Source organism: Nerophis lumbriciformis, linkage group LG02, assembly GCF_033978685.3.
Source record: "Nerophis lumbriciformis linkage group LG02, RoL_Nlum_v2.1, whole genome shotgun sequence".
Classification (NCBI taxonomy): domain Eukaryota; kingdom Metazoa; phylum Chordata; class Actinopteri; order Syngnathiformes; family Syngnathidae; genus Nerophis; species Nerophis lumbriciformis.
This window is the reverse complement of record NC_084549.2, coordinates 54,155,352-54,299,530: the sequence shown is the minus strand read 5'-3', so window position 1 is coordinate 54,299,530 and position 144,179 is coordinate 54,155,352. Positions and strand designations below refer to the sequence as shown.

Here is a 144,179-nt window from a genome sequence, read left to right as displayed (position 1 = left end):
TCCTTGCCCTCTAAGTGGGTGAGGGTGGTGTGGATGACAGTGTTGACTGCATCCTCAATGGACCGGTTCTGCCGGTAGGCAAACTGTAGAGAGTCCAGTGTGTCTGGGATGGTCTTTTTGATGTGTGACATGACTATCCTCTCGAAGCACTTAATCACTATTGGGGTGAGTGCAACAGGGCGATAGTCATTCAGACAGGTCATAGTGTTTTTCTTTGGCAGGGGCACGATGGTGGTGGTCTTGAAGCAGGTGGGCACAACAGCTTGTGCTAGTGACAAGTTGTATATGTCAGCAAGTACGTCAGCCAGCTCTGATGAACACACCCTGAGGGCCTGGCCAGGGATGTTGTCTGGGCCGGCTGCCTTCCGTGGGTTTGTTCTCCTCAGAACTGTACGTACCTCTGCTGTTGTCACAGTGACTGGTGGGCCCTGCGTGCGCTCCGTGACATTGGTAAGCTACATTTGTAGCCACAGCTGCCTTAGGGTAGACCGACGGAAACATGACTGCCAATTAGTTCTGACTCTCCGACCACCACCAAACATTCATTCACATTCATACGCCAGTGTGTGGGGCAAAGTGGGTGAAGTGTTTTGCTCAAGGACCCAACAGCACTGAGTAGGATGGCGGAGGCTAGATTCGTACCAGGAAACCTTTAAGTTGTCGGACGACTGCTCTACCATCTGAGCCACGCCTAGAGTTGTACAGTATAGTACCGGGATACTAATGAATCATATTCAGTACTATACCGCCTCTAAAAAGTACCGGTCCCCCCGCCCCCTGTCGTCGTCACGTCATGTCATTGCTGGTTTACGAGCAGAGGAGCATGTTCGGCAACGCACAATCACGGAGTACTTACAAGCAGACAATGTGTGTTGACAGAAAAGGGAGAACGGAAGGCATTTTGGCTTAAAAACTAATGATAAAGGTGAAGTTATAACACTGAAACGCCCTCAGAAAGAGGTGCTTTAACCCTTGTGCGGTGTTCGGGTCTGTGGGACCCGTTTTCGATTTTTATTAAGACATGGCTAGCTAGCTAGCGGCTAAAGTCCAGCCACAGTTTGCAGTGTTTTAGCTACTTCTAAGTCACTAATCCTCGCCTCCATGGCGACACATAATGTAAATGTCTTACAAGTATCAACCCTGCTAAACATGCTTCACTACACACCGGAGCCCACCCACGTCACAATGTAAACAAACACCATGGGTGGATCCACACCTGACATGCACTGTAATGATACCAAGTACAGGAGCATATCTTGTCGATACTACTATGATTACATCGATAATTTTTAGCATCACAAAATCTTTTTTTTTTTTTTTTTTAAATGTATATTATGTTTATAAACTCAGGAAATATGTCTCTGGGCACATGAGGACTTTGAATATGACCAATGTATGATCCTGAAAAGACTTGGTATCAGATTGATTCACAAATTTGTGGTACCATCCAAAACTAATGTAAAGCATCCAAACAACAGAAGAATAAATGATTATTTCATTTCAACAGAAGTGTACCTAGAACATAATAATTCATTTTCTACCACTTGTCCTTAATTATTTTGACAAAATAATAGAATGGAAAATGACACAATGTTACTGCATACATCAGCAGCTTAATTAGGAGCCTTTGTTTGGTTACTTACACCCTCGGCCGCAGTTCCATGATTTACGGTTTGCGGCCTCATGTTTTGGACATTCGAATGAAGAGAGGGGCAGAGCTTTCTACCAATCACCACCTGGTGGTGAGCTGGCTCCGATGGTGGGGGAGGATGCCGGACAGACCTGGCAGGCCCAAACACATTGTGAGGGTCTGCTGGGAACGCCTAGCAGTCTCCTGTCAGAGAGAGTTTCAATTCCCACCTCCGGAAGAACTTTGAACATGTCACGAGGAGGGAGGCACTGGATATTGAGTCCGAGTGGACCATGTTCCGTGCCTCTATTGTCGAGGCGGCTGATTGGAGCTGTGGCCGCAAGCTGGTTGGTGCCTGTCGTGGCGGTAATCCTAGAACCCGCTGGTGGACACCAGCAGTGAGGGATGCCGTCAAGCTGAAGAAAGAGTCCTATCGGGTCCTTTTGACTCATGGGACTCCAGAGGCAGCGGACAGGTACCGACAGGCCAAGAGAAGTGCGGCTTCAGCGGCCGCAGGGGCAAAAACTTGGACATGGCAGGAGTTTGGGGAAGCCATTGATAACGACTTCCGGACGGCTTCGAAGCAAATCTGGACCACCATCCGCCACCTCAGTGCACTGTCAACACCATGTATGGTGAGGATGATGTGCTGCTGACCTCCTCAATCCCACCAACACATATTCCTATGAGGAAGCAGTGTGGTGGGCTCTCCTATTTCTGGGGCTGAGGTTGCCGAGGTAGTTAAAAAGCTCCTCGGATGAGATCCGCCCGGAGTTCCTTAAGGCTCTGGATGCTGTGGGGCTGTCTTGGTTGACAAGACTCTGCAACATCGCGTGGACATCGGGGGCGGTACCTCTGGATTGGCCGACCGGGGTGGTGGTTCCTCTCTTTAAGAAGGGGAACCAGAGGGTGTGTTCCAACTATCCTGAGATCACACTCCTCAGCCTACCCAGTAAGGTCTATTCAGGTGTACTGGAGAGGAGGCTACGCCGGATAGTCGAACCTCGGATCCAGGAGGAACAGTGTGGTTTTCGTCCTGGTCGTGGAACGGTAGACCAGCTCTATAGTCTCGGCAGGGTCCTTGAGGGTGCATGGGAGTTTGCCCAACCAGTCTATATGTGCTTTGTGGATTCGGAGAAGGCATTCGACCCTGTCCCCCGGGAAGTCCTGTGGGGAGTGCTTAGAGAGTATGGGGTATCGGACTGTCTGATTATGGCGGTCCGCTCCCTGTATGATCAGTGTCAGAGCTTGGTCCGCATTGCCGGCAGTAAGTCGGACACGTTTCCAGTGAGGGTTGGACTCCGTCAAGGCTGCCCTTTGTCACCGATTCTGCTCATAACTTTTATGGACATAATTTCTAGACGCAGTCAGGGCGTTGGGGGGATCCGGTTTGGTGGCTGCAGGATTAGGTCTCTACTTTTTGCAGATGATGTGGTCCTGATGGCTTCATCTGGCCAGGATCTTCAGCTCTCACTGGATCGGTTCGCAGCCGAGTGTGAAGCGACTGGGATGGGAATCAGCACCTCCAAGTCCGAGTCCATGGTTCTCGCCCGGGAAAGGGTGGAGTGGCATCTCCAAGTTGGGGAGGAGATCTTGCCCCAAGTGGAGGAGTTCAAGTACCTAGGAGTCTTGTTCACAAGTGAGGGAAGAGTGGCTCGTGAGATCTACAGGCTTCAGTAATGCGGACGCTGTATCGATCCGTTGTGGTGAAAAAGGAGCTGAGCAGGAAGGCAAAGCTCTCAATTTACCGGTCGATTTACGTTCCCATCCTCACCTATGGTCATAAGCTTTGGGTTATGACCGAAACGACAAGATCACGGGTACAAGCGGCCAAAAATAGTTTTCTCCACTGGGTGGCGGGTCTCTCCCTTAGAGATAGGGTAGAAGCTCTGTCATCTGGGAGGAACTCAGAGTAAAGCCGCTGCTCCTCCACATCGAGAGGAGCCAGATGAGGTGATTCGGGCATCTACTTAGGATGCCACCCGAACGCCTCCCTCGGGAGGTGTTAAGGGCACGTCCGACCGGCAGGAGGCCACGGGGAAGACCCAGGACACGTTGGGAAGACTATGTCTCCCGGCTGGCCTGGGAACGCCTCAGGGTCCCCCGGGAGGAGCTGGACGAAGTGGCTGGGGAGAGGGAAGTCTGGGTCTTCTCTGCTTAGGCTGCTGCCCCCGCGACCCGACCTCGGATAAGCGGAAGAAAATGGATGGATGGATGTTTGCTTACTTACTACTAAAAGGCAAGTTGTCTTGTATGTTCACTATTTTATTTATGGACAAAATTGCAATAAGAAACATGTTTAATGTACTGTAGAATTTTTTTTGTTAAAATAAAGCCAATAATGCAATTTTTTGTGGTCCCCTTTATTTAGAAAAGTATCGAAATGTATTGAAATACATTTGGTACCGGTACCAAAATATTGATATCGGGACAACATTAGCCATGCCTAACCATCAAACAATCAAAATAAAACAATGTTTTGATTTTTTATTAACCACATTAAAGGCCAACAACCATGGGCCTATGTATGATTTCTGAGCAATAACCAAACGTATAAAGAAACTGTACTGCTGGCCAACGTTCTCTCTAAGGTGCGCGCCTGCGCAGCAAATCAAATCCCATCTGAATTCTAAACAAAATAAACACATTTATTCTGTGTAATTTTGGCAATGCAACTCTGAGTGACAGTGACAACAACGGTGTTCGTCAACACCGTTCAATTATTGTAACGTCCATCGAGATGCTTCGAGGACAGGAATTATATCGATCACTTTATTGAGCAAAACTGTTTACATTCAGCCATAACCACACCAAAAACATGAGTAAAAAACTTCTATCTCGAAAAACTAGTCATTTTCTGCCGTACAAACCAGGCCAAAACCAACTTGTCATCTGTCACCAACACGCATACCACTAAGCCACTGGTGCGTTTATGGCCACACAAAAAGTCGGACAACTCAAACACCACACAAAGTTACACTATGACTCCTCAGTCATACGTGTGCTTATTCTACTGTCATTTATTATTAATGTTAATTTATTGATATTAAACATGGAATGCTGTTACTAGATAAAGTTACAGGAATGCAGACTTCATCCTATGCTTACATTTCATTGTGCAACATGAGGATGCTTAAGGGCAACTAAATGTGATCTCTGAAAGGGGTACAAATGATTTCCAAAGCAGGACCCCCACCCAGACATATTGTACAATACTAATCCATAGCTTATGAAAAACAAGATTTCTTTTATTTTCATTACAAGTGGGCCAAATCACTAATATTACAAAATAATCTCATGAAAATGACTCCTCTCATTTGAGTGTTATAATAAAAGATTGGTTTGAGACAGGTGTGCTGCTGGTATTGCCACGTGTGATGTTGCTCACATGTGCTCCACTGAATGCTCAGGGAGTTTTTGTGTTTCCTCACACACATGAACAATTAGAGGGAACATTGCTGCTGGCTTTGTTTGTTTTGGTGTGTGTGTTCGCCCACAGAGCAAGTATGACTCCATCTGTTTAACATATCACAACATGCTGACAGAACATAAACAAGGAGAAGGCCACACCGTCACACATCATAAAAATTACAGAAGCTAATAAGTGTGCTGTTCCTTTAAACACATAGGAACAGCTGCAGGTGTGAAATACTACATTTCACACTCAAAGATGGGTCAATATGTAGATGTGTGTAATGTAAGGCTGCAGCTAACGATTATTTTTCTATCGATTAATCTATAGATTTTTTTTTTTTTTCGATTAATCGGTTAATCTATAGATTATTTTTTCGATTAATCTATAGATTATTTTTCCTTTTACCGATTATTTTTTTTATTTAAAACGAAGATGAAAAAATAAATGTAGGCCAGTTTTTTCAAAAGGCATGGCTTTTATTTACAGAAAAAAAAAAGGATGGCCACTCAGTCAACATTGACAACAACATGACAAAATATTCTGTAACAATGTAAACATTTAAAACTTTTAACATTTAACACAATTAAAAGTAGCGTATTTGCTTTTTAATGTGCAAATATAAAAGTAAACACCCAGTGCAAATCTTAATATTCTGCAATAGTATAAGCATTTCAAAAGTAAAAGTATTGCTTATTTTGCTTTAAAATTTGCAAAAATAAAGATAAAGATCCAATACAAAAAAGTGCAAATCGGAAATATTCTGTAACAGTGTAAACATTTCAACAAAAGTAAAAGTATTGCTTATTTGCTAAAATGTGCAAAAATAAAGATAAACATCCAATACAAAAAAGTGCAAAACGAAATATTCTGTAACAACAGTGTAAACATTTCAACAAAAGTAAAAGTATTGCTTATTTTGCTTAATAACACAACAATGATAGTATGATTAAAGTGAAAGTTAATTGTTCGTTTGTACATAGTATATGTAACTGTTAATGTTGTAAAAGGTATTTGCACAACTAGTTAACGTTAGCGTTAAAGAGGAGCGCGTCTTTGTAAACACTGAACAGGCACGCCAAACGCGCCTCTCAGAGCGAAACAGTGTTTTAGTTTATGAATTTACAACGCAGATACAAATGACACATTCATGTTTTTGTGTAATGATGACAACGTATACTCACGCGGACGATTGACTAGTTGATGGTGATGGCAAGAACGCTGTCGGGTGTTTTCTTTTCAAATGTTCGTTTATAGCCGTTGTGCATACAACAACATTATTAGCAGAGGTGGGTAGAGTAGCCAGAAATTGTACTCAAGTAAGAGTACTGTTACTTTAGAGATTTATTACTCAAGTAAAAGTAAGGAGTAGTCACCCAAATATTTACTTGAGTAAAAGTAAAAAGTATGTTGTGAAAAAACTACTCAAGTACTGAGTAACTGATGAGTAACATACACACACATATCATATATGTATATATATATATATATATATATACATATATATATATATATATATACATACACACACACACACACACACACACACACACACACACACACATATATATATATATATATATATATATATACACATATATATACATACATTGATATATACAGTATATAATTTATATTTATTTATTTTGACGTTTTTGTTTACATGTTAAAGGTGTTTTAATGAATATACATGCATGTTTAACACATATAGATTCCTTTCTTTCATGAAGACAAGAATATAAGTTGGTGTATTACCTGATTCTGATGACTTGCATTGATTGTAAACAGACAGTATTGCTTATAACGTCCACGTTTTCAAATGGAGGAGAAAAAAAGTTCCTAATTTCTGTCTAATACCACATGAAAGTGGTTGGTTTTTGGCATCTTATTTGTCCATCTTCCATATTCGTTTTTATACACTTTACAAGAAATAAATAGGCGGCAAACTCCGTAGCTTGCTAGCTTTTTTGCGCTGGCTTTCGCAGACTCTTATTTTGAAAGCGCGGCGCGATGGACGGCACCTTTATTGTGAAGACAGGAACTGTGCAGTCAGTCTTTAGGCTTTTGACGGGATGTACGATTGAAATAAAAAATAGTCTTTTTTCCTTCACACTTTTGATTGATTGATTGAAACTTTTATTAGTAGATTGCACAGTACAGTACATATTCCGTACAATTGACCACTAAATGGCAACACCCCAATTCGTTTTTCAACTCAGGTCATGTGACCGCCTGGCTCTGTTTGATTGGTCCAACTTCACCAGTGACTGCATCTGATTGGTGGAACGGAGTGAAACGTCACCAGTAAGGCAGGCACTTTGAAGGTCTGTCTGACAGACCAAAACAAACAAAGTGTGCATTAACAGATCGATAAAAATTAGTAGCGAGTAGCGAGCTGAATGTAGATAAAAGTAGCGTTTCTTCTTAGGCCGTTTATTGAAATACTCCCACACTTTTGACGACTTTTGGCGTGCTTTTTTCCCCCTCGCTCGCACCGCTCGCATCGTCTGCTTTGCGCTCCGCCATGACGGTAGTGTGACGTAAATATGCGACGCGTCGAAGCACAAAAACGGCGTCGACGTATTTACGTAACCGATGACGTCGACTACGTCGACGCGTCGTTTCAGCCCTAGTGTAATGTATTACACGTGCAATAATATCTGCATGTTACTCACACAACTGTAAAACGAGGCTGAAGTTAGTTTATGACTGATTGGAATGTTTGGTGATGCTGATAGTCGATACCATACTGATACCCATCACTTAAAATGTTGTGATCATTGAATACTTTTGTCACTGGTGCAAAATAACAACAACAACAACAACAAACTATGGAACAAAAATATTTAAAAAATGTTGAGTAAATAATCTTTATAAAAACGTTTATGGTTTGTGAAACCTTTGATCTATTTGTGAAAATCTAATAAAGACACAGTTAACCCTTTTTTAAGCATGTAGACCACATTATTTCTGGTCCAGATTAAAATCTTCTCTACTTAATGTTCTCCAATCTGGACTAGATTTCCCCTGCAGACTGTAAAGGTTCATGAAAACACAGTTTTTGATTTGTGAAACCTTTATTTTATTTGGGAAAATGCAGTGAAGGCACCCTTTTTAGACATGTGGACCACATGGGTCTCGTTCCAGCCTTGTCTGTAACGCACACTAGAGATGCGCGGTTTGCGGACACAACCGCGGAGTCCGCGGATAATCCGCGGGTCGGGCGGGTGACATGACGAAAAAAATAGATTTTAAATAGATTCGGGCGGGTGGCGGTTGAACCAATTCGGAAATATATATATACATAGTTAAATGTTGTTACCCACATACGAAAAACGAGCAGCACTCTTTGAAACAGGCAATTATTCATTATTCAGTTCGGTCAGCTGAATAATTTTGATGGTTACGTGTTGTTTGGGCGCACTACAATGCAAAGGAATTAAGGCAATTGTGTTGTTTATTGTGGGTTTTTTCTATTCGAGATATACTACTGTGTGTTAATTATTTGGCCTCGCTTTCAAGTGAAGCGCATCGCCGATTGGCTACAATGTAAGGCTATTTAGCCTGCTTTGTTTGTCGCGACCGTCTATTTTCATTATAATTCAAGTTTGATGATAAAGTGCAGTCTGATGGGTTTGATTTCCCCCCATTTGCCTTGGCCAATAAGTTGCGGGTAATTTATTATTATTATTTATTTTATTTATTTTTGTTTAAATAGGGATGACATACATATGTTATTGTATAATTTAAGTTTGTGCGTGTGATGGACAGCCTAAAGCTTATGAGGCACATTTTTTTTTATTTTTTTTATTTCAACTTAAAAACCTATGAGCCTATGCCTATATGCCTACAACATAGGCTATGTGTTTATCTTTATTTTCCTGCCTGTCGTTGACAATGGAGATTGTCTGATATTTTGTCATGGCTGCAGATCAATCAATAAAGGTTCATCTTTGTCGCGAAATTGTTCACTGTTTCACTGTGCACCCCGCCCTCGTCCCTATTTGAGCATTATAACGTTAACAAGTTAATATTCATTGAAATAAATTCAGAATTTTTTTTTACCTAAAAAAAATGTAGGCCTAGTCTTTCTAAAACATTTTTTTAACTTCTTAAAAGCATCGTTCTGCTTGCTGCAACTGCGCACACAAAGTGTGAGGAACGCACTCCTGATCTGAGGGCATTGGCAACAACAGTCAACACTTTCTTAATGGAAATGACAATAATACTATAATAATGATAAATAATATTATCACGCATTAATATCTCTTAGCCACTAATGCGTGGCCAAGAGATATTAATGCGTGGCACGCATTGAATGTCTCTGCTGCATTGGATCAGTCTCCTTTCTTTAACAGGCAAAAGCTTTCTAACCTCACTAATGCCTTGCATCGTCTATATTAGATATATAACAACAGGTGGGTGGCGGGTGGCGGGCGGGTGTGGATTTGATAAAATGTTAGTTCGGGTGGATGGTGGGTGGATGACGACTTTTGTGATGCGGTTGCGGATGAAATAATTGCCTATCCGCGCATCTCTAACGCACACATAAGATAATGACTTGATGTTAGCACAACCAAGCTTTTTTTATTCTGAAGCTAGCAAACGTTTTGAACCAGGAGTTATGTGGATTTTTTTTAATTACCATGAAATCAATCACATGGAGTTTGTGGAGTAACATTCAATCAATCAATGAACGTTTATTTATATAGCCCTGAATCACAAATACATCAAAAGGCTTCACAAACCCCAATGACATCCTCGGATCTGATCCCACATCCGGGCAAGAAAAAACTTAACCCAATGGGAACGATAAGAAACCTTGGGAGGCCCCGCAGATTTGGGTAACCCCTCCCTGGGTGACTGGTTCAACAGATGCTGAGTGGATATAGTTAGTAATGTGAGAGTCCAGTCCATAGGGAGGTTAACAGGGCGATCCTTTTGCATGTAGACAAGTGGGCAGCACAGAGACGTCACCAACTGATGCATAAAGGAGTGGTCCACCCGTGGTCCCAACTTGGAACAGCTGCGGTTCCTCCGTGTAAACTGATCAGTGGTTTCCTGATAACCTCTACACGCAGGAGAGGGTGGCAGAGCAGAAAAGAGAAGAGGCAGATCAACTGGTCTAAAAAAAGTGGTCTATTTAAAGGCCACGGCGTATAAATAAGTTTTAAGATGGGACTTAAATGCTTTTACTGAGGTAGCATCTCTAACTGTTACCGGTAGGGCATTCCAGAGTATTAACAACAAGAACAACTCCCCAATAAACATGGATCATAATCAGATAGATGAGGTTACCACCTTTACTTACCTAGGAAGCATTATTGCTGTGGACGGAGGAACGGAGGAGGATGTCAGTGCCAGAATTGGAAAAGCAAGGACCACATTCACTATCCTAAATAAAATCTGGAAAGCAAAAAACATATCACTCAAGACCAAACTGCAAATCTTCAACTCAAACGTCAAATCCACCTTACTCTACAGTTCAGAAACCTGGAAGATCACTGCCAACATACTCAACAAAATACAGACATTCTTCAACCGCTGCCTCCGTCGCCTCCTAGGTATCTACTGGCCTAACACCATCTCCAATGCCAACCTGTGGGACCTCACTCGACAAGACACAATAGAACCACAAATCAGGAGGAGGAAATGGAAATGGATTGGACACACACTGCGTAGACACAATAGCTCAATCACGAAACATGCTCTAACATGGAACCCGCAAGGCAAGAGGAAGAGAGGAAGGCCTAGAGCCACTTGGAGAAGAACCACAGAGCAGGAGATGAAGGCCCAAGGGCTGGCATGGCAACAACTGGAGCGAAGGGCGCAAGGCCGAAGGGGATGGAGGAGTTTCATCAATGGCCTATGTTCCTCAGGGAATTTAAAGCCCTAAGTAAGTAAGTAAGTAATTCCAGAGTACTGGAGCCCGAATAGAAAACATTCTATAGCCCGCAGACTTTTTTGGGCTCTGGGAATCACTAGTAAGCCGGAGTTCTTAGAACGCAGATTTCTGCCCAGGACATATGGTACAATACAATCAGCAAGATAGGATGGTTAATATTTTATACGTCAATAATAAAACCGTAAAGTCACATCTTAAGTGCACAGGAAGCCAGTGCAGGTGAGCCAGTATAGGCGTAACATGATCAAACTTTCTTGTTGTTGTCAAAAGTCTAGCAGCCGCATTTTGTACCAACTGTAATCTTTTAATGCTTGACGTAGGGAGAACCGAAAATAATATGTTACAGTAATCGAGACGAGACGTAACGAACACATGAATAATGATTTCAGCGTCGGTGGTGGAGAAAATGGGATGAATTTTAGCGATATTACGGAGATGAAAGAAGGCTGTTTTAGTAACACTCTTAATGTGTATGAATGACCTCATTCATCCAGGTCATTGTCATCGCAGGGCATTCAATCGATCGCACCTGGACTGTTTGGTTTGTCTTAGAAGACGTTTGATGCAAACGAGGAATCCTAACTGTCAAAGCCAACGACAGTCGTTGAAGTGAAATTTCCCCTCGTTAGCATTGAGATATTGTGTGGCAGAACGATTGCTGTGGATCGACCAGTCCAAAATAGTCTGACTTACCCACGTTAGCATTCCATTCAGTTGTAAACAAATGTCCCAAATGGCATTCTGGTCACAGAATGTTGGAGGCTAAATTGCAGAGTCTTTTAGGTTGAAAGGACGTTGTATGTGGGAGACAAGTGGTGTCGCAGACCAGAACAAAATGTACAGATTCTGGACAGGAAGTATGAATGGTATGAAAGAGGAGTGAGGGAAGCCATCTACAGTATGTCAAGGTTGAAAAACCATCCCTGAACAGAGGTGGTGGTCTGTTTGATTGTTTTCTACATTTTAGGCCCACCTGGAATGTGTGGTTTTTCCGATTGCTGGGGTCTAAAATACCAGACTTTGCAGAAGATATTTCAAAAAGTTGCGGCAACAGTTGCAATGTTTTAAGCTTGATCTTTTTTCTACTACCATTAGATCAGTGCATGATTTAACCATTTCCAATCAATGCTTTCGTGTAGAGGCAGTCAATATAAAGTTAAAGTACCACTGATAGTCACACACACACTAGGTGTGGTGAAATTATCCTCTGCATTTGACCCATCCCCTTGTTCCATCCCTTGGGAGGTGAGGGGAGCAGTGAGTAGCAGCGGTGGCCGCGCTCTGGAATCATTTTGGTGATTTAATCCCCAATTCCAACCCTTGATGCTGAGTGCCAAGCAGGGAGGTAATGGGTCCCATTTTTATAGTCTTTGGTATGACTCGGCCGGGGTTTGAACTCACGACCTACCGATCTCTGGGCGGACACTCACATATGATGAATATGTTTGTGTTATTACATATTAACAATGCATGTTCATTTACGATTAGCTTCCGGTGTCATTCTACTTAGTGTGTTTGTGCTTGTGTGTGTGTGTAGAATGGTTATCCATTTTTTCCTCCAGTGATAAGGCTACATGGAAGAAATATAGTTTATTTTATGCCGTGGTGGTGAGCAGCCGTGTTACTGCTGCATGGAATATGGAAATGTAATTACATTTCCATATTCCTTGTTGCAGTAGTGATGCTCCGATCGGGGGATCGTGGGATCGGATTGGGGACAATGTTGGACACAATTGTGTCCAACATTGTCCCCCGATCCGATCCCACGATCGGAGCATCGCTACTTAGAACGTGAATTGGTTTTGATGGCTGACTCCAAACTTTCCTTCAACTGTCGTTTCAGGCAATTTTGATGGACACCAACTGTTCAATGAAGACCAGGTCCTATTCCACGCAGGGAGCTTCCTACCAAGGTGACAACATGGATCCAGACGATGATGATTACGACTAGCAGGATGGCAGCCATGCAGGGTAACATTGAACGAGGGTTCAGATGATCTATTTTGTTGTATAAAAATTAGGAACACAGAAAAAACAGCAACAAAATAAAGCAGCTAAGATGTTTCCGTGTGAATGTCCTGCATCGCGTCGTCTCCGTTCAGTGTTCAATTAGCGCTTGTTTCAGGACAAACCAAAGTTGATGTTGATCTGTGTTTGCGAGCGCAATTTGCAGCCGACAGCCTTATTGATTAGACAGCTGGTTTAAAATCTCTTTGTCAACAGTAGAGGAGTGCTGAAAAACATGCTTTAGTTCAAATACACGGTGTCACTAAAGTCCAGCAATTATGCATTTTCAGTGGTAACTCTGCTTACAGGTTGAATAGATTCTGTGAGCTTGTTTTAAAAACACAAAATCAACGTCCGTTATTGAAATGAACTTCAAATATTAATCCATTCCGTGCCCCTAAAAACACTACAATTTCTGTATGAAAAACTGCACAAAAGAAGCTTCTACAAACAAACAGTAGTTTCATGAAGTAACTAGCGTGGATAAATGCTGGGTTACATCAGAATCCAGACAAACCATCGCTAGCAAGTATCTTCATGATATATTTATAAAACAGAACGATTTGATTCTTTGGACACATTCTTTTTTACACCACAAAAGAACATAATACTAGATCCGCCCAAGCAAAGTCTATGAGCATGAACTCATGAAAACTACTCGGATGAGAGGCTAAATGCCTTCTCACACAACTGATCGGTTTATGTGTTTACACTCGGTTAACTTAAAGGCCTACTGAAATGAATTTGTTTTATTTAAACGGGGATAGCAGATCCATTCTATGTGTCATACTTGATCATTTCGCGATATTGCCATATTTTTGCTGAAAGGATTTAGTATAGAACAACAACGATAAAGTTCGCAACTTTTGGTCCCTGATAAAAAAAAAGCCTTGCCTGTACCGGAAGTAGCGTGACGTCACAAGTTGAAAGTCTCCTCACATTTCCCCATTGTTTACACCAGCAGCGAGAGCGATTGGGACCGAGAAAGCGACGATTACCCCATTAATTTGAGCCAGGATGAAAGATTCGTGGATGAGGAACGTGAGAGTGAAGTATTAGAGTGCAGTGCAGGACACATCTTTTTTCGCTCTGACCGTAACTTAGGTACAAGGGCTCATTGGATTCCACACTCTCTCCTTTTTCTATTGTGGATCAAGGATATGTATTTCAAACCACCTCGGATACTATATCCTCTTGAAAATGAGAGTCGAGAATGCGAAATGGACATTCACAGTGACTTTTATCTCCACGACAATACATCGGTGAAGCACTTTAGCTACGGAGCTAACGTGATAGCATCGGGCTTAACTGCAGATAGAAACAAAATAAATAAACCCCTGACTGGAAGGATAGACAGAAAATCAACAATACTATTAAACCATGGACCTGTAACTACACGGTTAATGCTTTCCAGCCTGGCGAAGCTTAACAATGCTGTTGCTAACGATGCCATTGAATCTAGCTTAGCTACGAACCTCGACAGAGCTATGATAAAAACATTAACTCTCCACCTACGCCAACCCTCATCTGCTCATCAACACCGAAGCTCACCTGCGTTCCAGCGATCGACGGAGCGACGAAGGACTTCACCCGATCATCGATGCGGTCGGCGGATAGCGGTGGATAGCGCGTCTGCTATCCAAGTCAAAGTCCTCCTGGTTGTGTTGCTGTAGCCAGACGCTAATACACCGATCGCATCCACAGCTTTCTTCTTTGCAGTCTCCATTGTTCATTAAACAAATTGCAAAAGATTCACCAAGAGATGTCCAGAATACTGTGGAATTTTGCAATGAAAACTGAGCTTTTTGTATTGGATACAATGGCGTCCCAATACTTCCGTTTCAACCATCGACGTCACGCGCATACGTCATCATACCTAGACGTTTTCAACCGAAAGTTTCGCAGGAAATTTAAAATTGCCCTTTATAAGTTAACCCGGCCGTATTGGCATGTGTTGCAATGTTAAGATTTCATCATTGATATATAAACTATCAGACTGCGTGGTCGGTAGTAGTGGGTTTCAGTAGGCCTTTAAGGATTCACAACTGCATCTTATCGATTTAGGGGTCTGAAACCGATGTAGCCGGTCGCAACGGTTTATCACAAACAACCCTACGAGCCACCATGATTCTTTTCTTTCATGAATATCATCCACTTCTTTTCAACACTTTCCTTCACACTCACTTTCATCCCACCCATGCTTGGACAAACAAAGTATCTTCATGGTCAATGTGAGATCCATATGTTACACTAGATCAGGGGTAGGGAACCTATGGCTCTAGAGCCAGATGTGGCTCTTTTGATGACTGCATCTGATCTCTCAGATCAATCTTAGCTGACACTGCTTAACACGATAAGTAATGAATAATTCCGCTGGTAATCACAGTGTTAAAAATAACCACATATCAACCAGACTACAAAGCCATCAGCAAAACCATGCAGCACCAGAAGTCGCATTAATGGTAAGAAGTATTTCATTTATTATTGGTTAGCTTCAGAACAACATTGTTATTAAAAAGAATAAGAGACTCATTACACTCTAAAAATGTTGTTCTTACTTAAAAATGCACGCATTTAGTTGTATTCATTGTTAAAAAATATTATACGGCTCTCACGGAAATACATTTTAAAATATTTGGCTTTCATGGCTCTCTCAGCCAAAAAGGTTCCCGACCCCTGCACTAGATGGACGGAATGGAACTATTCGTCGCACCGAATCAGTTCATCTTAATACTCACCGAAAGCTGGCTGCATCAGCTCATACTCGTCACGGATATCCAGCTAGCAGGTTGCGTTAGCCAGCAAAAGGACTGGAGCAGAAAAGTCAGTGAGCATCGAGGAAGGGGACGATGTGTGAACCGACATTGTAGTCTTCTGACACTGCTGGACTTGGAGGTTCTCATGGTGCCATGCAGACCCTACCATCTCCCCAGAGAAGTGAGCGTTACTGCTGTTTATATTCCACTCAACGCTAACGTTAGCACTGCTTTGAGCTAGGGACGTAAATCTCTTTGTGATGGACGATTCAATTCGCACCCTGCGACCTTGAGACAAGCGGTAGAAAATGGATAGGTGGATGGACTCAATTCGCGATATCGATACATGGGTAACGATGGGATTCAAAAAGGATGTACATAAATAGAATGATTCAAGGCGATTCGATTTAGTGTATGAACGATTTGATTCTATGGTTAACAAAAGCATTCCTTCCTGTGCATACGCTCCTCCTCCAGTTAGAGAATAAATAGTTAGGACCTTGTATTCAATAGCTCAGACTAGATCCGTCCAAGGTAAGTCTATGAGCATGAACTGATGAAAACTCGGATGAGAGGACAGACGTCTTCTAAGACAACTGATCAGTTGAATGAGAATATCAATAACCTGATGAATGAGAACACCCATTGGTACAATCATCTTCAAATATTAAAAACACATTCTATAAAAGTGACACGCTTCCAGTATTTCCTAATTTTTCAAACAAAATATATCTCCAAAAATGTTTTATAAAGTAAAAAGGCAAACACATGTCAAACACATTTCTCTTTCCACGAGTCGAGTCAAGTCAGTGTCGTCACAGACGCCTACGAGTTCTATCCAATGGCTTTACTGGGGGGTGGGACTTCCAGGACAAGGATGGGAAGCGACGTGTGTTGTGGAGTTGAAAGAGGAAAGGAAAGTTGCCGGAGAAGAGAGCAAGACACGGAGATTGAGCCCTTTGTACGAGAACATTGCATTTTAATCCGTTTGAGTCGCCACTACTTGGGATTTTACAATACAAGCTGATGGCACAGCACGGAGACGGTCCGGGGTGTTTACATTACGTATCATGTAGGTAATTATTTGGCGGGCAACCGTGACTCTCGCGTTGTTTTCAAAATAAACTGTCTAATGATTGTCTCACGCGACACCTGGAGCATGTACAAACCCTGTTTCCATATGAGTTGGGAAATTGTGTTGGATGTAAATATAAACGGAATACAATGATTTGCAAATCCTTTTCAACCCATATTCAATTGAATGCACTACAAAGACAAGATATTTGATGTTCAAACTCAAACTTTATTTTTTTTTTTTGCAAATAATAATTAACTTAGCATTTCATGGCTGCAACACGTGCCAAAGTAGTTGGGAATGGGCATGTTCACCACTGTGTTACATGGCCTTTCCTTTTAACAACACTCAGTAAACGTTTGGGAACTGAGGAGACACATTTTTTAAGCTTCTCAGGTGGAATTCTTTCCCATTCTTGCTTGATGTACAGCTTAAGTTGTTCAACAGTCCGGGGGTCTCCGTTGTGGTATTTTAGGCTTCATAATGCGCCACACATTTTCAATGGGAGACAGGTCTGGACTACAGGCAGGCCAGTCTAGTACCCGCACTCTTTTACTATGAAGCCACGTTGATGTAACACGTGGCTTGGCATTGTCTTGCTGAAATAAGCAGGGGCGTCCATGGTAACGTTGCTTGGAGGGCAACATATGTTGCTCCAAAACCTGTATGTACCTTTCAGCATTAATGGCGCCTTCACAGATGTGTAAGTTACCCCTGTCTTGGGCACTAATACACCCCCATACCATCACAGATGCTGGTTTTTCAACTTTGCGCCTATAACAATCCGGATGGTTCTTTTCCTCTTTGGTCCGGAGGACAGAACGTCCACAGTTTCCAAAAACAATTTGAAATGTGGACTCGTCAGACCACAGAACACTTTTCCACTTTGTATCAGTCCATCTTAGATGAGCTCAGGCCCAGCGAAGCCGACGGCGTTTCTGGGTGTTGTTGATAAACGGTTTTCGCCTTACATAGGAGAGTTTTAACTTGCACTTACAGATGTAGCGACCAACTGTAGTTACTGACGGTGGGTTTCTGAAGTGTTCCTGAGCCCATGTGGTGATATCCTTTACACACTGATGTCGCTTGTTGATGCCGTACAGCCTGAGGGATCAAAGGTCACGGGCTTAGCTGCTTACGTGCAGTGATTTCTCCAGATTCTCTGAACCCTTTGATGATAGTACGGACCGTAGATGGTGAAATCCCTAAATTCCTTGCAATAGCTGGTTGAGAAAGGTTTTTCTTAAACTGTTCAACAATTTGCTCACGCATTTATTGACAAAGTGGTGACCCTCGCCCCATCCTTGTTTGTGAATGACTGAGCATTTCATGGAATCTACTTGTATACCCAATCATGGCTCCCACCTGTTCCCAATTTGCCTGTTCACCTGTGGGATGTTCCAAATAAGTGTTTGATGAGCATTCCTCAACTTTATCAGTATTTATTGCCACCTTTCCCAACTTCTTTGTCACGTGTTGCTGGCATCAAATTCTACAGTTAATGATTATTTGCAAAAAAAACCAACATGTTTATCAGTTTGAACATCAAATATGTTGTCTTTGTAGCATATTCAACTGAATATGGGTTGAAAATGATTCGCAAATCATTGTATTCCGTTTATATTTACATCTAACACAATTTCCCAACTCATATGGAAACGGGGTTTGTATCTACATCTATTTTCGTCTCCAGTTACATAACAAGAGCGTGACTCTTTTCACTGACCATTGTGGCTCTCGTGTCGTTTTAAAGACAAAAACTGTCAACTGATCTCTAGTTCGGCACGATAACCAGTTCATGCGTTAACACTCGATTAACCTAAGGATTCACAACTGAATCTTATCGTAACTGACGTAACTGAACTGGCCATTTCTCAAACCGGATATCCGTTCATATCGGTTTATCGTTAACCACACTTTGAGCTATCTGTTAGCCTTCATGATTTTTTTCTTTCATGAATATCATCCACTTCTTCTTAACACTTTCTTTCACACTCACTTTCATCCCACCCATGATTGGGTTGCTCACTGTCCTTTGAAATACGGAATTGTCCATTATTTGGAAACAGGAGTAGGCGTCCCTTACTTAGCTGAAAACACACACTTTGTCCCGTTATACACTGCGAATGGAAAATACTGTGGTTTGCCAAAGACTAAGCCAGTTGATCGCTCACCTATCAACATACCTGCCAACCTTGAGACCTCCAGGGGGGGCTATGGGGTTTGGTGGTAGCAGGTGGTGTATATTGTAGCGTCCCGGAAGAGTTAGTGCTGCAAGGTGTTCTGGGTATTTGTTCTGTTGTGTTAATGTTGTGTTACGGTGCGGATGTTCTCCCGAAATGTGTTTGTCATTCTTGTTTGGTGTGGATTCACAGTGTGGCGCATATTTGTAACCGTGTTAAAGTTGTTTGTGTGGCCACCCTCAGTGTGACCTGTATGGCTGTTGATCAAGTATGCATTGCATTCACTTATGTGTGTTTAACAGCCGCATAGAATATGTGACTAGGCCGGCACGCTGTTTGTACGGAGGAAAAGCGGACGCTAAAAGCAATGCCTTTAAGGCAGGCCCTCAATATTGTTGTCCGGGTGGAAATCGGGAGAAATTCGGGAGAATGGTTGCCCCGGGAGATTTTCGGGAGGGGCACTGAAATTCGGGAGTCTCCCGGGAAAATCGGGAGGGTTGGCAAGTATGACTATCAAACTCATTCCCGTTCGACTTTCCTGGCATTTTTATCTATTCCCTTTGCCTTGGTTGTCACTCTTCTCTGCCTCAGCGTGACGGCTGCTAACTCGCTCGTCACCTGCTTAGCGTCTAGTCCTCTGACTCCAAGGTACTTTTAACCGCTGTGACGTTTCGTCTTTTAAAAAAAGTAGCAATGGTGTTAGCTCATACTTGCCAACCTTGAGACCTCCGATTTCGGGAGGTGGGGGCGTGGTCGGGGGTGGGGCGGGGCGTGGTTGGGGGCGTGGTTAAGAGGGGAGGAGTATATTGACAGCTAGAATTCACCAAGTCAAGTATTTCATATATATATATCTACATCCTGAAATTATGCAAACAAAACTGTGTTTAGATAATTGATACTTCAAACTTGCATAAATAAATCTTAAGGGATATAACATAACTTGGCTTCTGAGAATTTCAAAATGTAATGAATAAAATGCTAAAGTTGTTGATAAACAAGCAATTATTTTAATAATTAAATATGGTCATTTTAAATGAATTATTATGATAATTCAAAATCAATTATTTCAAATATGTTTATTTTAATGTATAATTCTATGGCTGGATGTAATAAGGAGTCAGGAAAAAATACAAAGAAAAATACAATTAATTTTGATGTTTTTAGCAAAATATAATAATGTATTTATTTTTTATTTTTTTAATTAATAAATATATTTATTTTTAGGTAAGATAAACATAATAATACAATTTATCTCTAGTCTGGATGATTTAGTTATTGTCACCCTGTTGTCCTCCCATCATGAAAAAAGGCTGTCCTCACTCAGGTCCGCATGGAGCTGGAGGGGGCGTGGCTTCCAGCTCCAGCTGAAAATCGGGAGATTTTCGGGAGAATATTTGTCCCGGGAGGTTTTCGGGAGAGGCGCTGAATTTCGGGAGTCTCCCGGAAAATTCGGGAGGGTTGGCAAGTATGTGTTAGCTCTGAGCTCATTTTTGTCGGACGGGGGTACAAATGGCTAATATTGAGTTTGCCAGCGAGGTATCCCTTACTTCTTTACACCGGCTGTTTTGGTCGCATCTTATGGGATTCACCATGACAATCGTTATGTCAACTGATGGCGGGGAGGCCAATTACTCAAATTTTTGCTTTTAACCAAAATCCTAACAATGAACCGAGAGATAGCTCATATCTGGAAAAATGTTGTACAAGGTACCACTGTACTGTGTTATGCAAGTAAAAACACGATATTAAACATTTACTGTATAGTCGTCCCTCGCCACATCACGCTTCAAACATCGCAGCTTTACAGTTGATTTTAAAAGCATATTCTACATATCTGAATTTAGTGGTAAATTAAGTCTTACTTATGTCTTACATGTATAACAGTGCGGTATTTGTCTTATTTTCTATCATTATATTGTGGCGATCGATAAAGATATTCAACAAGCGGGACTTCCTTTTCCAGGTTAAGGGTAAACAATGCTTACAACACGGCGGCTAATTTTGGCGCTATCTTCACCGCTCCAATCAAGTTAACCAACTTTTGGGATGACAACTTTTGGATGCATTTCATCTTCAACTCTTGCCTCACTAATAACAAGAGATGTCTGATAACATCGGACTGCCGATATTATCGGCTGATAAATGCTTTAAAATGTAATATCGGAAATTATCGGTATCGGTTTCAAAAAGTAAAATTGATGACTTTTTAAAACGCAGCTGTACAAAGTGGTACAAGGACGTAGGGAGAAGTACAGAGCAGTTGCGTCTCCCAGTCATACTTGCCAAACATCCCGATTTTCCCGAGAAATTTTAGTGCCCCTCCCGACAATCTCCCGGGGCAACCATTCTCCCAAATTTCTCCCGATTTCCACCCAGCCAACAATATTGGGGGCGTGCCTTAAAGGCACTGCATTTGCGTGCCGGCCCAATCACATAATATCTACGGCTTTTCACACACAAGTGAATGCCATGCATACTTGGTCAACAGCCATACAGGTCACACTGAGGGTGGCCGCATAAACAACTTTAACACTGATACAAATATGCGCCACACTGTGAACCCACACCAAACAAGAATGACAAACGCATTTCGGGAGAACATCCGCACCGTAACACAACATAAACACAACAGAACAAATACCCAGAACTCCTTGCAGCACTAACTCTTCCGGGACGCTACAATATACACCCACCTCAACCCCGCCCCCCCCTAACCCCACCCACCTCAACCTCCTCATGCTCTCTCAGGGAGAGCATGTCCCAAATTCCAAGCTGCTGTTTTGAGGCATGTTAAAAAAAATAATGCACTTTGTGACTTCAATAATAAATATGGCAGTGCCATGTTGGCACTTTTTTCCCATTAATTGAGTTGATTTATTTTGGAAAACCTTGTTACATTGTTTAATGCATCCAGCGGGGCATCACAACAAAATTAGGCATAATAATGTGTTAATTCCACGACTGTATATATCGGTATCGGTTGATATCGGAATCGTAATTAAGAGTTGGACAATATCGGAATATCGGCAAAAAAGACATTATCGGACATCTCTACTAATAACATTTCTCCACATTTGTGAGGATTTGACGCGAGACGCACCGGCACTAGCACACCATTTAATGTTACAAGACTGCAATCAGCTGTTCGTACCATGTTAAGTGGGGAAAAAAACTCAGTTGATGCACTTTATCTTCAACATCATCAGATCCACATGACATCGTTGAGTCTTTGACATAAGCGCATACTTGCCAACCTTGAGACCTCCGAATTCAGGAGATGGGGGGCGAGGTTTGGGGCGGGGGGAGGGTATATATTTTCAAGTATTTCTTAAATATATATATATATATATATATATATATATGAATAATCCGTTCGTGAATGAGTATATCCGTTCGACCACCGTGTTCAATGGAGAAGTCTGATCTACAAAATTTGCAGGCAGCATACTCCTTCCCCTTCGAACTGTCATGGATGAACTGAAATTATTTTTTCCAATCATTTTGGAACTTGCAAGCGTACTTCTTCTTCTTACTCGTCGTCGCCATGTCTCTTCTTCGTTCTTCTGCTTCGTCTCTGTTATGTTTTTGGACATTACTACTTGCCGTAGTTTTGAAGCAATGCATGATGGGAATCCGGATGTTGTGTGTCAGTGTATTAACGTGCCAGCTGGAATAAACACACGCTGAGAAGTAGCTCCGTGCCTGCCTACTTTATGGGTTATAGATAAACCTATGGACAACGGAGACATATATGTGCAGTTGTGCACTGAGCTCCAAAAGCCGTAGATGTTATGTGACTGGGCCGGCACGGGTGGAAATCGGGAGAATGGTTGCCCCGGGAGATTTTCGGGAGGGGCACTGAAATTCGTGAGTCTCCCGGGAAAATCGGGAGGGTTGGCAAGTATGCGTAAGCGACGTGTTACGTAGTTGGCCGACAAAGATGATTCCGATTCTAATTATGGTTGTAGCTTCGACTGTCAAGTTGACCAAGTTTTTTGCAGAACGATTTACGCTTGTTTTTTCAGCACATGGAAGCCTAGTTCTAACTGGAAGGAATTACACAGAATGGGATGGAGTATTTCCACTTTAGTCATGTTGTAGTGGCCGGGTGACCGCCTTAGCAATGACACCTGGAGGGTAGGGCTAGGCGATATATCGATATGCGCGATATATCGCGGGTTTGTCTCTGTGCGATATAGAAAATGACTGTATCGTGATATTCGAGTATGCGTTCTCACGCAGTTGCTTTTAGCTGTGGGCATTATACTACAGGCTCTCCTTGCTCTTTCCTGTGTCTCCTTCTCACAGACAGCAAGCGCACCTTCTTACACACGTCACATACTGTCACAACATACGTCACATACGTATACGCCCTAGCGCAGCAGAGACGTAGCAGCATGGCTAACGTTAGCTGTGATGCTAGAGGTAATACGAGAGAGAGAAGGTGCGAATCTGGTAACAAATGAAGGAATAATTAATTCCCCCAAAAAACAGCAGGGGGTCCATCGTCTGGCGGTGGTTTGGCTTCAAGTGGGAATATGTCGAACAGACAACCGTAATTTGTCAAGTGTGGGGCGAAAGCGTTGCTATAAAAAGTAGCATTACTGCTAATATGTAGCATCATTTGAAAAGTCACCTGCTAGAGAATGAAAGAGTGCTTACTCCGCATGTCAACATCTCCGTTTGGTGCCACACACCCACACCATCAAAATGCCGAGGCAAACATTTCCAGATCAACACCGTATAAAAAAAATAGTGATTTTTTTAGTTGTGATTTCCTTCTCTGCATGAAAGTTTAAAAGTAGCATATATTAATGCAGTATGAAGAAGAATGTTTTAATGTAGACACATAGAATCATCATACTGCTGTGATTACCGTATTTTTCGAACTATAAGTCGCAGTTTTTTTCATAGTTTGGCCGGGCTCCAAAGTGACTTATACATGTTTTTTTCCTTCTTTATTATGCATTTTCGGCAGGTGCGACTTATTCTCCGGTGCGATTTATACTCCGAAAAATACGGTATATGCATCAAGTGTTCATTCAAGGCTAAGGCAAAATATCGAGATATATATCGTGTATCGCGATTTGGCCTTAAAATATCGCGATATTTAAAAAAGGCCATATCGCCCAGCCCTACCTGGAGGATTCTTTGTGCTAGCAGTGAGCACTGTAACCTACAGTGGAACACACTCAAGGCTATTATATTGAGTGAAACAAGTGTAAAGGTGTTCTTTCATGTTTAAAAAAAAACTTCAGAAGGTCGTAAACCTTTTTTTAATGCTTTAACTATGAAAATATTAAATGTATCATTGATACTTTGCAGAAAGTTGTTACCAAGGTTAGACCTGGAACCAATTAGCGGCGATAAACGAGGGACGACTGTATGAGAAATAAACAATATAATATGAATAAATATGATCTCCTTTTTGATGTAATTAATTCATTTAATTTTTATTAATGTTATATTACAAATAAATTGCTAAAATGATTTGAATTTTTCGATAACTCAACGATTTAACTTGTAATTAATGAATGAATCATGAATCATGCATTAATATGACATGTGTATATTATTCAGTTTGTCCAGACTTTAGGGACACCGTATATTTAAAATCCCACATCCTTTGCCATGTAAAGCCTTTTCCCCCCCCTAGGAAAAACACTATTTTTTGTTTTGTAAAGACATTAAAACAATGAAATGTGATGTTCAGAAAATGTTGTCCCACATATTTGTTATTAAATATTGGACGATGGTATAAATGATACATCCTGCTTAGGGATTGTGGATACAGTGGAACCATACAAATCCAAAAAAAAAAAAAAGAAAAGAGTAATTGTGTTGTATGCACAGAAATAAACATGAAGTAAATGTGAAATGAAAAGTATCCCAGCAGGCATGATACGTTAAAACAAGGTTGAATTAGGTCCTGACGTTGAGCAACTCAAACATAACGTTGAAACAACATACTGTTTGACAATGTTTAATCAATGATTTGACCATTGAAATTTTGTCATTTCCCAACCAACAACCTGGATCCAAGGTTAGACATCAACGCTGTCTCAATTCACAAAAACAACAATTTTGCAACGATGTTTCAAAGTCAGTTTTAAAGGACATGTACGTTTAATCAACGTTGTATCAATGTCTCGCGCCTGCTGGGATTGGTATCACCATGAGGTGCCTAATTATTTCAGATGCCATTTGGCAAGTGTTGGGTGATTCAATATTCCACCACTTTTCACACGCTTGTGTGTAAAGAAAAAAAAAAAAGAAGCAGGTTGTCAGTATTTATGCTGTGTAGTTGTACAATTGTAGACTGAAATGAACCAATTAAAATTGGTTGCTGTCTTGTTCATGTGTTTATGAAGCATCCGAGCAACCACACCGTTTTGTAAAAAGTCAACATTTACGATAAAAGTGACAAATGACGATGTACAGTACGTATTTTTTTCCAAAGCAGTAACAATATATTGCATTTTTCCCCCCAAAATTACAGAAACAAAACTGCATACACGATTCCTGGGTTTTGTCTTGACGACAAAGACATTCAAATGTTTGTACATGCACTAATCGTTCTTAACAATCTTTAAAAAATAAATAAATGTTGTGTCATGGTCAAGGTTTATTTATGAAGCTGCCTCAAAGTCTGTACAAGTTAACGGACCCATATCGTCCAGATGACAGAAAAGTCACTAAAAAGTTCTCTTGGTGTAATTTATGTTCCTGAAAATGAATCCGGCAGTAATTTTCAATGAGTTTTTGAGTAATCAGCAGTGTTGGGTTAGTTACTGAAAACCAGTAACTAGTTACAGTTAGTAGTTACTTTATTTCAAAAGTAACTCAGTTACTTACACCAAAAAGTACTACTTTACTGTGAAAAGTAACTATTTAGTTACTTTTTTTCTTTTCTTTTAAAAGCTCCCATTAATGCCCTTTTAGCCTTCATTTCAGTAGTTATTGCACTGGAGAATAATACAATCTGTTGATCAACTTGACATGCATTTGCATCACTGAACTCTGCTAAGCAATGTGGTCTACATAGAACACACAAAGACAAAGATATGTTTCAAAGGGCCAATTTATTTCAGGCTAGAACAAATTGACAAAACTATTTTAAATAGCTGCAACATAATGGCACTTTAACTTTAAGTAGATAGGATCTTTGATCCAAGACACAACTTACATTTAACTAAAATGTTATTTTCTTTGTGCTCGACAAAAGAAAAGTATTGAGAATGTCTCCATGTTAAGAAACTCGACTTCTGGCTTCACCATGATGTCTTGTTAGTTGTTATGAGAGTAGCGTATGTGTGTGTGTGTGTGGCCCTTTAAGATATGACAGCATGTGAGGTGAGTGACGTCAGTGAGTGAGTGGGCGACAGTGAGTGCGTGCAGGTGCTCTAGCTTGGCGGATGGCTGCGTTCAATAAAGTCACAAAGTTGCAACAAACCGCCCGCCTCATCAGTCACCCTCAGCTGTAAAGACCGACTGCCGGGTAAAGTGAAGGTTGTTAGCCCCGCAGTACATAGGCCCTGGAGGAATGTCTCCCCTGCGCCCCTCAACTACGGTCTGGGAGCCAGACCCCCCCCACCCCCACCCTCCACCCACACAAAGCATGCCCTTTCCTTTCCACCGTAGCGCTCCAATAAAACACACTCAGATCTTCTGTTTCTAGCCGATACTACATAAAAAATAACGAAAAATAACGCAGTGAAGCATCATGTAGTAACGGTAACTGAGTTACTGAATATAAAAAATAACGCATTAGATTACTAGTTACCGCCGAAACTAACTTACTTTGTAACGCGTTAGTACCAACACTGGTAATCAGTACATAACTGACTGTACTTGGAATGGCCTCTTTTTCATCGACGGACTCTCTGCCCTCCATAGCCTGTGTTTCCTCATGCTCGTTCAGCATTTCACCAAGCATCTTGAGGAAAACATCAGTAGAAGAGGATGCAAAATAGAATACCAGCGGCTTACCTTCTTTTTATCTCGTTTTTGCTCGGTTCGTTCTTCTTTCTCCGTTTTTCCGCAGGTCCTGACTCAGTTTTTCTCGTCTTGAGGGTGACCTTTATTTTTGGATCGCATTCGGCTTGAGGTTTTCAAAAAAAAATGTATCCAAAGGCTGACCAAAAACCTTGAAAGTCAAAATCATTCGAATGATCGCTGCAACAATGCATCCTACAAACAATTCTCTCAAATTTTGCGCTGGAATATCGTGGTTTGGTACGAAGATGCCGCCAAAACAAATAATTTGATCCAACTTAAGCGGGCACTTTCCAGTTATTATAAGAACATTCAATTCAAGTTACAGTTTGTATTCAAGTTACAGGTTCAAGTTGTAATAAATACATGTTTTTATATTCAAGTTATCAGTTCAATTCAAGTTGTAGGTTCAAGGTATCAGTTTTAAGTTATAAGTTCAACTTGTAAATTCAAGTTGTAAGCTTAAGTTATGCATTTAAGTTGTAAGTCAAACTATAAATTCAAGTTATGAGTTCAAGATAGAAGTTCAAGTTGTAAATTAAAGCTATAGTATCAAGTTATAAGTTAAAGACACAAATTCAGGTTCAGTTATAAATTCAAGTTGGAAGCTGAAGTTGTACAATGAAGACCAAAGGACAAAACACATAAATAATAATTAGTGTTGGTGTGAGAAATATACAAACATGTATGATGATGTCATCCACACCTTTATTTATAAATCACCTTCATTTATTAAAACACATTAATTGAAAAAAAAAAGACTTAATCTACAAAACACCTTCATATATAATACATCAGCTATAAAACACCTCCATTTTAATATTACCTCATTTATAAAAACAACTTAATCTATAAAACACCTTTTTTACATCACCTTCATTTACAAAACAGCTTAATCTAAAAAAACAACAACTTAATTTATAAAGCACCGTAATTTATAAAACACTATAATCTATAAAACCTTCACTTATGAAACTCCTAAATGTATAAAACACCTTCATTTATAACACAAATTACTGTAAAACAACTTAATCTATAAAACCTTATTTATATCACCTTCTTTTACAAAACAACTTCAATCTTAAAAAAAAACCTAATTTATAAAACACCTTATTTAAAAACACCTTCATCTATAATCACCTTTGCAAAACAACTAACCCTAAACAAAAACCTTAATCTATAAGACACCTAGATATATAAAACATTTTTATTCATAATCACCTTCATTTATGAAACAATTTAATCCATTGGACACTTTCTTTACCACTTTTGACTTGTGTTTGGGGTCATTGTCCTGTTGGAACACCCAACTGCGCCCAAGACGCAACCAATGGAACAGGTGCTTTAAATGGGACAATGAAAAAGGAGGATTACCTCCAAATTCTTCAGGACAACCTAAAATCATCAGCCCTGAGGTTGGGTCTTGGGCGCAGTTGGGTGTTCCAACAAGACAATGACCCCAAAAACACGTCAAAAAGTGGTCAAGGAATGGCTAAATCAGGCTAGAATTAAGGTTTTAGAATGGCCTTCCCAACGTGTGGACAATGCTGAAGAAACAACAAATTTAGCTGAACTGCACCAATTTTGTGGTCAAAAATTCAACGAGAAGCTTGCCAGAAGCTTGTGGATGACTACCAAAAGTGTCTTGGGATGGGAATCAGCACCTCCAAGTCCGAGGGATTGTTTAGGGTCTTCTGGGACCTTTAGGGGGAAGATGGTCCTTTATTGGGGTACTTTGGGACCTTGTGAATGTTTAGGGACCTCTGGGACCTATAGGGGGGAGATGGTCCTTTATTGAGGTAACTAGGGACCCTGTGACTGTTTAGGGTCCTGTGGGACCTTTAGTGGAAGATGGTCCTCTATTGAGGTACTTTGGGACCTTGTGACTGTTTAGGGTCCTGTGGGACCTTTAGGGGGAAGATGATCCTTTATTGGTGTGCTTTGGGACCTTGTGAATGTTTAGGGTCCTCTGGGACCTTTAGGGGGGAGATGGTCCGTTATTGGGGGGAGATTGTCCTCTATTGAGGTAACTAGGGACCCTGTGACTGTTTAGGGTCCTGCGGGACCTTTAGGGGAAGATGGTCCTTTATTGAGGTACGTTGGGACCTTGTGACTGCTTGTGGTCTTGTGGGACCTTTAGGGGGAAGATGGTCCTCTATTGAGGTACTTTGGGACCTTGTGACTGTTTAGGGTCCTGTGGGACTTTTAGGGGGAGATGGTCCTTTATTGGGGTACTTTGGGACCTTGTGAATGTTTAGGGTCCTCTGGGACCTTTAGGGGGAAGATGGTCTGTTATTGGGGTACTTTGGGACCTTGTGAATGTTTAGGGACCTATGGGACCTTTAGGGGGGAGATGGTCCTTTATTGGGGGACAATTGTCCTCTATTGAGGTAACTAGGGACCCTGTGACTGTTTAGGGTCCTGTGGGACCTTTAGGGGAAGATGGTCCTTTATTGAGGTACTTTGGGACCTTGTGACTGTTTGTGGTCTTGTGAACCTTTAGGGGGAAGATGGTCTTTTATTGAGGTACTTTGGGATCTTGTGACTGTTTAGGGTCCTCTGGGACCTTTAGGGTGAATATGGTCCTTTAAATGGTAAAGGGTATATGGGTTGTACTTGTATAGCGCTTTTCTACCTTTCTAAGGAACTCAAAGCGCTTTGACACTATTTCCACATTCACACACACATTCACACACTGATGGCGGGAGCTGCCATGCACGGCGCTAACCAGGACCCATCAGGAGCAAGGGTGAAGTGTCTTGCTCAAGGACACAACGGACGTGACTAGGATGGTAGAAGGTGGGGATGGAACCAGTAACCCTCAGATTGCTGGCACAGCTACTCTCTTTACTGAGGTACTTTGGGACCTTGTGACTGTTTGGGGTCCTGTGGGACCTTCAGGAGGAAGATGGTCCTTAATTGGGTACTATGAGACACTGTGACTGTTTAGGGTCCTCTGGGACCTTAAGAAGTAAGATGGTCCTTTATTGAGGTACTTTGGGACCTTGTGACTGTTTAGGGTCCTGTGGGACCTATAGGGGGAAGATGGTCCTTTATTGGGGTACTTTGGGACCTTGTGACTGTTTACGGTCCTGTGGGACCTTTAGGGGGAAGATGGTCCTTTATTGGGGTACTTTGGGACCTTGTGAATGTTTAGGGTTCTCTGGGACCTTTAGGGGAAGATGGTCCTTTATTGGGGTATTTTGGGACCTTATAAATGTTAAGGGTCCTCTGGGACCTTTAGGGGGAAGATGGTCTGTTATTGGGGTACTTTGGGACCTTGTGAATGTTTAGGGTCCTCTGGGACCTTTAGGGAGGAGATGGTCCTTTATTGGGGGAAGATGGTCCTCTATTGAGGTACTTTGAGACCCTGTGACTGTTTAGGGTCCTGTGGGACCTTTAGGGGAAAAATGGTCCTTTATTGAGGTACTTTGGGACCTTGTGACTGTTTGGTCTTGTGGGACCTTTAGGGGGAAGATGGTCCTTTATTGAGGTACTTTGGGATCTTGTGACTGTTTAGGGTCCTCTGGGACCTTTAGGGTGAATATGGTCCTTTATTGAGGTACGTTGGGACCTTGTGACTGTTTGGGGTCCTGTGGGACCTTCAGGGGGAAGATGGTCCTTTTTTTTTGGGTACTATGAGACAGTGTGACTGTGTAGGGTCCTCTGGGACCTTAAGAAGTAAGATGGTCCTTTATTGAGGTACTTTGGGACCTTGTGACTGTTTGGAGTCATGTGGGCCCTTTAGGGGGAAGATAGTACTTTTTGTGGTACTTTGGGACCTTGTGAGTGTTTAGGGTCTTCTGTGACCTTTAGGATGAAGATGGTCTTTTATTGAGGTACTTTGGGAACTTGTAACTGTTTGGGGTCCTGTTGGACCTTTAGGGGCAAGATGGTCCGTTACTGGGGTACTTTGAGACCTTGTGACTGTTTAGGGTCTTCTTGGACCTTTAGGGGGAAGATGGTCCTTTATTGGGTAATTTGAGACCGTGTGACTGTTTAGGGTTCTCTGGGACCTTAAGAGGTAAGATGGTCCTTTATTGAGGTACGTTGGGACCTTGTGACTGTTTGGAGTCATGTGGGACCTTTAGGGTGAAGATGGTTCTTTATTGAGGTACTTTGGGACCTTATGACTGTTAAGGGGCCCCTGCGACCTTAAGGGGGGAGATGGTCCTTTATTGGGATACTTTGGGACATTCCGTTTTGTTAGTCCTTGCCTGATGAGTTCATGGACTTTTTCCAGTAACAGTAGACAGTACTTTTAAGTTTGGTAAAAACCTGTCTAAGAAACTGGTCCTTCAGTCACTTGAGTCAAAAAAATAGTTTAAGACCTTCTTTTTAACATTATGGGAGTCCTCCAGACATGAAGTATTACCACATAGTCATCTTTAGTTCGATATAGTAATGCTGCTTGAGGTTGAGCCAATCAGCAGCCTCAATACTGAACAGTGTGATCTGATTGGTTTGGTTTCATCCAGTGGCTAATACTACTGTAGTGTTGATATTATTTTATTTGAAGATGCTTCATTTAGGCCCAAAAATGTAGAAAAGGCTTAAAAAAAAATGTGATACTGTGACTCTGAAGTACAATGGATGACTTTAATGTATTGGTGAAGGAAGCCAGTAAAGTACTGTTATTTGCAATAAGCAGAGAAATACACAACATTGATCATTTTGAAAATAAAGGTTTGAGAAAGACTTCCATGAATAAAAACACAAACCTTCCAGTCTTTAGGATAAAATCAACAGTGAAGCAAACACGTTTGTTTATATCTTGTTAGGACTGAAGACAATAACGTTCACTTCTTGTTTGCAAAAGAAAAGAAAAGACAGTATTTGCTCCGTTTATCACATAGAAACTTGCTGATCCTTCACACTAATGATAAAAATGCATCACAATCGCATCAAATACCAGAAATGAAAACATCCTTCACCTGCTATTCACGTGACATCAACTCAAATAAACGTGTGAAAAGTGCATTTAAATATGAACGTAAAGATGCTTGGCCAAGATGCCAACAAAGACAAATATGATCCACAATATTAATGTTGGAGCTGCTAAAATCTTTAGAAGCAGAATATTTATTTTTCCATAAAGAATGTTCTCATTTAAAAGTGCTGCTCTCAACAAAACGAAAAAGCTTGATTGCAGCGTGCTGACAAAATACACACAGAGGGATGTGGACTTTTCAGGAATCAGTAACTCAGTGGTATCAATTTCCAGTACTTTAGTGTGTGTACATTTTTCAAATCATGTCTGAGTACTAGTTGTAAATATGCAATCATTTCAATTTGTCTTAGGTGTGTTGCCATAGTCAGGGAGTAGTCTTTGCCATTAAAGTGACTGTGTCAGTCTTGTATTTTGTTAAGTCCTACAAAGCGTTTATACTGCAAGTATTGTGCTTATTAGGGTCAGTGTATGTCGCGGCCATTCGTCTTTTTGTTTGGAATAGAGAAATAGTTTAACATAAATCCACTTTTCCCGTTATTTGGTTTGATAATAAAAAAACAAAAAAAACGTATCGTTATCCATTATCTGTTATCTGATTTTAATCATGTTTTTAAAAATCTTAAATGGGAATCAAAACTAAGTGGAAAACTAATACCTCTATTCCCTGTTCAAGGTTTGGACATATTCGTAGGTTGCACATGGACGGTGTCTCTTTCCAGATCCTCGTCTATGGGGAACAAACAACAACTGAAAAAGAGCGACATATGCCTTCTTGATAGAGAACCAATAAAATATGTCACGTTCCATGTCTCTGGACATAACAAACACAGAAGGGAACTCTTGACCGTGAAAAAACTGTTTTGACGACACTGTCACCGTTCTTTTGTCTTTTTCTTCTGTTGTTCCGGGTCACTCACAAACGAGGATCTGAAATTGAACGGGGAACAGAGAAAATAGTTTTCCACTTGTGGGCTCCAGCACACCCGGCGAACCAGAAAGGGACAAGTGGTAGAAAATGGATGGATGGATGTTTCGGTCGGTGTACCTTCCGTTCATTCGATTTCCAATTCTTAAACGCAAATCAAAAAACAAAATTAGGGCCGTTTTTCGATTTTTATTATACCTGTATATGGCAGATTTTAAAACAAACAAAAGAGGGTTGATTTTCATCAAAATATTGCCATAAAATTGGATTTTGTGCTGTTTTCCTTTGATGGATTTGTATTTTTCCAGATAAACACAAAAATCGAAAAAAAAATGTTCATCCAAAATGCAAAAATGCGTGGTTATCTGTGTGATGACAAATTGAACTGGAAGAAGTATTTTAGCCTTTCTTTTGCGTTTAGCATGTTTTTAGCATAACGGTAACATCTTTGTTCAGCAGGCGTCCAATTGTCATTTTAAAAAAAGTGTCATTAAATAGTTGTCCAACTTTTGTTTCAGAATTTAAAATAGAAAAATGATCCAAAATGTGTTTTTTGATTTGCATTTAAGAATTACAAATAGAATGAACGGAAGGTACATGGACCTGTTTCAATTCCCTTTTTTTTTTTTTTTTTTTTTTTTTTTAAACGTCAATAAAATCGGATAACAGATAATGGATAACGATCCTTTTTTTGATTTTTTATTACCAATTCAAAAAACGGGAAAAGTACATTTTTATGTTAAACTATTTTTCTATTCCAACCAAAAAAACCAATGGCCGCGACGTACACGGACCTACTACACACCAGCTGTTTGATTGCAACGTGCATCCTGTTTGTAGTTTTCACTACCAAACCTGGAGGTGTTGAAATGGCCATGTAAAATCACTAATGCTAATCAGTAGCATGTATATGGCGTACACAATGTATATTAGCATAGAGCTAGCGCATTTGGAAAAGTGCACCCTTACTCTCGACCTTCCGTTCATTCCTTGTTCATAACAAAACCAACACTAAAAATAACTAAATAAATTATTTTTCCAATATTTGTTTCCAGACCTAAAATGAAAAAACAAATACCGAATAATTTTAAAAATGTCCGTTTTTTAAGTGTCGATTTTATATCGGAAAAAGAATGATCGGAAGGTATGCGGGCTTACATGGACCCCAAAACATACACCGAACAAGTTGGTGCTGAGTCTGCGCCTGGACGTGACATCAGGTGCAACAAAGGTATTGAAAAATTGAACCGTTTGATTTAACGTAAACTGGCACTCGGTACTACCGACAGATTTTAGTCGGTACCTACAAAAGTACCGAACTTGGTGCCCATCCCTTCACACACATGACATAACTGATAAAATGGACATACTTTCATCACAGGCATTAACGTTCATAATGATAACAAAACTTACATTTTCACTGAACTGTGGGCATCCATCCATTTGATCCTATTTGGAATTTATTTTGGACTTGATCTAATTTACACAAGGTGCAAATTATACACACATTATTGAAATATTTACAGTACACACAGTCACCTAAACCCTATTATGATTGGTCCTGGAGTTTCCAGAATATATTTTAAGTTGACAAATCCTTTGAACTAATCATTAGTGGTCATGATTGACTGCAGCTGCCAGTTGAAAACCACTGGATCGACTAACACTTAAATTGTAAGAGTTACAGAAGGTCTTTTGGAAACATTTCTAAATAACAGAAAATTCCAAAAACATCTTCTCAAACAAGCGATTTCGATGAGTCAGCACTTTGTCAAAGTCTGGAAGAAGACTCACACTGTTGGCCTCAGATGGAAGGAAATTAGTGGCGTTATCCTCTGTGTAACTTATTCATTTACTTGTTAATAACTGCTTACTTTCTGCTGTAACACGCTACCTTCTAAACATCTTAAACGTATTTATTCTGTTGTTTCAAACTAGTTTAGCAGCTACCTCAGCAATTAGCATGCCTTCTTGTCTTCTCCTGCTTGTTCTTACTCAGTATGTAACATGGTCAGCCTCGTCTTGGTGATGATTATTAATTTAGGGGAGCGGCGCCACACTGTGTTCAATGAACACACACAGTTAGGATACAGTGACTATGTTTCCATGCAAAAAATTAATCTGACTTCTCAAATAGTTCCTTTTTTTATATTTTCACACCGCCATGTGAAGTCCCAGTGTCCATGCACACTCTCTGATGTGACTATTTGTCATATGCAGTGTGCCTCCCGTACACTGGGGGGCGCTTATTTCCTTTTAGCTTTGATTAATGAGTTGCTTTGGAGGTTGACCTCCTAATTCCCACCAAAACAAGGCATTTTTGTTGTTACTCGGTCATAAACAGCCCAGTTTTTGTTGCACATGATGTCCGCTGTAATATTGGCAAATATTGTCTCTAATGGCTGTGCTGATGGTAAATAGCAGACAGCATCAATAAATGATTGAGGTTTTGAAGGAACTTTCGGACGGAGAATGGAAAGAAAACTTTCAAATGTCACAAAGTTCATTCAACACAATCTGTGGATTGATGAAAGGAGTTTTAAGACCGTTAGTGCCCCGGTACCGCTTCAAATGAGGGTTACCATAGAGGGCGTCATCTTTTTTGCTATACTAGCCCACAATGCATTGCCAGCGGCCGTATTGGAAGGCTTTGTTTAGGTAAGTCACTGTTAATGATAGCGCTACTTAATGCACGCATGATATTTCCAAAGTATTCAGTGGAAAATGACATTGCACCAGCTTTGGTACGATGGAGAAATAATCTGAGTCACTAGATTATTCGAGTCCAGGTCGCGGGGGTAGCAGTCGAAGCAATGATGCCCACACTTCCCTCTCCTCGGCCACCTCTAGTTTTACAGGGGGACACCGAAGAGTTCCCAGGTCAGCTGTGAGACATAGCCCCTCCGGCGTGTCCTAAGTCCGCCCCGAGGCCTCTTCCCGGGTGGACATGCCTGAAACACCTCATCAGGGAGGCGTACAGGAGGCATCGGTCGTAGATGCTCAAGCCACTTCAGTTGGCTCCTCAACATGAAGAAGCAGCGGCTCGACTCTGACCGAGCTCCTCACCCTATCTCTGAGGCTAATCCCAGACATCCTGCGTAAGAAACTAATTTCTACCGTTGTATTCTCGACCAACCCAAAGCTTGTGACTATACGTGAGGGTGGGAACATAGACTGACCAGTAAATCGAAAGCTTCGCCTTCTGGCTCAGCTCCCTCTTCACCACAACAGACCGGTACAGTGACTGCATCCTTGCCAACACTGCACCAATCTGTCTGTCAATCTCACATTCCATTCTTCCCTAACTCGTGAACAAGACCTCGAGAGACTTGAACTCCTCCACTTGAGGCAGAACTTCACTCCCAACCCGGGAATGCAGTCCACCATTTCCCGACTAAGAACCATGGCCTCAGATTTGGAGGTGCTGATCCTCATCCCAGCAGCTTCACACTCGGCTGAAAACCGACCCAGTGAATGCTGAAGGGCCTGATGAAGCCAACAGGACCACATCATCTGCCAAAATGTGATCCTCTAGCCACCAAACTGGAAACTTTCCACACCCTGACTGTGCCTAGAAATTCTGTACATTAAGATAATAAACAGGACCGGTGGCAAAGTGCAGCCCTGGAGTCCAAGTGTACTGGGAACATGTCTGATTTACTACCGACAATGGGAACCATAATCCTGCTACGATTGTACAGGGACCGAATAGCCCGAAGCAACGGACCCTGGCCCCTGTACTCCTGGATTACCCCCCACAGGACACCGCAAGGGACACAAATTAATGCTTTTTCCAAATCCTCAAAACACACTCTCATGCCCCCTCCAGTATCTTAGCAAGCATATAAATATGGTCCTATGTTCCACGACCAGAATAAAAAACACATTGTTCCTCCTGAATCCGAGGATTGATTAATGGCCGGACTCTCTTCTCCAGCACCCTGGAATAGACATGTCATGGAAGGCTGAGAAGTGTGATTCCTCTATAATTAGAATACACCTCCTGTCCCCTTTCTTGAAAAGGGGGACCACTATCCTGTTATGCCAATCCAGAGTCACCGCCCCAGACTTCCACGCTATATTGAAGAGACATGTCAGCCACAACAGTGTCCACAACATCCAGAGCCTTAAGGTATTCGGGACTAATCTCATCCTCTCCCGGGAACTTGCTACTGGGCAGTTTTTTGATTACCTTCGCATCCTCGGCTCCAGTGATGGACATGTCCACGTTTTTGACCTCAGACTCTGCCTCCTCCTTGGAGGGTGGGTCTGTAGGATTAAGGAGATTCTCAATGTATTCCTTCCACCGCCCAAGTATATCCCAAGTAATGGTCAGCAGGTTCCCGCCCCCACTATAGACAGTGTGGACAGAGCTCTGCTTCCCTCTACTGAGGCGTCAGATGGTTTGCCAGAATCTCTTTTAGGCCGACCGAAAATCGTGTTCCATGGTCTCCCCAAACTCCTCCGATGCCCGAGTTTTGGGTGAGACCACGGCTCGCTTGGCCTGTTGGTACCTGTCAGCTGCTTCGGGGGTCCCACAGGCGAGCCATGCTTGGTAGGGCTCTTTCTTCAGCTTGATGGCTTTCTTGAGTCCACCATTGGGTTCGGGGGTTGCCGCCATGACAGGCACCAACCGCTTTGCGACCACAGCTCCAATCAGCAGTACCAGCAATAAAGGTACAGAACACACCCATTTGGACTCAATGTCCCCTACCTTGTTCAGAATGCAGTTGAAGCTCTGTTAAAGGTGTGAGTTAAAGATCTGGCGGACGGGAGCCTCTGACAAAAGTTTGCAGCTTACCCTCACTGAACGTTTGGACCTGCCAGATCTGTCCGGCATACTCCCCCGCTAGCTGATCCAACTTACCACCAGGTGGTGATCAGTTGACAGCTCAGCCCCTCTCTTCACCCGAGTGTCCAAGACATGCGGCAGCTTGTCTGATGAAATGACTATAAAGCCGATCAACGGCCTGTGACCTAGTGTGTGCTGGTGCCACGTGCACTTGTGGGCACACTTATGCTTGAAAATAGTGTTTGTTATGGACAAACTGTGGCTAGCACAGAAATACAATAATAGAACACCACTTTGATTCAGATCAGAAAGACCATTCCTCCCAATCAAGCCCCTCCAGGTTTCACTGTTGCTCCCAACATGGGAGTTGAAATCACCCAGTAGAACAACGGAGTCCCCAGGGGTGACGCCTTGCAGCACTCCCTCCAGGGTCTCCGAGAAGGCCCAGTACTCCGAACTGCCATTTGGTGCATACGTGCAAACCACAGTCAGAGCTTGTCCCCCGGCCTAAAGGTGCAGGGAAATAATCCTCTTGTTCACCGGGATGACTCTAACACACAGGGGCCAAGTCGGGGAGCAAAAAATAAGCCCATACATGCTTGCCGCCTATCCCCCACGGCAACTCCAGCATTGAGCAAAGTCCAACCCCTCTTAACTGATAACCGGGTTGCCGAAGCATTCCCCAGGGCATTTGCCTTTGACTGCAAACCAGTCCACATAGCATTGCACTCTCATGGACTACCCTACGGGTGGTGGGTCTGCGGCGGTGTGGTTCCACGTCTCTCCTTCGGGCTGCGCTCTGACGAGCCCCTGCCCTGGGCCTGGCTCCAGAGTGGGGACCCGGTTTATTCATAGCTTACTTTAAATTAAATAATCCGAACAAACAGTTGTTCATAGCACATCACATTAGATCCATGCTCGCCTTTGCCGTTTACTCTTCTTTTTAGCCACTTCCCCGTCCAGAAAAACCTTAAAATTGCGTTAAAAATCTATTTTTATCTCTCCCACCTCGATTGTGGCAGTTGACAATAGCACACGTCGTCGGCATTATGAGTATCACTGGATGAATGAGCAACGACAATGAGCTTGTTTTCAAACAAAGCCTTCCAACATGGCTACTGGCAATTGAATTGCCCTCTATTGTTTTGTACAAGCTTGCCAATTGTGTGCAATCCAGATTTATTGCTAATCAGTTTGAAGAGCACAAATGCATCGCAAAGAGGTTTGTGTACACTTTCTTCTTTGCCTATACAATACTTGCTTATTTCCAATCCATGATCTCACTCATATTTCTTCTGGAGTCCAAATGAAGCAGGCATTCACAATTTTCTTTACTCCCTTCTTATAAATCTCTGTTTCTATTCCCCACTATTGATGCACTTCAAAATGTTCTGTTATTTTAATTCGTGAAGCAAATAAACAGTCGCCTCTTCATTCCAGTTGTTGCCTCTGTTTTTATTGAACGGGATCACAATACTTATGTGGGCATTCGAGTGTACAGTATGTTGTCTGCCAAGCGCCCCTCCATTCTGCTCTGCAGCAAAACTTATGCCTGCCTTATTCCTTATTGTTTCATGCCCTCCCGCCTTCTCTGATGTTTACAGATTACAAGTGAAACTCCAAAAATGTAAGTGTTGTGCAAAAGTCCATACATGTCAGCAATTCAACTTCAAATATAAAATGAATATAAGATATAAACTCATTACATGAGATACTGTATGTCAAGCCTGTATTTGTTAGAATTTTGATGATCCTGGCTTACAGTTTTCGGAAATGTTTAATTCAAGGTTCAAAATTATATAAAAAAGGCTTGAAATATCTTGAGTTGCATGCTACAGTGCATTCAGAAAGAATTCTCAGCGCTTCACTTTTTCCACATTGTGTTATGTTTCAGCCGTATTTTTTGTCCTCAAAAGTCTACACATTATGACAATATTACTTTTTTTCATTTTAATTTTAGTTTCTGCCAGGGATGTAGGACTTTTGAAAGGTTCCTAGGACCTTGTCGGGGCTGGGCTGTGCCGTGCCGTCGACCGCCGATTGGTTGAACACAGTTGGGGGCGTTCCTAAAACTTTTTCCGAACACACGACCGCCATTGCAGAATGCGAGACGACTTGTTTATTTCTTATTTGTTGTGTATTTCTATGACAACATACATGACAACGTAGAGAAAGAAGAACGGAAGGAACTTTCGACTTGAAGGAACTTTTGTGTGGCTTCTGAGGTGCTGAAGAACGCTGATCAGTGGAACTATCTTACAGTTTGTACTCAGCCAGTCTTTAAACTACATGCAGTTTTATGCTCTATTATTTTTTTACAAACTTAATTTTTCTACGCAAAGCTTCGAGTAGTGGACGTACTCATTTAAACGTATTTACAGAAGAGTATGAAGTGTAAAGCAAGACTCAATGCGGCGACCTCAGCTGCAGACGTCGTAAGAGAAAAGTCAAATAAAGACGGCAATACACAAGTGGAACGGAGGTAAATCACATCAAATACAAACTTTTTACTTTATTACATGTTATAAAAATAGTTGGGCTATTAGTCGAGACCCGAGTGAACCGAATGCTAATGCTAACAAGCTAAAGCTAAATCTGATGTGTTTGTGTTGTCGGCGTAAGATAAACATATTTTTATTACAAAATCATATCGTTATGTATATTATTGCTTTGTACTTCATTTTTCTAACACTTTAGTAAAATACATCTGACCAAATATTGTCTGTTTATTTTACATGGTGTGAGTGTAGAAATATACTAAATCCCTCCCCCATACGTCTGATTTGTATAAACTACCCTGAAGCGTGAAATGCGGTGGAAACACAAGCCACTCACCTCTCCAGGAACCTATAGTTCCAATAACTAAAATTTACAGGAATATACAGTTCCTGAAGTTTTGGTGGAAAAGGGCCTATTGTCAGTAGAATTTTGGGGAAAAATATGATTTACTTCCATTTTGGAATAAGGCTGTAACATAACAAAATGTGGAAAAAGTGAAGCGCTGTATGCACTGTATGAGTCATACAGTAGTTTCACCTTGTAAATCTCATTACTATAATAATTAAACCTGTGCATGATACTCTTATTTTTGGAGTTTTCCCTGTAAAAATGCATGTGCTTATTTGTCTTACCGACACTTTACACAGGACTGTTTTGTCAACATGAACCAGTAAGTACAAGTTGTAATAAACTCCGGCGAAAAAAATGACAACATTACGTGGTTTGAGAAAACACAAGATAAAGTAGAATTAATTACAATTTGTATCTAACCTTCGCATGCGCATATTTACACTAAAATGCTGGCTGTTTTCTGAATCGATAGGAGAGTGTGCAGGTATACCTACTGTTGTGACCAGTGAATCAACCATATTTTTCGGACTATAAGTCGCAGTTTTTTTCATAATTTGGCCGGGGGTGCGACTTATATACTCAGGAGCGACTTATGTGTGAAATTATTAACACATTACCGTAAAATATCAAATAATATTATTTAGCTCATTCACGTAAGAGACTAGACGTATAAGATTTCATTGGATTTAGCGATTAGGAGTGACAGATTGTTTGGTAAACGTATAGCATGTTCTATATGTTATAGTTATTTGAATGACTCTTACCATAATATGTTACGTTAACATACCAGGCACGTTCTCAGTTGGTTATTTGTGCCTCATATAACGTACACTGTTCACTATTCTTTATTTATTTTAAATTGCCTTTCAAATGTCTATTCTTGGTGTTGGGTTGTATCAAATAAATTTCCCCAAAAAATGCGACTTATACTCCAGTGCGACTTATATATGGGTTTTTTTCCCTTCTTTATTATGCATTTTCGGCCGGTGCGACTTATACTCCGGAGCGACTTATACTCCGAATAATACGGTATATAATGGTTATGAAGATTATTTTTGACTCTCTGAAAAAAAAAATGGTGGTGATGTTTGTCTTCAAGATATATATTCCAACAGTGAACATTTTCAAAGGATAAATTATGATATTTTTGGAGAGGGCAGAGCATCGTTTCATTTGCAATCTAAGAACGCTTCCACCAATGAACATCATGCAGACAAACTCACAAAAACAGGTTCAAAAAGTGACTGTGGAGCACAATTTACACCAAAGCATAACCAATACATATTATCTAGACCACAAGGAAGTGTTTTAAACGGATTAAAATCATCTCATGTCCTCCATTGGAATTCTGGGATGCTCCTTCAGCATTATCACAATCATTCTGACTCCAGGTGAACTTTTACATGAAGCTCCAGAGCCAGAGTGATTGATTGTAACCTTCTGTTTCTGAAATATATCAATTATTACACCAAGAGTGATCTCTTTCTCACCAAACTTCTTGTTGCTGCTCTTGTAGTCCCAAGGGCGGCGTGGCTCGGACGGTAGAGTGGCTGTCCAGAAACTTGTGGGTTCCTGGTACGAATCCTGCTTCCGCTATCTTGGTCACTGCCGTTGTGTCCTTGGGCAAGACACTTCACCCACCTTGCTCCCAGTGCCGCTGTCAAAGTTTGGTGTGTTCGGTGGTGGTCGGTGGGGCACAAATTGGCAGCCATTCAGTCCGTCAGCTGTGGCCACAAAAGTAGTTCAACACCATCAGTGTGTGAATGTAGACTGAATGAATGATGGGTTTTCTGTTCTCGCTGTAAAGCGCTATGAGTATCTAGAAAAATGTTATATAAATCTTATCTATTATTGTTCTAGGCTTGTCGCTGATGTCAGCTCTTTGGGCTTGCCCACAGCAGTGTAGAGGTTTGAATGTGTATTTTATACACAAACTCAGTTAAGATTAGGAGTACTTTCTTAAAGGCACGGGACTCATTTGTGTGTTTCATACACACAAACATTCTGTAGGGTAACAATGCTTGCTGCTTGGTAGGGAATCAAATACTTACAGTATTTCACTCAATCAAATACAAATCAATTCATAAACTTCATGTAATATATTTTTTTTCTTACATTCACTCAGTTAAAATAAGAAAAAAAATTATCAACTATTAAGTTCTTTGCTCGGGGTAAACCTCATCACTTTATGTACCTACTGTATTTGAGTATGTGTCTTTTTTGTACATCCAATTTTTGTTTTTAACAGTCACTGAAGATTGAGTTTTTCCAACACAGAAAAATACATTTAATAATCATTAAGGGGTCAAATGATTTTCATTACCCTGATCAACGGAAGTAAACCTCTGACCACAACGGCATCATATATCATATTTGATTTTCATGTGCTCTGCTGAAGTCCATCTAACTTTGACAATAAACAAAAAAAAAGAACTCAAACTTTTTACAAAGACAAAATGATCATAATTGATTGAAGAACATACCAGCAACACTCAGGCGAGTGTTGGACTTCCCTTTCAAATCTTAACTCATGGACACAAAAGGTGTGCAAAAACCATCAACAGCAGTTTTATGCAAATCCCACCTGCATTTCCTTTCCACAAAATAACCCACATGGACGGTAAGACCCTTTCAAACCAACCCCCCAACCCCCAAAAAATGTTCCTCTTCTGTCTTGTTCTAGTTGTGTTCAGTGAAGAGCTTCCACACAGATCTGTTCCTCAGTAATGTCATCTAACATTTGGACCTCCGCTGGGCTGCAGATGTCGCCGTCATAGACCTCAGCTCCCGTCAGGGCCTCGTCGTCCAGTGCATCGCCTTTGCCCTTAAAACATTGTTGCTCCGAAGGAGAGGTGCTTTCCACCGACTCCAAGTCTTCAATGCCTGCACGGTAGTGGATCATGAGCAGAGTGAGTGCCTGGAGTCTTTCCCCGGACTTGGACAGAGCTGAACTGATCAGCACTTTATGCCTCGGATCTGCGGTCTCTCTCTCTTCCAACAGAAGAGTGTTGTTGTGCTCCAACTCCTGATCAATTTCCTGCTGCAGCTTGTCCAGCATCAGCTCCAGTTTTTGGGAACGCTCATCTGTGGGTAAACCTCGGTAGAGGTCCCGGCCAATCTCTTTGACAGCAATGAACACGCTGTCGTCCAAACCGCCTTCCTTGCGGACAAGTTTGCTGCTTCCCCCACTGCCAGCTGATTGCTTGGAGGGGCTGGCACCACTTGTGTAGGTCTCTGTGTCGCTGCTCTCATTGTCTGAAGTGTTGGGAGTATGCTTTGGGGAAGGGTCAGCCACTCCAGGTACCACATCAGGTACCTGCTCAACCAGACGAGTCTTAGGGACCTGCCGGAGATTAAGCAGACGGGAGCTAGTGTTGATGATTTGCCGGGTTAAGCCAGTGGCCCGATTAATGGTGAACTTGGCATCAGGGTCAGCTCCTCGACGTTCCGTTGCTGCCACGCAAAAGGGATTTTCAGCAAGGCATTTATCCTGGCATTTCTTGTGGCATACATACGCGCAGATCATACACTGAGAGGCCGCCTTGGTCCACACCTTCTTTTTGCAGTATTCACACCAGGTAGGATTTTGGAATTGGGTGTCTTGAAAGTTGTGGCGCACCTCGACCAGCTGCACGGCACCATAGGCCAAGTCATCACGAGGCGCTGTGGCAATACGGTCCCTCTCCCTTAGCTCATCATCATGGAGACTGCCTTCTCGCTCTCTCTCAGCCGGCCCAGCATAGTCAAACTCATCCCCTGCCAGGTAGCAGAAATTCAGCGTGATGTCTCCGTAACACAGCTTCTCATTGAAACCCTTGTGGGCACTGAGGCTGCGTAGTGCAGTGCGGCTGACATTAGCTCTCGGTTCCGGAGGCCCAAGCCTGAACGTGCTCTGATATTCTGCTGAGGACGTTGCCATACATTCGAGGGCGACATGCTCCAGCTGAAGACTGACATGACCCAGGCACAACAAACTGCCTAGCTTAAAGGGATCTTTACACCAAAGGGCCACGTTAAGGTACTTATGGTTGCTCTCCACATCAAACACAGCAGAGGCCTTAGGCCAACGTGCTGTCTGATTGCGAAACATCGTCTCTTGGGATTCCCAGAGAGAGTGATCTTCTAGACTGTCTCGTGTGCTGCAGGAACTCTCTGAAACTTTGTCCTTTGCCTGGTCAGCCTTGCTGCTGGTGATGGATGAGACAGAAATCTCATCACTTGACTCTGATGGCCTGTTGGACTTGGCCTCTATCTGCTTGACACTTATCTTCTCAAAGACAACCGTGTCCTCACTAGCTCCAGTCAGAGGAGCTTTTTCGTCAGATTTCTCAGAAGCGCAGATGGTAGTGGTCACAGTAGAAATGGCAGGAGTGTTAATAGCATAATCAACACTGTCAGAAAAACTGTTTTCTGAGCAGACAGATGACAACCGTATTTGAGGTCTTGGAGGCACTGGGGGGCGGGAAGGTGGGGGTGGAGGGGGCACAGTGGGACGTTGTAAACTATCTGCTGAATCATTGTTTGTCTTCTGTCGTGAGGGCTTTGGTGATTCTTTAGTTTGAGGCTTTAGCGGGGACTGGAGACCTACAAGATTTAGCTTGCGGTTAAGGATAGGCGATATGGTCCCAAGTGGTTTAGAAGCCAAGGTGGCCACGGTTCTTTTGGGGCTTTGGTTTACTGTAAGTAAGACCTCCTCCTTAGTATCAGTGGGGCCAACATTTTGGCTGGTTTTGGAGTCGACAATCAACTCTTCAAACTCAGAGTCCATGTCTTTACTGTCAGATATGTCAGACAGGGTTGTGATGGGGGCTGGATCTTCTTCATACCCCCCTGGATGGGATATGAAACCTGGTTCTTCTAGCTGCCCAGATCCCTCCTGAGGCGTTCCCAAGCTTCCCAGGGAGGGAGTCTGATGGGAAACTGGCCTCTCGTACAGAACCACTACCCTGTCTCCAGCTTGCTTAAGAAGTTTGGGCACTTGAACTGACGAAGTCACTTTGACACCTGTCAACAGAAGCAAAGGAAATTATTATTCCATTCAATTATTATTGTATAATAATAAACAATAATCCCAAATATATTGTGTTGAGGTTATCTTAAACTTTTTCCTAAACAGATTCAAACCCTCATCAATGCATTGTGCAAGGACTAAACAGAAGTAATCTCTGACCTCCAATAGCAATGAGGCGATCTCCTCGCTGCAGGTCTGCCAAAGCTGCAGGGAAATTGGGCGTGACCGTCTCAATGCTGACATGTACCGCATCGCCCTCACTGGCTGGCACATGCCTGAACGTCATTCCCACGTTGCCACATGGTCCCTTGATAACCTCCGTCTGCATACATGAAACACAAACAATCCAATGATGAATGAGTCCGAGGCTACTTTTTAAAAATCACAAATGTCAGAAAGCGAAAGGGGTTAAACTTGGGACATCCTGTTTTATATTGAGGGAGGAGCCTTGAATAGTGGAATCTCTGCTGCAATTCTCCACAGCCTCCACTACTCTTAGCAAATTGTAGTTTCAATGAATATGCAATTTACTTTTCAAAAATACCCTAATGGCACCATTGATAAAGGTAGAGTGATTTGTCTTCTTTGTTGGTAAGGATTGTGTTTACTACCGAAGCAGCTTAACCACACAGTCGGACTGTAGCTACAGCTAACGTTAGCAGCGAAGATGTTAGCAATGTAGCAAGCCAAAGCAGTACCTCTTCAACAAACTAAACTGGAGAACACCCTGCATATATGCACTCTAAAACAGAATATTAATGACTCACAGCCTATGAAAAGTACTTTATTAAAATTAGTGGTGTTACCATCAGGGTTTGATACTGCCGATAGCTAATATCCATGAATGAGATTGCCTGATACCAAAGACATGTCCAGCCATCCATTAACTGTAAATGTTTTAATATATGGTAGGTGCTATTGACAGTTTAACAATAACACAATATTAAAACAAGTTCCTTATCTTTTATTACATACTTTTTGATTTTGATCAAATCAAAATCAATCACAAGATCATTAAAATAACAATAAAGGCTCACTTTGCATGTGATGAGTTAATATCACATATTACTTTCACATTTGAAGTTAATTGCTGACATGAATGGGCTTTTATACCATATTAAAACATTTTTAAGTTTCATCTGTATAATATAATGACAGACACAATCTGGTGGGTGGAAAACAGGCAACTTTTCTCTGACTACAATTGAACATTCACCTACCGAGAATTAGGAGTGTTTACTGTAGCGAAATGTGTGCAAGCTTTTGACCACAAACTTAGTTGCTGCTCGGTGACATTCGTCTAGTAGCAGTTAGTAGTTAGTAGTTAGTACCTGTTGTATTCAGTTGAAGTACTCGCATTACTGCGGCTGGGATTATTAGATCGGAGCGGTTCAAAATCTTGACTTTCATTTATAATTATTGCATGCTGTGTGTTCAAATATTTTAGCATATTGCTCGCATGTCCTCCTCTTGATGAAATAGCAGCCTTGAAATGATTAGAAGTGGCGCTATTGCAATCTTTTCCTGTAAAATCTTAGTGTTCGGCCCAACTGCGCACCGCCATTTTGCGATCTGACGTCACTACGCACATTGCGTAATGACGTTATTTCCACCCGGAAAAACGGTTAAGAAAATCGCTTGACAAACTGGCAAGCGATTCCAAGGAATTGATACACTGCGAACCGGTTCTGAACAGGAACCGGTTTTCGATTCTGAACAAGAACCGGTTTTCGATTACCATACCTAAGGATTATTACGTATTATCATTACATCGACCACATATTGATAATATACCGTATTTTTCGGACTATAAGTCACAGTTTTTTTCATAGTTTGACCGGGCTCCAGTGGGACTTATATATGTTTTTTTCCTTTTGTATTATGCATTTTCGGCAGGTGCGACTTATACTCCGGTGCGACTTATACCCCGAAAAATACGGTACTTGGTATTGCTCTGTCAATATATGTATAAATCCGCCCATCTCTGTTTACAAACCCCAAAACCAGTGAAGTTGGCACGTTGTGTAAATCGTAAATAAAAACAGGATACAATGATTTGCAAATCCTTTTCAACCTATATTCAATTGAATAGACTGCAAAGACAAGATACTTAACGTTCGAACTGGTAAAACTTTGTTATTTTTTGCAAATATTAGCTCATTTGGAATTCGATGCCTGCAACATTTTTCAAAAAAGCTGGCACAAGTGGCAAAAAAGTTTGAGAAAGTTGAGAAATGCTCATCAAACACTTATTTGGAACATCCCACAGGTGAACAGGCAAATTGGGAACAGGTGGTTGCCATGATTGGGTATAAAAGCAGCTTCCATGAAATGCTCAGTCATTCACAAACAAAGATGGGGCGAAGGTCACCACTTTGTGAACAAATGCGTGAGCAAATTGTCGAACATTTCTCAACCAGCTATTGCAAGGAATTTAGGGATTTCACCATCTACGGTCCGTAATATCATCAAAAGGTTCAGAGAATCTAGAGAAATCACTGCACGTAACATTGAATGCCTGTGACCTTGGATCCCTCAGGCGGTACTGCATCAAAAAGCGACATCAGTGTGTAAAGGATATCACCACATGGGCTCAGGAACACTTCAGAAAACCACTGTCAGTAACTACAGTTTGTCGCTACATCTGTAAGTACAAGTTAAAACTCTACAATGCACAGCAAAAGCCATTAATCAACAGCACCCAGAAACGCCGCCGGCTTCCCTGGGCCCTAGCTCATCTAAGATGGACTGATGCAAAGTGGACAAGTGTTCTGTGGTCTCACGAGTCCACATTTTAAATCGTTTTTGGAAACTGTGGACGTTGTGTCATCCAGAACAAAGAGGAAAAGAACCATCCAGATTTTATAGGCGCAAATTTCAAAAGGCAGCATCTGTGATGGTATGGGGGTGTATTAGTGCCCAAGGCATGGGTAACTTACACATCTGTGAAGTCACCATTAATGCTGAAAGGTACATACAGGTTTTGGAGCAACATATGTTGCCATCCAAGCAATGTTATCATGGACGCCCCTGCTTATTTCAGCAAGACAATGCCAAGCCACGTGTTACAACAGCGTGGCTTCATAGTAAAACAGCGCGGGTACTAGACTGGCCTGCCTGTAGTTCAGACCTGTTTCCCATTGAAAATGTGTGGCGCAAAATGAAGCGTAAAATACCACAACGGAGACCCCGGACTGTTGAACAACTTTAAGCTGTACATCAAGCAAGAATAGGAAATAATTCCAACTGAAAAGCTTAAAAAACTGGTCTCCTCAGTTCCCAAACGTTTACTGAGTGTTGTTAAAAGGAAAGGCCATGTAACACACTGGTAAAAAATGCTCATGTCCCAACTTTTTTGCAATGTGTTGCTGCCATTAAATTCTAAGTTAATGATTATTTCCCCCCAAAAAATAAGTTTCTCAGTTCGAACATGAAATATCTTATCTTTGCAGTCTATTAAATTGAATATAAATTGAAAGGGATTTGCAAATCCTTGTATTCTTTTTTTTTAATTTACGATTAACACAACATGCCAACTTCACTGGTTTTGGGTTTTGTACATTCAAGAGCTCTACCTTGCGGGTAGCGGTTAGCATATCCTTCTACGGTGTGAAGTGTAGCATGTTTAGCTATTCCTTGTCCTCCAGTGATAGTGTTACTTGTAAGAAATGTAGTTATATTTGCTGCCATGGAGGGGAGGATTACTGACTTAGAAGTGGCTTTGCACTGTGGAGTGACATTAGCCGCTGGCTCGCTAGTATGAAAGCTACATTGCATTGAGGACGCAATCATTTGTTACACAGATAGAATGTGTCATCAACATCCATGTCACCATATAACAATAGATTTATGTCAGCTAAATGTATATCATTTATATTATATATTGTCAAAATCGCGCAACCCTACACAATAACTAAACAAAAGCAAAAACTATTATCTACTACTTATTAAATCATTGATTTTTGCCCTCAAAGTCCTCCTGTGTGCAAATAATTATTCCCATGGCTGTAAACATGAACAAAAACAACAAAACTGAGTTGTGAAAATAAAAACATTGATTTAGGCTCAATTCGAATTCTCCCTCTTCCCCTCCCCTCTTCTACTTGACCCTTCCCCTCCCCTCTTGCATCTAGTGCCATGGCGAAGCATTGCAAATACGCCCCCATGCATAGGGACGTCGCTATGTCATCAACCCTGGCCCTTTGCCACCAGTGACGTAAGGCAGATGGTTGTTTTAAGATGGGGTGCTGCGTGTACATTAATGAGAAGTAAAATTAACTTTTAGATTTTAGCAAATGGCTGCAATGAAACAAAGAGTGAACATTTTAAAGGGGTCTGAATACTTTCAGTGAATTCTAGCTATAAATATATATTTATTTTATTGTATGTATATATATATATATATATATATATATAAGAAATACTTGAATTTCAGTGTTCATTTATCAACACATATACTTGTTGAGTTAAGGGTTGAATTGTCCATCCTTGTTCTATTCTCTGTCACTATTTTTCTAACCATGCTGAACACCCTCTCTGATAATGCATTGCTGTGTGGCACGCACAAAAGGGCTTTCATCAAATGCACTAGATGGCAGTATTGTCCTGTTTAAGAGTGTCACAACATTGCTGTTTACGGCAGACGAACTGCTTTACGGTAGACCAAAACGTGACTGCTGTTGTTGTGTGTTGTTACCGCGCTGGGAGGACGTTAATGAAACTGCCTAACAATAAACCCACATAAGGAACCAAGAACTCGTCCTCGATCATTCTACAGTTATAACGTCATTGGGCAGGCACACCGTTTATATTGTGGGACCCGAGTCCACTGAATTTTGGGAGTTTTTCGGGAGATAATTTTTCCCGGGAGGTTTTCGGGAGAGGCGCTGAATTTCGGGAGTCTCCCGGAAAATCCGGGAGGGTTGGCAAGTATGCCGTATCTACTGTATATACTGCTTGAAAATAGGCCTGTGAGAATAGTACATTTTGGACCCTTCGTCTTAAAAGAATCAGAACTGAGAATCGCTGGGAACCGGAATCAGAACCAAAATGGTCCAAATTCAAACGATGCCAACCCTAATTATTAACCACGTTTAAAGCACCACTGTATTTTTGAATCAGTGGCAAAGACCAAATATGTTAATCAGAGGAATACTGCCTGAATCAGACTTAGGCCATGTCCACACAAACACGGAGAGTTTTAAAAACACATATTTGGTGTTAAAACAATCTCCATCCACACAAGTGTAGTTTCAAAACTGTCTCTGTCTACACACAAACGCATACACATTGTGTCCAATCAGAAGCCTGAAAAAAGCAGCAATATCTGACTTGGTGACATTACATCTCCTATTATGTTTATTTTGATATACTAGACCAGGCCTGAGCAATTATTTTGACTCGGGGGCCAAATTTAGAGAAGAAAATGTGTCTGGGGGCCGGTATATCTAATTTTTGGGAACACTAATACAAAACCTCACAATAATGTCTGATTGAATGCTAAAAACGTTATGACAGACCACCTTAAAAAACGGAATGGAATTTTAATTTTTTTTACTGAATGAGACACCCAGAATGTACATGACAACAAAGAATGTGGGATTTACAATATTAACTATGAACAATAAAACACTGAATATTGACAACATATGAACTTCACACACACCCTCGATCGACATATTTTACAATCAAGCGAAACGCAACAAAAATGCAACAAACAGCGAAATATGAAGGCAAAGGGTAAAAAAAACAAAAAAACACATACAATCTGATATATCACTAAGCTTAAGAACTTTGTTGTAAAAATCTCCTTCCACGTCTGTCCCTGACACCCGCATTTCAGGCTGGCCGCTCTGGAAACACTCTGTGGAAACGCTCCCCACCCACACTGCTTGGTACCTCATCTGAGCTGCTGTGACTTAGATTACCATAGTAACTAATTAGATTACCATAGTAACTAGTATATCATGCAAAAGCGCAGATTCCAACCATTGAAATATTTTGTATAATTCAAGACTTACGGTCATTTGAAAATATCACTGCACATCATAATGGCAGCTACAGAATCCATCTTAAAAATGAAACAAAATTATTTGGAGATGTCCGGCTGGCCAGATTGAAAAGCTTAACGTGCCTTAGTTTGCCCAGGTCTGTACTAGACGTACAATGACATGTACATTATCTTTAAAACCAGCCCGCACATACACAGAATCCTGGGAACATGATTAAAGAGCGAATGCACGCCTGTGCTGCTGAAACCCAACATTCATAGAATTATAACATGTTCAGCAACATGGTGATGTAATACATGTGCAGTGAAGTCTACATTATTTCTAAAATCAGCATGCACTAACGAGCCAAGGAAAACATTTTGCATGTTTACGTGTCTATATAAAGCACACGGACGTGCGTGTGCTGCGGCAAAACTCTCATGGAATTATAGAGCATTTAATCATCGATATGGTACATGTGTAATGAAGTGTATATTGTCTTTAACATCAGTACACACTAAGAAGGAGGACGCTACATCTTGTTTTTAGTTGCTCAGTCGCTTTTTACGCGCGAGCATCTACAAAAATGGAAGCAAGACATGTAAGTTAACTTCATGATTTATCTAAAAACATAAGATAATGTTGCACCTTTCTGATGACAGAGCAAAAAGTCTTGCTTGTCAAAGTTGTCCCATCAGGTGGAGGTTCGACAGCAGTCGTATCCAAAACAGCGGACTGTCATTTGCGTCGGTGGGAGTGTCACAAAGCCCATTTTGATGTGTCTTTTTTATTAATGTTGAGTGAAAATAGCAGCATGTTTACGTTCAAACATACAAACCCCGTTTCCATATGAGTTGGGAAATTGTGTTAGATGTAAATATAAACGGAATACAATGATTTGCAAATCCTTTTCAACCCATTTTCAAATGAATGCACTACAAAGACAAGATATTTGATGTTCAAACTCATAAACTTTATTTTTTTTTGGCAAATATTAATTAACTTAGAATTTCATGGCTGCAACACAAGCCAAAGTAGTTGGGAAAGGGCATGTTCACCACTATGTTACATGGCCTTTCCTTTTAACAACACTCAGTAAACGTTTGGGAACTGAGGAGACACATTTTTAAGCTTCTCAGGTGGAATTCTTTCCCATTCTTGCTTGATGTACAGCTTAAGTTGTTCAACAGTCCGGGGGTCTCCGTTGTGGTATTTTAGGCTTCATAATGCGCCACACATTTTCAATGGGAGACAGGTCTGGACTACAGGCAGGCCAGTCTAGTACCCGCACTCTTTGACTATGAAGCCACGTTGATGTAACACGTGGCTTGGCATTGCCTTGCTGAAATAAGCAGGGGCGTCCATGGTAATGTTGCTTGGATGGCAACATATGTTGCTCCAAAAGCTGTATGTACCTTTCAGCATTAATGGCGCCTTCACAGATGTGTAAGTTACCCATGTCTTGGGCAAATACAACCCCATATCATCACAGATGCTGGCTTTTCAACTTTGCACCTATAACAATCCGGATGGTTCTTTTACTCTTTGGTCCAGAGGACACGACGTCCACAGTTACCAAAAACAATTTGAAATGTGGACTCGTCAGACCACAGAACACTTTTCCACTTTGTATCAGTCCATCTTAGATGAGCTCAGGCCCAGCGAAGCCGACGGCGTTTCTGGGTGTTGTTGATAAACGGTTTTCGCCTTGCACAGGAGAGTTTTAACTTGCACTTACAGATGTAGCGACCAACTGTAGTTACTGACAGTGGGTTTCTGAAGTGTTCCTGAGCCCATGTGGTGATATTCTTTACACACTGATGTCGCTTATTGATGCAGTACAGCCTGAGGGATCGAAGGTCATGGGCTTAGCTGCTTACGTGCAGTGATTTCTCGAGATTCTCTGAACCCTTTGATGATATTACGGACCGTAGATGGTGAAATCCCAAAATTCCTTGCAATAGCTGGTTGAGAAAGGTTTTTTTTTAAACTGTTCAACAATTTGCTCACGCATTTGTTGACAAAGTGGTGACCCTTGCCCCATCCTTGTTTGTGAATGACTGAGCATTTCATGGAATCTACTTTTATACCCAATCATGGCACCAACATGTTCCCAATTTGCCTGTTCACCTGTGGGATGTTCCAAATAAGTGTTTGATGAGCATTCCTCAACTTTATCAGTATTTATTGCCACCTTTCCCAACTTCTTCAAATTCTAAAGTTAATGATTATTTGCACAAAAAAAAAAGTTTATCAGTTTGAACATCAAATTTGTTGTCTTTGTAGCATATTCAACTGAATATGGGTTGAAAATGATTTGCAAATCATTGTATTCCGTTTATATTTACATCTAACACAATTTCCCAACTCATATGGAAACGGGGTTTGTACACGCATACGCTAAGCGGAGAGTTTTGGATCTCTACACTTTGGCCAGCGTTTGTAAAAGTCTGCGTTTTTAAAGACAAAAGTATGCGTCTGCTTGTGGACAAGAAGACTAAACGCAGAGATAAGTATGCGTTTAAGTATCCGTGTTTGTGTGGACATGGCCTTAAAAAGACTAATCCATGCCTTTGTCTCCAGCAGGTTAGACTACTGTAATGGCCTTCTCACTGGGCTCTCTAAACGAGCTGTAAATGCTGCTGCTCGAGTCCTAACTCGATCCATGAAATACGGCAAAATTAGTTCAGTGCTTCGGTCACTGCACTGGCTTCCTGTTGCTCTGAGAATAGACTTTAAAACGGCTCTCCTTGTGTACTAGTCTTTTAATAGTCTTGTGTCAAAGTACATCTCTGACATGTTAGAGCCATATGAACCATCTCGAGCTCTGAAAACCTCAGGGAGTGGTCTCCTGCGTTTCACTTTTTTGCTCCTAACATCTGGAATAGTCTTCCTGAAATTGTGAGATGGGCCCCAACGTTGGCAATGTCCAAATCTAGGCTGAAAACACTTTTATTTAATTGTGCATATGACACTCTTTGATTTTAATTTGAATTCTGATTTGTTTTTATGATTGTATTTTCTGATTTTAATTAGAAATATTTTTGCCTTCTTTTAATTTGCTATAAAGCAATTTGAATTGCCATGTGTACGAATTGTGCTCTATAATAAACTTGCCTTGCCTTAATCATTGACAAGCATGCTGATTATTTAAAAAAAAGATGCCTTGGTATTTTTAACTGAAGCATGAACAAAAATTACTGTAAATTAAAGAGGTAAGCAGTCTTCCTGTAAAATGGACAAGGGGTAGGACTACGATAGATAATCCTAATGCTTTTTAGATGTGTTTTTATATGTTTGGATGTTTTTAATTGCAGTGTGCACTGTAATAATTTAACAAGTCTGAAATAAAAACATTCTTGGGTAATGTAATACCTGACTGCCTGTGCTCAATATTCTGTAAAGACCTAATATAGGTTCAACTAATGAGGAAATTCAAATGTGAGCATGGTAATCTAACAATAAAGGCCTTCTTTCTAGAAAATGTCCACGAGTGTGTCTGGGTCAGTTCCCAAATTACAACGTTCTACAGTTCTTACAAAAATTAGTCTGTTTTAATGCATTGTCTTTTCTATATATTTACTTGGTGTATAGCCCTTTGTTTTTCAACTGAGATTGTTGGTATGGTATGATAAATGCAGTGTTAATGTTTATACTTCGATACAATTTTCAAATGATATCAAATTGATTAAAAAAAAAACCTTATATAATTTAAATTGAAAGAGATATTGGGAGACATGAGTTCATAAAAATGTTGTTCAATGTTATTTTGTTCTTGACAACAAGGAATCTAGTGAAAAGCTAACATGTCTTCCAAGCCACAAATACATATAAGACGCTGGGAAAAAAAAAGAAGACAGGTCTGTGCAGCAAAATGCTTTGAGTCCATCACTGTCACCTTCTTGTTCTATGACTCAAACCAAAAGTGGCAATTCAGTTTGAGGAGAGAGCTGCAATTAAACCCCACCCCCGCTTGCTGAATTACAGACATGGCTCACAAGTCACACATTCAACATTAGATCTGTTGTGATGCAGAGGTGACCTGCATCCAGGCCAACAGGTTGTCTGGAAAATAAGCGTCCATGTCATACGACACTCACACATACTGTGATACCACCGACACAAATTGATTCTGTGATACCCTGAGGGCTGTTGGGTTAATCTAAGCCAGGATATTAACTTTCCGCCATGTGGGTTCAGGGACGATCTGATAAAGAAGAACACTTTTAGGATTACAATAAATTGCTGTAACTTCTTATATGAAATGTGTTTGTTTTTACATCCATCCATCCACCCATCTTCTTCCGCTTACATCTTTACTTTAAATACTAAAAATACTGAAGGGTCATACAGGACGGTCTCAGAAAATTAGAATAGTGTGATAAAGTTCTTTATTTTCTGTAATGCAATTAAAAAAAAACAAAAATGTCATACATTCTGGATTCATTACACATCAACTGAAATATTGCAAGCCTTTTATCATTTCAATATTGCTGATTATGGCATACAACTTAAGAAAACTCAAAAATCCCATCTCAAAAAATTTGAACATTTCCTCAGACCAAGTAAAAAAAAATATTTATAACAGCAAAACAAAATCAAACGTTTAAAATGTTAATTAATGCACTCAGTACTTGGTTTGGAATCCTTTTGCACGGATTACTGCATCAATGCGGCGTGGCATGGAGGCAATCAGCCTGTGGCATTGCTGAGGTGTTATGGATGCCAAGGATGCTTCAATAGCGGCCTTTAGCTCATTTGCATTATTGGGTCTGGTGTCTTTCAGCTTCTTCTTCACAATACCCCACAAATTCTCTATGGGGTTCAGGTCAGGGGAGTTGGCAGGCCAATCGAGGACAGTAATGCCATGGTCAGTACACCAGTTACTGGTGGTTTGGCACTGTGGGCAGGTGCCAGATCATGCTGGAAAATTAAATCATCATCTCCATAGAGCTTTTCAACAGATGGAAACATGTAGTGCTCTAAAATCTCTAGAAGCGTCTGACTTGGGCTATGGAAAAGAAGCACTGGACAGTTGCAGAGTGGTCCAGAGTCCGGTTTTCAGACGAAAGCAAGTTTTGTATTTAATTTGGAAGTCAAGGCACTAGAGTCTGGAGGAAGGCTGGAGAAGAGCAAAATCCAAGTTGCTTGAAATCCAGTGTGAAGTTCCCACAGTCAGCAATGGTTTGGCGAGCCATGTCAGCTGCTGGTGTTGGTCCACTGTGTTTCATCAAGTCCAGAGTCAATGCAGCTGTGTACCAAGAGATTTTAGAGCACTACATGCTTCCATCTGTTGAAAAGCTCTATGGAGATGATGATTTCATTTTCCAGCATGATCTGGCACCTGCCCACAGTGCCAAACCACCAGTAACTGGTGTACTGACCATGGCATTACTGTCCTCGATTGGCCAACTCCCCTGACCTGAACCCCATAGAGAATTTGTGGGGTATTGTGAAGAAGAAGCTGAAAGACACCAGACCCAATAATGCAAATGAGCTAAAGGCCGCCACAGGCTGATTGCCGCCATGCCACGCCGCATTGATGCAGTAATCCGTGCAAAAGGATTCCCAACCAAGTACTGAGTGCATTAATTGACGTTTTTAAATGTTTGATTTTGTTTTGCTGTTATAAATCTTTTTTTTTTACTTGGTCTGAGGAAATATTCTAATTTTTTGAGATAGGATTTTTGAGTTTCCTTAAGCTGTATGCCATAATCAGCAATATTAAAACAATAAAAGGCTTGCATTATTTCAGTTGATGTGTAATAAATCCAGAATGTATGACATTTTTTTTTTTTTTTTAATTGCATTACAGAAAATAAAGAACTTTATCACAATATTCTCATTTTCTGAGACAGTCCTGTATATTATGTATCAAATCAAGGAATTCAATTAAGTCCACATTCCTGGGATTGGCTGACTAACGTCAACATAAGCGGTTATCAACATAAGCAAAATTATCCATTCTTTGTGTGCATAGACATTCGGAAGATAAGTGTTAATAAAGGATTTTCAACCTATGGCAGTTTGTTGACAATGTTGTTTTCAATTTGTGTAAAAAATTTAAAATGACGGAATATGAGATGAAAAAACATCTGAGGGGTAAACCAACAAGATATGAATCTTTGCTTCATTGACGAAGCTAAGGTAAGTGGCACTACTTTTCTTGTTGCGCCTCCAACCCATTTAAAAAAAATTTTTTTTTTAATGATTTTCACATGGTTACGAATCTGGTTTTGCAAAAACACAAAAGTGATAAAAATGACACGTCACAACAACACAGCCAAGAAGAGGCAACATCATTACATACATCTATGGTTTGTGGTTTAAGTTTAACTTACAGTTACAACATTATACATCACAATTTTCAGTTTCTCTTTGTCTGAAAAGGAGCAAATTCCTTGCAATAGCAGGTTGAGAAATGTTGTTCTTAAATAATTTGCTCAAGCATTTGTTCACAAAGTGGTGAGCCATGCCTCATCCTTGTTTGTGAATGACTGAGCATTTCATGGAAGCTGCTTTTATACCCAATCATGGCACCCACCTGTTCCCAATTAGCCTGTTCACCTGTGGGATTTTTCAAATAATATTTTTTGCCACTTGTGCCAGCTTTTTTGAAACATGTTGCAGGCATCAAATTCCAAATGAGTTAATATTTGCAAAAAATTAAGTTTTTCAGTTTGAACGTTAAGTATATGGTCTTTGCTGTCTTTTCAATTGTATATAGGTTGAAAATGATTTGCAAATCATTGTATTCTGTTTTTATTTGAGATTTACACAACGTGCCAACTTCACTGGTTTTGGATACACACTCACTCACTCACTCACACGCTCACACACTCACACACACACACACACACACACACACACACACGCACACACACACACACACACACACACACACACACACACAAGTTATCATTTCACTTGTGGGGACCACTCTTTCTACAGGTTGTGGAGGCATACATTTTTTTTTGGTAAAATGGCCACTGCCCAGTTAGCTCATACACGTCTTTAAATCTCTGGATTGATTAAGTAATGTGCCGATCATTCTTACTGGGGAACCTGGGGGAAAATAGTTAATATGGTTCATGGGGACCAAATTTAAATAATTTTGCATAATTCACACAAATTTGTATGTGACTACTGAGGACATATAAAAAAAAATAAAAAAAAGTTCAAATGAAATATGACATGATCCTCAGAATACAGCACTACAGCTGTCCCCTTATAGGAAGTTTCACCACTTAAATGTTAAAGCAAATCTTAAAACCAAAGCTTAAAAATCACTTAAGCATCTTCACAATGGATCTGACTATCATTTAAAAAGGTTTCCCTTTAGGGGACCTGTTTTTTTGTCCCCATACCGTCAGAGGTCCTCTAAAGGTGACTGTGTAAACAGAGCGATGTCCCCATTAAGTAAGCATTGCCAGAACACACACACATACACACACACACACACACACACACACACACACACACACACACACACACACACACACACACACACACACACACACACACACACACACACACACACACACACACACACACACACACACACACACACACACACACAGGCTCTAAGAACCAGAGGAAGTAGTGAAATAGATATGGTGTTATACATATTTTATAAACAACAGTGTTTTTCAGGTGAGTGTGAGGTAAACTGTGAGCTGAGTGTGAGCTTTATTTTGTGGTGTCCCCATCGGCAATCGATATTTCCTGTGTCTGAAAAACTTTGCTAAGCGAGCACTTTTTAGTCATAACACAAAACATTCCAAGATTCTACTAATTGGATGCAACATTGTAGAATGGCCGTGCGCGACCCGAGGGTCCCTGGTTCAATCCCCACCTCGTACCAACCTCGTCATGTCCGTTGTGTCCTGAGCAAGACACTTCACCCTTGCTCCTGTTGGGTGCTGGTTAGCGCCTTGCATGGCAGCTCCCCCCATCAGTGTGTGAATGTGTGTGTGAATGGGTAAATGTGGAAGTAGTGTCAAAGCGCTTTGAGTACCTTGAAGGTAGAAAAGCGCTATACAAGTACAACCCATTTGTGTTTGTGAATATTTCTGAGGAAGGGGGTCCTAGCTTTCATCAGATTTTTAAAAGGCTGCATGACTCATAAAATGTTAAGGATCACTGCTCAAGTCAAATTTGATGGTTGGCAAAAGAGCTAGATCTAGTGTGGGGGAGGAGAAAGACAATGAAAACAGTACAGGTGCTCTGGTATAAAAGACAGGAAAAGAGAGCCAAAGCGACGTGGGTAGACCGAGACAAATGACTGTAATTTCCCCTGCAGTCATTCGTTACGGTTCTGGTGGAAGTCTGTGATTGAGTTAGCGTTGCCATGAATAAGCTGATGATCTACACAAGCTGGCAAGGGGGGAGGATGGAGAATGGCTCAATGATGGACAGTCCTGATCCATGCTTACGGTAGCTGATAGCAAAAAAACAAAAAAACATGGCCTTAACACTGAACTTAGTTTATCCAGATTCATTTACAGGCCGGTGAACAGTAAGTATGTGTCTTTAAGTATAGTACATTTCTTTGCTAAACAACAGAAAACTCACTGTTACTTTTCTAACAGAGCAGCACTGCCTTGTGGGAACATGAATGCTCCATAGTCGCACCATGTTATTTATTTGATGGGGGGGGGAAATATTGTATTAATGTGATGGCAGAACGTAATCTTTACCGTAATTGTTTAAACAATTAAATATGAAATACTTTGTCAAATGAGTTTCAATAACAAACTACAACTATTCCAGTCTGACAGAAAAACCTAGTGCATTAATAAAAACACTATGCAAAATATTCCCAATGATTAAGGTAATGACTTTGTCTATAAAAGATAATGTAATAATGACCTATTGTACAGTAAATGCATCATCTTTCAAGAACACACACTCAAACATTACAGTATATAGAGGTAAGGACTTTTGCTTATAAACACAATTTGCTCACCATGAACTGGCTGTGTCTGTGTCTGTGTGTGTGTCTCCAGGTCATATCTAATCTGATCAGGCTTTGTTAGAGCGCTCATATAAACACGGTGGGTAGAACACTGAGGCCAAAGGCCACACAAAGACCATTACTTTGCTGACACAAACAAAAATACTGATCAGAGGTAAATTAGGTCAATTTACTTCGCCTAAGGCATTTTCACAAAAAAGTTTCCCTCTTAGTCAATTTTGTGTAGATTTATTAAGGGATGAAGACAGAATTTAGGTGGTTGAATCCAGTTAGTTCAATATATATGCATATACAGTGTTACCTCGGCTGATGAGTGCCCTACCTCACAAGTTTTTGAGACATGAGCTGTCTCATGGCTGTACTTCATTATTACATTACTTCATAAAACTACTACAGTTATTTCATTTTTTGATAGAATATTCCTTATCTAGAAGTCTGTTATTTTTTATTGTTCATTTATCGGGCCAAGAAGAGAATATTGGAACTTTATTTTATTTCAATGGGAACGTTGATTTGAGATATGAGTATTTTGAATGATGAGCTCTATCACGAAACAAACTAAACTTGGATGTCAATACATGACGCAACTGTGTGTATGATTTTTTTGGAACCGTTCATATACACAGCTAATGAAAACTCAAATTAATTATCTCGTAAAATTTAAGAAAAGTTCAATATATATGCAAACCCCGTTTCCATATAAGCTGGGAAATTGTGTTAGATGTAAATATAAACGGAATACAATGATTTGCAAATCCTTTTCAACCCATATTCAGTTGAATGCACTACAAAGACAAGATATTTGATGTTCAAACTCATAAACTTTTTTTTTTTTTTGCAAATAATAATTAACTTAGAATTTCATGGCTGCAACACGTGCCAAAGTAGTTGGGAAAGGGAATGCTCACCACTGTGTTACATCACCTTTTCTTTTAACAACACTCAATAAACGATTGGGAACTGAGGAAACTAATTGTTGAAGCTTTGAAAGTGGAATTCGTTCCCGTTCTTGTTTTATGTAGAGCTTCAGTCGTTCAGCAGTCCGGGGTCTCCGCTGTCGTATTTTACGCTTCATAATGTGCCACACATTTTCGATGGGAGACAGGTCTGGACTGCAGGCGGACCAAGAAAGTACCCACACTCTTTTTTTATGAAGCCACGCTGTTGTAAAACGAGCTGAATGTGGCTTGGCATTGTCTTGCTGAAATAAGCAGGGGCGTCCATGAAAAAGATGGCGCTTAGATGGCAGCATATGTTGTTCCAAAACCTGTATGTACCTTTCAGCATTAATGGTTCCTTCACATATGTGTAAGTTACCCATGCCTTGGGCACTAATGCACCCCCATACATCACAGATGCTGGCTTTTGAACTTTGCGTCGATAACAGTCTGGATGGTTCGCTTCCCCTTTGGTCCGGATAACACGATGTCGAATATTTCCAAAAACAATTTGAAATGTGGACTCGTCAGACCACAGAACACTTTTCCACTTTGCATGAGTCCATCTTAGATGATTTTGGGCCCAGAGAAGCCGGCGGCGTTTCTGGATGTTGTTGATAAATGGCTTTCGCTTTGCATAATAGAGCTTTAACTTGCACTTACCGATGTAGCGACAAACTGTATTTAGTGACAGTGGTTTTCTGAAATGTTCCTGAGCCCATGTGGTGACATCCTTTAGAGATTGATGTCGGTTTTTGATACAGTGCCGTCTGAGGGATCGAAGGTCACGGTCATTCAATGTTGGTTACCGGCAATGCCGCTTACGTGGAGTGATTTCTCCAGATTCTCTGAACCTTGTGATGATATTATAGACCGTAGATGTTGAAATCCCTACATTTCTTGCAATTGCACTTTGAGAAACGTTGTTCTTAAACTTTTTGACTATTTGCTCACACAGTTGTGGACAAAGGGGTGTACCTCGCCCCATCCTTTCTTGTGAAAGACTGAGCATTTCTGGGAAGCTGTTTTTATACCCAATCATGGCACCCACCTGTTCCCAATTAGCCTGCACACCTGTGGGATGTTCCAAATAAGTGTTTGATGAGCATTCCTCAACTTTATCAGTATTTATTGCCACCTTTCCCAACTTGTTTGTCACGTGTTGCTGGCATCAAATTCTAAAGTTAATGATTATTTGCAACAAAAAAATGTTTATCAGTTTGAACATCAAATATGTTGTCTTTGTAGCATATTCAACTGAATATGGGTTGAAAATGATTTGCAAATCAATGTATTCCGTTTATATTTACATCTAACACAATTTCCCAACTCATATAGAAACGGGCTTTGTACACTCTAATCAAAAAATGCCAAAAACTTCCTGAGCATTTGGTCTATAATGTAATTAAACTGCTGAAATCAAATACATTCTGCACCCTATTCTCTAAGGGTGCCAGGAAAAAAAATCGATTGACATCCAAATAACAATTCTTGTTTATTTCAAAACTGAAACCATTAAAGATTTAAAAAAATAGTATTTTAATAGATGTTTTTAAATCATCTCGACACTCACTCACTCACTGCATATGTCGGCAGCCACGGAGAGCTTTTGTAAAAATATATATACCAAAAATAATTTATTGCGAGAATTAGTTTAAATTGACAATTGATGCTGAATCGAATTGTCACCCCAAGAATGGTAATCCAATATAATCAAAAGTTGTAAAATTCACGTACCTGATATAATCACTTGTTGACATGTATACAACACCACTAAATCGTGGTTAAATGTCCTTGAGTAAGTTTCACCTGGAACTATTTGTAGCCATCAAAAGACGTGTAGCATAATTATGGTGAGTAATGACCACTTTCCCTGGCAAAATTGCTTTGAGTTCATGTAAATTGGTTGTTTTCTTGGCACAAACCCTACTTTCAAGGCTGAAATCGAGGTCATTCTAGAATATTCGTTTTAACCTCCTGTATCTATTACAAAAGCAGTTTTGATAACACAAAAAACTATTATAGTATAGTGCCAAATCTGAGACCAACATATGCATTGTGTTATTGACCAATTGTCAAGATAAATAAGAGTAAATAATACATCACTTTTTACTTGAAGTTATTTTTACTCTCTAGAGTCTACTGTTAAGAATCATAAGGGACCGCCTCTCAGTTTATATTACTCCATGAACTCGGACGTAGTTTACAACCTAACAAACTAAGTTTTCTTTCACTGTAGTTTGGCTTCGTTGGAGTTATATTCATGTTCTACATGACCAATAGAACTAAAGGTGTCTTAGCAGCGATAAAAGTTGAATAAAAAATGTGTGTGCAACTATCAAAGTTGGTTGACTGGGCTGTCAGATAGGTCACAACTATTTGTAAACAGGTAGTAACAACACATACCAATGAGAGGGCTGAGTGGAACGACCATTAATGGGTGGTAGGAAGTTTACACCGAGTGCCCTTGTGGAAAATAGGCTGCCCTTTTTGTATGAACAGCTGAGAGGAGTCTTGTAGGTGCTGAGCATCGCTCATTAGAGCGGTACTGTAGCTGTGTGTGTACAGCTGCCCCACTGGCAACAATGTCAATGTTGTGCCTTTATCTACATGTCAGACCATCTGAAGAGCAAACAGTAGCAAATTCCTGTTAAAAAACTAAAGGTCACATAATTGAATACCAGAGTCCCAAAAAAGAAATGATAAGATTCCCGGAAAATCAAGAGATTGTCTAAAAACAGGAGTCAATGTTGATTATACTGTTGTTACAATACCAACATTTCAGTAGTCAATACAGACACCTTTAAATATTCGATACTACGATGAAAGTAAAATAAAAACTGAACACATTTACTTTAATACTTTAACCAAGTGTTTCTCAGTGCAAAGTATTTAAGATTACTGTGCTTCAACTAAGGGTGTAACGGTACGTGTATTTGTATTGAACCGTTTCGGTACGGGGGTTCCGGTTCGGTTCGGAGGTGTACCGAACGAGTTTCCACACGGACATATTAAGTAGCGTAACGCACGTTGTGAAAACAATGCACACCGAGGCACAACACAAGGCATTCTAGCAGCTAACGGGCTACGATAGACTGACCATACGTCCTCTTTTCACCAGACATGTCCTCTTTTGCGGAGCTGTCAGGGCGGAGTTTCTTAAATGCCTCAAATGTCCGGCATTTTGAGTTAGGGTTGTGTGTATTTTCAATGTACGTTCAGGGTTAAGAAGGGGTTAAAAACAAAACAAATTGTGCGCGCAGCAGCATTCGTGAGGGAGGGGCAGAGTCAGAGAGAGCGAGAGAGTTATGATAAACGCGCATGCGTCGCCAGGCTCTGCTTTTATCCATAGATTTATCAGATTTAATTTTTTATTATCTATAGCAGGAGTGTCAAAAGTGTGCCCCGGAGGCCATTTGCAGCCCACAGCTAATGTTTTAAAGGCCCACGGCACATTCTAAAAATACTATTAAAATAAACAAAAACATAACAAAAGTGAAATAAAAAAGCTTAAAGGATAAATATAATTTACAAAAAGTTGCAATGTTGACTAATAAAACAAAGCTGTTTTTTTTCTTTCAAACTGTCATTGCCAAAAACATAATATTGAATCAAAACAATTTTATTATGAATTATTGACCTATCCAAGGTTCCGATTACTTCACATCAAATATTCCACTAAGAAAAATATTTTTGGTGGAAGATTTTGCAAATTTGGTAGATAAATAACCCAAAAATTTATATTTTGTTGTTTTCTTACTGTACCGAAAATGAACCGAACCGTGACCTCTAAACCGAGGTACGTACCGAACCGAAGTTTTTGTGTATCGTTACACCCCTATCTTCAATATATTTTTGAATTTAATTGAAATTGCAGTATATGCTGCCAATAGTCAACTATACTCTCCAAAAAAAAACAGCAGCGTTGTAAACAAACAATACTGTGCTCATAAATATGTTCATAAAAATATATTTTACATTTTAAAAGCAGCAGTGACGTGGAGCCTTCAAGTATTTAAAACAAACAATAATGTTAATAATATTATGTCAACATGGTGGTAGTGTGATGTCATGTAATTTGTAATGAACTAGGCTTATAAAAAAGCTAAAACATATTTTTGACAAATCTTGATTTCTTTTTGTTATTAGAATCAACATATCAGCCTTTGCTGTTTTTTTTGTTTGTTAATTTCTACGTGTCACACTCCCATAAAAAAAAAAGTGCAGGCCTTACTTTGCTTTCCTTGTGAAATAAGTAAAGCAGTAGTGTTCAAAGTGTTGCCAAACGATAGAAAAGTGTCTCTAAACTGTGTTCTCTTAGCGCTTATCGAAGTGATAAAGGTTGGGCTGCAAGCTTGTGGTGGTTTTCTGCACACAGTGTACCCTGCCTTTCGCCTGAGTACAGGTGGAATAGACTCCAGCCCCCCCTCAATCGGGGGGGCTGGAGGGACAAGCGGGAGAAAATGGATGGATGCGGTAGACAAGCGGGAGAAAATGGATGGATGTGGTAACACATATTCCCTGGGCATGTGGTGGCGGATGTCTGCTCTCAATCGCACGGCGAATACTTTTGTGACCGATTGTGTTTGATTTGCTAATAAATGCAAGACTCAAGATGCACATGTCTGTCACTTTTAATACCTACCTCCTTTTGCTAAATATAGCAACTCAGTGGCTAAAGTGCATCACAGATCATTTCTGCTACGTCTCATTCTCTGGCAAACCAGGCATACAAGCGTGTTGTGAAGCGGAGTTATGCCACACCTTCAGTTATGCTACACTGCCTTACTTTCAGTTGAATTTGTTCATGAGCTGGGACGCGCTTGTTTGGACTCATGCACGTGGAGAATTGTATGTAGAAATTGTTGTACAGTAGTTGGTAGGAGTCGGTGACATAGCAATTTTTTTTTATCACAATTGTTTTTTTATATATCATTCAATCTTGATTAAAATCAAATTTTTTTAAATTTGTATTAATGTCGGATTGTGCCGCACAAGATTAAACCGAGTACCGTTGCAACCCTAGTCTTTGTTACTGCAGTATCTTGTAACAGCTAGACATTTCTGCCATGTTTGATCAAAGTAATATAAACTAACAGATTATAACTGTCATTTTGTTCATATCTATGGTTTTGTTAACTCGAGGTGCAACGGTACAGGTAATCTCTGCTACGGTCTGTACCTCGACACAAACAACGTTTTTTCCACCCAAATGTTTTGGTTATTTTGTGTGTCATCACACACTTCATTCTGCAGTAAACAAGTGGGGTACTGAATACTACAAGACTTTTATTTCAAGGTAACCTTTCCTAAACAACCCTTTCAAATGGTAAATTATTATTTATATTCTGATTACTTTTATAACTCAGTGCTTCTCAACAGTGGTTTGGCAAAGGGCAAGCGGTGACAGATTTTGGAGTTTGAAAAAAAAATCTAAATATGTATCTTATATTTATCGAAAACACATTAAAGTGACGTTTGAATGTGTGGTACTTTAAAATAATGTGTAGCAACACATAACACATGTGCAATGATTATCTCAAGAACAAAATGTTTTCATCTAAAAACTCAAAAATTATTTTAACAACGTTTCTGCAGTTCATGTGGGCTTTGTACCGAGGATGTCGTTGTGGCTTGTGCAGCCCTTTGAGACACTTGTGATTTAGGGCTATATAAATAAAGATTGATTGATTGATTGATTTTTCTGAGGGTTTTTGGAACACGTTATGTCTAATGAGTTAAATCAGAGCAGACACATAAACCAAAAGTCTGATTCAGAAATATTTAGATAAAAGAATGTTTTTTTTTAATGACTGGATTAGTATGTGTATTTATTCTCCCAGTTGGGACCAATAGACAAAGACATTATGTGCCTGCCTGCGAGACCGCATTAAGGGCAGGTTTACTGAAGACACCAGAACATGAGCTAAAACAGTCAGTGAGACTAAAGTATGTCACTGTAGTTTCTGCTCCTTTTAAATGTTGTGTTTCTACATTAGTGTTGGCTATATTTCTTTATTTTGCCCAAACCACCTCATCAGGCACCTCTCAATGTGGAGAAGCAGCGGCTTTACCATGAGCTTGTCCCGAATGACAGAGCTTCTCACCCTATCTCTAAGGGAGTGCCCCGCCATCTAACAGAGAAAACTAATTTCGGCCATTTGTACGAGAGATTAAATCCAAAGTGGTCCAAAATTCGGTCATAATCCAAAGTGATTATGTAATGTGGCGTCACATTACTGCAGACGCCACACCGATCTGCTTGTCTATCTCGCGATCCACTCTTCCCTCACTCGTGAACAAGACTCCGAGGTACTTGAACTCCTCCATTTGGGGCAAGATCTCCTCCCCAACACGGATATGGCACTCTACCCTTTTCCAAGCAAGAACCATGGACTCGGAGTTGGAGGTGCTGATTCTCATCCCATTCGTGTCACACCCGGCTGCAAACCGATCCGATGAGAGCTGAAATTCCTGGTCAGATGAAGCCATCAGGACCACATCCTCTGCAAAAACCAGAGACCTAATCCTGCAGCCACCAAACCGGATCCCCTCAACACCTTGACTGCGCATAGAAATGCTATCCATAAAAGTTAGGAACAGAATCGGTGACGAAAGGCAGCCTTGACGGAGTCCAACCCTCCCTGAAAACGGGTCCGACTTACTGCCGGCAATACGACCAAGCTCTGACAGGGAGTGGATCACCACAATCAGACAGTCAAATACCCGATACTCTTTGAGCACTCCCCACAATAATTCCCAAGGCACACGGTCGGATTTGTTCTCCAAGTCCCATGCACCCTCAAGGACCCTGTCGAGAGTATAGAGCTGGTCCACAGTTCCACGATCAGAACGAAAACCACACGGCTCCTCCTGAATCCGGCATTGCCTTCTCTCCATCACACCTAAATAGACCTTACCGGGAAGGTTTAGGAGTGTAATCTCACGATAGTTGGAACACATCCTCCGGTTCACCTTCTTAAAGATAGGAACTCCCCCCCCCCCGGTCTGCCAATCTAGACGTAGTGCCCCCGATGTCCATGCAATTTTGCAGAGTCTTGTCAACCACAACAGCCCCAGAGCTTCTAGAGCCTTAAGGAACTCTGGACGGATCTCATCCACCCCTGGGGCCTTGCCACCGAAAAGCTTTTTAACTCCCTTGGCAACCTCAGCCCCAGAAATAAGAGAGCCCACCACAGATCCCCATGCACTGTATCCTCATAGGAAGACATATAGGTGGAATTGAGGAGGTCTTCGAAGTATTACCTCCACCGATCCATGGCTTCCCTAAACTAAGCCCATATCCGAGTGTTTGCCTTTGCACCTCCGGAAGAAAAAAATTAATCATACATCTATATATAGTTCTAAATATACTTCAGCTCATAAACTTATATTAAAACATGGTTTTATTTCGTAAAGTAAAATTTTCCGGCCGTATTTGATGCACTCTGCTGCTACATTCCTGCAGTGTTTCGGAACCAGCAGGCACTCTAACACGCACCCGACGGCGCAATAAACGTAATAAAATACATAGAACGGCCAAAGAAATTACTTATTGCCCTCGTTTTGCCAGAATCTTTTTCAGCTTTGGACCAACAATCCACCAAACTGTGACTTTGATGTGAAGTATGTCAACTGTGGTCGCTGCCTCCAATGTATTTATTTGTAATCACTGTATGTATCACTCATTATGTATTGTTCTGATATTTCTTTTTTTGTAACATGGTAAGTGAATAAATGCACTTTTGTACTTATCTCCCTATATTTCTGCACAATAACTCAGATATGGTAACACTGGCAAGGCAGAAGAGAATATAGATAGATTTTTGGTCCAGAACATATTTTTGCTTTATTCATTGTTGAAGTATTTATTGCCACTTAATGTTGCATATTTATTTTTAGATTTTTGTCATCTATTATTACACCCACAATTTGGTTTATTTTACTCTTTCTCTGTCTATTTGTAGTTGTGTTTGACGTTCTCTTCTACTGTAACCGAAAAGCATTATTTTAGTTCGTACTGAGATTCAAAGATAGACATTCTAGTTGGTGGCACTCCAGTGTTGTTCGCAAACTTTCACTTACCATATTTGTCTTCTTTCCGGGTTGTGGGGAAAGCGATGTAAAAGCTTCCCACAATTCCCGTAGGTGGAGCAGCCCCATGCTGCACAACAGGGCATTTATATGCGTAAAAAAACTAACAAGAAGCGCCACAAAAACATAGCATCAGCTCAAAGTTGGTAGTAGTAATGGCGCCCTGTAGTCACGTGAGTGCCTTTTGACCAGTCATTGAAGAGATTGTCTTAAACCGAGTTGGTCATACTCTCTTTATACACGACTCTGGATAACAGCTGATGACTGTGATTGAACTGAAATGAATTGCAATCAGCATTCAGGATTACATAATCGCCCATTCCTAGTGTACGTTACTGAAAAAAATCACCTATTGATGTATATTTGCGTGTCGGTATCGACTTGGTATCAAAGTATCGATACTTATGACAACACTAAATAGTTGTAGTTTTTACCCAAAGCCTGAGTTCCATACAAAAAGGTATTTAAAATGTTCCTTCTGGTACCACAGTAAAATAAATGTATATTTAAAGCAGGAGTATATCAATGAAATCTGCTGATTTTAGTGTGGTCTAGATTGCAGAGTAGATTTTTTGAGGAAACATCATCTCTGAGGGCTGAGCAGCCGTTACTGTATGTAACATAATCGCATTAACATCGACCAAGGCAGCAGGCCTCTGCTTTCTGGTCTCTGAGCAAAACAAAAGACAAAGAACTGAGAAGCACCTGCTGGCAGGATATAAAAGGAACAATTAGCAATGTATTTCAGCAAATCCAGCCCGTCTTTTATCTGTACTGCTACAGAAAAGAAATGAAAGGTTAATGTGTTCAAATGGCAACTACCACTACTTTACATATCCTCTGTTACCTTCGGACAGCCTCTTCCTTTCATCCCAACTACTATCTTATCAGTATAAAATGCATTTGAGTCATCTGCCACACTTGCACTTCTACACTCAACAACAAACACAACCCGGAGACTTCATATCTTTTAAGAGTATATTATACCACACAGTTGCTGGATGTGGAGATGTGTTGTCTTTTGGCTAAAAGGGGACCTATTATGCAAGAACAACTTCTCTTAAACATCGGTATCTGTTTTTGTGTGTTTGGGATCTGGATAAGTCCCAAAAATATTTAAAAAAATAGGGCTTTATTTATTTGCAATAAATAAATCGATTATGGATTATTGACATTTTACTAATCGTTTCTACAATTGTAAATGTTCAAATTGCGATGCATCTAAAAATCTATTATTTCTCCCACCTCTACTTTATACGTAGTGATATTATGGTGATTCATTAAAGTATTGTTTATTTTGCAAATTTGTAATTAAATGATAAAAATGTATAAATAGGTCGATAAGTGCATCTTTTGAATTTATGTCTAGCCACACAGTGAGTGTTTCGGTTGGATAAAAGGATGTTATGAATTTAGGATATTACAACATGTATCTTTTATTTTTAATGCATTTAGATTTTGGGCGTTTATAACACGGTTGGAATGGAAGTATTTGGCTCTCACGCAGCCATGCTGCATATACAAAACTACTATCTATTTAACTATAACTATATCATCTACTGTATATTATTAATATTACAGCTCAAATATTTTTTTAAGATAAATAATTAGGGATGTAACGATATCATAATTTCTGGTTATGATATCGTCCTGGTATTAAGGCCACGGTACGGTATCATTGTCAAGAAAAAATGAAGACTTGGTAAAAAAAAAAAAAAGGAAAAAAAAGCCATAATGTGTAAAATGAAGTTGCAATAATAATAAGTACAAACACAATTGCTGTAAAAGAACACAAACATAATACCAACATGTTTTAATAATATCTATTACTACAAAAATGTTTTTTCAAGTGCAAAGAATAGTGCAGGAACAACCGGTGTTTTAAAGGCCTGTCCCCACAGAACTGTTTTTGTTGGTAGAAACAGTGAAGATGTATACCGTTTTAGCCTTTCGTTCCCATGAAAACACTGTTTTTGGTGGTCTGAAACAAATATTTTCAGAAAACTGACTGCAGATTGTGAAGGTCTGAAAGAAGGAAGCTGCAGAATACCCAAGAATGATGACATCGCTGACTTTCCCACCCTGTTGCCGCCCTGACATGGAGACGGCATGCGCAACAGATGTCAACAACAAAGCTGTGATTGTGATGTACAGTAGTTCAGACTATTGGCTCTAAATATGGCAACAAAACCTTGTCAATCTTCTATCAGCTATACATGCAGTACGGACACATACTCAATAATATTATTAATCGACACGTCATATTATTTTAAATACAACGATGTCAAGCTTGGGCCACCAAAAAAAAAAAAAAAAAAGAGTGCTTGTTTGTCTCCTTTTCTATTGTACACTACTGCTAAAACTAGTGTTTAGCCGTTAGATAATGTACTATTATGTACTAGTGACGTTTAATATTGTAACTTTTATTATAAGTGTGGAACGAGAACTAGACAAAGTTGGTGAAATGTGTGTGTGTGGTGTAAACCAGTGGTCCCCAACCTTTTTGTAACTGCGGACCGGTCAACGCTTGAAAATTTGTCCCACGGACGGGGGGGGGGGGGGGGGTCTGGTATTTTTTTTTGTCATAAAAAAATACAATCACGTGTGCTTACGGACTGTATCCTGCTGACTGTATTGATCTATATTGATATATAATGTAGGAACCAGAATATTAATAACAGAAAGAAACAACCCTTTTGTGTGAATGAGTGTAAATGGGGGGGGGGGGTTTGGGTTGGTGCACTAATTGTAAGTGTATCTTGTGTTTTTATGTTGATTTAATAAAAAATAAAAAAAATAAAATTATATATATCTTTTTTTTTAAATTTCTTGTCACAGACCGGGACCACTGGTGTAAACAATGACAGCCATTACTTTTTATTAGACAAGATTCAGTTTTTAAAAGAATACACTAATAAACAATAAAAAGCTACATACATTAATCTATACAAACACAATCCAACATCCTCTTCTTTATTTTCCCATTTGCGTGCACCTCCATTGAATACTTTACTTCATTCTGTCTCCTCCTCTCCTCTCCTCGCCGGTGGAGCTACTACTAAGTAAAGAAAATAAACACTTTGGAATGTTTCATCACCCCATTGCAAACACTATGATAGTAAATATGAACAACACAAAGATTATGCATCATAACTTAACACATCGATAGTTACATCAACATGCTCTGATGTAGCATAACAAGTAGCTCGTAGCAGTTAGCTCGTCAAGATTAAAGTATTAATTAAACCTACCAGAAGCACATTTCTGCTTTAGTTGTCCACTCCAAGACTCCAAAAGGCAAACTATCGCTGTTGTGACTGTAAAGATTCGCGGGAAGCTGAAGAATGAGGCGAGTTTCATTGGATGAAGAATCTTCAGGAGTCCAAGTCAACATTCTCTTGATATTTTACAGTTTTGTAATTAAGTGTGACGTGCATAAGTCATTTCACCTCGTTGTCTGTCCAAACAAAAGAGTCACTTTCGTTGCGCGCATCTGCCATCAACACTTTATGTTGTTTTGTTGTGACCGGAGAAATACAACTTTATGCGCGTGCGCTCTTTCTTTCTTCTATAGTTGTGGTGTTTGGGTCTTTTTAACCCAAAAACGATTGGGGACATGCTCTAAGTAACATGCAAATATTAAGACAAAAAACGTTTAGTTGAGTGTCTTTAAAATATCAATGTAAACATTCTGTGTAAAAACTTGAAAACAACAATGTTCAGTTCAGTGTCTTTCATAGGCCTGCGCCGATAACACATTTTACTCGATATTATATTGACCTACAAATTATTGCAGAGAAACGATATTATTGTCATTATTATTTTGAGACCAAATTAACCACAGATGTAAAGACAATACATAATAATAATGGAAGTATACCCTTTAAAATGCAATTAACTGGTATGTCTCGTATATCTTAACATTGTAATTGAAATGTATAGAATAGAATAGAATAGAATAGAATGCCTTTTATTGTCACTATACATAGGTACAATGAGATTAAAAGCAACTCCAGTATCAGTGCGACAGTCTACAAATATGCAAAACATAGGAAGGAAAGAAAAGAAAAATAGTGCAAAAGGAGGTAAGGTACACAGTCCAGTCCTGAGAACGAATGCATTCAGACTTTGGGTGGAAAGCAAAAATTGCACACAGAGAGTTGCTTAACTATAAAATCAGTGCCTGTGAGAGTTCACCATGGTTATGGTATAAATAAATGATAAATGGGTTGTACTTGTATAGCGCTTTTCTACCTTCAAGGTACTCAAAGCGCTTTGACACTACTTCCACATTTACCCATTCACACACACATTCACACACTGATGGAGGGAGCTGCCATGCAAGGCGCTAACCAGCACCCATCAGGAGCAAGGGTGAAGTGTCTTGCTCAGGACACAACGGACATGACGAGGTTGGTACTAGGTGGGGATTGAACCAGGGACCCTCGGGTTGCGCACGGCCACTCTCCCACTGCGCCACGCCGTCCCCACGTATAGTTTTAAATACCAAGTTAAATAAAACAAACAAATAATACAAATAAAATATACTTTGTCTGTAAGCAAAATGTTGCACTTGAATAAAAAAAATCACAACCAAAATCAATAAAATAAATAATAATCTGTCTCTATTGGGGTGTGGCGGACTCTCAAATATACATAATCAAAACAATAAACAAAATGGTTAAATAAAGCCAAAGACTTTAAAAATGGGACCCATTACCTCCCTGCTTGACACTCAGCATCAAGGGTTGGCATTGGGGGTTAAATCACCAAAAATGATTCCCGGGCGCGGCCACCGCTGCTGCTCACTGCTCCCCTCACCTCCCAGGGGATGATCACGGGTGATGGGTCAAATGCAGAGAATAATTTCGCCACACCTAGTGTGTGTGTGACAATCATTGGTACTTTAACTTTAACTTAAAGTTGATCAAAATGATCACGGTTATCATTATTATGGTGGTATTGTTGAATGTGCTCAAAAATTACTTATCCACACACTAAAATATTTTAACGAAGTTGTAAAAAAATAACTAAAATTAATAGAAACAATATACTTTCTTGGCAGGGTAAACAAATATTGTTCTGGTTTTATAATAACAATATTATTGTTATTTGTGGGTTTAAATGTTGATCTTTTATTGTAAATTGTAAAGGGCGATCACTTGTTTCACTTCAGGTTTATGTGACGTCACGTGAGTTCACTTCCAGTTAATTGGAGTCTGTGTCCGTCTGTTTCAACTTCACACTGTCGAGTTTATCGATAACGTCGTGCAAAAACAGCACATCCGTTGAGGCACGTCACTCAATTGTGCCTCAACATGGATTGCGGACTCGGCTAACTGCTGGCCTGCTGTGCAGTGAGACCGTATTGCTATATGAATTATATTATACATTTCCATAGTTTAGTTAGCTGAGGTATATAATGTACAGTGTATTTTGTAAACAACTGTATGTGTGTAACGTATTTCTTGTGCTGAGCAATCATAAAACTGCTGCGAAGACGCACTGTGTGAGGCTCACGTAATCCCGCCTCCTGGTGCCGGTTATTGCACCTCCGCCGCAGACTGTACCCCCCGACGGGAGCGCCACACCAACCAAAGCCCACACCCAAACCCTCCACGTGCAAGACCGAATCCACCCAAAAAAAGTCACTTAACAAGAAGCCAAAAAGTGCAAAAACAACATTGCTCGCGCCGGAGGAGCCGTGAACGACTGCAGGGACACAACATTAGATACACCTGCAGACTGCAGTTCATTTACAACTCCTCCAACACGAACACCACTGTTCCCACACTTATAAGTAAAGGTAAGACCATAATAACGGTTTTTTTTATTAAATGTGCTTTTTTGTGTGCTACAGTTTGTATGTGTAAAGTTAAAGTTAAGTTAAAGTACCAATGATTGTCACACACACACTAGGTGTGGTGAAATTTGTCCTCTGCATTTGACCCATCCCCTTGCTCACCCCCTGGGATGTGAGGGGAGCAGTGGGTAGCAGCGGCACCGCGCCCGGGAATAATTGTTGGTGATTTAACCCCCAATTCCAACCCTTGATGCTGAGTGCCAAGCAGGGAAGAATGCAGGTATGAGCTTTTAAACATAACCCGTTAACTGCTGCCAATTAAATGGTGAATAAGATACTCTTTAGGGTTCATATGTTTGTAAATCTGACTGTGATGAAGTCAGTGCCTCACCAGTCATGAACCTCACCGCACGTCACTGGCTAAGAGTGTTAGCTTCTACCTTGCTAGCTACCTAACAAGAGTGAGACGAAGTTGAGTGAAAAATAACTTTAACTATCATTTTAGCCAAAGTCAGCCAGCTAAACTTTGTCTACATCAATTCAAGAACCTTTTAAAGCAGCGCCAATTTGCAATGCCAAAAAAAAGACACTTTAACAAATGCGAACCGCACGCGCAAGCGTGCATGCACACACGCACCCACACAAACACAAAAAGAGAGACTGACCGGGACCAATGCACAGATATCATAAGATTAACCATACAATCTATAATTGTCATACTTGCCAACCCTCCCGATTTTCCCGGGAGACTCCCGAATTTCAGTGCCCCTCCCGAAAATCTCCCGGGGCAACCATTCTCCTGAATTTCTCCCGATTTCCACCCGGACAACAATATTGGGGGCGTGCCTTAAAGGCACTGCCTTCAGCGTCCTCTCTCACCTGAAAAAAAGACTATTATATATGTCTCCGTTATCCATAGGTTTATCTATAACCCATAAAGTAGGCAGGTACGGAGCTATTTCTCAGCGTGTGTTTATTCCAGCCGGCACGTTAATACACTGACACACAACATCCGGATTCCCATCATGCATTGCTTCAAAACTACGGCAAGTAGTAATGTCCAAAAACATAACAGAGACGAAGCAGAAGAACGGAGAAGAGACATGGCGACGACGAGTAAGAAGAAGAAGTACGCTTACAAGTTCCAAAATGATTGGAAAAAATAATTTCAGTTCATCCAGGACAGCTCGAAGGGGAAAGAGTATGCTGCCTGCACATTTTGTAGATCAGACTTCTCCATTGAACACGGTGGCCGAACGGATATACTCATTCATGAACAGATTATTTTTATACATATATAAGAAATACTTGAAAATATATACACCCCCCGCTACCCTCGCATCTCCCGAATTCGGAAGTCTCAAGGTTGGCAAGTATGATAATTGTATGGTTGATCTATAATCAATATATATAGCCAACATTTTAAGAATGAATCAAATATTAATTCTCCACATTTGCAATGCCGTCAAAAAAGGTACTTTAACAAACGCGAACTGTGTGTGCACGCGTGAATACTCAGAGAGAGACAGACAGGTACCAATGCGGAGGTATCATAAGATAAAACATACAATATATTAAATAGCCAACATTTTAATAATTAGCCAAAGATAGAATTCTACACATCGAGTCTATTGGAGTGCTAAAACTGCCAATAGTTAATCAATAGATTTTAATACACCAGTGTGCAGTTTTATAAACATCACAAAATGCCTGTCTTTTTTAGGAAGTTAAGATTTTATGTTAACATTAACACCAGCTGGTCTTTACAGTATAAACTTTATATAGCCTATTATTTGCGCACTATTGACAAGTGATATACCGAAAACTTGACCAACGAAAAAAGTCTTTGATCACCGAAAACTGTTCTACCGAAACCGGATTTAAACAAAACGCATGCCATTGTCTGAAGCGTTGTCAGCATGTCTGCGATGTGGATGTGATTTTTATATATATTGCTGATATACCTGCGGTCAGCCATCTACCAAATGTACAAATATTAAGAGGTTTTGAAGAGAAAAAGTCCAACGAGAACAACTAGGGATGTCCGATAATATCGGACTGCCGATATTATCGGCCGATAAAGGCTTTAAAATGTAATATCGTAAATTAGCGGTATCGGTTTCAAAATTATCGGTATCGGTTTCAAAAACTAAAATGTATGACTTTTTAAAACGCCGCTGTGTACACGGACTAAGGAGAAGTACAGAGCGCCAATAAACCTTAAAGGTACTGCCTTTGCGTGCCGGCCCAGTCACATAATATCTACGGCTTTTCACACACACAAGTGAATGCAACGCATACTTGGTCAACAGCCATACAGGTCACACTGAGGGTGGCCGTATAAACAACTTTAACAGTTACAAATATGCGCCACACTGTGAACCCACACCAAACAAGAATGACAAACACATTTCGGGAGAACATCCGCACCGTAACACAACAGAACAAATACCCAGAACCCCTTGCAGCACTAACTCTTCCGGGACACTACGATATACACCCCCCGCTACCCCCCCCCCCCCCCCCCCCCCTCAACCCCGCCCACCTCAACATCCTCATGCTCTCTCAGGGGGAGCGTGTCCCAAATTCCAAGCTGCTGTTTTGAGGCATGTTAAAAAAAAATAATGCACTTTGTGACTTCAAAAATAAATATAGCAGTGCCATGTTGGCATTTTTTTCCATAACTTGAGTTGATTTATTTTGGAAAACCTTGTTACATTGTTTAATGCATCCAGCAGGGCATCACAACAAAATTAGGCTTAATAATGTGTTAATTCCACGACTGTATATATCGGTATCGGTTGATATAGGAATCGGTAATTAAGAGTTGGACAATACCTGAATACCGGATATCGGCAAAAAAGCCATTATCGGACATCCCTAAGAACAACAGCGCGAAGCAAGTGTGACATCATGCTCGTTTCAGCCTCTTTAGCCAGGAACATCGAGGGACAGAAGTAAAGTCTCTAAACACCAGTACATTCTATAATAACACCAGAAGAAAATACTAGATTTGTTGCTGGTGGTTTTTATTTTTTTAAAGTCATTAGAAGTCTGTAAACACTTGAAAAAATGTCAACAAAGTACATTGCACAAAAAGGAGCAAAAATATGGCAAAACAATAAAAAAATATATACCGGTATGTTAATACTAATTAATGACAGATTTGTTTTAAATGTATGTATACATTTTTTTAAGCGTTTTAAAAAATAAAAAAAATAAATCATCATTGCAAATTACTCAATGACGTCCCGGTGACCACACCCATAACCCCACCACAACAGGCATCTTGACAGTTTAGAGGAAACCCTGTATTGTATTAAAATCAGTAGCTAATAGGGCAGTGAATATTTGGGCACCACACGAATGGATTGGAATCGATTCTTGAGAGTAACGATTCGATTCACAATTGATTCTCAATTCAAAATCTATAATTAATAAAGTCAAATACAAATAAGGCAAAAAGGTGTATCCAACTTCTCTTTTCTACAGTAAATCTGTACAGCATCTACATCAACAATATGATTTGGCTGAATGGCTGAACAGGACAGATAAAAAAAATAATAATAATACATAAATAAATATTTTAAATACATTTTTTATTTTTTTAAGTGATTAAGATTTGCGATTCATCCGAAAATCGATTTATTTATTTGACAACCCGTAGCTAATGATAGCAGTTACTCAGTGGCCTAGTGGTTAGAGTGTCCGCCCTGAGATCGGTAGGTTGTGAGTTAAAACCCCGGCCGGGTCATACCAAAGACTATAAAAATGGCACTCATATTCTCCCTGCTTGGCACTCAGCATCAAGGGTTGTAATTTGGGGTTAAATCACAAAAAATTATTCCCGGGCGCGGCCACCGCTGCTGCTCACTGCTCTCCTCACCTCCCAGGGGGTGATTGAGGGTGATGGGTCAAATGCAGAGAATAATTTCGCCACACCTAGTGTGTGTGTGACAATTACAATGTTAGCTAATGTTAGCCATTATTGAATGTATACTATATACTATGATGATATTAATAATATCCATCCAACAAAGGAGCTGGTATAGACAACCTGGATAGTAAGCTACTGAAAATGACTGCTGTTATCATATCAGTGCCTATTTGTCATATTTTTAATAGATGTTTACAAGTGGGCCTGTGTCCAAAGATATGGAAGGTGGCAAAGGTTACTCCTCTACATAAGGATACCAAATTGGCTTTCAATGAGGGCAATTCTAGACCAATAAGCATCCTACCTGGCTTATGTAAAATACTGGAGAAATGTGTGTATGCACAAATTCAAGCTTACTTTCAATCAAATGGGCTAGCAACTGATTCTCAACATGCATATAGAACGGGCCAGTCTACGTCCACTGCTCTTATACAAATGACCGATGATTGGCTTAATGCTATAGATAATTCTATGTTGGTTGGAGCTGTGTTGTTAGATTTTAGTGCTGCATTTGACGTGATTGACCACTCTCTTTTAATTGAGAAACTTAAATGTTATGGTTTTAATACTTCGGCTTTAATGTGGATACAGAGTTATTTGTCCTCAAGATCACAACAGGTGTATCTTAATGGAATTGTCTAATAGCAGAAGTTTGGATTGTGGTGTTCCACAGGGAAGTTGCCTGGGACTAGGGCTGGGCGATATATCGATATACGCGATATATCGATATACGCGATATATCGCGGGTTTGGCTCTGTGCGATATAGAAAATGACTATATCGTGATATTCGAGTATACGTTCCCACGCAGTTGCTTTTAGCTGCGGGAATTACATGACAGGCTCTTCCCACTCTGTCTTGTCTCTCCTTCTCACAGACAGCAAGCGCACATTCTTACATACGTCACATACGTATACGCCCTCGCGCAGCAGAGAGGTAGCAGCATGGCTAAAGTTAGCTGGGGTGCGAGTGGTAATACAAGAGAAAGAAGGTGCCAATCTAGTAACAAATGAAGGAAGAATTAATTCCCAAGAAAAACAGCACGGGGTCCATCGTCTGGCGGTGGTTTGGCTTCAAGTGGGAATATGTCGAACAGACAACCGCAATTTGTCAAGTGTGGGGCAGAAGCGTTAGCATTACTGCTAATATGTAGTATCATTTGAAAAGTCACCTGCTAGATAATGAAGAGTGCTTACTCCGCATGTCAACATCTCCATTCGGTGCCACACCATCAAAATGCCGAGGCAAACATTTCCAGATCAACACCGTATGAAAAAAAGAGTCAACAAAAGGAGATAATGTCGTGGAATACGTGTAATTACGTGGACCCCGACTTAAACTTAAACAAGTTGAAAAACTTATTCGGGTGTTACCATTTAGTGGTCAATTGTACGGAATATGTACTGTACTGTGCAATCTACTAATAAAAGTTTCAATCAATCAAAAAGTCTGCAGTAACCTACCACATAGCGAAGGACGAACACTATTTGATTTCCTATTATACAGCTCATTTTTATTTGACACTTATTGAAATATCTTGTGTGACATCATGTTTTAAACTATTGTAGTGGCATTCTGTACAAAAAGTGCACTTTAATTTAGTGTTGTTTTGATAAGTCATCTTAGTGACAAAAGTGCTTTAATAGCTTGTTTTAAAATGTCCCTGACAATCTTGCACTTTCTGTTTTGGAAATGACATGAATGTTTGTGCCACTGCTTAATAACAGTTTAATAAATACAGTTTTAGTAAATTGACTTAGTTGTGATTTACTTCTCTGCCTGAAAGTTTAAAATGAGCAGATATTAATGCAGTATGAACAAGAATGTTTTAATGTAGACACATAGAATAATCATACTGCTGTGATTATATGTATCAAGTGTTAATTCAAGGCTAAGGCAAAATATCAAGATATATATCGTGTATCGCGATATGGCCTAAAAATATCGAGATATTAAAAAAAGGCCATATCGCCCAGCCCTACCTGGGACCTTTACTTTTTTCTATATTCACCAACCTTGGGCTACCGGGCGTGCCAAATTGGTTCTTTATGCTGATGATGCAACCTTATATCATGCTGCACCATCATGCAGTGTACTAAATGTAGTATTGAGTGAGGAACTAAAAGCTGTGCATGACTGGACAGTATGTAACAGACTTGTCCTTAACATCTCAAAAACAAAAAGTATTGTATTGGGGACTAGGCAAGGGTTATCTTGTGACCCAAAGTTGGAACTGAGGCTACGTATTTCAACAGTTCAACAGGTCAAAAGTGCCAAGCGCCTTGGAGTGATGCTGGACTGCACTCTATCCTGGTCAAATCATATCAGTGATATTAGTTACAAAGATGGGAAGGGCTGTTGATATTTCCAGGAAATGTGCTGCTTTTGTTGATCCACCTCTTCTTTGTCAGATTGTTAAGAGTTTAGTCTTGTGTCATCTGGACTATTGTTCTACAGTCTGGGCGTCTGCTGCAAGTGGTGAGATCAGTAAGCTCCAGATTTTCCAGAATAGGGCAGCAAGGCTGGTCCTGGGTTGTTTTTTAAGAACCAATGTTAACCAAATGCATGCTTCTCTTTCCTGGCTAACAGTGCAGAACAGGTTGTCAGCTAATACTCTAATATTGTTCAAATCAGTAACCGGTAGTAAAACTCCTGCTTTTCTCATGGCCCAAATAGTTCACAGTAGCACTATACATAATCATAATACCAGGGTGCATTTTGTACTCCCTTGTCCCAGGAAAAATGCTTTGTGGAAATCTTTTATTTATAGATCTGTATCGTTCTGGAATAACCTGCCTCAAATTCTCACCGGCATTGAAAGTAAACAAGTTTTTAAAAAGAAGGTAATATTTTATCTGAGTCTTTAAATTAGTTTGCTTGTTGATGATTTTGTTTGGTTTTGTATTGTGTAGTTATATTTATATGGTAATTATTATTCAGTGACTGTAAATTGTTTGCTTGTTTTCTTTTTGATGCTTTTATTTTTTTCTGTATTGTGTAGTTATTAGGGGTGTGGGAAAAAATCGATTCGAATTCAAATCGCCATTCTCACGTTGTACGATTCAGTATCGATTCTCATTTTTTAAAAATCCAAAAGCCAAACCCGACCCAGCAACACTCAGAACAGCAATAAACAGAGCAATTGAGAGGACACACAAACACGACACAGAACAATCCAAAAGTAGTGAAACAAAAATGAATATTATCAACAACAGTATCAATATTAGTTACAATTTCAACATAGCAGTGATTAAAAATCCCTCATTGACATTATCATTAGACATTTATAAAAATAAAAAAAAAGAACAATAGTGTTACAGTGGCTTACACTTGCATCGCATCTCATAAGCTTGACAACACACTGTGGCCAATATTTTCACAAAAATAAAATAAGTCATATTTTTGGTTCATTTAATAGTTAAAACAAGTTTACATTATTGCAATCAGTTGATAAAACATTGTCCTTTACAATTATAAAAGCTTTTTACAAAAATCTACTACCGGTACTCTGCTTGCATGTCAGCAGATTGGGGTAGATCCTGCTGAAATCCTATGTATTGTTTAAATAGAGAATGGTTTTGAATCAAAAAAATATCATTTTTGAATCGAGAATCGCGTTGAATCGAAAATATCGATTTCTAATCGAATCGTGACCCCAAGAATCGATATTGAATCGAATCGTGGGACACCCAAAGATTTGCAGCCCTGGTGGTTATAATTATATGCTTTTACTTGTAATTGTATTGAGTTTGTGGACCCCAGGAAGACTAGTGGGTTGCAGTGGCAACCAGCTAATGGGGATCCTTAATAAAAATCAAATCAAATCAGATCATCCATCCATTTTCTACCGCTTGTCCCTTTTGGGGTCGCGAGGGGGGGGGGGGGGGGGTCGCTGGAGCCTATCTCAGCTGCATTCGGGCGGAAGGCGGGCTAATATTATACTGCAAATTATTAGTTGCTGGGACTGCTTTTGGGTATTTGCACACACTGCACGCGCTCCCTGTATATACTTGTGGTGAGACAGCGGTGAGTTACAAGTCAAACAAACTCCTTGGACCGACAAGTATTCATTATAATTAATTATTGGTAAAAAAATAACATATTCTAGCTTGTGGTATTCTTGCTATATTTGTTTTATTTAGAAAATGTACCGGTGAGCGATTTGCAAACAGCCCCTTTAATCCATTTGATTTAATTTCAGTAATATTTGTCTGTAGACATGATAATATGTATCAAGAAGCAGTCATGTGAAAGAAATGTGTATTGTTGAACCAGTCAATAGGGGATGATGACAGATAGCTTGCACAGAGGATCTGATGTTGTTGGCTGAACATCATCCTGTCTCTCCACCAGGTTTGGGAGGGTGCGTGTGAGATGTACTGGTGGGGGTTGAGCACATCTTTTTCCCTGTGACTGCGCTGCTTGGTAATTTAATCTAATACCACATGTCAGATCGATTTGTGTATGGTTATAGGGTACAAGTCGCTGCAAGGCAAGTGCACAGCAATTCCCTGCCATATCCAATTAGCAACCCTTGTGCTGATGAGAGAGGCTGAAGGGTGGGGAGCACAGCCAGCAGCTGTTCAGGTGTTTACATCAGCACCTATTATACTGGTTAACAATGTCGTCACATCATTTGGAATATGTGTACTTACGCACAATCAGAGTTAACACGGCACACATTTAGCACTGGAACATGAAACCACACTGTGACCTCCCAAATTGACTACGATGAAATGCTGCTAATTTCATCATGTCACTACAATTTTAACTTTGACTTTTTTTACTTTTTGCATCACTGCTTCCCTTTTTATGGTGGCTCCAAAACACATCATAAGGAAAGGAAAATGTACTTGTAAAAGGGTATAATGGTACACGCAGGCTATTGTTTAGATTTTTCTCAATACAACTTTTTCATTTCCGTTACGATACCGATAACGGAGCCTTCAGTTATGGCCGATAATGACACTGATCAGATACAATATCAGCAGGAATCATACTTACTTGTAGAGATGTCCGATAGTATCGGGCTGCCGATAGTATCGGCCGATAAATGCTTTAAAATGTAATATCGGAAATTATCGGTATCGGTTTCAAAAAGTAAAATGTATGACTTTTTAAAACGCCGCTGTACATAGTGGTACATGGACGTAGGGAGAAGTACAGAGCGCCAATAAACCTTAAAGGCACTGCCTTTGCGTGCCGGCCTAATCACATAATACCTACGGCTTTTCACACACACAAGTGAATGCAACTCATACTTGGTCAACACCGATACAGGTCACACTGAAGGTGGCCGTATAAACAACTTTAACACTGTTACAAATATGCGGCCACACTGTGAACCCACACCAAACAAGAATGACAAACACATTTCGGGAGAACATCCGCACCGTAACACAACATAAACACAACAGAACAAATACCCAGCACCCCTTGCAGCACTAACTCTTCACGGGACGCTACAATATACACCCCCCGCTACCCCCTACCCAAACCCCGCCCCCCCCAACCCCGCCCACCTCAACCTCCTCATGCTCTCTCAGGGAGAGCATGTCCCAAATTCCAAGCTGCTGTTTTGACGCATGTTAAAAAAAATAATGCACTTTGTGACTTCAATAATAAATATGGCAGTGCCATGTTGGCATTTTTTTCCATAACTTGAGTTGATTTATTTTGGAAAACCTTGTTACATTGTTTAATGCATCCAGCGGGGCATCAGAACAAAATTAGGCATAATAATGTGTTAATTCCACGACTGTATATATCGGTATCGGTTGATATTTGAATCGGTAATTAAGAGTTGGACAATATCGGAATATCGGATATCGGCAAAAAAGCCATTATCGGACATCTCTACTTACTTGTATTTTATTGTAGTGTGGAATGTTAGAAAAGGTTTGCTCAAGTGAAATTAGTCAAAGGGAGACCAATGGTCAGTATGAAAAAGACTCAAGACCCATTAACTGTTAATTGGACTTAATGAATGTTTTTGGCGACACCTTGTGGTCACAGTAATTAGGTTAAGACACACTAAGTTGAATGACACGTATGTTACTGGATACTTTACAATATGCTTTTGCCTCGGAGACCACAGTGGAACCTCGATTTACGAATGCGATCCTTTTCTGTTTACAAACCTTTAAATCAAGCCAAATATGCCTCAACCATGTCTCAGCGTACGAACGCTTCATTTATTCATTAATTTATTTCGTGTGACGCTGAAAGCTTTAGGGCGCTGCCATTTTGATGACATCACTTCCTGTACATACGGGGCCTCCTACTGTACATCACACCCTGTTTACACATTTGAAAGCAGTAGGCCAATGGCGCACGGATTGCTGATTTGGTATACAAACAAGCCAAAAATGCAACTTTTATTAAAAAAAAGAAGGGAGGTTTATATGGTTGCTGACTTTGCAAAATGGTTCAATATCTTTGCAAGGAGAGAAAGAAAGTGCAAGAACAGGTCAAAAAGCTGTTGTTCGTGTGGATGACTGAGAAGCAGATAATCAATAATAATAATAATAATAATAATAACTGGGATTTATATAGCGCTTTTCTAAGTACCCAAAGTCGCTTTACATGTAGAACCCATCAATCATTCACACCTGGTGGTGGTAAGCTACTTTCATAGCCACAGCTGCCCTGGGGTAGACTGACGGAAGCGTGGCTGCAATTTGCGCCAACGGCCCCTCCGACCACCACCTATCATTCATCATTCAATTCACCGGTGTGAGTGGCACCGGGGGCAAAGGGTGAAGTGTCCCGCCAAAGGACACAACGGCAGCGATTTTTTGGATGGTAAGAGGCGGGGAGCGAACCTGCAACCCTCAGGTTTCTGGCACGGTTGCTCTACCCACTACGCCATGCCGCCCCCAATAGTCAGTATACCAGTGTGCAACTTTTTAAACATCACAACATGCTTTCTTTTTTGAGGATGTTAGATGTTGTGTTTTGTTGTTTGTTTTCATTGCTGCTATTTTAACTTTTTTTAATACATAAACAAGGTAAAAAATATTTTCGCAGTTTGCTTTTCTTTTCTTTTAAATGGACAACAATGTATTAGTCATTTAAATTTTTGTAACAGTTGAATGAGCAGCACATTTACAGTATAAATAAATATTTATGAATTAATTAGTCGTGTTTGTTGTTAGTTAGCACATGCCTGAAATAACTTAAGCTGCATTTAGAAGTCGATGGAAAATTTAGAGCCATCAAATATGTGTTCGCTTTATGATCTGATTAGTCGACCAATCGTTAAAATAATCGTTGACTAATCAACTATCAAAATAATCGTTAGTTGTAGCCCTACTACAAACATAGTTGACTTGACCTAAAAAGAAGGTTATTGATCAAATACTTTCTTGCTGTGAGATGGTATATCATGATGTTGCTGGTGCACAACCTCTTTTGCTAATAAAAATGCTAATAACTATTTTTTTTCACATCTTTATTTGTACAAATACATATAGTACCAATAAGAGTACAGATGAATACCGGTATCGATAAGAAATATTTATAATTGCATCAGTATCGATAAAATCCTAACAATATACATCTCTATGTATGACTAGATTGGGAAATAATGAATATCTTTATTGCATTCACTGTTGTTTTGTAACCTACACACAAAAATAAAAAATAGGGTGGACACACTTTGAAGAAATAGGCAGCCTGTCTTACAACACATTAGTTTTGTCCTTGTCACATGGGTAAACCTGAATTTTAAGTTGCCTTTTTAGCATAGCAAATTAATTTCAAAAGCATTAAGAACAAAGAGGTTGTTATGGAGACACATACAAACAGAAAGGAGCTCTGCTTAATTTGCACTTCTATGAAAAGCCGCAAGAGCTTGGTCACCCACATCAACCATTTTGTCGTCGTCATTGTCCTGCGTTGAAAAATAATCATCATCCTAATTTGTTCAGTACAACTTCTACCTGCGATTATCCCCAGGAAAAATATGAGGAAATTGCACGTTTCTACAGTTATCAAGTTGGCATTTCAGTGTTTCTTTTCCTTTGAAAAACAAAGCTGGTCATTCCTGCAACCACTGAGCTATCTATTTCCTCCTCAAGGAGCACATGGCTTGGATGACATATTGGAATGCTTAAGGTCTTGGAAGCAATCTCACTCCTTGACCACATTTTCTTATCATTCATTCAGTATTTATGTAGTTTCTCGTCCAACTCGCTACAACGGTGCTCAAGTGATCGATTAAAAGCTGCACTTTAAAACAGTAGGAGTCGAGATAAAGAGTGGAACTAAACATAATTCATTTCATTGATGCTCTGTACAGCTAATACAATATATTTTTGAGCAGCAGACCCACAAACGGCACACTTGATAAACTCGGTGGGGACCATCATTGTAAATAAAAGTGATATAAGACACAGGCCTGCGTCATGGAAGCTGTTTGATCCAAAAATAGATCATTCTAGGTCATTTCAAATGATATCAAGAACCTCTTTGATCTCTCAGATAAACAGTTCAAACCAGCTTCGACATTATCCAAGTTAATCAAAGAAAAGGTCAACTCCTGGTTAAATAAAACAAAGGTCTGTATTAAAAGGATGTTGGTTCAAGCTGATGAAAGATGACAAGATCACTAAATTATAGGGATACACATTTGTTAGCCAATACCGATAAAAACAACTTCCCGCTTCTAAAGACTAATACCGATAACTGCTTCCTCATTTATATATTAATAAATATTTTTTTAATTTACAATAACCTGTATTTTGTGCATGCGCGCTTTTCTTTGCAGCTAGCTTTAGGGCAGCTTCTTTAGCAGCAGGCATCCTTGATAGCTTTCAAAACACAGTCGTAGCGATTCTGGCGTTTGAGGTGGCTTGAATGGTTTGATGTGTTGAATCTCAATGTTTTCTTTCCCCCTTCTCTCTGAAAGTTTGCTGAACATTTGGTGCAAATAGCAGGCAAAATCTTACTCTGAAACAGGCCCCGTTTACACTGCACACCAAATTTGAATCTTTTGCCCTCTAGTGAAACAGATTGAATATTTTTTTGCCTGTTTAAATGCTCCAATGTGCTTCAAGTCTGATCTTTACGCACCATATTTGAGCCACATCAGGAGGTAGCCCGAGGTCGATTGGAATCTGATCTTTTCAAATGTGACAGCAGTGTAAACGGAAATGCGACCTCAATGCAACCTGATTGTGACTTTTACGTTCTCATTGGGCGTGCTACGCCAGTCGTGTGCGCAGGAAAAGATGGGGCATGCCAGTGGAAGTAGCATCACAACACCCGGTTTTGGTAAGCAAAGTATTTTTTGGCAGACAAATTTTCGGTGCATCACTAGTGCGCAAATAATAGGCTATATGTAATATATGAATATAGACTTACACTTAGACTTAGACAAACTTTAATGATCCACAAGGGAAATTGTTCCACACAGTAGCTCAGTTACAATGATGGAAAGTGTAAGGATGGAAAGGACAATGCAGGTATAAATAGACTAAATATAGCGATATAAAATATAACATATATACGTAATATTTACATAGTATATGTACAGTATATTATATATACTGATATATTATATTATATTATGTCTATATCATATATACAATATATAACAATGACCATGAACAATATTACATTATATATTATATACTTTGATTCCGAAGAAAAAGAAAATTGATGTGTAAGTTGTGGCGTATTTGCTTACATGTTACGTACAATGCGTAAGTTGTTTATGTAAGGGAGTTGAAAACTAACGTAGATTCACGCTGATGTCAGTGTCTCCTCTACTTAACAGCCATAAAAAGATTAGAACCCTCCCAAATATATCACACTATATATATCCATTTAAACATTATTATTACTTTAATACATTTTCATGTAAAAACACACGTTTAAAGTGTGGTGACTTTTATTTTGCAAAGTAGAAGAAGTAACGACTTCCTTGTTTATTTGCGGAATCCGGTCAACTACCCATGTTTTCACTTTATCAAAATGCGCATGCATGAGACGTCGAGGCCACGTTGGGGCCACATTGGGGCTTGTGTGCATTTATACTGGAGTCTGATAAGGATCACATTTTACTTGCAGTTTAAAAAATTGGTTTTGAAAAAATCTCATTTGGGTCACTTTGGCCTGCAGTGTAAACGTAATCACAGTCAGTACGTGTCCATGCACCAAATTAGTCCGACTTCTCAAATAATTAGGCTCCACTATGGACTAGACCAGGGGTGGGCAACTAATTTTTACCGGGGGCCGCATGAGCAACCCGAACACTGCTGGAGGGCCGCATCGACAATATTTCAATTAAATTTTGCTCAATATTATTTTTGATATACCGTAAGATAAATAATAATAATAATAATAATAATAATTAATAGTAATAATAATAATTTCATTTAACCTAACTTAACTTTATACAAAAGCAGATTGCTTTTGATGGTTTTATTTTTAACACTGTCTTACACTACACTTCCTGATGTATATAACACAATGCAAAAATGTTAATTTCTGCACAGGGTTAATTTAAAGTTTATCCTGCATCCTCTTTAAAAGTCCAACATTTTTCCCCATCAGATTTGGACAACCATCTGTTGTCACACCTGCCAGCATGTCCCATTTCAGTCCTAACATGTCCAAACACGCATTTACGTATGTGAACAAGTCATTACCTGTGGCTGTCTCTTTAATTGACTGCATGGCTGCCAGCTACTCCGTGATTTGAAAGTCTGCAGTTATCCCACGTAAGAAGATGAGCAGCTGGGCGGTGTCACGTACATCGCAGCTCTCATCCAAAGCCAGCGAAAAACAGTCAAAGTCGGCCGTTCTGTTCTTCAGCTGAAGCGCCAAGTTTCGGGGCATATCAGCGCAACAGAGTCCAATAAGCACTCCTTAATAAACTCTCCGTTAGAAAACGCCTTACTTTTTCTTGCGATTTTGTGAGAAATGACGAAACTTGTCCTGACGGCTGCATATCTGGGGGTGTGAAATATGGCAAAAAGTCCTTGTTGGGTTTGCAGTTTTACCATCAATGCATCAGCCTCCCTTGCGCGCTCTTCATCAGACAGATTACGTATTTTTCCTCGTGCTTCGCCGTGTAGTGGCGATTCAAATTATACTCTTTAAACACAGCAAGCTGTGTACCACAAATTAAGCACACGGCTTTACCTTTAATTTCTGTAAAGAAATACTTGGCAGTCCATGTCTTGTTGAAAACACGGCATTCGTCATCAACTTTTCTTTTTTTAGCGTGAGCTGACATCTCGGGGATAACCGTGCATCACTTGTCGCTGTGCACCTTCACTCACAAAATACACACGGACATACGCCCATAAATAACATTTTTCAAAATAAAAGCAGCACAGTTGTATTGCACGCACGACATAGATGTTTTTTTAAATTTATTTTGTAATTTGTGATTGCTGCTGTTCACATTCACTCACAATCACACGCGCATACGTCCACACGGAAGTAATACAAATAACGCTTTTCAAAACAAAAGCAGCACCGTTGTATTGCACACTCGACATAGATACTTTTTAAAATTTATTTTGTAATTTATGATTGGCCTCACGCGGGCCGGACAGGGACGCACAAAGGGCCGGATGTGGCCCGCGGGCCGCAGAATGCCCAGGTCTGGACTAGACTCTCACATTATTAACCGTATCCACTCGCATCCATTGCACCGGTCACCACATCTGCGGTCCCTTACAGGGTTTCCCGTTGTTCCCATTGGGTTGACTTTTTTCTTGTCCTGATTTGGGATCTGAGCCAAGGATGTCGTGGTTTGTGCAGCTCTTTGATACATTTGTGATTAAAGGCTATATAAGTAAACTTTGATTGATTGATTGATTGATTGATTGATTGATTGATTGATAAATAAGCCTCCTACAGAGCATGGAAACACCTTAATCCGATCATGTTTGGTTTTTGAAAAGTCGAATTAACACACCTGGATTATGCAATTGTAAACCAAATCTCTCAGTGGAGTGGTGTGCGACAGGAGAGGACCCTAATATCACGCATGCGCCAGTTTTAAGGCGCAGGTAACAACCCGGAAGCAGATACCATTTATTAAAAACATAAGCAACAATTGTCATTAAGAGGAGACTGTTTATTTGCTTCACAAATTAAAAGAACATAACATTTGTTAGTACATCAATAGTAGAAAAAAAGAAACAAATTAATTTAAGAAGGTAGCTCAGGAAATGTAGAATGTCTGCTTAATTCGTACTCCTGAACGAAATACGAATGAGATGAAAGATAATGACGCAGGTATATATTAAAGGTGAATAATAAGGTGTACACAAACCTATTCACGCAGCATTTGTGCAAGCCAACTGATTCACTTCCCGCACCTCGGGCAAGATAGTTCAGAACAATAGCAACCTTCCTCTGGTTATCAGTCTGGGCACAAACAGTCTTTTCCTTTGGATTTAAAACCCCATCCATCAATCCACAGAGCCTTTTGGATGAACTTCAAGACATTCAATAGTTTTGTTTCCATGATTTTCGTCGGAAAATTCCATTGTCTTTTATTGCATCCGACCTGCATCCGCCCTAATACATTCTTGGTAGTAGCGCTATTTTCGTAGTGCAATTTAAGATCATTTCTTGTGCCAGGATGTTTCCTGCGTTCAAAATTGCGTGGCGGCCGCCTCCAGCTAATTTTGTGTCACCCCCAACCAGAGCGATTAATATCGCTCAACACTGCGTAAAGCTCTGGCTGTGTTGATTGAGCGATTAAGGTCCCTCTGCGGCAGCTACATATTTTAACTGCAGTTGCAGCTTTGCGCCACTATAGAGGCGCTATATCGACAGCAATGCACCGGAAAGACCTGAAGCAATCGTGTTGTTTCCCTCTACTTAGTGCATAACGTTGACCGCCGTAACAAGAGGATCCCTGCCATACGGAGGGATCACTGGACTCCTACAGAACACTCCAGACTCTACTGTAAACATTTTGTCTCTGGTAAGTGAACACAGCTAGTAGTGTTAGTTTCGTTTCCAACCTTTTCTGATTAATTATAATAGATGGATTGATTGAAGAATTTATTAGAAGTTTACAAAGGATCAGGTAGAGTTTCAGATTGACTGGTACAAGGTCAACTAAAAGGAGCCAACTCAAAAAAGCATTACAAGCATGTTGAGTTTATTTTAAAAAAAGTTTCCTCTGTGTCAGAGTAACGTTTAAGTTTTTTAGTGTTGCAGATATGGCAGGCAAAATCAGCCACTAATTTAAAAAGCAATCTCGCGAGGAGGAAAGTCAAGAGTTCAGGTGAAACAGAGCAGAGATGTTAACGTAACAGGCAGTTAAAATGTAATAATTCATGGTGGTGACAACGTGGACATTTTTTACCACAGAGCACTTGAAGGATGCTTCAAAATCATCTATGAGTGTTTCAAGCAAAAGTGTCCCCACCACACAAGCTATGAGCCCATCATTCTCTTATGCAAGCGCCTAGGTCACAGGTGTCAAACTCAAGGCCCGGGGGCCAGATCTGGCCCGTGACATCATTTTATCTGGCCCGCAAACACCTGGAAATGATATGTGTCAATAAAGTACTTCATATTTTCTCACTAAATGTAATGCAGTTTTTTCATTTTGACAGAAAAAATATATGTACTGCTTGAAATTGCATGCCTTTTAAACTTTAATAGTATCCATTATTGCAACAAATATTACAATATATCATCATACTTTCCAAACATTTTTTGTCTAAATAAAAATAAGTACTTAAATATCTGATTGACTTATGATTTTACAGCAAACTACCAATCAAATTAATAAAAATTACAATACATTTTACAGTGTTCTTTACAGCATATTACTGTAAATTGAAAAAAACTACCATTTTTTCCCCGATAAAATTCTGGCGCATGATCAGGATTGTACCGCCTCAAGCAATTGTTATCCCATTTCCTTGTTCTCTGTTTGTAACTGAAAAGTGAATAGATAAATAATAAATAAATAATAGGGTGTACCCCGCCTACCGCCCGAATGCAGCTGAGATAGGCTCCAGCGACCCCCCGCGACCCCAAAAGGGACAAGCGGTAGACAATGGATGGATGGACCATAGTAAATAAACAAATATTAACTACATAAATAATCATTATGTCAAAAAAAAGGTTCAAGCTGTAAATCATAATTGTTTTTCTTTGTTCTTTGTGAACACTTTTAGTTTGAACTGTCTCTTAAACTGAATCATATTGGTGCTTTGTTTGATTTGTTTGTTTGAAGGTGGATTAGCATTAATTGTGTTTAGTTTTGGGGTAACATGGCTGGGGTTAGGTTGATTGGCAACACTAAATTGGCCCTAGTGTGTGAATGTGAGTGTGAATGACAAATTGTCCAGGGTATACATTGCCTTCCGCCCGAATACAGCTCGGATAGGCTGCAGCCACCCCACCGACTGCGAGAGGGACAAGCGGTAGAAAATGGATGGATGGATGGATGGATGGCTGACTTAACAAAGCCAACAGTGAAGTTTTAAAGAACTAGTAGAGTGGAAAAACAGGTTGCCTCTATATTGAAGCTATTATCGTATATATCTGATTTATGACAGCAAAAAGACTTCCAAAGTTTGCGGATAAAAATATAGGATCAAAATTGTAACAATCTCACAGAGATTCTCGAGTCATTTTGAGAGATAACGAGGGAGCCAATTACATGATCGCTTTGCGTTACAAATCACAGAGCCCTTCCCCATCAACAACAATGCTAATCAAGCAGACTTTGTGAGAGTCAACAACTATTACTTAAATTATGATCAATGTCCTTATATTTTTGAGCTCGAACACAAAGAATGAGTAATGAGTTTTAGAAGTCGACTGCTACCCGGCAAATGCAGCTTCATTGAAACACGAGCATCTGCAACATTGCTTGGTGCTAAGCATACAATATAACCATAACAAACATAAATAAAACAAACACTTACTGTAATATTTCCACTCTGGTTAATTTTCAGGTCACGCCATGAAACATTTGTATACATTTGTATATAAAGAAATACATCAAAAAGCAGCAATAAAGATATACAAAACAACACCACATAAGAGCATTTTGTGATGATGTTGATATGTTTTTAAAAGATGCACAAAGGTATATAGTAGGGATGTAACGGTACACAAAAATGTCGGTTCGGTACGTACCTTGGTTCAGAAGTCACGGTTCGGTTCATTTTCGGTACAGTAAGAAAACAACACAATATACATTTTTTGGCTATTTATTTACCAAATGTGTAAACAATGGCTTTATCCTTTTAACATTGGGAACACTATAATAATAATGCCAACGTTAATCAACATTAAAGGGGAACATTATCACAATTTCAGAATGGTTAAAACCATTAAAAATCAGTTCCCAGTGGCTTATTATATTTTTCGAAGTTTTTTTCAAAATTTTACCCATCACGCAATATCCCTAAAAAAACCACGTCACATAGTGAAGCCAACACAAACAAACATGGCGGAAAGAACAGCAAGCTATAGCGACATTAGCTCGGATTCAGACTCGGATTTCAGCGGCTTAAGCGATTCAACAGATTACGAATGTATTGAAACGGATGGTTGTAGTGTGGAGGCAGGTAGCGAAAACGAAATTGAAGAAGAAACTGAAGCTATTGAGCCATATCGGTTTGAACCGTATGCAAGCGAAACCGACGAAAACGACACAACAGCCAGCGACACAGGAGAAAGCGAGGACGAATTCGGCGATCGCCTTCTAACCAACGATTGGTATGTGTTTGTTTGGCATTAAAGGAAACTAACAACTATGAACTAGGTTTACAGCATATGAAATACATTTGGCAACAACATGCACTTTGAGAGTGCAGACAGCCCAATTTTCATCAATTAATATATTCTGTAGACATACCCTCATCCGCGCTCTTTTCCTGAAAGCTGATCTGTCCAGTTTTGGAGTTGATGTCAGCAGGCCAGGGAAGCTAGGGTCGATAGGGGGTTTAGCTCGCTCGTCTGCGGGAACAAACTGGCGCCATTGCTTGCTGTGCTACCGAGGGCCTTTGTCCCTGAATTGCTCACACACTCCCGCAGATTCAATGGGGGTCTGGCGGCAGATTTCTTTGACTTTATCGTTGGAAATGCATCTGCTTTGAGTGTCGCAGGATATCCACACATTCTTGCCATCTCTGTCGTAGCATAGCTTTCGTCGGTAAAGTGTGCGGAACAAACATCCAATTTCTTGCCACTTTCGCATCTTTGGGCCACTGGTGCAACTTGAATCTGTCCCTGTTCGTGTTGTTACACCCTCCTACAACACACCGACAGGGCATGATGTCTCCAAGGTACGGAAAACAGTCGAAAAAAACGGAAAATAACAGAGCTGATTTGACTCAGTGTTTGAGAAAATGGCGGATTGCTTCCCGATGTGACGCCACGTTGTGACGTCATCGCTCCGAGAGCGAATATTAGAAAGGCGTTTAATTCGCCAAAATTCACCCATTTAGAGCTCGGAAATCGGTTAAAAAAATATATGGTCTTTTTTCTGCAACATCAAGGTATATATTGACGCTTACATAGGTCTAGTGATAATGTTCCCCTTTAAACTGCCTCAAGTTGTTGCTCAGATTAAATAAAATGACAAAACTTTTCTTCGACATAAAAAAAGTGCAACATTCAACAGTTTCAAGTCAACTCATCATGCTTAATTTATTACAGCATTTGAGAAGCCTGTAGTTCATTTTTATTATGTAAATGTTATATTTTGATCAACATGTGATAGCAGGGACCCTGCAATTCAAAACTAGGCTGCTACATTACTAATGATTAATGTAACTATAGCTGAAAAAATAGTACAATAGCAATAGGAGAGACTACGCGCACACACACACACACACACACACACGCACAACACACACACCGCAAAATGAGCGACCGTTACGCTAAAAGCTAATTAGCCTTCACCTCAAGCCAGGACTGCGAGCGAGCTGAGCTGCAGTTTAAGTTTCTAGAACGTCAACGGGCTCATAGTGATGTTACTAGTAGTTGACTGGGAGGTGTTTATTTTAATTTGGGGAGAGAACGCTGCCTGATGCTCACCTGCTAAACACCTACCTGCTCGACGCTGAAGCACTGACTACATGCGCTCTGAATACGCACTGCTGATTGGCTGTTACCGCTTTGAATACGCACTGCTGATTGGCTGTTACCGCTTTTTGTGTAACCAATCAGATGGTTGTGTGGGTGGGACAATGCTAGGTGCTGAGACAGAAGCAGAAGAAGCAAAGCAGCTTGTTAAGACTTTAGCTGAGAAACTCGTTCGGTACACCCCCGTACCGAACCGAAACCCCCGTACCGAAACGGTTCCATACAAAACACGTACCGTTACACCCCTAGTATATAGACAAAGTTTAGCTGGCAGACTTCGGCTAAAATGATAGTTTAAGCTATTCTTCATACAACTGTATCTCTCTGTTGTTAGTTAGCTAGGTAACAAGCTAACCAAGGAGAGTCGTAGGTCGCATTCTCTAAATGTCCGACATGGCTCCGTTTTGAATTCTCCTGCATTACAGAAGCACTGCCATGAAAAGCAAAGTCCACTTTGCAAATCAAGCAAGTTATTTGTGTCTTGGACATGTTTAGGGTGAAATTTTTCCATACTTTCAATGTTTTGACTCACTTGACATGTGTCCATACTTTCGACAATCACATTTGTCGGCAACAAATGTTAATGTTGATATTTGTAGACAATGTCGAAAAATTGTTGCACCCCTACCAACAGTACGGGTAATCTCGACTCTTTTTTTATTCTTAATTTTTTAACAGAGCTTTTTTTAAATCAAATTTGTTGGTAGGACATCATAATTAATAACATAATCTGCCCGATAATGATCTGTCCTATATTTATTACACACCCAGACTAATAAATAAGCTATGCTTTAGAATACTCTGGCTATATATGTGACTAATTATTCATCAGTATGGGTATTTGGCAATCCAACGCTGACAGCCAGTAACATGTCATTTCCTGACTAATGAGAGCACATGCTATAGGGTCAGCACAAGGCTTACAGAATGAAAACAGCAGGAAAGCAGTAATATGGCTGTGCCTCTGTCTGTCATGAACATAGCGGCTGCTCAATCTACTCTCCCCTTGAGGTGAATTGATCACTGGAAGACGTGATTAGAAGCAAACAAAAACATGTTGTTGGGAAAATCTTTCGTCTTTAATCAAATTTTCACTACAAATTGTCAGACAAAATTAGAATAGGCTATATAATTGGCACGGAAAACGGAAAGCGATGATGAATGTGCCATCTGCTACAAATCGGTCAGTGGAAAATTACCTAAGGTGATAGATAGTATGTGTTAGTACTACTTGGGTATGCTGACAAATGTGACAAGCAATTCTAGCCCAGTCTTTAAACTTGTAAATGAGACAGAATACTTTTGTAGATTAAGAATATCCGAGGAAAAAACTTCTTCTTGAAGTCCTTTAATCATCCATCCCATGTCCTTACTGCTTACACTGTTTAGGATCACAGGGAATCTAGAGCCTAATAATTCCAATGGTCTCTGAGCCACAAGGAAATTGTGAACATTGCACTGAGTGGGAATTAAGATCTAACTCTGTGAATGAAAATGCAAATGATGTAGGATTCTTTGTATGGGCACAATATTCCGCGGAATAATATGCGAGCAAACAGACCAGCCAGTTTCTTAGGTGGAATGTTGGGCTGTACAATAACAAAGACGATATACAATAGAGGTGTCTTAGAATAGTAGACTATTTGACAATTCGATTTGGAGGAGCCCGATTCAACTATAAACCTCACAGTCAGATTGTCGAAAACCCCCTCCTAAATTGAGAAACGATTAGCACTGTTACTTGCTTCTCCAGCAAGTGAGCAGTATCAACAATCTGTAAGCTTATCGAAGTGTGAATATCAATCACAGTTTGACAATAATTTTAATTTGAGACTGTAATACTAACTGTGGAGTTTTACCACGGTGCATCATTAACACCGGTAATCCTTACATCCGTAGGTGTAGGTATACATTTGGATACATTTGAACCTGTATGTATAGTTTGATACATTGCATAATCATTCCACCCAGGAAAACAGTTCAAATAAATAACTAAAAGCCTAATATAAACATCAAGGCATGTGAAAAAAATGCACTTTTCCAGGATATGTCATACCATCAAATAGGATAGTTAACAATAAACTGATGAGACCGGTTTGACAAGTGAGCGATTCAGCTGTGTTGGTAGCAGCCACCTCAATCGATAAGAATTAGCTGGAATCTTTAGATTAAAGGGGAACTGCACTTTTTTGGAATTTTGCCAACCGTTCACAATCCTAATAAGAGACAAGAAGAAAACATTTTTTTTGCATTCTAATTTGTAAAAATCGTCTCGTTCTTAATGGCTGGCAATGCAGCTAATGGGAGCAATCCATTCTACCTCTAAATCACTTTAAAAATGCATCCAAAACCGCCAACAATACTTCATTTACATTCCGTAACCTGTATAATAACCAAGCTGTAGCAACATTGTTTTTGTAAAAGCAAACACTTAGAAACTGTTTATCTCGCGTAGTAACACATCATCTTGCTATGGCATTGGCCGTAGACGAGTTACGGCAAAAGGTAAGCTTGCTTTTGCGTCAGCAACTGAATCGCTTTTGAGTTTGTAATTCACAACACAATGCGATAAGACACCAATCTGTATTGACTGAAAAACATGAACAATCATATTACAGTATCTGTAAAGTATTAGCCCACATTTTATGTTTTGTTTGTATACAGCTAGTTTGACAGTGTATGAAGTTTTAATAACAAGCATGACATGTTGCATGTATAATGATCAATATTGTAGTGACTCACTCAAGTTTTTTCAAGTTGAGTTTGGAAGCACAGCATTTGTGTCGGCATTGCTTGGCTCCAAGTTCCTCATTGACATCATCAAGTCACTGCGACCTCACTCTCACGGCTTCCGTCTGCTCCAATGTTTTACCCTCTGTTGGTGCTCGCTTCTATAAGCAATAGTTCATTCACCGTATATTAAAGTTAAAAAAGATAAGGTTGTGAATCCCAGTTTGTCCAAAAATTTTTATCTTTATTATTGATTATTTATTACAAAACACGTGTGTTTGTTTCCAGAAGTAGGAACACACATTTGTTGCCGGAAGTGCGCTGTTTTGGAAACGGACATTGTGTTCCATAATATTACATATTGCTATGAAGGTCTGTTAGTACATTATATATAGACTTGCACTGTGTATATAACATGTTGATGGAGGGTTTTGAAGTTGTTTCAGAGGGCTTTGAAGGCTACAACGGTGACTTCGATTAGCCTCATTTTGAAAGCGTTTATTATCTTTAGAATCATATAAAAAAAAAGAAAAAGATGTGTGTTCTTGTCTCTCATAATGATTGTGAACGATAGGCAAAATTCCAAAAGAAGTGGCAAAATCCCCCGAAAAAGTGCAATTCCCCTTTAATGGAGTGTAAAAACCTAGACCGGGTATCGCGGGAAATTATAAATCAGTTGACGTTGTTTGTATCAAAAACAACGAGACTGCCAGACTGTCCACTAACAATTCACATGCTTGCTACGTTAGTTTACGTAACTGAAGACGGGAATTAATGTAAATACCGTATTTTTCGGAGTATAAGTCGCACCGGAGTATAAGTCGCACCGGAGTATAAGTCGCACCGGCCGAAAATGCATAATAAAGAAGGAGAAAAACATATATAAGTCGCACTGGAGTATAAGTCGCATTTTTTGGGGAAATGTATTTGATAAAAGTCAACACCAAGAATAGACATTTGAAAGGCAATTTAAAATAAATAAAGAATAGTGAACAACAGGCTGAATAAGTGTACGTTATATGACGCATAAATAACCAACTGAGAACGTGCCTGGTATGTTAACGTAACATATTATGGTAAGAGTCATTCAAATAACTATAACATATAGAACATGCTATACGTTTACCAAACAATATGTCACTCCTAATCGCTAAATCCCATGAAATCTTATACGTCTAGTCTCTTACGTGAATGAGCTAAATAATATTATTTGATATTTTACGCTAATGTCTTAATAATTTCACACATAAGTCGCTCCTGAGTATAAGTCGCACCCCCGGCCAAACTATGAAAAAAACTGCGACTTATAGTCCGAAAAATACGGTACATGGACCAGGTGTCGCGCGAGACTAGCAATCAGTTGACAGTTTATCTTTAAAACTACACAATAGCCAGGGCAGCCAGCAAAATGATAACACCCGATTTCCGTTATAGTTGCTGAACGGAACACTGCCCACCATCTCCACCCACCGGCAGGCGTATGTGACAGCACTGACTTGTCTTGACTCGCGGAAAAGACGACAGTTTTGCCTTGCATAACGACTACTTTATTTTTGTATTTGTAGCCAACAACACAGCAGTCACAACATCACTGAAAAGCGCTGCACACAAACACTTCTCATTCAACTCCTGCTAACCACTCCCCTGCTTTGCCCGCCCGTGTGAGGTCCTCAAATTGCTGGCTAGGATATGCCTGTAAATTGATTATTGGATTTTGGACCTCTAGAATCAGCATGTCATCCATTGTGTAAACAGGGTGAAATTACATCTAAAATCCTTTGACAAGTTGACTTAATTTGTAAGGTATGCAAAGCAGCTCGGAAGTACACTGAATATTTTATTTTTATTGATTGGACGGAAAGCAAAGACTTTTGTTATTTTCTATTCATACATTTAATTTAAACATGTTTATATCATCCCATCAAACAGAAATATGTTCATTAAGCAAGTCTTTTTTGGTCCTTGTCTAAAAATAAATATATTTAACATGCTTCTTTTGGGATATATGTTGTTTTACAAATTTTTAAATACTGTTATTGAGTGTACTTTTTTTTAGATTGAAGATTGATGTGCTTATCAGTGTTCTCATTCATCCAGGTTATTGTTATTCTCAGGGCATTGGAAATGATCAGATGACTTTTAAGTTTGTCTTGGAAGACGTTTAGCCACTTATCTAAATCATTTTCATCAGTTGATGCTCATAGACTAAGCTTGGATAGATCTAGTCCGAGATAGTCCTAACTATTTATCCTCTAACTTGAGAAGGAGCGTATGCACATCAAGGAATGTTTTCGTTCATTGGTGGTGTAAAAAGGAATGTGTCCATCAACAAATGCTAACCATAGAATCAAATATTCCATACACTATCAAATCGTATTGAATCATTCATACACTATAATGAATCTCATTGAATCATTCTGTTTTTTAAATATATATTTTTAAAATTGCATCGTAACCCATGTATCTACAATCGTCCATTAAAAAGAGATGTACAATCCTATCACCGAAATAGATGTGTATACATCAATATCCTATTACTAAAAATGTTGTCAGTAATTGTCCTGTCAGTTGATCAATTGAAATGTAACCCATTGATAGTTAAAATGACAACATGACCATTTAAAGAAGTAAGATTTTTGAAACATATAAAATGATACCAGGGGCTTTTGTAATGTCATACCAAAAAGGGTGAGAAACGTCAATCATAGCACAATCAGACCACAAGTAAAAAGTATCAACAGTTTCTTTGTATTTGGATGAACCACCTGCAAAGTAATGAAACTTACAAAGAGAAGTGTAATTTGACTTCTGCGATGACACTGTTGAATTAACTGCAATGTAATCTGCTTATTTTATCCATTACAAATGCATCAAGTGATTTTCAAAGCACACCGAGGTATTTCCATCAACATATCAAGGTCGTGATATAAATGACACAAATTTTTGATGTATCCAACTCATGAATAAAAAGTGACATCATACTTTTCTGAGTACGTCTCTTATTGCGCGTCAGTTTGTCCACGCTCTACAACCATCTTTCATCAAGTGTCGGGCTGATTAAAGATACAAAGATGCCCTAAGTGGAACATCAAACAAACGGCTGACGGGTTAGGGTGTGTACGTGCGTGAGTTTGAGCGTGGGTTCATTATGCTGGCTCCCATCACATGTTGTATTTCTAGTCAGCATGGTCAGTTCTGCTTTGGGGTGACAGCTGTGAACAAGACACTTGACTGTTTTCCCCCAATATTACTGAGCAACAAAAGGAGCAAGAGCACTCTCAGTGCAGAATTTCACAGGGGTCCAACTGGGGTCCACATTTGAAAACATTTTGTAGATTTTGTAGAAAGAAAGAGATGGATAGATGGATAGATGGATAGATAGATAGATAGATAGATAGATAGATGGATAGATAGATAGATAGATAGATAGATAGATAGATAGATAGATGGATAGGATATTTGAAGACTGCAGGCATCTTACAACTTGATTATTTTGTGTGGTCTTTGCATCATTGGCATTTGGGGAGAAATCAATTGTTGGATAATGTGTCTGCAGTGTTGTACTTCCATTTCCTTTTAACAAAAGCATGTTAAAAGGCATTCGACCGTGTCCCTCGGGAAGTCCTGTGGGGAGTGCTCAGAAAGTATGGGGTATCGGACTGTCTGATTGTGGCGGTCCGCTCCCTGTATGATCAGTGTCAGAGCTTGGTCCGCATTGCCGGCAGTAAGTCGGACACGTTTCCAGTGAGGGTTGGACTCCGCCAAGGCTGCCCTTTGTCACCGATTCTGTTCATAACTTTTATGGACAGAATTTCTAGGCGCAGTCAAGGCGTTGAGGGGATCCGGTTTGGTGGCTGCAGGATTAGGTCTCTGCTTTTTGCAGATGATGTGGTCCTGATGGCTTAATCTGGCCAGGATCTTCAGCTCTCGCTGGATCGGTTCGCAGCTGAGTGTGAAGCGACTGGGATGAGAATCAGCACCTCCAAGTCCGAGTCCATGGTTCTCGCCCGGAAAAGGGTGGAGTGCCATCTCCGGGTTGCGGAGGAGACCCTGCCCCAAGTGGAGGAGTTCAAGTACCTCGGAGTCTTGTTCACGAGTGAGGGAAGAGTGGATCGTGAGATCGACAGGCGGATCGGTGTGGCGTCTTCAGTAATGCGGACGCTGTATCGATCCGTTGTGGTGAAGAAGGAGCTGAGCCGGAAGGCAAAGCTCTCAATTTACCGGTCGATCTACATTCCCATCCTCACCTATGGTCATGAGCTTTGGGTTATGACCGAAAGGACAAGATCACGGGTACAAGCGGCCGAAATGAGTTTCCTCCGCCGGGTGGCAGGGCTCCCCCTTTGAAATAGGGTGAGAAGCTCTGTCATCCGAGGGGAGCTCAAAGTAAAGCCGCTGCTCCTCCACATCGAGAGGAGCCAGATGAGGTGGTTCGGGCATCTGGTCAGGATGCCACCCGATCGCCTCCCTCGGTAGGTATTTAGGGCACGTCCGACCGGTAGGAGGCCACGGGGAAGACCCAGGACACGTTGGCTGGCCTGGGAACGCCTCGGAATCCCCCGGGAAGAGCTGGACGAAGTGGCTGGGGAGAGGGAAGTCTGGGCTTCCCTGCTTAGGCTGCTGCCCCCGCGACCCGACCTCGGATAAGCGGAAGAAGATGGATGGATGGATGGATGTTAATAGAGGTGTGGAAACATTTCAATATTGCAATACATTGCATCTCACACAGCAGGGTTTTTCCTACATGTGCAGCGCACAGCAAATTAAAATTTGCCACACCCTAAAAATGAGGGTCTTTTACGTGGAAACAACTTCAAACAATACATTATGTGAATGGATGTATAGCCTAATTGCACACTAAAGTCTAATGATGCACCGAAAATTCGGCCAACGAAAAAAAATCAACCATAAGCAAGAGTCTGAAATCCAAGTAGAGTATAAAGTATGAAGCTGAACACTTAAGCATGGATTTTACTTTTTAATGCCAATTTCAGTATTATTTTTCATATACTTTTCACTAATACATGTTTTATTCCGTCATGGTTTTAACATTTGGCAACTCCACGACTAGCTACTAAACAAGGTAAGTGGTAGAAAATGAATTGCTAAATAGATGGATGAACGTGAAACCACCTATTTTCTTCTGCTTATCGGGGTCTGGGACTTTGGGGCAGCAGTCCAGAAGCCCAGACTTCCTGGTCTCTGGCCACCTCTTCCGGTTCCACTATTAGACAAACACCGAGGCGAGGAGCAGCAAGACATAATCCAAACACTGTGTCGTAGGTCGAAGTGAGGGGGGTACAAAACGCCTTTTTCCCTGTACAGAACGGCAGCCACTGTATTTGCACCGCAAGAGCTGTGATAACACCGTTAACACTGCCATAATAAGCTGGTCAGTTTTTAAAACTGGCGACTAATGTAAGCTTTGGTGGAGGCCAACAATTACAGCTAACAAGTTGGACTTCCAACTGCTGGAAATGTGAACCAGGCTCCTGCTCTGCTTGTAAAATTTCGTGCCACGAATCTCGTACTCCTCTGAGTCCACAAAACGCCCTCTAGTACCCTTGCAAACGTGTAGAATTGGGCCAAAATCCGAATGTTTCACATTTTGGACTAAAACAACCTTTTACCTCTCATAGTTGTGGTTTAACTAACGGTCGTAAAGTTAGTGTGAAATGATTTATTTAATGATAAAGTGGAACCTGTAATTATAAATTTAGTTAGTTCTTAAATAGGGTTTGCAATTGGACACGTTCATATTTAAGTCCGGTGTATGGGAATACAGGCAGTTATTTTATTTTGATATAACTCTTTAGTAACTCCTCATGTGTAAGCACAGACATGCACAAAAACAAGTTTGGTGACACTGCCCACCACGACATCTACAACATGTCAATTTCCATATGAGTTGGGAAATTGTGTCAGATGTATATATAAACGGAATACAATGATTTGCAAATCATTTTCAACCCATATTCAGTTGAATATGCTACAAAGACAACATATTTTGATGTTCAAACTGATAAACATTTTTTTTTGTGCAAATAATCATTAACTTTAGAATTTGATGCCAGCAACATGTGACAAAGAAGTTGGGAAAGGTGGCAATAAATACTGATAAAGATGAGGAATGCTCATCAAACACTTATTTGGAACATCCCACAGGTGAACAGGCAAATTGTGAACAGTTGGGTGCCATGATTGGGTATAAAAGTAGATTCCATGAAATGCTCAGTCAGTCACAAACAAGGATGGGTCGAGGGTCACCACTTCGTCAACAAATATGGGAGCAAATTGTTGAACAGTTTAAGAAAAAACTTTCTCAACCAGCTATTGCAAGGAATTTCGGGATTTCACCATCTACGGTCCGTAATATCATCAAAGGGTTCAGAGAATCTGGAAAAATCACTGCACGTAAACAGCTAAGCCCGTGACCTTCGATCCCTCAGGCTGTACTGCATCAACAAGCGACATCCGTGTGTAAAGGATATCACCACATGGGCTCAGGAACACTTCAGAAACCCACTGTCAGTAACTACAGTTGGTCGCTACATCTTTAAGTGCAAGTTAAAACTCTCCTATGCAAGGCGAAAACTGTTTATCAACAACACCCAGAAACGCCGTCGGCTTCGCTGGGCCTGAGCTCATCTAAAATGGACTGATACAAAGTGGAAAATGTTCTATGGTCTGACGAGTCCACATTTCAAATTGTTTTTGGAAACTGTGGACGTCGTGTCCTCCGGACCAAAGAGGAAAAGAACCATCCGGATTGTTATAGGTGCAAAGTTGAAAAGCCAGCATCTGTGATGGTATGGGGGTGTATTAGTGCCCAAGACATGGGTAACTTACACATCTGTGAAGGCGCCATTAATGCTGAAAGGTACATACAGGTTTTGGAGCAACATATGTTGCCATCCAAGCAACGTTACCATGGACGCCCCTGCTTATTTCAGCAAGACAATGCCAAGCCACGTGTTACATCAACGTGGCTTCATAGTAAAAGAGTGCGGGTACTAGACTGGCCTGCCTGTAGTCCAGACCAGTCTCCCATTGAAAATGTATGGCGCATTATGAAGCCTAAAATATCACAACGGAGACCCCCGAACTGTTGAACAACTTAAGCTGTACATCAAGCAAGAATGGGAAATAATTCCACCTGAGAAGCTTAAAAATGTGTCTCCTCAGTTCCCAAACGTTTACTGATTGTTGTTAAAAGAAAGGCCATGTAAAACAGTGGTGAACATGCCCTTTCCCAACTACTTTGGCACATGTTGCAGCCATGAAATTCTAAGTTAATTATTATTTGCAAAAAAAAAAATAAAGTTCATGAGTTTGAACATCAAATATCTTGTCTTTGTAGTGCATTCAATTGAATATGGGTTGAAAAGAATTTGCAAATCATTGTATTCCGTTTATATTTACATCTAACACAATTTCCCAACTCATATGGAAACGGGGTTTGTACATACATACATACATACATACATACATACATATGTACATATATAAACATACATAAATGTATATTTACATAAATATACATATACACACATATAGACACATATACATACACATATACACACACACATACATATATATATATACATATATACACACACACACACATACATATATACATATATATATATATATATATACATACACATATATACACACACATATATACATATATATATACATATATATACACACACACATATACATACATACACATATCCATCCATCCATTTTCTACCACTCGTCCTTCTCGGGGTGCGAGGGGGTGGCTGGAGCCTATCGGAAGCTGCACTCGGGCGGAAAGTGGGGTACAACCTGCACAAGTCGCCACCTTATCGCAGGGCCAACACAGATAGACAGACAACATTCACACTCACATTCAAACACTAGGGCCAATTTAGTGTTGCCAATCAGCCTATCCCCAGGTGCATGTCTTCCAGGACCGTCTTATTGTGAGGCACCAGCAATAACTCCTGTTCCATCGTGCTGCCTATTTTCAGTATGTATTTTCAAAATATGAAAAAATTGTCCCAGTGAATCTCAATTCTAAGCAAGAAAATTGTGATTTACATTTTATACAGAATCATCCAGCCTTATTTGAAGTCATCATACACAATCCAACCATCCTTCTATTCATCCATCCATGTTTTTATCTGAAGTGAAAGCTGATTCTTGGTTTGATCAAGTTAGTTCGATCAACGCCACACAAAGACTACATAGAGTTTAGTGTTTGTGCAAGTATGTGCAAGGACACACGAAGAACCATCACTCTTCAGTCAAACTGTCAGTAAGCATCACATAACAGGGCTGGCAAACGAGTCAATCAGGCATGTGCACAAACCCGCTTGACATAGTCCCCACCTACCACGCCTGTGATCATGTCAATACATTTTTTTATAAATAGATGTTTTCAGAGCTCAAGTAAATATGTACACAAGTCCATTTCAACACTCCAAATCTTTTATGAGATGACAGACTACCTAAAGACATTGAATAGTAAAGAGATTGAATAGGCTTTAGAATAGTTTAATGGCTTGGACTCAACAAGGGTGTAAAAATACAATTAATTCAAACATATAAAGGCTTCACAGCAAGACAAAAATCAACGGAAATTTGATTGATAAAATCTAGCAGCAGCAGCAGCAGAGAGATGCTGCTTATCAATGGGCTGTTGCTATTTCTATCAGGTCCTTGGATCAAACATTGTGGCAGAACAAAGAAATTAAGGGCGTCACAATACAAAAGGAATAGAAGACTGGATATCTGGACGATGGCGTGGTAGCTTTTGTAAAACAAGCAGAAAGAACACCGCTCATATTGATGGCGGTCCATAAAACGCAAGAGAGGGACAGAGCCGCAATTAACATCATCCTAAAGATACAATCCCACCACTGGTTGGGGTAGCCAACCACAGTAAAACCTGTAAAATCCAGAGAGCTTCCTTTTTGAAAGGATAGCGTTCTAGCCACAAAAAGCTTCCCGACTCATAAGGACTAGTTCGGAAAGCTCATGAAGCCATCCACAATAAGAGGGTGAAATACTGTAGTGATTTGACCTTTTCCCAGATGGCGAACCTTGTGATCCTTTCTACTGTGTCCTGCTGGGGACATGCAGACTGCAGACGCCTGATAATCAGGCTCAAATGCCACCTCGAGAGGCCCTCTCTATGACTGTATTAACGCAAAAGCGACAACAGACAGAGCTGAGGAGAACTGCACTATTGCTTCAAATGATGTCAGACAAAAACATTGACATTCTTACTAACTGGATAGCTGAGTGCAGGTAGTAGCCGATTATGCTGTAGTCCAAAGAATATGAATGCAGGAAGAGAAAATATCTGGTCATTGTGTATGTATTTATATATATATATATGTGTATACTGTACATGAGAGAAGGGGACAGTGGGCAGTAGGTGAAAGTGAAATCAGTGCAGGATGAGGAAAGTGATAGATCAGTTTGTGTTTATTAGCCTGATGGCAGAAGGACAAAATGTTCTTGTGGCGGGAAGTTTTGGTCCAAATGGACCTTAGTCCCCTGCCTGAAGGGAGAAGGTCGAATAGTTTGTGATAGAATAGAAATTCAATGATAGCAAACCAGCTAACGTTAGCTATCCAGATTGTTATCATTAGCGAGCAACACACAAATCTATTTCTCCCTGTCCGGGAGACGACAGGTAGGGAAGGAGGCGACGACGTCTTCATTCTCAAGTACTCTGGCGGCTTCATTCGCCCCATGGAAACGACAATGCCGGAGTTTTCAGACCTTCCCACTCTAGAGCCCATCCCTCCATCCATTTTCTATTGCTTGTCCCTCTCAGTTTTCAAAAATGTTACATTTATGGTACCTCTCTTCACCATTTCCACCTAGAAGGGTTACTGTATGTGGGAAAAGGCCCTGAATGAAGCGAACTCACAAGGGGAGGAGAATGGTTTGCAGTTTGTGAACAGATATTCCAAAGCAATCGTTGTGAGAGACAAGACAACAAATGTCTTTTTTTTAGGATTTTAAAGATAAACGCTTGAAAGCCCTCTAAAACAACTTTGAAGCCCTCCATCAACATTTTGTATACACACTGCAAGTCTATATATAATGTAGTAACAAATACGTTCATAACAATATGTAATATGTACAATATTTACCGTATTTTGATCATTTTAATCATTTCCAACGTTTATTTCTTCCGCGCATTGATTTCTGTTTCCTTAGCAACACACGTCTTGACTTCTGGCAGCAACTTGTGTTCCTATTTCTGGAATCAAACACACGTGTGTTCTAATCATGCAAGACTTGGTAATAGACAACAAAGACGACTATTTTTGGACAAATGAGGATTCACAACCTTATCTTTTTTAAACTAAATCAACTGCTTCTAGGAGTGAGCGCAAATAAAAGGGTGAAACGTTGGAGCAGACGGAAGCCGAGAGAGTGAGATGAAAGTCACTCGAAGCTGCAAATGTGGAATTTGGAGACAAGCTATTTTTACATAAATAGCGTGCTTACCCCAAATCAACAGGAAACGTCCCCGGCCAGCTGGACCAGGCCAACAACTGTCAATCGAGTGAGTCACTTTAATATCGATCATGATACACGCAGCACGTCATGCGTGTTATTAGAACTACAGTACATACGCTCTCTGGGGAGCTCAGCTGTGTACAAACAAAACATGAAATGTGGGCTAATACTTTACATATACTGTAATATGATTGTTCATGTTTTTCAGTCAGTACAGATTGGTGTCCTATCACAGTGTTGTGCAATACAAACTCAAACGTGTTGATGTAGAAGCTAGCTCATCTCTTGCTGTAGTTAGCTTTTACGGTTACTACCGAAGCACGCCAATGTGTTACATTTGTTATGAAAACAGTTCCTCTGTGTTCTCTCTCACAATAACAATGTCGCTACAGTTTGGTTATTATACAGGTTAATGTAAATTATTTATTGTTGACGGTTTTTAAATGCATTTTTAAAATGATTTAGAGGTAGAATTGATTGCACCCATTAACTGCATTGCTAGCCACCGAGAACGAGCCGATTTTTTTAATGTTAGACTGCAAAAGGAAAGAAAAAACATTTTGTCTTCTTGTCTCTAATAATGATTGTGAACGATTCCTAAAAAAGTGCAGTTCCCTTTTAAAATACTTTGGAAAGTTAGCGACCTTTAGGCATTTGCGTGAAGGTTGCAAACACCCTCTTTTTGTGGGTCCCCACAACCGACTAAAATCACCATCTGTGAATCCTGGGGACTCGCTACACTGAAAACCTATCAACAACACTGGTCATTCTGGCATGTGTATAAGTAGCATTATGATCAGTATTGTAATTGCATGTGATGTGATGAGCTACTGTGTCGAACAATTTCCCTTGTGGATCATTTTAGTTTGTCTAAGTCTAAGTCTAATGTGTAGCTTAGTATGTATGTGTGTGTGGCATGACATAGTATAACTGGACTACAAAAAGCTGTGGGACAGGAATGTTTAATGGAGGGTTGCATTATGGCTTATAATAGCATTGTGTTTATATGTTTCAATGCACGTGTGTTACTGTGTACATTGTTTGAGTGTTACGGTAATAGTAAAATTGTGTTATTTAAGACATTTCATATTGCTCTTAATTGTTTTCTTTGCTACTAAAAATGTTTTGTACTACTACATTTTTTCATTTAGTAGCACCTGTGCTCCTAATGAAAAAGTTAAGCGAACAGCCCTGCTGTAGGTATGTTGGGGAAGTAGGTCTTCTGTTAATAACCTCTTCTTGAGTGTAAGAGCACGAAGATATGCGATGAATGCACAGAAAAAGACTAAATAGAGCACACTAGGGAATCAGTACGCGGCACCATCCTGATTGTATCGTATACTATCATATACTATTGCAATAATCATTTATATTTTTAAGTTGCCTTTTTAATTTATTAGGCAATAAATGTAGCACTGAACTACAGTGGTGCCATAGAGAATATGACATGGTAGATGTTTAAAATGATTTCAATTAAAAAGAAAAAAGTAATCTGTGGCCCATGACTCACCTTTTCATAAACTTTTATTGGAAATTGTGAAAAGTAATTTTGAGCTCTGCGGTTAACAGGAGGAGGGATCAGTATTAGCGATTTTGTCGCTGTATTTAGCAAGAATACAGACCAGGCATGTGATTTGAACTTAATGAAAAAGACTGAAAATAAGCCGGGGGTTTGGGGGCCACAGGTCAAGCTCCTGGTTTTTCAGCAATTGAACATGCAAAAAAAGCACCATTTAAAGATGTTTTAGTGTTTAAAGAATTGAAAAATGATCACCTGAGTTTACATAAATACATACCCCATTCATCCAAATGAATCACTGTCTGTTTCAGTCAATGTATTATTTAGTCACTACAGTAATTACAACTTTTGTTCACATCCACAGGAACCTCATGGGTTAGCCTACTCTATACAGTATTTATTTACAACATTACTAGTGTTCACTTCACAGCCACAGATGTTTATTCTAGTTATTTACATTATTTACACATTACTTTGGTTCATTCTCACATTACTTTGGCATTTTTGCTCTGATGGCTCTGACATGTGCCTTCCTGTCAAATTTCTCAGCAGCTAGGATTTTCCTTTTTGTTTCTGCTTTAGTGGATTCTGCCTTGGATTTTATAGCCAATTCCTGTCTCTCCAACTCCCTCTCCACTTCTAACTGCTCCAAATGCAAAAATCATAGAGTACAAACAATGTTTATTGTATTAACTACCTTCCTTTATCTGAATAGCCATTTGTAACTTATAGCATGAAATAACAATTTATTTATAACAATATTTTACTGTCATGTTGTTAATGTTTCAAAATGATTCAACTTTTAAATGTCAAAATATAAACAGTAGAAATAATTCACAAAATGTCAGCTACTGTTTTGTTCTAAAACACCAATGAAAATGAAATTTAGGAATTTAGACAGGCTATACTGTAGCAAAAGTCATCACGTCTGCCACAATCATCCATCCATCCATCCATCCATTTTCTACCGCTTGTCCCTTTTGGGGTCATGTGTGTTCTTAAATGTGTATTCCACGACTTCCATGTCGAGAGCAGTTTTGATTTGGGCTTACATGGTAAACAACTAAAATGAATGTTTTGGGCATTGTTTTATTCAGCGCATACATTTATCCAAATGTGGACAAGTGGACGTCGTCTACATCGCTAAAAAAAAATCTAAGGAAAAAAATCCCTCTGCCATCTTCCACTAGTTTTTTTTAATATATAAATCACCCGCTTGAATATTCCCTCTTCTCCGACTCTCTCGTCGTCATTTGGGATGTGCGTGTCTGTTGTGATTTTCACTTCCTGGTTCAATGACCCGTCCTATCTTGCCTCTGATTGAACTGTCTGTAAGGTTTTGCCCTAACCTTAACCAATCATGACTCATCATAGTAAACCAACCAACCAATCATGGATTTTCTTATACATAAACCAATCTTATACGTAAACCAACCAATCATCATTGATTTTTCCCGTATGTTTTGTCCCCTGCTCGTGGAGTTGCTTCGCTACTTAGCTTCGATTTTTCAGCTAATAATTATTAATGGAAAACCGTCATTTTTACCACTGAAGCCGCAAACCGGAATGGATTATCAAAAACCGTAGTCATTACAGGGAAACCGTAGTTGTGGCAAAGAGACGGATCAAGATTTTAATACACATTGCAGGTCGGAAGAAATGAAGAAAAACGGAAAATATTTTTACAGAGATAAAAAAGACAGATTTTCGACTATAGACGAAAAAATCACTTGTCTGACAGACCCATCTTGATACTCTTTTTTTTCAGAAAAGTACTCTCTATGAAATCTACTGAATAGAAATTTTGGCAGCTTGGACATGAAAGCATATAGTTTTCTTTTCAATGAGCAGCTGCTGTGGGTTGCTCCCCCATCTAAAAGCAGTCACTCACAGGTGGGTCTGTCTTTTTTTTTATGACATAAAAAAAAGAAAGTTAATTGGTACGCCAAACATATTTGTTTTGCATCTTATAGTTTCTTACTTACATTTCTTTCTCATGTCAATATCTGGGTTGCAATCACATGACACATATGGCCACTTCCGGGTTCAGGCGATGGTTTAGAGCTCTATTAGGCTACTGTTTATTTACATGGATCAGTGCCGATTTGGGCGTATTTTGATAGGTTTACAGGCAAATATAAAATGTTTAAAATGGGATGCAGTGGATTTTTACACTCTTAAGAAAAATATATTTTTTAAAGATTGAAACCATTTATTATCACAAAGACGTTACTGCTCCCCTCGACCTTACTTCTTTTGACACTCACAGTATTTAGAGAAGAAAAGATTGGAGGTAGATTATGTTTTTACATGTGAGGCAGCACGATGTAACAGGGGTTAGTGCATTTGCCTCACAATACGAAGGTCCTAAGTAGTCCTGGGTTCAATCCCGGGCTCGGGATCTTTCTGTGTGGAGTTTGCATGTTCTGCCCGTGACTGCGTGGGTTTCCTCCGAGTACTCCGGCTTCCTCCCACCGCCAAAAAATGGGGATAGGTTGATTCGCAACACTTAATTGGCCCTAGTGTGTGAATGTGAGTGTGAATGTTGTCTGTCTATCTGTGTTGGCCCTGTGATGAGGTGGCGACTTGTCCAAGGTGTACCCCGCCTTCCGCCCGAATGCAGCTGAGATAGGCTCCAGCACCCCCGCGATCCCAAAATTGACAAGGGGTAGAAAATGGATGGATGGATGGATGTGAGGGGTGCACAAATGAAGAATTAATCGGTGAAAGACAAAGTTAGACTCATTTGTGCATTAAGTAATGTATTTGATTGACATAACGAGTTTGTTTGCAGTTGATTTCCTGCTACAATGAAATTAATTATCTTCAATTGTCAAGTTCATATTTTGTCTCATTATTTAGCTGTACATGTCCCTGTTGTTCAGCAATGTTTGCTAGCAATATCAAGGTTCATTATATGCTCTTGAGCCTACGAGAGATTTATTCATTTTGTTTATTAATATTAAGGATATTTTCCTGATGCTAACAAATAACACCAAAGATGCTTTAATGTGATTGTCCGTGTTGAATAAAATCACTTGGCTTTCCTGCACAACAACATAAGCTTTTAGTTTCTATTATGAAAATACAGTGTATTGGAACAACAATCACAATATTTATTACAAGGACTAACATGACGTTAGTTTATTTACACAACCAGGTCTTCGTAGGCTTAACAACCACTAAAGAACACAAACTAATGTGATCTCTTGTCCTTTTCTTACGTTTAGTTCTGCTCTCAAACACTACTAATATAGTGAAGAATAAAATCGATTGCATCGCAGGACGTTTCTCTTATTGCAAACGCTTACTTACAGTAAGTCATTAATTTGACTTAGTAAGTCATTATTTTGTCATTATTTTGACTTAGTAAGTCATTATTTTGACTTAGTAAATTACTAAGTCAAAATATTGACTTACTAAGTCATAATAATGACATACTTAGTATCTCAGGTAACAAGGACTGTTTTGTTTTTACTTTACGGGAAAAATATCGAGATATATATTGTACATCGCCATTCAGCAAATGGAGCGGAAAACAAAACCAAAAATTGTAGGCTTCTTCACACGGCGAAGCCGGCCTACTTCACCACAGTCTGAAGTCTACTGCCCCCCAGGCTGTGGTGGCAGCGACGAGATGGAGACGAGATGGAGACGTGATGGCGACAGGCCGAGTTACACCGATCCTTACACTCACCCCCTTCCCCGATCTGTCCGCCGGAGAGACACCACCTAAACTAACACATTTTCTGGGGGAAACACTGGATTGTATTCCATAAGATGATGAAAGTTATATTTTTAAGAGCTATTTCCTTCGACACACTTTTGGTTTTTTTCCCTGACTTTTTTATTACCTTTATGAACCACTTCTTTTGGGACTCTATGAAAGCTCTTAGATATCTCTCCATTTGAATGACTGGAACACCAAAGAACAGAACAGCAATACAGCATTTTCTGCTCAAACTCTACACTCAGTCTCACTTGTTTTAATGCTACACTCACGCTGCTTGACCATCGTGTCAATTAAGCCACAAAGAAGAAAAACGGATGTGACGTCATATGCAACCCAGCTGTCGTCATGACAAATTGGGCTAATTGTACAATTACATTAACCTTCAGTGCAACCTACCACCACCATACACACATCCCAGTTGTGTGGGAAACACAGCTCAGTATGTGTATGCGTAAAGTAGAGGATAATAAAAATGACAGCAATAGCAGAGAGCAGGTGAGGTAAAAATTTAAAGTAATATTTTACTGCCCCCTGTTGGACAAAGGGCAGCATTGTGCCACTCTGTGATAACAACACAAACCCTCATTCAGCTATTTCAAATGTCACTCACTGGTGGGTACAAGGAAAAGCAAGCAGCCAGTAGCCAGGGCTGGCATTTCACACTAAAATGCTCATTAGTGATAACTATGATGTTTCTAAATTGCGGCAATTAGAAAGGTTTGCCTGGGGTGTGAAAATGTTCTTTGCAAATGTGAACAAAATGTCAACCAAGGGGATAATCTCATCAATAGAAGGAAAATGAAAATTAGCTTGTATTAATGTGTCAATGACAGCTGGCGTGGCCAATTTGCGGCATCTGAGAAGGAAGTAATTGTGTTACACCGCAATATGAATGTTCATCTGTCTGCTTCCATTCAATAAGCAATTTTTTATTGACACTCTCATTTTAAGTATGCACTTGCTGTTGCTCTTTGTGGTGCATAGATGGTTGTTTAATAATATATGTGTCAATTACCACAGTGTCCAGAATGTATAAGAACAGCAACAGCCTCACTATCTGTGGTTGTGGATCATTATGTAAACAAAAACTGCCGAAAAATGAACAAAATCAAGGTTACTCACTCGTTTGATGGAGCTGCGAGTCTTCTCCTTCCACTGGTGACTGCTGAGCTCCAGCGTGCAGTGAACGTAGGTTTCTCTATCATACGAGCCCAGGATGAAGAGTCTGCGATAGGGCAAAAAGAGACGTGCTATACCTTGGGTCGTATAAAAGGTGTTTGCTGAAGATTGCTTAAACATTTTCCCCCCCAAAAAAGTTTATTTTGCTATTCACCCACACAAAATGTCATATTTTTACACCTTTTTATTAGAGCCATACTGACTAAGAAGAATGACGATACTATTAAAATAATACCACGAGAGTGACAATTTTAGAATCAGTCAATTCACCAAAGAATTGCCGGTAAATGTCAAACTTCTGGAACAGCAACACCAACCAATGACTTTGCATGTTTCAGCAAGTCAAATTTAAGACTTTTTAAAATAATTTGAAGACCATGATAAATAAAATGTAAGTCTAGACAATTACACATTCCTACTGACAAAAGGTACAAAGACATGAAGGAAAATCAGTAGCCCAAAAGTAAACGTTAAATGAATTCATTCGCTGCTCTTTCCCATTAAAAAACTAAATGCTCAACTCAACTCGGCTGGTAGAGTGGCCGTGCCAGCAACCTGAGGGTTCCAGGTTCGATCCCCGCTTCCGCCATCTTAGTCACTGCCGTTGTGTCCTTGGGCAAGACACTTTACCCACCTGCTCCCAGTGCCACCCACACTGGTTTAAATGTAACTTAGATATTGGGTTTCACTATGTAAAAGCGCTTTGATTCACTAGATAAAAGCGCTATATAAATATCATTCACTTCACTTCACAACTAAAAATACTACAGTTATCTCTATTCTAAACTAATATTTGTTTGGAAAAAAATAATGGCAAACATTGCAACAGTCATTTTTCTAATTTGTCATTAAACTTAAATGTATTCATGCCTAATGTTCTAAAAATTTCTTGCAGAGGATGCAGCGTGCTTCATATTGAGTGTTTTCACGTGACAACAAGAACTAGAATGCCGGCCATTCTTGAGAAAAACACAACAATATATTGTCTGTGAAATAGACTGTTAGCACCTCTGCTAAAGCTAAGAAGTGATGTCAAAATTGAGCAAACAGAAAAACATCTACAATAACACTGCCTAGTCAAGTTGTGAAAATCAGGGACCTCAGACAGAACAATTGTCCAAGAAGAAAGGTAAATATGGATTATAAGCCTCAAACACAATATGAGTAGGAAGAATGTGGATAACTTTCACAATTGCTCGGCTCATTTTGTATCTGGTATGTATTTCACGTTGAGTACATTTTCACCCGGTTTTAGTGATTTTTTTGTAATTGAACCAGATATTATTTAGCATGACACACATACATATAAATATATATATATACAGTATATATATATATATATATATATGTGTGTGTGTGTGTGTGTGTGTATATACTGTACATATATGTGTGTGTATATACATATGTGTATATATTAGGCCTGTGAAAGTTTATACGATAAGAACGCGTTAACTATAAGTTCCTATAACGGCTATTAACATTTTTAACCCTCGGCCCGTTACGTAGTTGGGGTAAAGTGTAATGGTGTCCAGTTCTGTTGAGCCAACAGTTCGAAAATAGCTAGCAGAACTGCACAGAGACAGGGGGACCTGGTAGAAATCCAAAGCTATGGCAAGTCGTTCTCCGGACAAGACAAGACAACAAGAAATAAAAAACAAGTCGTCCTCACATACTTCGCAACGGCGGTCAAGTGTTTGATGAATAAGTTTTAGGACGTTCCCAAGGGTGTTCAACCAATCAGCGTTCAACAGCACAGCCAGCCGCCAAAAAAGTTCAGGGTAGCTTCGAAAAGACCCACCTCGCTATGAAGAACTACAAAAGGTTCCTGAAGAACTAAATCTACCCAGGTAGTTTTGGTGGAGACACGGGGAGAAATGTTATTACACAGGTAAGTGGGAAAGTTCCTGCGCTGGAAAAGGGCCTAACAGTCATGTTTTGCTAAGTGTGCCGCTAAGAAAGTAAGGGGGACACGCAAGCTCCTCGGGGCAAAAAGTATGCCAGAGCAAGAGGAGGCAAAACATTTATTTTTTATTTTTGAAATGGTTTGCAACAAAAAACTCATATATATTGATAAAATCGATATATCGCCCAGGCCTACTAGTGATGCACCGGAAATTTGGCAGAAAAAATAAGTACTTTGATCAACACAGCAGAGCTGCAAAAATCGAATATTGTAATGACGTAAGCTGGATTGGACGTAGCATGCTCCCGATGACGACGTACTTTAATGTATCCGAGATACAACTGCAGATAGTGGTCTTCAAAATTCGAGATTACAGTGGAGGCTTTTAAGGAGAGATCGCTTTTCGTCTCGCACATGGGGCGACACAAGGAAAGACTCTCTAAACACGAGTACAGTCTACAATAACACCAGAAATAGATGCTAGATTTGTTGCCAGTTGTTTTTAATAAAGAAAAAGTGACTAAAATATTGGCGAAATCTCTAGAAGAAAAACAATATTATGCAAGAAAAAATATATGTTAATACTATAATTTATAATAACTGATTTGTTTAAAATGTATGTATAATTTTGCTTTACTTTTTAAAGAAAATACATGCATCTTAGCAAATAATGTGATTATGTCACACTGACAATGCCCCTAACCACAGTTATCCTGGCAATCTAGAGGGAAACCCTGAGAGTACCTTATCATCTGCAATGTTGAGCTAAGAAAGTGCTGCCCACCTAGTGACTGTGGGCTAGAGCGTCTTTTTTTAGTCACAAGATTTTGTACTTCCTTTTGGTGGGTGAGATACTGCAGGATTTGGAAAATGTTGCATGTATGGTTGTTATTGCAAAGGATGGATGGATGGACATTGAAAAGAACTGTCATCAAAAGAGCATAGAGCATATTTCTAGTGAACTGCTGCCCTCTATTGACCTCAGTTGTTAAATGCAGCAGTAGGTTGCTGTAATATTCAGAGTGACCCAAAGGACTGTATCTAATATGTGAAGTGAATTATATTTATTTAGCGCCTTTTCTTTAGAGACTAAAAATCGCTTTACATGGTGAAACCCATTATCTGCATACTTAAGCTACATTTAAACTAGTGTGGGTGGCATTGGGAGAAAGGAGGGTAAGTGTCTTGTCCAAGGACACAACAGAATGGCGGAATCTGGAATCGAACCTGGAACCCTCAAGTTTCTTGTACGGTCGCTCTACCAACTGAGCCAGGCCACCCCATATTATATACTAATATAGAGTTCAAATATAATGGCTATGAAGTATACAAAAATGTTTAATTTAAGTAATAATTACTCAAAAATATTATTTAAAAATGTATAAATAAAATATATACATTAATACAAATGAAATATATTGAAAATAATTTGTTTAATTTAAGAAAGAAAATAATCTGTATTTAGACATTATTAGTTATTAGTGTTACATATATAGAATAAGCACGTTTTAAAACTTAAATTTGCATGTAGGGCTGCACGATTAATGGAAATCGAATAGACATCGAGGTTTTAATTAGTGCGGTAAATAACCACAAGAGGCTGAGGGTTTTTTTTTCCTCTGCCATCACCGGCATTTGATTGACAGCCATGTTCCCCAATCAGAATAGTTAAGCCTAGAGTTTGTTTGTCTCTCACTTCAAACAGAAAGAAAGATGTCTTGCTTTGTGCTTCGCTCTCAGCATTATACCGTGTTTATTTAACAGTGGAATTAACTGAACAAAGTGACCCCTCTTTTCAGTCATTAACAATCTTTGTCTCGGCGCTGCCGCCAACACACTCACAGTACAGAGACCCTCGCGACCGCTAGTAAGAAGTGCCACAAAGTAACACAAATTAGGAGGGGAAAAAATAAGATTACAAAGCCAAATGTCCCGTTGTGGGAATATTTCAGCTTCAAATTGGATGGGTGATAAGAGCCCATCAGCACAAACAAACAAGCGAAAATGCCGCGTGATCACGTGATGACAAACGAAAAGACAACGTCCGACCTTATTAATCCAACTGGTGGGAAAAATGCACCTAAAATGTTCAATATCAATTTGGGTTAAATTTTTGCTTACAGGAATGACTCCATTTTATTTTTTTGTTTATTTATTTAGGATCAATCAATCAATCAATCAATGTTTATTTATATAGCCCTAAATCACAAGTGTCTCAAAGGGCTGCACAAGCCACAACGACATCCTCGGTTCAGATCCCACATCAGGGCAAGGAAAAGAATAAGAATAAGAAAGTTAAGGATAAGAAAGTTATTAACCTTCCAATTACAGTACATTGGTAAACAACTCTACAGTAATGATAAATAAAAGTATAAATCCTTTTAAACAGTTATATACGTTATTATATATTATGATTACATTACATTATAAACACTGTATATATGTTATCTAATATTTCTTTAGTTAAAGAGCATGATGTAGACAAAAGGTCAGAGTCTGTCAGCATAAAGCCAAATGTTTTTGAAAGTAAATGATTGCATATTGTTCTAATGTGTGGCACCTTAACATGTCTTCATTGATTTATTATTTTTGCAGTTTTATGCATTGTTGTGTATAAAATATAAAAATCGCAATTTGAATCGCTATCGCATGTTTGGAGAGAAAAACGCAATTAGATTTGTTCTCAAAATCTTGCAGCCCTATTTGCATGCCAGCGGTAGATCCCGCTGCGTTACTGATAATGACAGTATTTGAGCCATTGTTAATTGTTAAAATCATTTCAATGTAACCTCAAACAACAGATGTTGCCATGGAGGCGAGGATTAGTGATTGAGAAACTACAATGTGGAAGGACATTAGCTGCTGGCGAAGACGTTGCATCGCGTGATAACATTTCTGGGTAAATTGCAGTGATTGAACAAGGTTACGAGGTTGTGCATAATTCCTGTGGATTGGTTGAATTTACGACAACTAATGTGATCGTAATGGAAAATTTGAAAAAATTGATGTTGGCAAAGAAAACGTTTGTAAATACATTGTCATCAAGGCATTAATTACTACAATTATATTACTACGCTTATATTGTGTTTGTCATTTGCAGTGACCTGGATGTCTATTGCATCATCCTAAAAGCATTTTTATTACATTGTGACCCCCTCATGTAGCTAAAAATAGCAGTCAAAACGAGACAAACCTGAATTACACAATTAATCCACCGCACCCGTATTGGGTGCATTATTAAACACACAGCACCATAAGTGTCTGACCTGCTGCTTTCAATTAGGCTGACTTTGAGTCGGCCCTCCACCAGCCGTCTGTCCTGGACTGACAGTTCCAAATCAGAAGAAAGTCCCAGAGGAGGCTGCACTTGGAATGGGAAGAAAGGCTTGTATCTGAAGAGAAACAGAAAACATGCCATTTTAAAAAAAGAAACACATCAACAGTGTCTTGATTACAATACCTGTGGAGAATTTACTCACCAATCAACGATTTTAACTACGGGAGTCATTTTAAAGTTACAATGTTGCAAAAATGTTGTGTTCATTCAACCTGAGAAATGTTTCCAGCCAGGAGTGTCAAAGGTGCTGAGTGACATTATTGTTTCTGCTTCTATTGAAATCAAATCAAATCAAATCAAATCAACTTTATTTATAAAGCACATTTAAAATTTACCACATGGGTAGCCAAAGTGCTGTACAATGGGCAGGTTAAAAGATAATACGAGAACCAAGCAAACACAACACAACACAAACAGAACACGATAAAAAATAAATAAATAAAATAAATAAAACATAAAAACAGGTTCACAGCAGGTGTATTATGGGGCACCATTGCAGGATGGATATCACTCAGTGTTAAAAGCCATGGAATAAAAGTACGTTTTTAAGACAGATTTAAAAACAGGAAGAGAGGAGGCTTGTCTAACACTCAGAGGTAGGCTGTTCCAGAGCTTGGGGGCAGCAGCGGCGAAAGCTCTGTCACCTCTAAGCTTCAGCCTTGTGTCAGGGACCGTCAGTAGCAGCTGATCGGCTGATTTTAGGGATCGGGTGGGGCAGTAAGGCTGAAGGAGGTCGGAGAGATATGTTGGCGCGAGGTTATTTAGACATTTAAAAACAAATAGAAGGAGTTTAAAGTTGATTCGGTAACGCACAGGGAGCCAGTGAAGGGACGCTAATATAGGGGTGATGTGCTCACGTCTCCGGGTCTGTGTTAGCAGACGAGCAGCAGAGTTCTGCACGAGCTGCAGGCGGGCGAGGGAGGCCTGGCTAATGCCTACGTACAGGGCATTGCAGTAGTCTAAACAATTTGAGATAAAGGCGTGGATTAATTTCTCGAGATCATGTCCTGATATAAGCGGTTTCACTTACGCTAGTTGGCGTAATTGATAAAAGCTTTTTTGAACGACGCTGCTGATTTGTTTTTCGAATTTAAAATCTGATTCGAACTTTACCCCCGGGTTTGTGACACAGTCGCTGAGATACGGGGTCAGAGTGCCGAGGTCAACGTCGGGGGAGGGAGAGCGACTTGGACCGAACAACATAACTTCTGTTTTGTCTTCATTTAGGCTCAGGAAGTTAGCTGAAAGCCAGGCTTTGATGTCGTGCAGGCAGTCAATGAGACGTTGAACCGTGTTATTTTGTGCCATGGGAAAATAGATCTGGCAATCGTCGGCATAAAAATTAAATGCAATACCGTACTTCCTAAAAATAGAACCAAAGGGGAGAAGGTAAAGCGCAAATAAGATTGGGGCAAGGATTGAGCCCTGGGGGACCCCATGTGGTAAAGGAGCTGTGGAAGACATAAAACTGTCTATTTTTACACAAAAACTCCTGTCGGTTAGGTACGACCGGAACCAGTTGAGGGCGGCGACCCTTAATGCCCACTCAGTTCTCAAGGCGAGTGATTAAGGTGGCGTGGTCGACGATGTCGAACGCAGCAGACAGATCTAAAAGCACCAGGACAACATATTTACCAGAATCAGTTGAACGGAGGATATCGTTAAAAACTTTTAGAAGCGCTGACTCTGTGCTGTGGAGGGCTTTAAAACCGGACTGGAACAGCTCAGTGATACCATAATCCTCTAAGAAGGGCAACAACTGACTGTAGACAACCTTCTCTAATATTTTAGAAATGTATGGAAGATTAGAGATAGGTCTAAGGTTATAGAGGAGAGAGGGGTTGAGGCTTGGTTTTTTAAGTAGAGGTCATACCACTGCATGTTTAAACTCTACTGGAACTATTTAGCATGCTGGCTCATCCTAATCCTTCCAATGTTAATTATATGCAGTATCATGGAAGAACATCTTTCAAGCTCCCTTCTTTATTATTAACTAGATTAAGCAATGTTTGTGTAAACTGCGTGTGAATGCTCCAATTCTAAAGCTGAACTGAAATGGTGATGGAATGTAGAATGAATGTGAGAGTAGTTCAAATGTAGAAATGGATTGAATGTTGAAATGGTTTAAATGGTGAAATAGTTTATTTGAAGGAAGTGAAGTGAAGTGAAGTGAATTATATTTATATAGCGCTTTTTCTCAAGTGACTCAAAGCGCTTTACATAGTGAAACCCAATATCTAAGTTACATTTAAACCAGTGTGGGTGGCACTGGGAGCAGGTGGGTAAAGTGTCTTGCCCAAGGACACAACGGCAGTGACTAGGATGGCGGAAGCGGGGATCGAACCTGCAACCCTCAAGTTGATGGCACGGCCGCTCTACCAACCGAGCTAAGAATGGTTTGAATGTTGACAAGCTAGCGCTGAACTGATATGCTAGTGGACTGTAGAAACGGTTTGAAGGTTAAAATAGTTTAAAAGTTAAAAATCGTTTGAAATATATAATATGTCCATTTATTTGAAAGGAAATTTTCTGGAAACTTGTCAATTTCTGGAAAATCTGGGATTTTTGAAATTATTTATAGTTGTCCTGATCATGTGAAATGTTTTGATGGTGGAATGGTTGGAAATAGAGATGTCCAATAATGGCTTTTTTGCCGAGATCCGATATTCCGATATTGTCCAACTCTTAATTACCGATACCGATATATACAGTCATGGATACCGATACCGATATATACAGTCGTGGAATTAACACATTATTATGCCTAATTTTGTTGTGATGCCCCGCTGGATGCATTAAACAATGTAACAAGGTTTTCCATAATAAATCAACTCAAGTTATGGAAAAAATAATGCCAACATGGTCCTGCCATATTTATTATTGAAGTCACAAAGTGGGTTGAGGTGTGGGGGGTTGGGGGGGGAGGGGGTGTGTAGGTGGTAGTGGGGGGTGTATATTGTAGCGCTGCAAGGGGTTCTGGTTATTTGTTCTGTTGTGTTTATGTTGTGTTACGGTGCGGATGTTCTCCCGAAATGTGTTTGTCATTCTTATTTGGTGTGGGTTCACAGTGTGGCGCATATTTGTAACAGTGTTAAAGTTGTTTATACGGCCACCCTCAGTGTGACCTGTATGGCTGTTGACCAAGTATGGATTGCATTCACTTGTGTGTGTGAAAAGCCGTAGATATTATGTGACTGGCCCGGCACGCAAAGGCAGTGCCTTTAAGGTTTATTGGCGCTCTGTACTTCTCCCTACGTCCGTGTACACAGCGGCGTTTTAAAAAGTCATAAATTTTACTTTTTGAAACAGATACCGATCATTTTGAAACCGATACCGATAATTTACGATATTACATTTTAAAGCATTTATCGGCTGATAATATCGGCAGTCCGATGTTATCGGACATCTCTAGTTGGAAATCATTTTAAAAAATGGCGACTGAAAACTTCAGAAAAAAAGGAGAAAATAGGCTTTGGAAAACCGGGAATTGTAGAAATTCATACAATTTTCTGAAACGTGGAAATTTACTAATTTCAATTACCAGGATGAGTGAAATGTGTTGAAGGTGGAATTGTTTGAATTGGTTGAAAAATGTGGAAATTACGAAAGGTAAAACATATGTGAAAAATGTTGAAGTCCCAACAATTCCTTAATGGGCTAAACATTTTGAAGTTGGAACATTATGAATCGGATGAACAAGGATGAAGTTATGCTGAGCCAAAAACTGGTAGAATAAGAATAATCATAAAGAATAGCTGAAAAATGGTTTAGAATCTTATATGTGTAAATGCATGTAGACCACAAAGGAAGTGTGTTGCATGTAGATTAAAATCATCATAAGATAATTGTAGACTCTAAATTTTCCACAGCTGTGAACACCAATGATTTTTCTTCAAATACATGTATAACATTTTATAGGCTCTTTAAAAAAATACATGCTCATACCAAATTATATGACGACACTATATTGACACTGCCCTGGCCCCACCAAACTCCTGGCCACGCCCCCACCGCCACAAATAAATTGCCATTCTGTGGGAAACATAGGATATTTTATATTCTTGTCAAACATAGCTGCTGTGCTGCTGATTTGGTTGTACAGTGGTACCTTGGTTTTTGTTAGTAATCCCTTCCAAAAGGTCAAACAAAAACCCTAATGTACAAACCTACTCAGTGGCTTAGTGGTTAGAGTGTCCGCCCTGAGATCGGTAGGTTGTGAGTTCAAACCCCGGCCGAGTCATACCAAAGACTATTAAAATGGGACCCATTACCTCGCTGCTTGGCACTCAGCATCAAGGGTTGGAATTGGGGGTTAAATCACCAAAAATGATTCCCGGGCGCGGCCACCGCTGCAGCCCACTGCTCCCCTCACCTCCCAGGGGGTGATCAAGGGTGATGGTTCAAATGCAGAGAGTCATTTTGCTACACATAGTGTGTGTGTGACAAACTTTAATTTTAACTTTAAAACCTAAAGCATTTTTTCCTATGAGACATAATGTCAATCCAAATATGTTACAGATACCCAAAAATAAGAACCTAATTTTATAAAGAATAATTACCGGTAGTTTTACATTTAAAAAAAACAATCTATGGACTAATGTGTAATGTTTTGTTTGCGAAATGTTATGCCCACAGACTAGTTTGTTACAGGCAATGGTTGGACATAGGATAATCCAGATGGTATACAGCCTGCAAATACTGAGCTACCACTGTATGTCCTGACTACAACGACAATAAAACAAATTTTTCATGTATTTCTTTGGTAGTCCAGGTTAATACTGGCGTGCTTTTTTTTCAAGCTTAGTTGCACTAGACAGGAAGTCACCGTGTGTACGTTTTAGTGGTGTGAATTTGATACATGATTGTGGCAATGTTAGACTAAAGTTACAATGTTTGTTAGTCAATCCTACACGCATAAGTTGTGTAATAATTCGGCAAAATTAAGTTACTTTCTAGACGTTAGCAGAATCGAGTGCCCAAACAAAGAATCCCACGCAGCAGTAAGTCCGACTTGTCGTGTAAACTAGCTTTCTGCACAGCAAGCAGACATTTTCTCTCTAGTGCACCCTGGACTTACCTCCTGATGCGTTTAATGTCACACAATTCACATGGAATTAACAAACTCCAAAATAACACATACCTGCCAAGTCACTACGATACAAAAGTGTGAGTTCAACTGTGGTTGCAACATATCTAATTTGTTTTCCTAAAAAAAACATGCTTGTTAGCCTGCTGTACACATTGTTCCCCTTGCTAACGAACACAGTTACGCCACAGATCTCTGTAATTGAGCATGACCGCAAAATAATCTGCCATGGGGCCAAAGAAAGTCTTAACTGATAAAGAAGGTGAGAAACACTATTGAATTCAAAAAAGATTTTTTAGCAAAGTACAAAGACGGTATCCAAGGGGCTCTCCATCTGTGCTCATCACCATCTTCTCCAACAAAAGCGCTCAATAAATGTAAAAATGTATTTCACAGTGTTTTATGCATGTAAAACTATCATATATCTCTATAAAATAAATGTCTTTTGTATTTTTGTTTGCCGATATGTAACACTTCTATTCTTTACATTCTTTCTTGCAGGGAAAAATGTTTGGTTTTGTACAATTCAGTTTTCAACAGACCCTATGGAATGGATTAACAACAGAAATGAGGTACTGCTGTACTTATAGTTAAGCAGAGTGTAAACAATTCATTTTTTTTAGTTATTACATTGTTTATTAGATAAAATATTATAATCCAAAATACAAACCCCGTTTCCATATGAGTTGGGAAATTGTGTTAGATGTAAATATAAATGAATACAATGATTTGCAAATCATTTTCAACCCATATTCAATTGAATGCACAACAAAGACAAGATATTTGATGGTCAAACTCATAAACTTTTTTTTTTTTTTGCAAATAATAATTAACTTAGAATTTCATGGCTGCAACAAGTGCCAAAGTAGCTGGGAAAGGGCATGTTCACCACTGTGTTACATGGCCTTTCCTTTTAACAACACTCAGTAAACGTTTGGGAACTGAGGAGACACATTTTTTAAGCTTCTCAGGTGGAATTCTTTCCCATTCTTGCTTGATGTACAGCTTAAGTTGTTCAACAGTCCGGGGGTCTCCGTTGTGGTATTTTAGGCTTCATAATGCGCCACACATTTTCAAAAGGAGACCGGTCTGGACTACAGGCAGGCCAGTCTAGTACCCGCACTCTTTTACTATGAAGCCACGTTGATGGAACACGTGGCTTGGCATTGTGTTGCTGAAATAAGCAGGGGCGTCCATGGTGACGTTGCTTGGATGGCAACATATGTTGCTCCAAAACCTGTATGTACCTTTCAGCATTAATGGTGCCTTCACAGATGTGTAAGTTACCCATGTCTTGGGCACTAATACACCGCCATACCATCACAGATGCTGGCTTTTCAACTTTGCGCCTATAACAATCCGGATGGTTCTTTTCCTCTTTGGTCCTGAGGACACAACGTCCACAGTTTCCAAAAACAATTTTAAATGTGGACTCGTCAGACCACAGAATACTTTTCCACTTTGTATCAGTCCATCTTAGATGAGCTCAGGCCCAGCCAAGCCGACGGCATTTCTGGGTGTTGTTGATAAACGGTTTTCGCCTTGCACAGGAGAGTTTTAACTTGCACTTACAGATGTAGCGACCAACTGTAGTTACTGACAGTGGGTTTCTGAAGTGTTCCTGAGCCCATGTGGTGATATCCTTTACACACTGATGTCACTTGTTGATGCAGTACAGCCTGAGGGATCGAAGGTCACAGGCTTAGCTGCTTACGTGCAGTGATTTCTCCAGATTCTCTGAACCCTTTGATGATATTATGGACTGTAGATGGTGAAATCCCTAAATTCCTTGCAATAGCTGGTTGAGAAAGGTTTTTCTTAAACTGTTCAACAATTTGCTCACGCATTTGTTGACAAAGTGGTGACCCTCGCCTCATCCTTGTTTGTGAATGACTGAGCATTTCATGGAATCTACTTTTATACCCAATCATGGCACCCACCTGTTCCCAATTTGCCTGTTCACCTGTGGGATGTTCCAAATAAGTGTTTGATGAGCATTCCTCAACTTTATCAGTATTTATTGCCACCTTTCCCAACTTCTTTGTCACGTGTTGCTGGCATCAAATTCTAAAGTTAATGATTATTTGCAAAAAAAAAAAGTTTATCAGTTTGAACATTAAATATGTTGCCTTTGTAGCATATTCAACTGAATATGGGTTGAAAATTATTTGCAAATCATTGTATTCCGTTTATATTTACATCTAACACAATTTCCCAACTCATATGGAAACGGGGTTTGTATGTGCAGCAAAATAATCCTCAAATCAGTTTAATTCCTTGAGGAACTATGCCTGTGTGGGTAGAGAAATGGTGTTATCCAACAGACTTGGTTTCTCAAGGGCAGAGCCAAGGCAACAGCGAAAGACAAATTGTTGCTAGGTTGCTCAACAAGCTGCTTCATGGAAGAAAGAGAAGGAAAAACCCACTGGGGAAAATCTCACATGATATCCTGAACTACTGTTTGTTCCAAGGAATCTGAGGCAAAAGTAGGTTAAAAACACTGATCTTATTCTTCTGTTGTAGGCTTGAGAGGCCTAATGACTAATAAAAGTTACACAGATTTGAACTGCTTCAAATCCTTTTCAATTCCTCTGAAGTTACACCAACAAATACTGTATGTGAATGAGTTAGTGTTTACATACAATGACTCTAAGGACCTGACTATGGATGGGTACCTTTCACGTTTGAGCCGATACGGTACCGGTTTTCAGGTACTCAATATCTGGTACTCAATGATGCCAATTTTCTGTAATTTTGTGTGTCATCATTCATGTGTTAATAAACATTCATTTGTTTAATAATAGAATCACATTTCTTTATTTAACAGCAAGCTGATAACAATAATTGTGCTGTCTATTGACGCACAATACCTATTTTATTGTAAATTATCCACTCAACAGATAAAATAACGAAACGTTAAGATGCAAAGACTTAAGTCAACATGTCCATCATCTTTGTATTAGCCTACAGTTCTCAAATTTGGCTGACTGGAGCGAGCCACCTCACCGAGAGATCCGCCCAGCTCCTTTATTTTAGGGTGCTTGTGGTCCAGTTTTGCACACATTTTCATTACGGTAATTTAATGGGAATTCATTTAACTGTTTCTTATTCCAAAAAGAATTGGGGGTTTTTAAAAGTTGCAAGTGGTAAACACTTATTTTGGGAAACGAAAGGAAATGTAAAACTGCATCAATATACATAAATTAAAGATGCACCAATGGATTTTTAATTGAATCGTAATCGTAATCAAATCGTGAGGTGCCCAAAGACTCCCACCTCTAATACCTACTCAGACTTTTTCTGTCCAGGTGAGATGCATGATTTATGATCTAGAATAAACTTACAAGGAAGCAAAGAAGCAGCAGACCACACGATGATGTAAACATAGGGACTCATGGTAGTGCTCACGGCGTCGCTATAAATAGTTTGTCTGCGTTAGTGCTTATAATAACAATATCACTAATACCTACTTCATATTCAAGTCACGAAATGTGAATGGAGTATTGTTGGCAGGTTTTTGAATGGTTATTTATTGGATTTTATGGGCGAAATAGTGGAGCTCTCATTGCCTTCACTGTAAGCGGACTTTTAATTGCATTTATGTAATATTTAGAATGCATTAAAACAAATCCATCCGTCGTCATGTCTTTCATAATGACTGCACCGATGAATAATCCTTTATCACTTTATCATCATAGGGATCTCTTTAGATAGATAGATAGTACTTTATTAATTCCTTCAGGAGAGTTCCCTCAGGAAAATTAAAAATGGCATAGTTTGATTTTTTTGTGCATATCTGCTTTTTCCAGGAAGATATAGGCCCCTTGTGTGCTCAGATAGTGTGTGTACTGCTTGCTGCACAACAGCCATCTTAGCTTGGTTGACCACCACTGGTTTTCACTTTCAGTAAGAAATCCCTTGTCGGAATACTGTGAGCAGATGTGTTCCTGTGTACTGCATGTGCCTTTCGTGCTAAATCTTAATTTTGTTCTTTGTTGCAAAGGCATATTTATTTCAGCTAGCCCTTTGTCTTTTGTGCATTTTATTGTCTTCACAATTAATTGTTTTTATATAGTTTAAATTTTTAAATGAAAGCCAAGTTTACATACTGTTTGTTTAAAATAGAAAGTGCAATAAAATGTTTTGATTAACAGTAGGGCTCGATATATTTTTACTTAAACTCGATATTCGATATATATCTCGATATATTTTAGGGACAAGTGTACTGTAAACAGTCAGTGGCACTTTTATTAACCCAGTCAGTCAAGATAGGTAATAACAGCACAGAAAAGCAGCTGTTTAAGTAGTACAGAATTACATAACTTAAATAAAATAGAAAAATAATAACATGGCTGTGCAAATAATTCAAAATGTATCAAAATCAGATTTAAAAAAATACATTTGCAGGAAATAAAAAAATAAAAATAAAAAACAAGGACCCAGATTTCCCTCGCCCGGACGCGGGTCACCGGGGCCCCCCTCTGGAGCCAGGCCCGGAGGTGGGGCACGATGGCGAGCGCCTGGTGGCCGGGCCTGTCCCCATGGGGCCCGGCCCGAAGAGGCAACGTGGGTCCCCCCTCCAATGGACTCACCACCCATAGCAGGGGTCATGGAGGTCGGGTGTGATGTGAGCTGGGCGACAGCCGAAGGCAGGGCACTTGGCGGTCCAATCCTCGGCTACAGAAGCTAGCTCTTGGGACGTGGAACGTCACCTCGCTGGGGGGGAAGGAGCCTGAGCTAGTGCGCGAAGTGGAGAAGTTCCGGCTAGATATAGTCGGACTCACTTCGACGCACAGCAAGGGCTCTGGAACCAGTTCTCTCGAGAGGGGCTGGACTCTCTTCCACTCTGGCGTTGCCGGTAGTGAGAGGCGACGGGCTGGGGTGGCAATTCTTGTTTCCCCCCGGCTCAGAGCCTGTACGTTGGAGTTCAACCCGGTGGACGAGAGGGTAGCTTCCCTCCGCCTTCGGGTGGGGGAACGGGTCCTGAATGTGGTTTGCGCTTACGCGCCAAACCGCAGCTCAGAGTACCCACCCTTTTTGGATTCACTCGAGGGAGTACTTGAGAGTGCTCCCCCGGGTGATTCCCTCGTGCTACTGGGGGACTTCAATGCTCATGTTGGCAACGACAGTGAAACCTGGAGAGGCGTGATTGGTAAGAATGGCTGCCCGGATCTGAACCCGAGCGGTGTTTTGTTATTGGATTTTTGTGCCCGTCACAGATTGTCCATAATGAACACCATGTTCAAACATAAGGGTGTCCATATGTGCACTTGGCACCAGGACACCCTAAGCCGCAGTTCCATGATCGACTTTGTAGTTGTGTCATCGGATTTGCGGCCTCATGTTTTGGACACTCGGGTGAAGAGAGGGGCGGAGCTTTCTACCGATCACCACCTGGTGGTGAGTTGGCTGCGATGGTGGGGGAGGATGCCGGACAGACCTGGCAGGCCCAAACGCATTGTGAGGGTTTGCTGGGAACGTCTGGCAGAGTCTCCTGTCAGAGAGAGTTTCAATTCCCACCTCCGGAAGAACTTTGAACATGTCACGAGGGAGGTGCTGGACATTGAGTCCGAATGGACCATGTTCCGCGCCTCTATTGTCGAGGCGGCTGATTGGAGCTGTGGCCGCAAGGTAGTTGGTGCTTGTCGTGGCGGTAATCCTAGAACCCGTTGGTGGACACCGGCGGTGAGGGATGCCGTCAAGCTGAAGAAGGAGTCCTATCGGGTTCTTTTGGCTCATAGGACTCCTGAGGCAGCGGACAGGTACCGACAAGCCAAGCGGTGTGCGGCTTCAGCGGTCGCAGAGGCAAAAACTCGGACATGGGAGGAGTTCGGGGAAGCCATGGAAAACGACTTCCGGACGGCTTCGTAGCAATTCTGGACCACCATCCGCCGCCTCAGGAAGGGAAAGCAGTGCACTATCAACACCGTGTATGGCGAGGATGGTGTTCTGCTGACCTCGACTGCGGATGATGGAGAAGAGGCTACGCCGGATAGTCGAACCTCGGATTCAGGAGGAACAGTGTGGTTTTCGTCCTGGTCGTGGAACTGTGGACCAGCTCTATACTCTCGGCAGGGTCCTTGAGGGTGCATGGGAGTTTGCCCAACCAGTCTACATGTGTTTTGTGGACTTGGAGAAGGCATTCGACCGTGTCCCTCGGGAAGTCCTGTGGGGAGTGCTCAGAGAGTATGGGGTATCGGACTGTCTGATTGTGGCAGTCCGCTCCCTGTATGCTCAGTGCCAGAGCTTGGTCCGCATTGCCGGCAGTAAGTCGGACACGTTTCCAGTGAGGGTTGGACTCCGCCAAGGCTGCCCTTTGTCACCGATTCTGTTTATAACTTTTATGGACAGAATTTCTAGGCGCAGTCAAGGCGTTGAGGGGATCTGGTTTGGTGGCTGCAGGATTAGGTCTCTGCTTTTTGCAGATGATGTGGTACTGATGGCTTCATCTGGCCAGGATCTTCAGCTCTCACTGGATCGGTTCGCAGCCGAGTGTGAAGCGACTGGGATGAGAATCAGCACCTCCAAGTCCGAGTCCATGGTTCTCGCCCGGAAAAGGGTGGAGTGCCATCTCCGGGTTGGGGAGGAGATCCTGCCCCAAGTGGAGGAGTTCAAGTACCTCGGAGTCTTGTTCACGAGTGAGGGAAGAGTGGATCGTGAGATCGACAGGCGGATCGGTGCGGCGTCTTCAGTAATGCGGACGCTGTATCGATCCGTTGTGGTGAAGAAGGAGCTGAGCCGGAAGGCAAAGCTCTCAATTTACCGGTCAATCTACGTTCCCATTCTCACCTATGGTCATGAGCTTTGGGTTATGACCGAAAGGACAAGATCACGGGTACAAGCGGCCGAAATGAGTTTCCTCCGCCGGGTGGCGGGGCTCTCCCTTAGAGATAGGGTGAGAAGCTCTGCCATCCGGGGGGAGCTCAAAGTAAAGCCGCTGCTCCTCCACATCGAGAGGAGCCAGATGAGGTGGTTCGGGCATCTGGTCAGGATGCCACCCGAACGCCTCTCTAGGGAGGTGTTTAGGGCACGTCCGACCGGTAGGAGGCCGCGGGAAAGACCCAGGACACGTTGGGAAGACTATGTCTCCCGGCTGGCCTGGGAACGCCTCGGGGTCCCACAGGAAGAGCTGGACGAAGTGGCTGGGGAGAGGGAAGTCTGGGCTTCCCTGCTTAGGCTGCTGCCCCCGCGACCCGACCTCGGATAAGCGGAAGAAGATGGATGGATGGATGGCATTTGCAGGAATGCACTTTTTAATTCCCAGTCGACGATGTAATGGACTGTCACGCGCACAGTTCTGGTCAGTGCCAAGTAGGGCCGCAACTAACAACTAATTTGATAATCGATTAATCTGTCGATTATTATTTCAATTAATCGATTAATAATCGGATAAAAGAGACAAGTATTTTATTGGGGGGAAAAACAGCATACTGGCACCATACTTATTTTGATTATTGTTTCTCAGCTGTTTGTAAATGTGGCAGTTTATAAATAAAGGTTTATTAAAAAATTCAAATTAAAATAAATAAATAAAAAAGTAGCCTTTGCGCATGCGCATGGCATAGATCCAACAAATCGATGACTAAATTAATGGCCAACTATTTTTATAATCGATTTTAATCGATTAGTTTATTGCAGCCCTAGTGCCAAGTAAGTGACTTGACTTAATTGTGCCGCTACGATCTTCCTCACTTCGGCAAACAATTTTGGCAGCATTTCTCATGCGAAATATGCCCGGCTTGGCAACTCGGGAACAGATTTGGGCTTACATGGTAAACAACTCAAATGAATGTTTTATCCAGGCGCAAACATTTGTCAAAATGTGGCCAAGTAGACGAATTGTGGGTTTCCTGGACGTCGTCTACATTGCTAAAAAAACAATATAAGGAAGAGATTCCCTCTCCCAGTAGTTTTTTAAATATATAAATCTTGAAAATTCCCTCTTTTCTTCTTTGACTCTCTCGCAATCATTTGGGATGTCTGTTGTGATTTCCCTTCCTGGTTTGATGACCCGCCCTACCTTGCCTCTGATTGGCCTGTCCCTACCCAATCGTGACTCATCATAGTAAACAACCAACCAATCATGGATGGTGTTATTCATGCAAGCACATCTTGGAAGGAGGAAGGGGAGGGGTTTAGTAGCTCATGGAGGGGGAGCAGGGAAGAACAGGGAACACAACAAATAAGCGGCGTTTGGTAATTTCAACATGAAAAAAATAATGTCGATATTACGGTATTTTCTTAATTCATATCTTGTTTAAAAATATATCGATGTACCTTACAAACTCGATATATTACCCAGCCCTAATTAACAGTGAATACTCATGATTAATAATCGTGATTTCAATATTAATGAAAATAATCGGTATTATTATTATTTTGGCCATAATCGTGCGGCCCTATTACTTGATTAAGTGAACAAATTAATCAACGATCAATTAATATTATGTCAGACCCACTCGACATCCATTGCATTCGGTCTCCCCTAGAGGGGGGGGTTACCCACATATGCGGTCCTCTCCAAGGTTTCTCATAGTCATTCACATCGACGTCCCACTGGGGTGAGTTTTTCCTTGCCCTTATGTGGGCTCTGTACCGAGGATGTCGTTGTGGCTTGTGCAGCCTTTTGAGACACTTGTGATTTAGGGCTATATAAATAAACATTGATTGATTGATTGAATAAAATAATGAATAGCTCCAGGCCTAAACCGTAAATGTAAATCTATTGTTAACTGTCCACTCTCCTAAAGTCTCTGGACTAAGTCTCAAGTAAATGTTCATCCATCCATCAATCCATTTTTTTACCGCTTGTCCCACTTGGGGCTAGGCTATCTGGGCATAATACAACATAATTAACATTTCAATGCGGCCCACTGGATGTTTTCAAACTATAAAAATGATTCCCATGGTTAAAATCTGCACTTTTGAGTGACATACGAGTTAGTACGTGTCATGATATGCAGTTAAACTACAGTGGCCATAGAAACAGTGATATTTTATCAAATAAGTGAATGTTTTTTTATCCTTTTGACTTCATGTTTCGCCGTGTTTGTTGCCTCTTTGTTGCTCTTCCTTTATTAGAAAAATTGGTGATCAAGGAGGTGGTCTGGAAAATAGAGGAGCAACGATCATATATTTTCAATATTCAGTAGTTTATTGTTCATAGTTAATATTGTAAATCCCACATCCTACATTTTATGTTATGTTTACGTTTTTGAGATGGTCTTTTTAGTTTTTTACTGAAAAGACACTCATAATGTATATGAAAACACAATGTGGGATTTACAATATTAACAATGAACAATAAAACACTGAATATTGAAAATATATAAATATTGCTCCTCTACTGCAGACCACCTATAATCGAGCAAGAGCAACAAAGGTGCAACAAACAGCAAAACACAAACGCCAAGGGTATAAAAAACATCCACATAATCACATCACTGTTCTTCAGAACTTTGCTGTGGAACTCTGCCCCCGTCCAAAACTCGCCACTCTGTAAACAAGCCCCTCCCACTTGTTTGTGCCTCGTCTGCATGAAGCAGAGGTTCGCATTGACATGTTAGTTATGTTGTATTATGCCGAGGTACCACAGTTCACTGCCTTTTGTATGCTGTTTTGTAAGACCCGAGTCGAGTGACTTCAAATTTGACACCTCATTGGCTGGCTGTTTCTGACACAGGATCGATTACTTCAGTTTTAATTTACCGGAAGTGAGTCTTGCTTTTTGAAGCATCAAGTTTTGCTGGCCCCACTATGGACTGGACTCTCACACTATTAACTAGATCCACTCGCATCCATTGCACCGGTCGCCCAGGAAGGGGAGGGGGTCCCTACATCTGCGGTCCCCTCCAAGGTTTCTCATCGTAGCCCATTGGGTTGAGTTTTTCCTTGCCCTGATGTGGGATCTGAGCCGAGGATGTCGTTGTGGCTTGTGCAGCCCTTTGAGACACTCGTGATTTAGGGCTATATAAATAATCTTTGAATGATTGATTGATTTTACGACACTGAATTTCTCAGTACTGATTTTTTTACACTGAAGTTTTTTACACTGATTTTTTAAACTGAATTTTAAAACACTGACATTTGTTGCGGGGGGGGGGGGGGGTGCTGGAGCCTATCCCAGCTTGGGCGGAAGGTGGTGTACACCCTGGACAAGTTGCCACCTCATCACAGGGCCAACACAGATAATCAAAGGCTAATTTCTGTTGACATGATGTTGACAGGGCAGCACGGTGGAAAAGGGGTTAGTGCATGTGCCTCACAATACGAAGGTCCTGAGTAGTCCTGAGTAGAGATGTCCGATAATGGCTTTTTTGCCGATATCCGAAATTCCGATATTGTCCAACTCTTAATTACCGATTCCGATATCAACCAATACCGATATACACAGTCGTGGAATTAACACATTATTATGCCTAATTTTGTTGCGATGCCCCGCTGGATGCATTAAACAATGTAACGAGGTTTTCAAAAATAAATCAACTCAAGTTTTGGAAAATAATGCCAACATGGCACTGCCATATTTATTATTGAAGTCACAAAGTGCATTTTTTTTTTAACATGCCTCAGAGAGTATGAGGAGGTTGAGGTGGGCGGGGTTGGAAGACGGCAGGTGGGGTTTTTAAGGTGGGGGGGGGGGGTGTATATTGTAGCGTCCCGGAAGAGTTAGTGCTGCAAGGGGTTCTGGGTATTTATCTGTTGTGTTTATGCTGTGTTACGGTGCGGACGTTCTCCCGAAATGTGTTTGTCATTCTTTTTTGGTGTGGGTTCACAGTGTGGCGCATATTTGTAACAGTGTTAAAGTTGTTTATACGGCCACCCTCAGTGTGACCTGTATGGCTGTTGACCAAGTATGGATTGCATTCACTTGTGTGTGTGAAAAGTCGTAGATATTATGTGATTGGGCCGGCACGCAAAGGCAGTGCCTTTAAGGTTTATTGGCGCTCTGTGGTTCTCCCTACGTCCGTGTACCACTCAGTACAGCTGCGTTTTAAAAAGTCATAATTTTTACTTTTTGAAACCCATCCATCCATCCATCCATTTCCTACCGCTTATTCCCTTTGGAGCTTATCTCAGCTACGATCGGGCGGGGTACACTCTGGACAAGTCGCCACCTCATCGCAGGGCCAACACAGATAGACAGACAACATTCACACTCACATTCACACACTAGGGCCAATTTAGTGTTGCCAATCAACCTATCCCCAGGTGCATGTCTTTGGAAGTCGGAGTACCCGGAGGGAACCCACGCAGTCACGGGGCGATACCGATAATTTCCGATATTACATTTTAAAGCATTTATCGACCGATAATATCGGCAGTCCGATTTAATCGGACATCTCTAGTCCTGAGTTCAATCCCGGGCTAGGGATCTTTCTGTGTGGAGTTTGCATGTTCTCCCTGTGACTGCGTGGGTTCCCTTCGGGTACTCCCGGCTTCCTCCCACCTCCAAAGACATGCACCTGGGGATAGGTTGATTGGCAACACTAAAATTGGCCCTAGTGTGTGAATGTTGTCTGTCTATCTGTGTTGGCCCTGTGATGAGGTGGCGACTTGTCCAGGGTGTACCCGCCTTCCGCCCGATTGTAGCTGAGATAGGCTCCAGCACCCTCCGCGACCCCGAAAGGGATAAGCGGTAGAAAATGGATGGATGGATGTTGACAACTTATGTCAAGGTGAACTGTCGGTGCCCCCATCTTACCTGATCTTGTAGTTGGGTAGTGTGTGCTTCTTCTTGATGACTCGTTTGAGTTGGTTGACGATGATGGACGTGAGCTGAGGGAGGGGTCGTCCTTCGAACTGGGACTTGACTTCAAAGTCCACGAGCGGGTCGTCGAGGAAGGAGAAGGACCAATGGGAGAAGGGCAGGCGCGTGAACTGCAGCCTGAGTCGCCCGACCACGCGCCTCATCTTGACGAACAGGTAGGCAGACTTCCAGAAGACCAAGTCCACGTCGATGGCCAGGTGGAAGCCGCCGTTGTACTCCATGTCCACCTCGAAGTTGAGCTCCTCCGGCAGGCCGTCGTCGTTCACGTGGACGGGCTTCATGAGTTTGGCGGTTTTGAAGACCGGAAGCGAGTCCCCGAGGGAAATGTCTCGCAGGCTGAGTCCCTCCAGAAGCCGACCCGCTGTCTTGGTTTGCAGCAGCTCTTCGAACTCCACCTTGATCTTCTTGGTGAGCCAGTGTCGGACCACGGGAGTGTCCCGCAGCTCCCGGAACAGGAACAGGAAGATGGCATTGAGGAAATTGCAGCTTTCGGCTTTGTCCGAGTCGGCACAGTCGCCGTGTTGTTGTTGTTGTTTGGGGCTGCCGGCGGTGGCTTCCGGCGGTCGTGACGAGGCCGAGCCGTCCTGCTGCTGGCCGGCGTCGACATGTTGAGTATGAAAGTAATCCTTTAACGCCTTGTCGGCCACTACTTTGACGTACTGCTCGGTCCTCTTTATGGGCTCCGGGCACCTCCGGTACAGCAGCAACAACTGGAGCACCAAGGTGAGCACCGCACCGGACAACGCAGAAATGACGATTAGGTAAATCATCTCCAGGCAGCTGCCTCGTCGCCCTTTCACCGCCAAAGTGTCTTCATAATCCAACGAGTCGTCTTCATCGAAGCGAGTTCCTCCGAGCTGCCATATCATCTGCTACTTTCCGGCACTGCGGGATCATGCCCTGATTGGACGAACGTCTTGACGTCATCCTGCGTCGTGACGTTTTTTTCTTCTTCGCTTACTTCAATGGCGGTTGCAGCAATGACTGAAAAAGAGCACACCGCATCTTATTGTACCGGAGTATATAGCAGCGGCTCGCTATTTACACTTTACTTTTTTTTAAATAATAATACGTAAAAAGCGGAAGAAGATGGATGGATTGGACGTAAAAAAAAAAAAATACACACATTAATAACAATAATTATATACTATGGGGGGCATCACGGTGGGACAGGGGTTAGTGCGTCTGCCTCACAATACGAAGGTCCTGAGTAGTCATGAGTTCAATCCCGGCCTCGGGATCTTTCTGTGTGGAGTTTGCATGTTCTCCCCGTGACTGCGTGGGTTCCCTCCGGGTACTCCGGCTTCCTCCCACCTCCAAAGACATGCACCTGGGGATAGGTTGATTGGCAACACTAAATTGGCCCTAGTGTGTGAATGTGAGTGTGAATGTTGTCTGTCTATCTGTGTTGGCCCTGCGATGAGGTGGCGACTTGTCCAGGGTGTACTCCGCCTTCCGCCCGATTGTAGCTGAGATAGGCTCCAGCGCCCCCCGTGACCCCGAAGGGAATAAGCGGTAGCAAATGGATGGATGGATATATACTATTGTATAATCATTATTAGGGATGTCCGACAATGGCTTTTTTGCCGATATCTGATATTCCGATATTGTCCAACTCTTAATTACCGATACTAATATCAACCGATACCGATATATACAGTCGTGGATTTAACACATTGTTATGCCTAATTTGGTATGGTGAAGATAATGTCCTTTTTTTTTTTTTAAATTATAAAATAAAATAAGATAAATAAATTTAAAAAAAATTCTTGAATAAAAAAGAAAGTAAAACAATATAAAAACAGTTACATAGAAACTAGTAATTAATGAAAATGAGTCAAATTAACTGTTAAAGGTTAGTACTGTTAGTGGACCAGCAGCACACACAATCATGTGTGCTTATGGACTGTATCCCTTGCAGACTGTATTGATATATATTGATATATATAATGTAGGAACCAGAATATTAATAACAGAAAGAAACAACCCTTTTGTGGGAATGAGTGTGAATGAGTGTAAATGGGGGAGGGAGGTTTTTTGGGTCTTGTGTTTTTTATGTTGATTTAATTAAAAAAATGTTTTTTAAAAAACGATACCTATTAAAAAAAAAAACCGATACCGATAATTTCCGATATTACATTATAAAGCATTTATCGGCCGATAATATCGGCAGGCCAATATTATCGGACATCTCTAATCATTATTCTTTAAAATATTTAACAACTGCTCTGTGTGTGCTTTTAACTCATTTCCCAAGTGTTCCTAATATACTTAGACTTAGACAAACTTAATTGATCCACAAGGAAAATTGTTCCACACAGTAACTCAGTTTCAAAGGATGGAGAGGTTAAGGATGGAAAAGATAATACAGGTATTAAGTAGACTAAAAATGTACCTTAGTAGCAATATAAAATACAAACCCCGTTTCCATATGAGTTGGGAAATATAAAGGGAATACAATGATTTGAAAATCATTTTCAACCCATAGTCAGTTGACTATGCCACAAAGACAACATATTTGATGTTCAAACTGACAAACATTTTTTTTTTTTTGCAAATAATCATTAACTTTAGAATTTGATGCCAGCAACACGTGACAAAGAAGTTGGGAAAGGTGGCAATAAATACTGATAACGTTGAGGAATGCTCATCAAACACTTATTTGGAACATCCTACAGGTGAACAGGCAAATTGGGAACAGGTGGGTGCCATGATTGGGTATAAAAGTAGATTCCATGAAATGCTCAGTCAGTCACAAAAAAGGATGGGGCGAGGGTCACCACTTTGTCAACAAATGCGTCAGCAAATTGTTGAACAGTTTAAGAAAAACCTTTCTCAACCAGCTATTGCAAGGAATTTAGGGATTTCACCATCTACGGTCCGTAATATCATCAAAGGGTTCAGAGGATCTGGAGAAATCACTGCACGTAAGCAGCTAAGCTCATGACCTTCGATCCCTCAGGCTGTACTGCATCAACAAGCGACATCAGTGTGTAAAGGATATCACCACATGGGCTCAGGAACACTTCAAAAACCCACTGTCAGTAACTATAGTTGGTCGCTACATCTGTAAGTGCAAGTTAAAACTTTCCTATGCAAGGCGAAAACCGTTTATCAACAACACCCAGAAACGCCGTCAGCTTCGCTGGGCCTGAGCTCATCTAAGATGGACTGATATAAAGTGGAAAAGTGTTCTGTGGTCTGATGAGTCCACATTTCAAATTGTTTTTGGAAACTGTGGACGTCGTGTCCTCCGGACCAAAGAGGAAAAGAACCATCCGGATTGTTATAGGCGCAAAGTTGAAAAGCCAGCATCTGTGATGGTATGGGGGTGTATTAGTGCCCAAGACAGGGGTAACTTACACATCTGTGAAGGCGCCATTAATGCTGAAAGGTACATACATGTTTTGGAGCAACATATGTTGCCATCCAAGCAACGTTACCATGGACGCCCCTGCTTATTTCAGCAAGACAATGCAAAGCCACGTGTTACATCAACGTGGCTTCATAGTAAAAGAGTGCGGGTACTAGACTGGCCTGCCTGTAGTCCAGACCTGTCTCCCATTGAAAATGTGTGGCGCATTATGAAGTCTAAAATACCACAACAGAGACCCCAGGACTGTTGAACAACTTAAACTGTACATCAAGCAAGAATGGGAAATAATTCCACCTGAGAAGCTTAAAAAATGTGTCTCCTCAGTTCCCAAACTGTTTACTGAGTGTTGTTAAAAGGAAAGGCCATGTAACACAGTGGTGAACATGCCCTTTCCCAACTACTTTGGCACGTGTTGCAGCCATGAAATTCTAAGTTAATTATTATTTGCAAAAAATAAAGTTTCTAAGTTTGAACATCAAATATCTTGTCTTTGTAGTGCATTCAATTGAATATGGGTTGAAAAGGTTTTGCAAATCATTGTATTCCGTTTATATTTACATCTAACACAATTTCCCAACTCATATGGAAACGGGGTTTGTATAACATATATGTAATATTTACATATTATATAAACAGTATATAATATGTACTGATATATATATTCCATGTGGCGTTTGTGTTACGGCTGGACGTTTATAAATAAATAATAAATGATAAATGGGTTATACTTGTATAGAGCTTTTCTACCTTCAAGGTACTCAAAGCGCTTTGACAGTATTTCCACATTCACCCATTCACACACACATTCACACACTGATGGCGGAAGCTGCCATGCAAGGCGCTAACCAGCAGCCATCAGGAGCAAGGGGTGAAGTGTCTTGCCCAAGGACACAACGGACGTGACTAGGATGGTAGAAAGCGGTGGATTGAACCCCAGTAACCAGTAACCCTCCGATTGCTGGCACGGCCACTCTACCAACTTCGCCACGCGATTAATTGGTTGATTACCTTTTATTGTCTGTTATAGAACAACTCTTAATAGGCGACTCTGCATTGACCACCGAATCGGTGCCACTTGCGTTCCCAATAAATACAATTATTTTTTTTAATTATTATTATTATTCAGCAAAGTGTCCGCACGTTGATCTGTTTGTATTATTAATAACGCCACTTCAAAAGTTGAATTTAAAATATCTTGAACATTAGAAAAAGAGCTTTTGTTGAGGGCCCTTGCTTCCTCAAATAAGACTTAACCATAAATTATAATCATGTATTTATATATGATTATATTCAGTGTCGAAAATTCCCTGGTTCAAAAAGCAAGACTCACTTTTGTTAAAATAATGCTGAGTCAAGTTCAAAGTTACCTGAGACGGGTTTTGCAAAAAGCATAAAAAAGGCAGTTAACTACCTGGGCAAAATACAACATAATTAACATTTCTATGCGGCCCACTGGATGTTTTCAAACTATAGGAATGATTCCCATGGTTAAAATCTGTACTTTTGAGTGACATACGAGTTAGTACCTGTCATGGTATGCAGTTAAACTACAGTGGCCATAGGAACAGTGATATTATATCAAATAAGTGGATGTTTTTTTATCCTTTTGACTTTATGTTTTGCCGTGTTTGTTGCAACTTTGTTGCTCTTGCTTTATTATAAAATATGTCGAACAAGTAGGTGGTCTGGGAAGTAGAGGAGCAACGTTCATATATTCTCAATACTCAATATTTTATTGTTCATACTTAACATTGTAAATCCCACAGCCTATATTTTATATACATTCTGACTGTCATATAATCCAGTAACATAACTAGAGGTAATATCGTTTTTGAGATGGTGTTTTTAGTTTTTTACTAAATAAGACACTCAGATACATAATGTGGGATTTACAATACTAAATATGAACAATAAAACACTGAATATTGAGAATATATAAACATTGCTCCTCTACTGCAGACCACCTATAATCCAGCAAGAGCAACAAAGGTGCAACAAACACTGCAAAACACAAACGCCAAGGGTATAAAAATCATCCACATAATCACATATTGTTCTTCAGAACTTTGCTGCTCCAGAAACAAGCCCCTCCCACTCTGTTTGTGCCTTCGTCTGCATGAAGCAAAGGTTCACATTGAAATGTTAATTATGTTGTATTATGCCCAGGTAGCCCAGTTCACTGCCTTTTTTATGCTGTGTAAGACCATGAATTGATTTACGTGGACTTAAACAAGTTGAAAAACTTATTCGGGTGTTACCATTTAGTGGTCAATTGTACGGAATATGTACTGTACTGTGCAATCTACTAATTAAAGTTTCAATCAATCAATCAATCAATCAATCAATCAAAAGACCCGTGTCACGTGACTTCAAACTTGACACCTCATTGGCTGTTTCTGACACAGGATCGATCGCTTCAGTTTTAATTTACCGGAAGTGAGTCTTGCTTTTTGAAGCATCAAGTTTTACGACACTGATTTTTTTTTACACTGAATTTCTCAGTACTGATTTTTACACTGAATTTTAAAACACTGATTTTTTTCGACGAAATTTGTCAGCATAGTTGGATGTAAAAAAAAATGCAGTTAACAAAATTCAAACGCAAAAAATTCAGTTACAAAAATTCAGTGTCAAAAACAAGCTTTCGTAATGAAGACACAGATTAACCTCCATATATTTGTATTCTGTGTTATTA

General features: G+C 40.4%; 2 protein-coding genes across 2 annotated transcripts in view; one reads left to right on the top strand and one right to left on the bottom strand.

Moving 5' to 3' along the window:
* slc18a2 (solute carrier family 18 member 2) overlaps nucleotides 1-13,011 on the top strand; it is a 111,097-nt gene extending 98,086 nt beyond the window's left edge. The window contains exon 16 of the mRNA XM_061964696.2: nucleotides 12,791-13,011. Coding sequence (XP_061820680.1) covers nucleotides 12,791-12,898 — 108 coding nt within the window. The 3' untranslated portion in view covers nucleotides 12,899-13,011. The remainder of the gene's footprint in view (nucleotides 1-12,790) is intronic.
* A 29,733-nt stretch (nucleotides 13,012-42,744) lies between these two features.
* pdzd8 (PDZ domain containing 8) lies at nucleotides 42,745-138,984 on the bottom strand. The gene is made up of 5 exons (XM_061964686.2): nucleotides 138,043-138,984; nucleotides 121,182-121,307; nucleotides 115,956-116,058; nucleotides 45,652-45,814; nucleotides 42,745-45,485 (listed from the first exon to the last, which is right to left on the bottom strand). Exons 1-5 carry the CDS (start codon nucleotides 138,975-138,977, stop codon nucleotides 43,171-43,173), a joined length of 3,642 nt encoding a protein of 1,213 aa, XP_061820670.2. The 5' UTR covers nucleotides 138,978-138,984; the 3' UTR covers nucleotides 42,745-43,170.
* Between the last annotated feature and the right edge of the window lie 5,195 nt (nucleotides 138,985-144,179).

Bases quoted from the DNA above. Each gene is read 5' to 3' on its own strand.
- pdzd8 (XM_061964686.2), bottom strand. From the start codon at position 138,977: ATGATATGGCAGCTCGGAGGAACTCGCTTCGATGAAGACGACTCGTTG. The intron at 116,059-121,181 runs GTCAGACACTTA...GCCCTATCGCAG, and splicing joins AGCCTAATTGAAAGCAGCAG to ACTCTTCATCCTGGGCTCGT. The intron at 45,815-115,955 runs GTGAGTAACCTT...TCATGTATGCAG, and splicing joins CTCGCAGCTCCATCAAACGA to ACGGAGGTTATCAAGGGACC.